At 51.8% G+C, this 140,838-nt stretch overlaps 2 protein-coding genes and 1 long non-coding RNA gene across 18 annotated transcripts; 2 read left to right on the forward strand and 1 right to left on the reverse strand.

The window, feature by feature from the left end:
- Window positions 1-25,267: 25,267 nt before the first annotated feature.
- On the reverse strand, window positions 25,268-34,689 carry DLL1 (delta like canonical Notch ligand 1). 2 transcript variants are annotated; one of them, XM_032485403.1, is made up of 12 exons: window positions 34,165-34,689; window positions 33,127-33,531; window positions 32,658-32,954; window positions 31,878-31,938; window positions 31,412-31,669; window positions 29,500-29,560; window positions 28,858-28,988; window positions 28,585-28,754; window positions 28,253-28,469; window positions 26,463-27,258; window positions 26,018-26,135; window positions 25,268-25,933 (listed from the first exon to the last, which is right to left on the reverse strand). In XM_032485403.1, exons 2-12 carry the CDS (start codon window positions 33,178-33,180, stop codon window positions 25,928-25,930), a joined length of 2,169 nt encoding a protein of 722 aa, XP_032341294.1. In that variant the 5' UTR covers window positions 33,181-33,531; window positions 34,165-34,689; the 3' UTR covers window positions 25,268-25,927. The 2 variants fall into 2 exon arrangements, with proteins under 2 accessions (XP_032341294.1, XP_032341295.1); XM_032485404.1 differs by lacking the exon at window positions 34,165-34,689 and having other exon boundaries at window positions 31,430-31,669; window positions 33,127-34,090.
- On the forward strand, window positions 30,800-44,230 carry LOC116665508. Its single transcript, XR_004322173.1, has 3 exons — window positions 30,800-30,810; window positions 31,835-31,840; window positions 44,149-44,230. It is a non-coding gene; the product is annotated as an uncharacterized LOC116665508 (long non-coding RNA).
- Window positions 44,231-45,830: 1,600 nt separating this feature from the next.
- FAM120B (family with sequence similarity 120B) lies at window positions 45,831-118,780 on the forward strand. 15 transcript variants are annotated; one of them, XR_004322177.1, is made up of 11 exons: window positions 45,831-45,921; window positions 54,104-55,353; window positions 60,657-60,837; window positions 70,378-70,479; window positions 79,132-79,304; window positions 80,683-80,775; window positions 91,287-91,493; window positions 92,551-92,597; window positions 92,836-92,944; window positions 93,301-96,209; window positions 99,302-99,353. XR_004322177.1 is itself a non-coding variant. In XM_032485405.1 (11 exons), exons 2-10 carry the CDS (start codon window positions 54,124-54,126, stop codon window positions 99,340-99,342), a joined length of 2,229 nt encoding a protein of 742 aa, XP_032341296.1. In that variant the 5' UTR covers window positions 45,831-45,921; window positions 54,104-54,123; the 3' UTR covers window positions 99,343-99,353; window positions 100,093-101,281. The 15 variants fall into 15 exon arrangements, 6 of the variants coding, with proteins under 6 accessions (XP_032341296.1, XP_032341298.1, XP_032341299.1 ...); XR_004322176.1 differs by lacking the exon at window positions 92,551-92,597 and having other exon boundaries at window positions 93,301-93,517; window positions 96,117-96,209; window positions 99,302-99,322; XM_032485405.1 differs by lacking the exon at window positions 92,551-92,597 and adding an exon at window positions 100,093-101,281 and having other exon boundaries at window positions 96,117-96,209.
- Window positions 118,781-140,838: the final 22,058 nt, after the last annotated feature.

Raw genomic sequence — 140,838 nt, forward strand, 5'->3', positions numbered from 1 at the left:
CGAACATCTGCCTGGGGTAGAACTGGAGGAATACTGCGAGTCTGAGAGGCGACCGTCACCAGGCCAGTGAGCAGGGCCCTCATGAGCAGGGCCAGCTTCCAGGAGAAGAAGGCGGCTTCATGACGGGTGGGGGCCGCTGCCGTCCACGCCAGCTGGGACGCGCTCCCTGCACCCAGGAGCCAGCCACGGGACACACACACCCTCCATTTTGGCCACATCCATAAGAACCCAAGAAAGCCTGAGGCCCTGGTCCCTGCAGCGAAAGGAGAGCATGGGAGGGCCAGGAAACTCCCGAGGGACCCGTGCTTCCAGAAGCCAGGAGTGGTCAGCGGGCCCAAGGAACCAGGAGACACCGGACTGCTTGCTGCTCCTCCCCAGAGAGATGCCGAGGTGTCCCTGCTGGGCTGTCTGGGAGTCACCGGGTGTCACGCACAGACTTCCATCCATCACACATGTCAGGGCCACCATACCAGGGTGCCCTCTGCAAGCACACATGGTACTTGTCACCAGGTGAGCCTTCTGGGGGCTCTGTATGGGCCCCAAGCTCAGCACCCTTGACAGGTGTCAGGGGCTCTGGGGATGAGTGAGGAGGGCCTCTTCTGAAGGAACGGCTTACACATCTCCAGGATGGAAGTCTACCTTGTGTCACCAGGAGAGGACGCTCAGGAGGCCTCGGACTGGGCGGGAGGCCAGCCCCATCACAGCCAAACTGTTCCCACTGCCTCCCACATGGGTGCCCCTGGCAGCCTGTGCACATTGGCACCCGTGTTGCACAGCCAGCGGCTTTAGATCTGACCCTGAGGCCACAGAGAGCAAGTCTTCTTGAAACTGGAATCCACTTGGGGGCGGGTTTATTGTGGGGAGGCCAGGAGCTCCTGCGTCTCCTGTAATTCTCACACTCTGTCTGAGGAGGTATTTCCATCCCCATTTCAGACCAGGAACGTGGACACACTGGCAAGCAGAGCCACGTGGGGGTCCGCTCTGCCCAGAGCTGCAGCCCAGCCCTCCAGGAGATAAAAGCAGTTGAACAAACAATCACATTTTTAAGATGGCCTTTCTCCAGCCTTTGTCGCCATGGTGACATTGGCATCTTAATCATTAATCAGCTGCATTAATCAGTTTAGCGTGTGCATCAGAGTAACTACCAAAATTACCACTTGACCCTAAACTGACTTTCTGGATGCCTGGATCTACGGGCCCAGGTCCACCTGCTCATCCAGGAGCAAGTTCAATCTCAGCAGAAGATGTTTCAGACAAAAGGAAAGAAGTGAGGAGGGAAGGATTGTCAACAGTCAAATCAGGGAAACAGCTCCCCAGGGTCCAGAGGCCTCTCCCTCGGACCATTTTCAAAGACTGCAATCAGATTGGACAGTGAGTACCCAAGGCCAGACCAGCCTGGGGTCGGTGAGGGTGACCCCGGTCTCCCCGACCCTGTTTTCCTGTGAGTCTTTGGTTACGAGGCACATTTAACAAATCCAGATTCTCTCTGCACCGAGGTCAATTTTGAAACCCGATTACAGTTAGGAGGAAACAGCCTGTCCAGCGACACCCAAATCACGACCTGAACCCTGAGCAGGTGGAGCCGGAGCCAGCCTGGGTTCAGACCCCGGATGCTGGAGCTCGGGCTCACGTCCCCACCCCCGCCCCAGGGCTGAGTGCTGGTGCATTTCAGACCCACCCTGCACAGAGCGCCTTGGCCTGGTTCCCTGGACATCAGGTCCACGGGCCCAGATGGAGGGACAGAGACGAATCAGCCTAACCCTAGGACCCCCGGGCCGCCAGCCTCTTCTCAGCAGCCCCGCCGTCCACCACGATGGCCTGACGCCGTCCGACCTCCTGTTCTCATGGACGGATACGAAGGCACTGCAGACGGGAGAGGTCAAAGCTACATGGCTGGCGGTCTTTGGATGCAATTAAGAACCAGGAATCCAGGTTCTCTGTGTGACCCTAAGAAATGTCACTCTGCCCAACTCGAAGATGTACATTCTTTGCCCAGTGTGCCCTTTGTAACACACTTCCAGATTCCTGGAGAACCACAGTGTAATCTCACCTATGTTTGCTACATCCAAATTATTGTGCAGAGAAACCACATAATTGTGACGGCTTCCAGCTTCCCTTCCCTGGGTCTCAGCCGTGAGTTCCGGGGGTGGGAAAGGCAGCAGCGGAATTGTGACCACTGTGGGGACGTCACAGGACAGCCATCATCTGTGGTGAGGACAGATCCCTGCCAGCCAGGTGCAGCCCAGGTCCAGCAGAGGAGCCAGGACAATGCTTCTGGGAGAGATGAGTGTGGGGAACCAGCAGGACCACCCAGCCCATGGCAAGGATGGGGCATGCCTTATAAAGAGGTGGCAAATCTTGTAAACCTGGTAGAGAAACCTGATACAGAGGCAAATTCAGTTCTTTTCATCTTCTACACTGGTTGACCACCTTCACATTCAGTCATCACCTAATGTGTTCCAGGAACGGACAAGGAATGGAGGAAAGAGATGAAAAGATATGTCAGCCCCGCAGAAGTTTGCAGACTGGAGGGAAGACAGACACACAATCAAAGTCACCTTTGGGAGTGTCAGATGCTCTGATGTCCCACAGTGGTGGCCACACTGGAGGAGGAGTGCCTTCCTAGAGGGGGCATTGTGAGCTGGGACTTGAAGGATGAATAGGAGTTTTCCATGAGGAGCACACTGTGTTCAGTGTCACTACAGGTAGAGTGAGAGGAAGGGACAGGACAGGTGAACGTGGTTTCATCCTGCAGTTGATGAAGGCACTGAAGACTCTGACTGAAGATGACCCGCCCAGCATGGTGGGTTGACTTTTACTTGGATTTTTCCATGGAAAAACAAAGCAGTTCCATGCAAATCGGCTGTGGAAGCACTGATGCCTCTAAGAAATATTCTAAATATCACCTACTGTTTCTCAAAGTACAAACCTTTGAAACCACATTAATTTTCTGAAAATTTCATACTTGGTTCTAATATACCTAAAATAGTAAACTACATTTTAAAAAAATTTACATCAACCTTTTTAGCTTTTTACTAATTTACTATAGCCTTCCTCCAACTGAACAGAAATACTGAGATTAGGCTAAACTCACTCTTTAAAATGGACACTTTGTGCACATAAGGGCAGATGAGCCCCTCACCTAGAGGCACAGACACTGGAGGGGAAGGTGTGTAGCAGAGAAGGGAGAATCCCAGGTGCTCAGAAGAGGCTCAGAGGAGGAGGCGCACAGTCTATGCACAGCTCCGTCCGGTGCGTCCCTCGCCCACCTCCACGACCGCCAGGCATCCATCTGAGGACCTGCCTTTCCCCGGCACCACAGGCATCTTTGGGAGATGTGCCTCTTCCCACAAGGGTGAGAGCACCCTCGCGACTCCATCGGAAGAATGTCTAAGTGCACCATGACAGCAACAGGGTTCCATCATAAAACTGTGGGCACAGCCCGGCCGTGGCCACCCTACTGTGTCTTTCCTGAGGAGGAAGTCAGTCCACCAGCGTTTACTAAACACCTACCATCTGCCAGCATTGCAGGGAACACAGGAGCAAATGTAAAACATAACGTAAGTTAAAACAGGCCTGTGTCTCACAGGGGGCAGCTCCACGGCCGGGTGCGCCCCTTGCACGATGTTGGAGGGACCTGGTGGAGCTCGTGGGAGGCAGGCGGGCGTGGATGTGAGTTGCTGTGAATCAGCCCGTCACCCAGGACAGACCCACGAGGGCCCCAAGCTCCCAGTGGCTTCCTGGAAGCTGGGCCTCAAAGCCCCTCGGGGAGTGTGTTGTAAAAACAAGGCAGGGGAAGGCTGCACCCCATGGAGCCTTTGAGGCAGTGGGCCCAGAGGCTCTAGCCGAGGGCCTGGGAGGGACCCCCATCCAGGGAAGCAGCCACAGATGTGGGGGCTGCCCAGCTCTTCCCCAGGGGGCTCTTCACCTGCTTAGAGTTTGGTGGGCAGGGCTCTCCAAAAGCTGGGTTCTCACAGCTGAAGGTGGGGCTGACCCGAGGCCCAGGATATCCAAGGGGCAATGGCTGTGGGCACCCGGAGTTCTGGGCGGGGCCATGTCTCTGGTTCTTCAGTGTCTCTCTGTCTGTCTGCCTCTCTGTCTTCCTCTATTTCTCTGTCACTGTCTCTCTGTCTCTGTCCCTCTGTCTCTGTCTCTCTGTGTCTCTCTCTGTCTGTCTGTCCCTGTATCTCTGTCACCGTCTCTCTGTCTCTGTCTCTGTCCCTCTGTCTCTGTCCCTCTGTCTCTGTCTCTCTGTGTCTCTCTCTCTGTCTGTCTGTCCCTGTATCTCTGTCACTGTCTCTCTGTCTCTGTCTCTGTCCCTCTGTCTCTGTCTCTCTGTGTCTCTGTCTGTCTGTCCCTGTATCTCTGTCACCGTCTCTCTGTCTCTGTCTCTGTCCCTCTGTCTCTGTCCCTCTGTCTCTGTCTCTCTGTGTCTCTCTCTCTGTCTGTCCCTGTATCTCTGTCACTGTCTCTCTGTCTCTGTCTCTGTCCCTCTGTCTCTGTCTCTCTGTGTCTCTGTCTGTCTGTCCCTGTATCTCTGTCACCGTCTCTCTGTCTCTGTCTCTGTCCCTCTGTCTCTGTCCCTCTGTCTCTGTCTCTCTGTGTCTCTCTCTCTGTCTGTCCCTGTATCTCTGTCACTGTCTCTCTGTCTCTGTCTCTGTCCCTCTGTCTCTGTCTCTCTCTGTCTGTCTGTCCCTGTATCTCTGTCACTATCTCTCTGTCTCTGTCTCTCTGACTTCCCTTATTTTCTGTGATGGGGTCGACATCCTGGACCCCACATGGCACAGCTGCTGCCAGGGTCCAGCCGTGTGTCCTGGGAACACTTCTTGAGCTGCGTTTGCTCACCCTTGAACTGCCGCTTTCCCCGAGAGTCTGCTGTGTGGCGGGGACACTGACGTATTTAAATGTTTCGCGCAGTGCGCGTAGCGCCACCGGCCCTCGTCGCTGTGATCACGTCTTGCTGTCGCTACCGTTGTGTCTCCGCCGTTATTGGGCCCTCCAGGAGCCTAGAGCAGGTCTTGTGGGAGCTGCGGAGCGGGGCTGCCGACCTGGGGAGGGGCATCTAACGACCGCACTCTCAGGTGAGCGAGCCCGGCTGGAGCTCAGGGCTCCCGCACAGCTGACGCCTCTCTGAGCCTTTCAGTTATCTGCCAGAAGTGAGTTCTGACCACCGCTGGCCCTCGTGGTCCGCCGAGCGCCCCGTAAAAGTAACAGACAGGCTCACGAAGCAGGGAGGTCGCTCCCTAGAAATAGACCAGCTGCTTCAGGAGAAGTAACTTCTGAGGCTCCCGTTAAGCCCTGTCCGTGGCAGACGCCGAAAATATCTCACCTTGTGTTGCTATAAATCAGCCCCTCCGCCCTGCCAAGCTGCATCCGACGCTAACGTCATCTGCCGCCCGCGTCAGCGCCAGCTCCGTCTTCTGGGCCTCCTGCTACTGAACTGGGGCTTTAGAAAGTCCTCAGGCTTGTGGTCAGGTTTCCCAAATAAAAACACAGGACTTACCATTAAATCTGAATTTAAGATAAACAATGGTTTTTTTGACCATAAGTTTGTCCTGTGCAATATTTGGGTCACACTTTATGGGTAAAAACTTAGTTAAGGTTTATCTGATATTCAAGTTTAACTGAGCACCCTGTTTTTACCTGGCAGCTCTGCCCTGTAAGGCCTTTACAGATAGATTCTGTGGGGTCTGGTGGGGCCCTGCCTACAGGTGGGGTGAGTGTAATGGTCTCACCAGGGCCCCAGTCCCCTGAGATACTGCAGTTCATTCACCTTCAGCAAACATTAAACCACACAGTTTATGGAGAATGGCGCAGCTCATGCACAAAGATGGATTGTCTAATCTGGACTGAAGACCAGGAGTGAGGGCCCCAGGGACCCAGTGAGAGTGGGGAGCCCACTGAAAGGCCCCCTTACCGCGACATCTCACTGCACTTTCCAACGAGGAGGAGTTGCTGCCGGACTTGAGGAAGCACTTCAGGAGGGGTCGGGCCAGCCCTGCTCCTCATTGTCCTGAGATCACAGGGCGCACGGGGCACACGCAACCACACGCGGGACCCAAAGGTGCACACATCAGCAGGAATGAACAGGATGCTGGGTCACGACGCGTGGGTCTGGCGAGGACGCCGGTGCCGCCCAGCGCACTCACGGGGCCTTGCTGGGCAGGGCTGGTCCTGATTTCCCTAGCAAAAAGCTCCACCAGGACCGGGGCTCCCCCGAAGCACCCAAGGACCAGAAATCGGCCAGGCCCGCCCCGGTGTCCACAGGGGTGGCTGCGGGGCGATTGCAACCTCAGGAAGTTGCTCTGAGTTACCGTCCACCCTCCACTCTCACTGTCCTATTCTGGACGCCTTCTCTGGAACGACTAGAGGAAGGGTCATGGCTTCCTGAACCTGCACCTGCTGCATCGGGAGGCCCTTCCCTCCCTTGACTCCCACACGACGACTAGCCGAATCTGGCTGGATCTGGGCGGCAGCCTCTCCCGCGCTGCCTCCGGCTGAGGCTGCGACTCTGTCCCCACCTCAGTCTTGCTTGTCTGCTCTCAGACCCTCTCGCTGGCCGCGTGTCTGGTGCTTGTCCCTGAGCAGGTGTGAGGGGGGGGCAGGCGGCACAGGTCTGGAAGGCAACGAAGATTTGCTGCTGCCCCAGGGGCGGAGGGTTTCTCACCAGCTGAGCCACCGGTGAAGAGAGACTAACCCAGAGTAGAAGGCACGAAATCAAAGAGGGTCCCTTCTGTGGGACCGAATTTAATCAGCTGAAAGTCTGCGGCCAGACAAGCCGTTCCCAGGCTGTCAGAGGGACAGAGAGCCTCGCTTCCAGCCGGTCAAGTGGAACAGTGCCTGGGGCCGCGATAGCTGGGCCCAGGGATGGAGGGCCCTCGCCGGCGGTAGCGCGCCCGAGACACGGGCCCACACAGGGCAGGAGGGAGCGGGCGGACATTGGGCTCCCCGCAGCACGGCCTCTGCTGGCTCACACCACTGGTCTCAAAGACCACCTGTCACCTGCCATTGTCACCCAAGTACAGTGCAGGCCAACCTGAGGTCGCCTTCTGCCTGCTTTAGACACGTTGGGAGAAAGATACAACGGAGCTACGATGGTGAAATCTGACACATTCTAGACCTGCTAGTCCCGTTCACTGAAGTCCTGGCACCCAAGGGCTTGGCCAGCCCGGGGACACTGGCTTCGGGGAAGGGAAAGACTAGATGTAGTTTAAGAGTCACGGCTCCTCCCTTCATTTCTGACCCCTGTCCTCCCATTACTTCTCTTCGTGTAAAGATGTGTGCAGGGCAGCCCCCAGCCCAGCCCCTCACTGGTGCCATAGTCTTTTCCTTAACGCCACCTCTGAAGTCCAGCCGGGCTAGCTGCAAACAATAGAGGACGTCAGGCTTGTCTGCGGGGCTGTCGTCCAACTGGAAATGAGGTCGGGGACCCATGCAACCAGCTGCTCCCGTCCGTCTTGGGCCCGGGGCACGGGGGGGCCTCAGTGGCCCGGCAAGCACACACCAGGGGTCTGGTTCACCACAACATGGCAAAAATAAAACCTCGTGACAATAAGTGACCAAATTAAAATAGAATTTCTTTTTTTGGTTCATTGCCGCCACACAAAGGCCTGTCTTCAGACTCAGCACACAAGTGCTCGGAACACCTGGGTCTTCCCTTCTCCAGCCCCGGGACTCTAGGTGGGGTGGGGGACGGCTCCACCTCCTCAGCACCTGGCACCAACAGGCAGCACCACCACAGCCACCACCAGGGAAGGCCGGCTCTGTGCCAAACCCCACGGAATGCTCCAGGCGGCGGGGTGCAGCTTGCTGCCCTGGAGGGGTCACCCCCATCCAGTGTGACACAGACTCACACGCAGCAGCTCGAGGTCTGGCGCAGCAGCCGCCGACTCCCAGGAAGAACCAAGCAGCCGCTGAGTTTACCGTCTGGGATTTGGTCTGAGCCTTGAGACTTGAGTAAGATTTGACACGGCAGAGAGCTCTTTGTTCTGAACGGAAGGAATGAAACTGCTGAGAATTAATACTAAGAGCGTCTACGAAGCGCACTTATGTGTGTCTGCTTCTTTTCACCTCGCAGCAGCTCCCAAGGAAGTCCTCCTCCCGGTCTTCAAGTGGAGACCTGCCATTCAGAGAGTCGAGCCATCTGAACGAGGTGGAGCCTTGCCCAGAGCAGGCGTCCTGGCTCCAGGCTCCTGCTCCGGGCAGGCCGAGGACACACGCGCAGCCTGGCCCCTCTGCTGCTTCTGTCGTTGAAAGTGTGGTTCTTCTGGGCCTGGGCCCAGGACCGAAGGGAATGAGGCACTCGCACCGCCGAGGGCCAGGTCCTGCGTGAAAATCACAAACCAGGGGCTCGGGGCTCACCTCGTGCTCCAGTGCAGAGCTGGTCATGGAGGGAAGCGATTCGTGATCCCCTCCATCTCATCAGATGGGTGTGGTCGGCCATCCAATCCTGAAAAGGCAGGAAAATCCTAGGGGAAAAGTGCCCTCTTCCATCCTGGCCCTGAAGCCATCATCACCTTCGTAAGAAAATCGCTTCCTTTGTAAACATGTTTAAAGCATTTATGGTTCTTTCTGATACACAGCTACTGTTAGAAATCTTCTAATGGCAGAAAAAGCGCCAAGAGGAAAATAAACTCTCGCAACTTGTCTGAACCTCGCAAAGCCCATGCTTGGCCGAGGGCCTAGGACCAGTTGTCACCTGTGGAGTTTCAGGTACAGGTAATGATGTCCCAGATGGTGTTGGGCGGACAGGCTCCACCCCCACTCGGAGTTCCCCAAAGCTCCAAGTCCTAACATGACTTTGTGAAAGTGCATGAACTCTGGGCGCCAGAGGCTCACCCGCCTCTTGGCTCCGAGGCCCTGGGGGGCAGGATGGAAGCTCAGACATCGCCTTCTCCCTGCCCCCACCTCAGGAACAGACACGCTGGCAGGACTTCTGCCTGTGTCCGCAGGGAACTCTGGAGAGGACGGCTCGCTTCGGGCAGCCTGAGTGGACATCTAAGAGGTGGGAAGTTGTCCTGGGAACCCCAAGCTATGGCCCAACCCCCACAGATTGGAGAAACAGGGTCTCTGCTGCTGGTGAAATTATATCAAATCAGATTGCTGCTCTCTTTGGCAGTTGAACACGCCTTTGATCAACAAAGTGGTAAAACATCGAAGTAAAAATGAACACGGGCTGTACAGGGAAAGGAGTCATAGGCCTGTTGATGAGAAGGTGGAGACGGCCTCTGTCCATGATAAGTTTTGGTGACCCCGCATCCGGGGAGCCAGAGCAACACTGAAATACGGGTCTCTCCTTACACGTCAAGACCAACCAAACTGATGGGAAATCCATTAATATTCTATTCAGCAAAGGTGAAAGGAAGTTAAAATTCAATGAGCAAACAGCCCAGCTTGCCCATGATCAAACAGCATAATTAGAATAACTGCTCGCCTATTATGCTGCAGAACGTGCGCAGGGAGTTGTGGGCACGGAGATCGGTTGGTTTGGGGGAAGAGATCCCACTGATTAGTGAGGCAGCGCAGGGGGCTCTCGGCTGGTGTCCTCACAGGAGCGAAGTTTCTGATCCAAGTAAACGTTTGATGCAGCAGCCTTTAAAGTGATGATGTTAAAGACTATGCAGTAACATAGGAATTGCTTATAATGCAATGTCGATCAGAACAGCAGGCTGCAAAATTGTCGGCAGAGTGTGGTCTCAACTTCACATAAAGTGCACCAGGAAAGACAAGCAAGAAAACACAGCAAGCGGCCAGGACGAGAGCGAGAACTGAGCTTTGTTTTCCAGACTTTCTGTAATGTGCATTTATCGCTTTGCAATTTCCAACTGGAACGACTTTTCACAACCAAAGAGAGTTTGGGCTTTCTCTCTCGGCAGAGTTCAAAGATGGCTCCAAGCCAAAACCGTGCAGGCTCGCAGGGGAACCACACCAGCACCTGGTGCAAACTCCGTGATCGCCCGATGGAGTGCAACGGGCAGGCGTGCTGCGTGTGCAGCCCCCAGGTGCAGCTCCAGGGCCTCCAGGAGCTCCCTCTGTATAACGCCTAGTGAAAGCCATTATAAAATTGGTCCGTCTGACCTGTTTTAAACGTAAAGGTCTGAGTGCGAAATACCTTGTTGGAAAACTGCCCAGGTGGTCCACCAGGCTGAGTCATATTAGATGTATAATTCATAGCTGTGTTTATCTTAACCATAACCATTTTTTCAAATCTGTATCACTCTGTGAGGCAGCAGTTCTTTTCACAGTGACTGTTGCGAGCATAAAATATGCAAAAACTTCTTCTGTACCTTCGTCTGAAAATTCACTAACTCAAATGTCCTCAGAAGTGTATCTTCATGCTTACATTCCTCCACCTCCTCCACGGAGCTCTTTCTGAATTTGAAGGCCCTGGTTTTACTGAGACTAATGAGATAAAATATGCATTAGTGATTCATAAAATGTGAAGTAAGACGAAGCTGTGACTGTGGCCATCGCAACAGGCATCATCGCACAGCCGCTGGACAGTCAGGTCCCAGGGATACGACCTCCCTCAGTCCCACAGAAAGACCCCCGTGGAACCAACAGGTGGGTGCCCAGCCGGCAGCCTGTCCTGGAAGCTCTAGGGCTGCGATGAGTGAGATTCCACAAGCAGGAATAAGTCCATTGTCTCTGCTGGAGACTGGGCAGGACTAGGGAAGAGGACAGACCGCCCAGAGGGCCGTGTGAAGACAGTGCCACACGTTTCTCTCCTAAGCAAAAGATTTTGAGAACTTGCAGTCCCCTCGCTGAGATGAGAGCTGTGGCTTAGAAACTCCAGCCTGAGCAAATCTCCCCATGAACCCTACAACCACACTTGAAGAATCCAAGATGCAAGTCGTCTTCTCAAGGAAGAGGATGTGGGCAGAGTCCAGACCTGCACGTGGGAGTGCTCAAAGGACCAGGAGGTGGAGGGGTGAGAGTCTGACCCACGCATTTTCATAAAAAGAAGAAATTTTTCAGTCTCACCACTGAGACCTGCCCCCCCACCATCTCTCAAGGGCCTTCCCGTCTGCCGCTTCAGTCCTGTCAGCAGAAAACCCCACCTTCAGAGAAGCTCCAAGCCAACAGTGCAGCATGACCCTGAAAGCTGCAGCAGCAAAGCTCCCCAGCGATCCCTGCAATGGGGGTGTCGGCCACGCCGCGGCCCCAGCACGGCTCAGTGCAGCCCCGTCAGCTCAGGTGGGCACTGGCCCACCCTCCACAGTGGGGGCTTTTACTCCAGCTTCTTATCGTCCACTGGACGCAAGGAGAGCACTTCCTGGGTGCACAGCTATGAAGCCTGGGCTGGAGCCCAGCACAGCCCTCGTCTGCCTCGCACCCTGAGGCAGTCACTGCCCACGTGGGCCCCGGGTGCGTCTGCGCTGACACCCACGGCTGTTCTCCCCTCTGCACTGAACTACGAGAGGTTGGGATTTTCCCAGGGGTCTCAGCCAAGTTGTGGAACATCCATCCTCACACACACGAAGGCCCTTCTTCACCCCGAGCTCAGTCGGGACGTTTCTGGGGGCCCAGCACTGTCAGGAGAGGAAGGGAGCCTTCATTCAGGACAAAGCTGGAGGTCGGGTGCGGAGGACGGGGAGCCCAGCCCCGGCATGGCTTGTAGCCAGGCCCCCAACATCAGAACCAGCGAAACGACGGACTAGCTGTTTCCGTTTCCAAGCGACCTCAGGCTAGTGGCCACACTGGTGCTGGGCCATCTGAGCTCCAAGGGGCACAGTGTTGGCGTTTTGGTGACTATTCACCCCCACCCCCTGCCCTTAGAACAGGACCTTGAAACTTGCTCTGTGCAGAGATTTTGTTTCTCTGAACTCGGCTGTTGACGTAACTGCCAGCTCTCTTCCTGTCCTGTGCCGACCCCAGGAAACAACGCTTTTTCACACGTTTCCATTCCAAGGTTCACACTGTCTACCAAGATGGCTGTGTGTACGTCTGTGGGGAGACCCGCTGGGGGGAGGTGCGGGTGTCCCTGACTCTGCCAACATGGGGTTCGCCCTGTGGGGATGCTCTGGGGACCAGACGGTTAACAGAAGGAACTCAGACCGTCAGGAACAGCAGGGGTTGGCCTCAGTTTCCCCATCCATGAAATGAGAGGTTTAGTGGGTGGTCCCCCTTCCAGGGGACCTCGTCCTTGTGTGGGGAGGCTATTCTCTGGTCACAGCTGGAGGCGGGCCGGGCCCCTGCCCAAAGCTGCCCACAACCCACGGCTGCATCCCAGGCAGTTCTGAGAGGCCCGGGCACAGTCCGTGGTGGGACTTCTTCTGGACAAAACCCACAACGAGCAGAACCCACACCGGGCCTGCGGGGGGAGAGCCCAGCGGCCCTCGGAAGGACCGCCCAGCGGCCCCAGCCTGTCAGGGAAGGGGTCTCACTAGTCTAGAATCACTACATTCTCCTAAACTTCCTTTTCACGACTGGCCCGTTTTGTTAGTTTCCTTGGGAAAATGAGGCAAAGAAGACTTGACAGTTTCAGAAGAGGAAGAAAACATTTTTAACAGTACAGCTCCTGGGCACTACTTACTTCTTAAAAAATGGAACCCTAAGTCCTTCGGCCAGTGAGTGGTTAGGAGGGAGGAGGAGGAGGGGGCGGCCTTCTGGAGCGGGGCTGAGGCGTGGGGGCACAGAGGGGGCCTTGCCTGCCCGCCTGCGCCCGTGGGCCCAGCAGAGCCCCGTCAAGGGCTCCGGGCAGGGCTGGGCCTGGTTCACACTGACGGGTTGCCCAGCTGCGTGCTCAGATTGCGCCCAGGGGCTTTGGTCAATATGATGACTTTCTTCTTTGTTTTTCAAAGAGGTCAAAGGTTGAGGGCTGGGGCAGAGGAGACTGGGGACTGAGACGTGGCTTCTTAGAAAACACCCCCAGGAAAACCTGCTTCTGTCACGATATCGATGCCGACCAGACGCCGCTGGCTTTTTTTGCAAGTGTCCCTCAACAGCTGGCAGGAACGTCAGCTCGAGTTATTTGCCACCAGCACACTTTCTGTTTGTCTCCAGATCAAGGGATTTAAACCCTATTTGTCAGGAGGGTGGTGAAAACTGTGGAATGGACTTTCCTAGACCAGGAGAAAGGCGGTTTCTTCCCTGCCGCCTGGATGTGGCCCAAGGGGCTGGAGGCTGCCCCGGCCTCCCGCACACCCCCTGCAGGTCCCTGGGCAGACCCGGCATGAGGACCCTTGATACTGCCCGCTCAGTCTTGGTTTATTATTGGCATAATATCCACCTCCTTACAACTGGGGAGCGTCCGTCATCCCTGCAGTGTCTGTGAGCTCTTGGTGTCCAGTCTAGAACGTTCTGCCATGTGTGTGCTCACATGGACTGCCGTGGGGTGCTTTCCCGGGGTCGCGCACAGCTCTATGTCTTGTCTTTTTAGGAATGCTTTTTCCTAGGTCCTTCGTACTCCCTGTGTGCTCTGAACAAGTAGGTTGTCAGGAAATACTGACAGGGGAAAATTCGTAACAGACTTTTTAAAACCCCATTTGATTGATCGTAATGACAGAATCCATGGTAGATTGAATGGTGTCCTTCCAAACCCAGAACCTAAGAATGGGAACTTATGTGTAAATAGGCTCTTTGCAGGTAATTCAGAACTGGAGATGTGCTCACACCAGCATTGGGTTGCCCTGCATCCTTGACAAGTGTCCTTATAGTAAGAGGAAGAGACATAGGGAAGGGCTGAGAAGACAGAAGCAGAGACTGGGGTGATGCCGCCAAGCCCAGGAACATCAAGGACTGTCACCCGCACCAGAACCAGGTGGGAGGCCAGCCCGGCAGGAATCAGCCCCACCTATAGCCTCAGGACTGCGGGGAAAAAACAGCTCTGTGGTTTAAACCCACCCAGCACCCAGGAAGCATAGAAAGTTCCAATCAGCTCTAGGGAGGAGCTGCACCCAAGGTGAGAGACTGCAAAACCTCCAGTGTCCTAGGGCTGCATTCGGAGGCGGGTCACCTCTGCCCCCTCTACATGCAGACCCCCAGGACCACACACCCCTGGGGCTGCCCTGGGGGGTTGCAGGCAGCGAGCGAGGAGGCCACAGAAGAGTGACATGTCCTAGGAGCAGCCTAGGAGCTTGTGCTTGAATTAACTGCAGTCTCCCATTTCACTCTGAGTTGATTAACAGCAAAAAAGGGCAAAAGACTAGACTCCCATTCTCCCACACCAAGAACCCCAGAGGTTTTAATCCACAGGCACAGATTTGTCTGGCGGCTGTTACTCACACGTACAGAGCCCAGTTCCTGCTCTGGATGTGATGCCGGAGTCCTGGTGCTCAGAGGCTGTCAGGCTCTCGTCTCAATCATGTAACCCCCAGCACTGAACGGAGAGCTTTCTACCCCCAGGTTAGAGCACGTGGCAGATGGGCAGCCTGTTACTGTGCAGCGCTGGAGGGCAGCCCTGGAAGAGGGACACGGGGCCAGGAGGAGAGTTTACCGTCACCAAACCAAAGAAGTAGTTTCAGTGACGGAAGTCACACTTTTCAGGAGGTGCAGAAAACGTAAATGAAAATCGAGTAGAAATTCTTGATATTTGGCAACTCAGAGTCTTAGAGCGCAGAGCCTAGCCAGTGACAGAGACCCCGACTCAGCAAACACTGCGACTTGCTTCGCCTCTTGTCCAGGGAACACAGGACATCCCTCAACTGTCCTGTGACCACAAACGCTCCCCCGGGAGCACCAGGATCCTGTCTGCTCTACTCCTGAGCACAGGGCCCAGCCCGAGGTGACTCCGCCAGTGTGAGGGACAGAGCCCGCCCCGCTCCAGGACAGGCCCCACCAGAAGTGCTGGGGGTGTGGGGGCAGGCTGTCCACGAGGGCCTCTGAGTCAGGATCAGGGGAGGAGCCTCACCCACCCACGCCTGTGTGGGACCCCGCACATCTCTGCGGGTCGTTTCAGCCCAGGTTCGCAAAGGAGGCAATGATCATCTCAGGAAGGTGCCGTCTCACGGCAGCTGCAGGGGCTGCAACTCAGTTTCTCCCACTAACTTGTCAGCCCTCTGGTTCTGCTGCAGGGCTCATGATTCAGCTTATAGATGCTAGAACTGTTGCTGTAATAAGAAAAAGCAAGAAACATTCTTTGAATACTTCAGAGCAAAATGCTTGTGAAAGCCTTTGGTTCCCCCCTGAGAAATATATTTAAAGAAGAAGCGTCATGAATCAGGAGCAGCTGCTCCTGGCAACTGTTCTTCATTCCCATCCGTGAAGTTCTCGTGGCATTTGGGAAAGAACTGAGCATTTTTTCTGCAGAAATCTCTGGGTTCTGGAGCACACACTTGACAGCACCCAACTGCCACTGAGACAAAGGGCCTTCAAGCAGAGCCAGCTGCCCTCACCACCCATCCCCACCTGCTCCCAGCTTCCCAGAACACCCACTTTCGTGGGCTGTCCAGAGCAACGGTCTCCAAGGCACGGGAGACATGCTCTCAGGATCCAGCCTCGGACACTGGCTGCTGGCAAGGCCCGGAGAGGTGCAGCCCTGCCCACCCTTCTCCGTCCGTCTCCAGTTCCTCCCGAGGAGCCAGCCCCGGTGCCAGCTTCCTTTTGCTGCTGTAACAAAAGGTCACAAACCTGGTGACTCAAAACAGGACAGACTGGTCACCTTGCAGCTTTGACGGGTGGAATCTGAGACGGGTCTCCCTGGGCTCAGGCCCAGTGTCAGTGAGGCTGGTCTTCCGGGCTCCAGGATCCAGTTCCCTTCCTGCCTTTCCAGCTTCCAGAGGCCACCACATCCCTCGGCTCCTGGTCCCTCCTCCATCCGCACAGCACCTTCCCACCTCGCTCTCCCTCACCTCTGCCTCCACCCTCACCCGCTCCTCCCCCTCACCTTCTCCTCCCCCTCCCCTCCACCTCTACCTCACCTCCGTCCTCACCTTTCCTTCTTGTCTGGCTTTCCTGCCACCGTCTTCCCCTTTCCAGGACACTCTGGTTATGTTAGGCCTCCCAGGAATCCAGCATAATCTCCCATCCTAAGACCCTTGGCTTGATCACAGAGTCAGAATCCTGTGTCCACACAAAGCAGCATACTCATAGGTTTGGGGGACTGGGAGGTGGACAGCTTCGGTGCCTTCCTCTGTCAGCTGCGTCACTGATCCATGTGCTTTTAAAATTATTTCTTTGAACTGGATGAGTTTCTGTCACCCTTGCCGCCCACCCAATACCTGGACCCCGTCTCTTCAGGGCCCTGGGGCGTGGGGGATGTCCAAGAAGGCACCTCTTTCAGCTACATCTTCCTGCCGATAATTTGGCCACGTACTGAAGACCCTGGGCCGGGTGGTAGGGACACGAGGAGCTGCAGGCCAGAGATGGGGAGGCGTGAGCACCCTGTGCACAGACAGTGCAGCTGCAGGAACAGAGCTTCCTCTGAGCAAGTCCTTCCTCCAGACGCGGCCCTGCAGTGCTGAGTTCCCACAGGTGAGCTTTCTTGCCAGTGTCGTGGGAAAAAGCACAAATGACACGAACCCCGCTGATCTGATGAGGGTCACATGGCAGTCTGGAATTTTCACTTCCTCAGTAGACCAAGGCAAGAAAGTGAAAGTGTAGCGAGAGGTCAAAACCCACTTCATCGAACTTCCCAAATTTCCAGAGGTCATTACATTTTCTGCAGAGACAGCAGGCTGTCAGCACAGAGCAGAGGAGCTGGTGGCTGGGAAGTCCTGGGATGATCACCGTGTCTCAGCGTCCACTCTGTCACCGTGGCTCTCCGTCGAGCCTGGATGGCCTGGTCTCACTGGCCATTTGACCCCTTATGCACTGTGGGCCTGGGAGGAGTGATGAATCTACCTGCCGCATCTCTCCCACCTTTGAGGTTCCTAGCCCAGGCCGGAGTGTCGGCAGCTCTGCATGAGGGCTGTTCATGTCCCAGGCAAAGTCTAAATCACTTCCAGGAGACCTAGTCCCAGGACCGAAGAGGCTTTAATACTAGAGGGAAGATCTGGCTGAGAGATTTGCCCGAAGTTGCTCGGAGCTGGCAGCGTTGGGCTCAGCACACCGAACGGATGGGTGGACAGAGGACCTCTCACTATTGACAAAGCAGCAAAAAGAGCCAGGGTCTCAGTGAGAGCAGAGGCCTCTCTCCACACATCTTGGTATTGTTTCCCAGGCTGCTCCTTCCTGTCTCCCACGACTGATGAGGCCTTTAGGTGACAGGCTCCAGATACAGAAGGAACCAGATACCTCATATCTGCAGAGAGGCCAGGCCTGGGGAGGGAATGCCAGCTTCATGACAGCTATAAAGTCATGGCCTGCTGGGGTCGTGGGAGCAGAGAACCTGCACCTGACTGGGAGGTTCTGGGAGTCTCCAGAAGGGTGGGGGTCAGTGGGTGCGTGGAAACAGGGACACCAGGGAGAGTTGTCGTGGACGGGAGACAGGCAGATCCGCTACCAGTCCCGCCCCCATGTCCCAGTTGGTAGGATGGAAATTGTGTCTCCTGCTCAGAATCCGAGGTCCCCACACGTGCAGAGACTCTGTGGAGGGGACCTGCAGCAACATGCTGCAAATCCTTTCGAAAAAATGTTTAAATGCTGTAGGGAGCCATTCAGTGGGGGAAGGTCAGAACCCTCCAGGATTCCATCTCTGCTGGTGGTGGGGCCCTGGCCTTCAGCCTCCACGTCTGAGAACCAGACGGGAGCTCCTGCAGAGCAGGGACCGCGCTTCTGGGCAGACGTTTGGAGAGCAGTTTGGTGGCTCGCACACAGGGGACAGGGAGGCCTTGGCCTCCCTGGCATCTGGGGAGGCGGGGTCCCGGAGGCCCCATCTGCGCTCTCATCCCCAGCGGCTGGAGCGCTGGGCGAGGAAGCTGCTCCTGCAGCAGATGGCTCCTGCCTCGTGCTGACGCTGCAGCAGCTTCTGCCGTTTTCACTTCCAGTCCTCACGGACCTGACACTGACGGTCACTGCGGTTCTCAGACTGCTTCCCTGAGCTCTCCAGGTGCTGACCCTCCAGCTAAGAAGAGCCGTGCTGTGTCCATGACATCAGCTGACAGAGGCACAGGCTGCTGCTTCAATGCAGCTGCGGTGCCCCACCGTTGGTCCACTGGGACTTTCCACAGCGTCAGCAAACCCAGAGCAGCCCCAGGCTTGAAGACCCACAGGGAGGGCCGAGGGTGTGGCCACGAGCCTGTGCCTTGATCTGTGCTTCAGAACACATGGTCTGAGGCCCAGAGGCCACTGCCTGGCCGACCCGTGCTGCCCAGGACGAGGTGCCTGGGGCCCTGGGTGAGCAGGGGCAGCAGAGCATGAGTGCTCCAACTGAAATGGAATTAAGGTGAAAATGAATCAGGGAGGACTCTGTCCTTTCACCAGGTGGTCTTTCTAAACTGGAGTCTTTGTGTCTCAAAGACTTTTTAACTTACAGAGGGTGTGCAGAGCGCGGCAGGGCCAGGAGGCTGAGGCAGCGCTGAGGCGAGAAGTACGGCAGAGCCGCTGCCCAGAACCACTGCCGGCTTGTGCCCGCGGTGACAGCAACCAGGAAGGGGATGGGTGGGAGCAGGGACAGAGGAGCCCAGTCAGTCCTTTGCATTCCTACTGACTGACTTGGAGAATTTCGTTTATTTCACCCAAATGAAGCTGCCCTCCAGGCCAGCCCCGCCACAGCCCCTCAGCCGGAGCTCCTGCCTCCTCAGCCTGGCCCCAACCAGTGCCCCCAAGACCTATTCTAGGTGTCAGCTGGTGACGGTTTATCTCGACCCCTGAGGAGCAGCAAGAATGCACCCTAATCCCTCTGTGGAGCCACTCAAGAGCTCACCTCCTCTGTCACACCGTCCTGTCCTCTTAACTGCACCAGAAAGCACACACCCCACCAGAGGCCTGGTCCTCAACAGAGCGGAAGCCGCCTCCAGGAGCAGAGCAGGCCCAGAGTGCAAGGCGCTGATGCAGCCCTAGACGGGCTTCAAGAAGCAGGCAGGGATGGGAAAAGAAAAGCTAGAAAAGGCCGTCAGCTTCCGTGGTGGGGGTCAGCTTCCATGAAGAGGCAGCTTCTCTGAGTCTAGATGAATTGGCAGCAAGACTGGCAGAAAATGGAGTGTGCAGCAGCCAGTTTCCATGTGGGGAACTAAGACGGGGTCCCTTTACGTCTATCTCCCCAGTGGGCTTGCATGGAACAATTATTACAAAATTTCCTAAGCAAAGAAAAGAAGTGTGTGATACGTGTGAACAGAAGCTAGCTCAACAGTGAGAAGGGTCCACGTGCCTGAGCTCCCAGCACCTCCATTACTGGAATCAGCTGATCCCCTGCAGGGACTGTGCAGAGGGTGCTTTTGGGACTATGGGTGCTGGGAGTCCTCTGTCCTGACTGTGGAACTGTGGAGCTGATCTCATTCTCAGCACTCATCCAAAGGTGGGTTTAACTCGTGTGCATATTGCCCCGTGTGAATTATACTGCAAATACAGTTGTTTGAAAAATTAAGACGAAAATATGCCCATCCAAGCACACGAGACACACAGTGTGCTGGCTCTGAACACAGGCAGCTGGTCTGGGGAGGGATGCTCTTCCAGGGAAGAGTGCCAACAGTCAGGGACTGGCCTGCCGGGCCCTTTGAGGAACGTGTGGCCTTTCTGTGCCTCAGGAAAGGACAGAATTATCCCCACCCAGCTGTGTTATAAACGCTGAATTTTAAAAAGTATATTAAACACCTGACACACAGTAGGTCCTCACTAAAGACAATAGGGTGCCAACTGCAGTGGAAAAAGTAGGACCTCCAAAAACAGATAAAAAAGAATGAAGCCACCATTAAATGGATAAAAATTGAACAACTTTGATCCCTATTTTCACTAATCAAACTCGCAAATGAATTTTTTATATCGTGATTCATATTGTTGGTGACAAACAACTGGGTTCTTGTAGGATTACAAGATCCTGTAAGGAAATATGACTACAAATTGGTACAAATTTTCTAGTGGGAATTTATAAATAGATAGTGTCTTTAAAGTGTTTATTTCCTTTGACTAATCCCATAGCAGAAATTTATCATAATGAAAAAATGAGACATAATCACAATGACTTATGCACAAAGATGTTCAGTGAAACATTGTTTAGACTGCCAAAATTGGGAGACTGTCCAAGTGTCTAAGAGCAGGGGCAGGTGAGGTGTATCAGGTGCAGGCGGAGAATGACCATGGCGTCCTCCTCCCACTGGGAGTTCTGCCCACTGTGTCACAGGCTCTGCCCCCAGGGCAGGCTCCCCACACTGAGGAAGGGGCTTAGGAGCCCAGGAGGCTGCAGGCCGCCTCACACCCGAGGGACACTCCTGGACTGTCAGAAGCGGCCACCCATAGATGACTCGAAATAAGCAAATAAGTAAAAATAGCGTCTTTGGCTTTGGAATGCACATGCAGCAGGAAGGGAGAAGAGGGGGCTGCAACATACCAGCCTTCCAGTTCCTGTCTGGGCCAGTTTGGTGATGCCAGTTTGTTTTCGGGGACACACAGATGCTTCTGGGGAAACACCCAGACTCAGAAGCAGCTCCCCGTGCACCATGGAGGAGTGAGTGCACTGTCCCTTGGTTACTTGGAAGAGTCCTACTTTCTGCAGGGTCCTTTTGGGAGTAGGAAGCAAGTTTACGCTGCTGGAATACGGTGGGAATCAGCAGAACCCGAAAACCAGGACCAAGGTCAGAGCCTCCTGGGAGGAGGAAGAATGGCCGAGGCGGACTGGCTCCTGCGTCAGAGCATCGACAAGCCCACCCTTCCCTTGTGCTTTGCTGGCCAGACCGCTGAACACTGTCTCTGTGTTCCTGTCTGGCCCTCGGCCCACACCACAGCCCTGCTGGGTCAGGACTGAACCAGGCCTCCCTTCCCGCCCCTTCGTCAGGGCCGTGTGGGCAGAAAGGGACCTCACCCGGCCTTGTCATCCTCACTGAAATGCCTCCTAGGTTTCGGATGTCTTCCCCTGATGAATATGCCCCTTCTAATACTGTATATAACTTGACTTTTTACTCCCAAGTTGTTTCCAGGCTTGTAAGAAAGGGCTGAAATCCTCAAAGTCCCAGGAATCCCCTCGAATTCTTGAAGGAGTTGTGCCCACAGTCCCTGCAGGTGAGGGGCAAACACAGAAAGCACTTCCTCCCCACTTGGGGGGGAGCATGGGGACACCACTGGTCCACAAAGCACATCAAGGGTCACTTCCTCGGACATGGATGTGACTCTAGACGTCTGGCCACGCTGTGCATGGCACAGGTGCCCATAAGAGTGGCAGAAGTTCTCAGCTTTCACTTCTGTCTCCAAAGATGAGCGTTCACAAACCATGAGGCCCCTGCCAAGTTCCCAGTCCTCTTAAAGCTCAAGCTAACGTAAAGCCTTTCTAGCACGTGGCTGGTACTGATTGGACTGTGCTAGAGGTGAAAACCAGTGCACTCGTAGCACAGACGTGGCCGGCAACCTCTGCGGGAGAACCTGAGAGCTGAGCAAGCCTGAACAGTCCAAGTCCTCGCGCTCCACTCTGCAGCTGTGCATCACCACGGAATGCTCACCGTTTCCAGAAATCACAGCAAAGGGAGATTCGGTCTCCTCGACAACCCCCGACAGCCCATCCCGCCACCCGAGGCTGTGGCTGCCGCCTTCGCCCAAGGTGGGCCCCCCCCCCCCACAACTTTGGACTCTTCCCTCCTCTCCAGAACCCAGCTCCCTTTCCAGGAATGCTGTCCCTCCGAGAGCTTCGGAAGAGAGTCTGTCTCCTGCCTGCAGCACATCATGCAACGCTCCTCCGCTCCTCCCGGGACACCCCCCGCGTTCTGTTAGGACCGTAATCTCCAGAATACGGGATCAGCAAACGCCAGAGTGAGGCGGCAGATTTTCCTTAAGGAACAAGCAAAGTGAGAAAGAGTGTTCTGTGTCTCAAGTCAAAGCAAGGGTGTCACCTTCCCCACCTCCCAGGGTGACATCAGTCAGATAGTTTTCTCCAAAATGGAAATATTTGTTTATTTGAGCAAATGAATGCAATTTAAGGTTCTTCTGGGGGAAATGCTGTGCAGACATGAATCGTCTTTAAGAAGACTATCTCTGAATTACCTTCCAAACAACAAATGCCTGAATTTGTCGAGTAAATTCTGGTGTCCACCCTGGTAACGTGAGGCCGCACCACCCACGTCTGAGGCCCCAGGCTTCGCGTGCTCACTCTCTCCTACCCGACTCTTCTGCAGACATCCAGCCACTCTTCAGGAACACCATTTCACGTTCGTATCGCTTTTCCGCAAAATTCATAGACTGAGAAATTACTAACCACATACAGCTTTGCTGGCTGGATACCACGCAAACACATCCTCACCGTATACTTTGTGTCTAGGTGACTGTTTATTTATCAGAATAAAAAAAAAAACATGGTCTCCCACTCCAATATCTACCTTTGGCTTCACACTATGGTCCCCAACTACCAGTGACGACGAGAAGAACAAACTTGACCAGAACGAAACTTCTTTCGTGGCCAACATCCTCACACACTCGCACACATTTCTCTCCAGTATGTGCAAGTGTGACTTTTAGTATCATTAACACGTCCAGTCAGTGTTTACATTTCTCTAGTGGCTCATGAGGGTTTTTTTAACTGTTTTTATCTAAGTCTTTTCCAACCCGGGTGTTCCCTCATCTCTCTTCCTCTGCCCAGACTTGGCTGAGTAGATCCTGGTGGTGTCCAGACCACGTCTTTCGGTCCTTGTGCTCCTGTAAGCTGGCAACTAGATCAAGAGGTCTGACCAGGCTCAAGTCCAGTTTTCGTGGCAGAAACACTCCCTCCACGTGCCGTTGGCCATCTAGTGAACCATGCAGAGCACGCACGAGGGTCCCCTGCTGTGCGAGCCACCCTCGCTCGCTGACCCTGCATCGGGGGCTTTAGCACAGGTCACCCTAGTCACGTCTTAGTGCTGCTGGCTGCCTCCGGGTCAGAGACACACAGAATCAGAACGTCCGTCCCACCTCCTCCACGAAGGTGCCCCTGAGGAAAGCTCTTTAGCCTAAAACGAAGTCAGCCAGAGAGCCTGGAGGGCGGGCCAAACAGCAGGCAGCGGAGATGGGGACCTCCCCACTCGGGGAGGACCATGGGCGTGAGCCGCTGAATGGAGACACTGCGGGCATCTACACCGATGTTGGGCAGCAGGGAACACGTGTCCTGACTTCAGAGAGCCCACTGGTCAACACGGAAGGGTGGACGGGACAGATGACTTGATAATGAGAACTATTTGTACTGTCCTTGCAACACTGCTGGAAGTCCAAAATTATGTCCAGAGGAAAAGTTGAAGGAAAATCCTTGCGCTTCGCCTCCTCTGCTGGTCTCACCAGAGTCTCAGGGAAGGTGGGGAGTGGAGCCTGGGGCTGAGGGGAGGAGGGCTGGGGTCTGGCCACCTTCGGGGGCTCCTGGGCCCTGGGAGCTGAGTCCAGCACCAGCTGCGCCCAAAAGGGCTCTGCCCCGACCTGGTCATATTAATCCCCACGGCTCCTTCCTGTCCTCCCTGGCAGCCTGCCTGTACAGCGCAACCCCAGGCTGGGCAGCGGGGCGTCCCTTGGCAGGGTGGACCATAGCCGGTCTGTAAACACCTGTGTCTTTACATGGACATTTCTGATCAATGTGCCTGGATTTCCTGCTGCAAACAGCGTAAGCCCTGAGCAGTGAGGGACTATCTGATTAAAATGTCAACTTAAAGCGTCAGCCTCAGAAGGGCCTCGGGGCCCTCGTGGAACAGGGGACTGAGGGTTCCAAAGCTGCACTCTTGAGCCTCCGGGGCCCTCTGCGCTCTTGGGCAGGCCGCGTGCCTGCCCAGGTGGAAGACGGCGCACTCCCTGGCTTCCAAGAGGGCTGGGGAGAGTGAAAGTGGAATCAGCTCTGGGGGCCGCGAGGCTTTTCCTTGGGAGGGGCTTCCTGAGAAACCCAGGCTGTTCTGTCTTCTTGAACGTTCATTACCCAAGTCAGCTCACTTCTGAAAGTGACGGGGAGCCTTGAATTACTCGGGGTTAAGGAGTGTAAAGCCGTGTGAGGCGGCCCCTCTTCCTCCAGGCCCGCTCCACCCTGAAGGAGCCTCGGCGACTCCCGCGGCTGTGCTCCGGTGCACCGCTGCCGCTGCTGTCGCCAATGAGCAGGGCCAGGTCGAGGTCGCAGGGCTTAGGAGCCTGAGTCTCCCTCACTCACACCTGGCCCTGCCGCTGACTTCTTTCCGCGGATGACGTCACTCCGCTGGAGTCCTTGTCTGCAGCCGTTATCCCTGCCAGAGGGGTGGGAACAGTCTGGGTGCCTCAGGTGTGTCTCTCCAGCCCCTGACGTGACCCCTGCTGCACAGGCATCTCTGTCCGATGGGCATTTAATACACAGGTGCCCTTTCCTCTGCAGGGAGATTCCAGAGTCTCCGACTGCACCACAATGACCAGGAGAAGAAGCGTCTCTGGGACAAAGGCAACCTCTTCCCTCTAATGGGTTACGTCTGGGAAGCTCTGTCCCTCGCCTGCCTCCTGCCAACCCCAGAAACAGACCCCTGGATCCCAGGACAGACTTGTCCTAGGGTGCTGATGAACGGCACGGGTCCTCTGGACCTGCCCACTCGCACCAGTGGTATTATATCCCTTTCTTGTACTCAGTGAGAAGCCGAGTTTATGAAAAATAATGACTAAACCGGGATCTGGAGTCCCGCTGCCACTTACAAGCCCTGAGCAAGCACGTTACCCACAAGCCTCAGTCTCAACCTTGAAGTGGGAGTAATGGTGCTACTCTGAGGGGGGCGCCCCACCGGGACCAACGAAGTAATTCTTGCAGAGGAGGGGCCTGGCACACGCACGAGAGGGCTCTCATCCCTACTGCCTGTCCCCCTGCAGCAGTGCTTGAACGAGGAGACAACTGACTCCTTTAAATTAACCAGAAATAAGCCCACAAGTGGATGAGCAAGTAGTTTTCTAAGACAAAAACCATTTGCCATGGCAACAGTAAAGTGCCTCATGGGTATTTGACCAAAATGAGGCTTCGTCCCAGTCCTGATAAAGATCAGCCTCCAGAGGAAAGCAGCCAGCCCCGAGGTGTCTCTGCACCGACCGTGGGCAACGTGGCGTTCACAGCGACGAGGGGCTGCTCGGGGAACCAACAGCAGCACTCGGCCTGCCCTGACTGAGAGTCATCTCTGAGGGTTCTCCAGAGGGGCCGAGGGGCGAGGCAAGCTGCTTTTAATCAATCCGGTGAAACCGGGCAAAGACATCAGAAGCAGAAAAGCAGAGTCCATTCCTGTCCTCAGGGCCTCGGACCACGCGTGTGAGTGAGGGCAGGTCTGCTGTGAGGAGCACGAGGAATCACGCCTCTGGGTGTCGTTCATAACATTTATTTTGGAAAAATATTTTAAAAAGGAATTTTTTCATTAACAAAACAGTAAAAAACTCAAATAACATTTGCACAATATTCCATAAATACATTTATATACAAAAAATATAGTCACATAGACCCGAAGTGCCTTTGTACATATTTACCAAAAATTTAAATTATAAAAAATGAACATCACAAAATACTCAAGCTTTACAGATATCATGAAAAATATTTTTACAGGTCCAAAAAATAACACACATTTTTTTCCACCTAGAAAAAAAACACATTTTAGTATCAAAAAGGACGATGAAGGCAGTATTTGTGATTCTAATTCAAGAAAAGACTGGCTCATGAGAATCCAAAATATACACTTCAGGCAGTGCATGCTTCTTATGTAGTAATTAAGTCCATTCATTTAAATATATATTTTTTAAAAGCAACTGTCCATAGTGCAATGGAAACATCCTAAAAAGGCAGTGCAGCAGGCACCTGGAGCGCCCGTGGCCGCAGCCCGCCGGCCACGCCACAACGTCAGGAAGAGAGCCGGGCTTCTCAGCAGCGGTCCATGAAGCTCCTCCTCTCTCAGCAGCATTCGTCGGGGCATATATCCTTGGAATTTTACTTAGTCTAAGAGCAACGGGAATTTGCCGCGTGGCCTCCGCTTTACACCTAGAGGGGCCGCAGGACGGTGGGAAGTCAGCGCCAGCCAGTCTACGCTCCGGTCCCCACCCAGGCCGCCAGCTGCGCACTGACCTCTGTCGCGATGACACACTCATCCTTCTCCTCGGATATGACGTACACCGACTGGTACTTCGTGTCTTTTGAAGTGGAGTGCACAGAGTCCGGCCTTTTTCTTTCAGATGCTTCTCCACTAGGAGGAAAACAGAAGACAACCACAGTCAATCCGAGAAAACATTTCTGAGCAGGAAAACGACCAGAGCTTGGAGGAACACACCTAGCTGGCCCTCAGCACCCCAGTGTTGGGGCGCCCTCCCCAGCCGGCCCCCGCCCAGCCCAGCCCTCAGCACCCCAGTGTTGGGGCACCCTCCCCAGCTGGCCCCCGCCCAGCCTGGCCCTCAGCACCCGTGTTGGGGCACCCTCCCCAGCCGTCCCCTGCCCAGCCTGGCCCTCAGCACCCATGTTGGGGTGCCCTCTGGGGCTGGTCTTCCCATGTGTCCCCTCTGCCCATGGCACGCACCCTCTGAGTGTCGGGGTGCCCTTCTCCTCCCCCACAGAGCCCTGGGGCGGGCACTTGGCATCGCGCTTGCTGTGGGGGTCCCTCGTGGCGGTGGCGCCCCTAGGGTCCTGCAGCAGGTTACAGCCCACAGCAGGGTCGAGGGCCTTGAGGCTGCTCTTCTCCACACCCGGTTCCGCGTGGAAATCCACCTTCTTATTGGTGTTCTTGATCTGCGTGGCCCCAATGACGCTGACGGAGATGTCCTTCTCCCGCTGGCAGTTGGCCAGGTTGTTCATGGTCTCTGTCTCCCCCCGGCAGGGGTCAGCAGGGGGCCGGCGCTTCTGCAGCCTCAGCCGCACGCAGACCACGGCAGCGGCACAGCCCAGCAGCAGCATGAGGACCAGCACCACGCCCGCACACACGGCCACCCAGGGGAACGGCCCGGCCTGGCCCTCCACATACTTCTCGGTCAGATCCACCACCACCGGCCCGAGGGGCGGCTCGGGGAGCAGGAACTGGCAGTTCGGGCCCCCGTAGCCCCGGGCACACTCGCACAGGTAGCGGAGGGCCCGCTCGTGGCAGGTGGCCCCGTTGTGGCAGGGCGCGTGCTCACACCTGCTGATGGGGGCACTGCAGTTCCTGCCCGTGTACCCGGGGGGGCAGGTGCAGGAGTATTCATTCACACCGTCGTGGCAGGTGCCCCCGTTGGCACACGGGGAGGAGGCACAGTCGTCCACGTTGTCATCACAGTGCCTCCCAGAGAAGCCAGCCTGGCAGCGGCAGAGGTAAGTGTCGCCGAGGTCCACACACTGTGCACCTGGAACGCGGGACACGGGCAGTGGCTTGTCACCCAGCAAATGTCCTGAAGCATTTGCTGCATCACACACCAGCCTAGACGAGGTTGTCACTTAACAGAACACACGTCAGATATGAGCCCGTGGTGGGGAGTCTGGTCTAGCTCCATAAACACAGAACACAGGCTCCGGCCCCTACGTGTACTGGGCAAGATCTCTGCCTGCATCCCTGCCTCGTCATCAGAGCAAGCCAACAGAGGACTGGGCCACAGAAGAGGCTCAAGGCGATGGCGGGCTCACCCACAGTGACAGGCAGTGAAAGCAGGAATCGAAGACCCAAAGAGAGAAAAGAAGGAGGAAAGAAGCTAGGGAGGGGTCTTGGTCCTTCCAGAGTCAAGTCTGCTAAACCTTCCTCTCCAAAAATGAGACATCAGTGCCTCTGTTGGTTCAATGGATGGAAACAAGCAGGAAAAAAGGGCCAGAGCTCACAGGGCTGCCGCGCCTCTGCATGGCACACAGAGGGCAAAGCAAAATGACTCCTCTCCAAGCATCAGCGTGTCTAACGGAGAAGCTCCAGAAGTTTCCAGACCCGTTGGCCGGTCGGGGGCCCAGTTTCCCTCCCTGTGAGTTTGCTTAGGGCATCCCACCCCTCGTAGAGACCACAGCTCCTCGCACAGACACACCAGCTCTACGTGGTGGTGGCACGAGCTGCCCTCCGACACACAGTGGCAGAGCTGGCGCTGGGGCAGACCGCTGGTGCTCAGGATCTTGGGCGCCTGAGACACACTGCAGGCAAGTCCTTGCCTCTCCTGCCTGTGGCATTCCCTGCAGAGAATGAATATTCCTGCCTGTCTTTCTCACTCCCTGGGCATTTCCAGGCCGAGGATAAAATTTCTAAGAAGAGTTTCTCACTGTTCAGACAAAAGGGCTCCTGAAATTCGAAGTAACTTGCAAACTGATGAACTGGGCTGGAAACTAAGCGCACATGCTTCTGAGGCACTCTCCGGCGGCCCTTACCATTGGGACAGGGCGAGGAGCTGCAGGAGTCCATCTTCTTCTCACAGTTGAAGCCAGAGAAGCCCAAGGGGCAGCGGCAGGTGTACCCCCCTTCGGGGTTGTCCGAGCACCGTCCCCCATTGAAGCAGGGGCCATCGGCACAGGCCATGGCACTCAGCTCACAAATCTGGCCGTAGAAGCCAGGTGGGCAGGTGCAAGAGTAGCTGTTCTCGAGGTCCTGAGGAACGGAGAAGGTGAAGAAAGCTTTCTTACGTTGCTCCAAGGGAACCGCGCGGCCCGTATCAAACCAGGACTCCCGGCGCAGCAGGGGTGCCCACGGTGGCCAGACTCACCGTGCAGCTCCCTCCATTCCTACAGGGGCTGGTGCTGCACTCGTCCACCTCCGTCTCGCAGTTGGCCCCCGTGTACCCGGGCCGGCATGAGCAAGTGTAGCTTCCCTGGCCTGTGTTGCTGCAGGTGGCCCCATTCCTGCAGGGCTTGTGGTGTGTGCAATAGTTCAGGTCTGCGAGAAAGGAGACAGGAAGCCCAGGGTTAAATTCTTGAGACTGTACTTCCCGGGGCCCAAGACGGGGAGCCAGGCTGCCCGGAAGGAACAGGAGGCTTACCCTGGTTGCAGAAGAGGCCCCCCCAGCCTTCCTGGCAATTGCACTGCCAGGGCTGCTGGCAGGTGCCATGGAGACAGCCTGGGTACCGAATGCACTGGTCACAGTACCGGCCCTGCCAGCCCACTCTGCACCTTAGAAGAGAAGATGGAGTCAGTGGATGCTGACACTACTGGGTTCCTAGCAACACATTTTGCACACATGAAAATCTCTGCAAACAGCATCCACACCGCTGGTTCCCAAATGAGGCAGAACCCTGGAAGGCACTCAAATACAAACTGAGGCCCGGGTCCCATACAGAGGGTCTGGTTATGGGTGCCAGGGCCAACCAAGGCAGCATCGCTAAGTGATTCTAATGTGCCGCGAAGTTTGAAAACCACCTACGTGCTCTCCTTTTCTGTGCCAGTTCTTTTTAACCTCCATCTGCAAGTTCCACAACCGCCAAGGAGCTCACATGCTGACAATCCTTGACCCTCTGCACATCCATATATTTTTTAAATAGAAACACCAGAAAAAAACAGGCCCCCAACTAGCTAATCTTAACTGAGTTTCTTACAAGATCATCTAGAGTTGCCTTACAAATATATTAGGTGGAAAAGGACAACAAGAAAAAGGAAATTAAAAAAGCAATTTTTACAAACTTACTTGCATTCCCCTGGCTTGTCGCAAAACCCATGCTGCTCATCGCACCCTGGCAAGCAGATGGCTGCAAGAAGAAAAGGCACAGGGTCAGCCCACCAGAGCGCCCCCCAGCACAGCAGGCTGCAAACTGTGCCGGCTCCGCAGCAAGCCCATGAGCGAGCATATCGGAGGCCGCTGGTAACACGGACTTTACTCAGCCCAGGAGCATTCTTCTTAACACAGCGGCTCAAGGACAAAAGAGCACGGAAGCCCCCACCCCCACCGGCCCCTTTTCTTCTAAGAGAGGGTCAGAAGTCCTTCCCCCCCTCCTCCCCCACTTCCCAATTCTATGCACAAAGCTCCACCTCTTAATACCCAGAAAGTGTGTGTTAGATAAGGGTGGACAGCTGGTATGCAGAGTACCAGGGCAAGACAGCTGCTCCATTGTCTGCTCTCTCCCAGCAGCTGCCCCAGTGCAACAATACCGGCCCCTCGCCCCATGCCCCCACCCCTCACACACACCCTTAGCATGCACACACCACACATACATACACACGCACACACGCACGCACACGCACGCGCACACGCACGCACGTGCACCCTTTCCGCCAATGGGAATGGGTGTGTGTCCCTGCTGCCTATCCCCAGAGAGATCTAATCGGTGGCACGCGCGAGCTGGGGGCGGAGAGAGAATCCAGTGTTTGAATAAGAAGAAAAAGTTTAAGTTTATGGCTACCCCACGGCGAGGAGAAGGGAGGGGAGCCAGGAGGGAGGCAGCAGAGGTTGGGGGCTGGCGGGGAGGCGAGGTTGGGGGGTGGCGGGGAGGCGAGGCTGGAGGCTGAGGCTTCGAGCTGGCTTCCTTCCCCTGGTTATGAAACTCATTAACAAGCCACTCCACAAGTTTTTAAGACAACAGAGGCAGCTCAGGCCAAGGCGGGCTCCAAGGAACTGTGGAAAGTTGAGCAACAAGGACGCTGAGCGTGAAGACCTACCCTCACCCCAGGGACAAGTTAAAACTAAGAATCTACCCAGCAAGAAAAGGTTAGCTGTCTCCCGGGCAGAAGGAAAGTTCACTGGGGTTTCTGGGGAGCTCCAGGGCCCACCCCACCCAGCTATGGGGAAATCTAACACCTGGGACTGCAGGATGGCAGTGAGGCTACCTGAGTTCCGCTGAACCAGGCCTAGGAGCCAGCCGGTCCTCATAACCCCCATCCCACCTTCCCTGGTTTCCTGCATCCTGGACAGCCACCCTGCCCGCCTGGAGAATCCCCAGCTGTGGGCAGGCAGGGCCTAAGTCACTTTTGTAAAAGTATTTCCTCCCAGGCAAGACGCTCTGTGAACATCCCTCAAGTAGATGCATGGTGCCCAAGACGGGCAGGTGGGCCCCTCCTGGGCAGGGCTGGTAGAGCCAGGCCTCGACACACACCCACCCGTGTCCACAGACCCCCACAAGCAACAGTGTCACAAACAGTGCTCGTGCATCACATGTAATATTTGTAAACACGCCGGCTCCACAGAAGGCTGAGCTCCAGAGAGAAATAAAGCACTTTTCAACGAGACGCTGTCCCGGCAAAGAGAACTTGGTAAAAGCACACCCTGCACACAGCCTCCACTCTGTTCCTCCCTTCCTTCCTCCCTCCCTTCCCTCAGGCTTACTTCCTGACCCCTGGCCCTGTCTCCAAAATCCTTCCTGATTAAGAAAGGCAGCTTCCCATAGCGGAAGTTAAAACGTCTGAGCTGACCCCGACCGGCCACTGCCTAACTGTGAGGTCTCAGCAGTTCTCTCAGGCTCCCTGGCCTTGGTTTCCCCACCAGAACATCTTGCGAGAGCTAAAATCCCGGGATCCCCGCAGCTCAGAGAACGCTCCCCCACTGCCCCGGAGTGCAGGCCTGGAGAGGGGAGACTGAGGGGCAGCAGCCTCCCACAGGGACTCACGCTCGGTGCAGTACTGGCCTTTCCAGCCAGGGTTGCAGACTTTTTCCCCTCTCTCCCCACAGGTGAAGTGGCCAAAGGCGTCATCGCGGGGGCGGCAGAAGACGGAGCAGCCTTCCCCGTAGTAATGCTCGTCACACACGAAGCGGTAGGAGTACTTGAGGTCGGTGCGGCCGCTGCTGTGCTGGTCCTGGGACCACTCCTCGCCCACCGTCAGGTGCCGCTGCGTGGCCAGGCGGCTGATGAGTCTCTCTGGGTTCTCTGTGGGAGGAGGTGCTTGGTTGGCTCTGACTGAGAACGCAGGGGCTTGGGGAGGGAGGGAGGTGGAAAGGAAGCCAGGGAAGGAGGCCCAAGACTCATCCTGAACCTTTCCGGGGAACATGCAGAATGAAAAATGTAGACGATGCTTTCCCAGGAGATCTGAAGTCAGATGTATACTAACTGGGAAAGCAGTCTGCACAGTCTTTACCTGTTGCCAGGTCGTCGGGAGAATCCGTGTGGAGAGCTTCAATGATCAGAGAGAAGGTGCCCTGGGAGAAAGGGGGAGGAGACATAAGACAGAAATGTTAAAATAAAAAATCAAAGCTCTCGGGACAGCCAAGTAAGCGGTGGCAGCTCTGCGTGCGCCGTGTGTCCTGGGTGGGGGTGGGGCTCTGGACATCGCTTGCCTGATTTCAGTTTCCTTAAGGAAATGGAAGAGCGTTTAAAAGAATGGTTTCCTGACGTGTTTTTTCAGCCTGTTAATACAGGATATCGCGTTTAAAAAAAAGAAAGAAAGAAGGAAAAAGAAAAAAGACCGCTCGGAGCAGGCGGGGCTGCAGGGAGCTGTCAGAGGCCTTCCCGGGAATGAACCCAACAGAGGGGCTGGGGGCTGTCAGGCTCCTAGGGTAACAGAACCACCAGCCGGACCAGGAGCTGGGGAACTCGAACCTTCCCACGTGAAAGGGTCTGTTCCACTTGGGGGCTCGGCACCGAGGCCGGATACGGAAATGTCCCGGGTCCTCGGCGCCTCTGCCTCATCGCGCCCCGGCTGTCACCCTTCCCCCACCCCTACCGGCCGCCAGCGGGTCACTCCGGGCGTGGAGGCAGCGCCCCAGGCCCCTGAAGACCGCGGCGCCCACCTGCCCGAGTCCACCCGAGCGCCCCTGTCGTGCGCCCCCGCCGCGCCGGGGAGCCGGGCCGGTCTGCCGCCTCCACCCCTACCTGCCGCCCGCCCCGCCCGCCCAGCGCCCGCAGGTTTGGCGCTCACCGGCCAGGTGAAGCCAAAGGGGAAGCGGATGGGGTTGCTGAAGGCGGGGTCGGCTCCCTCGCCGTCCGGGAGGCTGAAGGAGTCGATGCCCAGCACTGGCGTGACAGCGCTGCCGTAGGTGCAGGGCGGCTCGGGGGACACGCTGGCCTGATAGTGCTTCAGGCACACGCGGAAGAAGGTCCGGCAGGCGCACGGCGGGGGCCCGGCACCCCCTCGGCAGCAGTTGCGGTTCCCCAGCAGCCCCTTCTTGTTGACGAACTCCTGCAGCTTCAGCTCGAACACCCCGGAACTCCAGACCTACGGAGGAGGCTGTGGCGTGGGGCTCTGGGCGCAGGGACCCGGTCTCGCCGCGTCCTTTCCCCCGTGGGACCCGCGCCCCGGGTCCCCATCTGACCCCATAGGGCCCCGGGGCGCCCCGCTGACAGCCTACCTGACAGCGCGGCCCTGGGGACCCCACCTGGCTACTTACCTGGCACAGGAGGGCCGAGAGCACGGCGAGGGCCAGGGCGCACCGCCGGCCCATGGTGCACCGCCGGACGCGCTCGCTCTTCTGGTGTCCCCCTCCTCTTCTCAAGTCAGCAGGGAATCTCGGGGAGGAATGTGGCCCTAGGAACGTGGGCAGGAAAGGGCCGCCGCGTTGCCCCGGGCAGGGATAATCCGGACTTCTTTCCTAAAAGGTCCGTCTCCGGCTCTTTCCGAGGCCGAGGCTCCTTAGATCCGCCCCGCGGAGGCGACGGCAGCTCCGGGGATGAACGAATTTTAACAAGGCTCCCCGGAGAGATTGCTCCTGGAGCGGCAACTTTCGGTTTTCCCCTCTTTCTTTCAATCCTCCAGTAGGTAGGGGTCGTCTGCTTCCTGGTTTTGTCTCAAGCTTCTTCGTAGGAGGGGGGGAAAAAAAAGAAAAGAAAAGAGAGAAAGAAGGAAGAAAAAAAAGAGGAGAGAGAAAGCGTCCAGAATATTCAGCCCAATTCCCAACGAGCTGAAGGGCTCCCCGCGAGTCCGATTAGCGAGCAGCGGTCTGGAAATCCCACGCGCGAGGCGGTAATCCGAGGCCGGCGGAGCGCCTGCCGGTGCGGCCCAGCCGGCTCACTCGGCGGCCGCGGTCCGGGCAGCGCCCTGGACCCGAATCTTTCCGAGGGACCCAGCCAGTGCCATCCAGGTCAACACCCGGGGTCCCGGCCCGGGTCGCGGCGGAGGCTGCGCGCCAGGCTGCGCGTCCGGTGCGGCGCCGGCCGGGGATCCACAGGCGCGCAGGGGCTCGGGCTCACCCCGCGCCGCCGCCTTATATCCCGCCGGCCGGCCGCATGGCTAATGAGATGCAAATGAGCAGCCCCCCAATCTGGCGAAAGCTGTCACAAAGGAGCCACTTTTCCAAACCCTCCTCTCAATGGATCGCCAAATGGTCAGTGAGCTGTAAAATGTGCAACCCTCCTCCCCGCCCCCACCCTCCCCGCCCCCGGCCCTCCCCTGCCCCCGCCCCCAACACCCCCCACCACACCAAACGCACTCATTTACATTCCTGCAAAATGTTCACCGCAAGAATCCCCTCTGCGCCCGAGGCCGGTGCTGCCGCCCGGGCTCCTCGGCGCTCCCTCCCGGCCACAGGCTCACAGAGGCCCCTGGACGCGCGGGGGTGGCGCTCCTCCCCTGCCCTGCGGAGAGCAACCCGGCGGGTGAGGCCGCGTCGGGCCTCGGGAACTCTCCGGCCGCCGCTGCGCCTGCCTCCGTCCCCCTCGCGGGCCGCAGCCGGGGCCTGGGGAGGGGGGCGAAGTCAGAGGCCCAGTTTCCTCTGGGCCGCCCCTTCTCCCCGGCAACCTCTTCCTAAGGAGGAGTCTCTGGGGCGGGGGACCCGGGCTCAAGAGGGAGGGGGCGGGCGCGAGCAGTGGGGAGAAGGTGGCGGGAGCGCAGCGGCAGTTTCGGGAAGTTTGGGAAGGTCTGTCACCCAGACCTCCCAGCCGAGGACAGCGACTCGGCGTCTGGAACACAGAGCCCGTACGTAGGGCGGGGCCGGGGGCAAGCGAGGCGCCCGAGAGGACCCCGTTACCTTGACACAGGGTGTCCCCGCACCAGTCCGCGGCCGCTGGGGGGCGGGGTCTGGGTAGCCGCTACCCACAAGCCGGGGGATCCTGACGCCTTGAACAACCCCTCCCCTCAGCCCCCAAAATACACACACACACACACACACACCCTTCCCGGCGCGATTCTTGGCCACGGCCACCTTTCCTGGGTCTCCGGACCCTTTCTCCTGGGTATCCCCCCTCGGCCTCCCTCTGCTTGGTAAAAAGTGAGTTTGGTGTGTGTCGTTCGCGTGGCTGTCATTAAGGCAGTCTGTTATTGTGCGAGGCTGAATCAGTGGCTCTTTGTGCGCTCAGCTGTATGGTAATGCAGACCGCACCTGCTCCCCGCACAATGCGGAGAGAAAGAGCTCCCCTCCGCGCGCGCCGCGGCCTCTGCAACAATGTCCGGCACATGTTTTAAAGACCCTCCGGCCCGACACCCCCCCCTCAACCCACAACCTTTGAACAACCATCACCTTATTAGGTTTTTACACGTCCGTCAGACGCTAGAACTTTTGTTTTGATTTTTTTTTTAGGGGAAATGAGTTTATTGGGAGGGCCGAGAACACACGTATCACACAATGAGCTATCTAAATTGTTCTCATGCTTGCGGGCGCGGTGCAGAATTAAGGTGGGGGCATGGACTCCTACTCTGGCATCCAGCTCTGTGCTGGGCGCGCTTTGCGGTCTCTTTCCCATCCCTATCTGCTCCTTCAACCTCCCCCTCAACACCAAAGGCAGCTTCATCCAGGATGAAAGGTGTGAGTGTTGGAGTAAATGTCACTTTGATGGGAGCACAGCCCCAGGGCGCCTGCCCACAATGGCCTCGCTGTAGGTGTGGTACCTCCGCCTTACTGGTGGGAACGCGCAATATCCTGGCAAAACGTGACTTTCTTTGCAGCAGATGTTGAGATCACAAAGTACCATATAATGCAAAGAGGAAAAATTCTCAGATACCAAGTAAAACCACCGTAGACAGCAATCTGAAAATCAGAAGTCATCCTCAGCCATCCCTCTAGCCTTTAGGTAACAGGCTCTCCAATACCTGTAAAGTTTTAGAATCCACAGATTTTAGGTTTTCCACTGATACCTCCCTAGAGAAGCAAAGAATTAATCAAAAGTAATGTGTATGTAATATTTAAGGCTGAAATGAGAAAAGTAGGCTTGGACTCCACCAGAACCCTATATGGTTTGGTTCAGAACAAATGGAGACTTCAAAACCTCCTGTGCCCCCATGACGGTGGCAGTCCCAGCATGGCCACCCTCTGGGGACTTTGCAAGGACTCGCTGCATCACCATAGGGCTGGGCCAGCGCGAATCCTAATTTAATCTTGCCACCTAGTGTCAGCATCCTTTTTTCACTACATCCATGTTTCCTCTGAAAGCTAATTTCTGAGAACTCTGCTCCCTACTGCATGGAAGCTGGTGAGAGAGAGAGTGTGTGTAAAAGAAGGGGGAGAGAGAGAGAGAGAGGAGAGATGGGTGGGGAGGAAGGTGAGAAGGTTCCAGGAACAGGGGAGGGCAAAAGAAGAAAGGAATGTGAGCTCCAAATCCTCTGTGCTTAGAGGCTGAGAGTAGATTTCAGTAAGAAATGAAATATCAGGAACCTTTTAATTAGAAAATGGAAGTGGGAAACAGGCTCATCTGAATGCCTGTTTAGAAAACTGGAAATAAAAAGTTTCACGTGCAAGAGCTTAAACCTTGGGGGGGGGAAGATTTGCCCCCAAATCTTTAACAACCACCCCCCCCTCAGTATCAAGTATTTGTTAAATTGACATGGCACAGATTTCTCGATTACAAGGGCAAAGCGGAACTGAAAGGCATCGTAAAATCCATCAGAATCCTGCCCAAAGCGTTCATTCTTTTCCAACTTAATTTATGCCATGCAATTCTGTATTGGGGAAATCAAGCAGAAAGCCCTTTTCTTGTCCTTCCTCCTCCTGCTCTTCTTTCCTCTACTTTTTTCTTCCTCTTCTCTCTCCATCTTCTTCTCCTTCTCCCCCCCCCCCACGTTGGTCCCTCTCCCCCTCTCCCTTTCAAAGCTGAGCTAACGGGAGACTGTTTAACTTCAGTGTTTCTATAGGAGTCTGTTGTAGTTTAACTCCTGCACACCAGTAGCTGAGATGAACAAAGGAGAGACTCGAGGTCCAACTATTCATCCTTTCTTTGCACTTTAATTTTCATTGATTGGGAAGACAAGGGGAGCCCTTAGGGATTCAGGCTGAAGGGGGATGACACGCCTTTAGACGCCATCAGCCCCCTAGCCAGCCATCTGCTCCAAACCAAATGGCGTTTTTTCACTCCCTAACTGCATGTCTGTATACTCCGCAACTAAGCGCTCTGAACCCCCTAAATGCAGGAGGGAGCTTAAGCTAGGGTGTGTTAAATAGACTTGCCTCCGTGTTGGCTGTAGCAGCCAGATTCCCTCCTCCCCACACACCATAAATCCTCACCTTGCTCATTAGGAAAAAGCAGGAAACTTTCTTTTAAATACTTTTTGATGTCTCAGCAAATATACTGTACAAAGTGAGGCTCATTAGGGCTTAGAAGGCACCCAATATATCAGATATAGGAGTGGAGAGAGGGATTTGTCGCCTGGTGTTGGTGTTTTATTTTTGCCAGGCGTGCAGAGCTCATAGCCTGAAAGACCCAGTGCCCAGAGTAGACTCAGTTGTGTAATCAGAAGCATGGCCACAACAGCTACAGCTGAGTTCTCTGTTTGCTGGAGACCCTGATTATTTTATCCACCATTTTATTAGGCCATGTAGGAATAAAAACACACAACCATCATTTTATCAAATTAAATACACCCATTCTCAGCAGTGAGTGTGACCTGCTCCTGTGGTCACCCAAGCCTGTTTCCATCCTCTTTGCCCAAAGAAAGGTTGTGTTCCTGAGGTATGTGTGTGGTTCGAGGTTGTGGCTGGGGGGAGGGGGGTCTGGGCAGATTGCAATAAACAATGGCCAGAATAGGCTCCAGACTCTAAGCCAGCCCCAGGTTCAGTTTTCTGTGTAAACAAGTCTGGAGACTTGAGTGGGGTTTGTGTTTTCTTAGACCAACTGAATACTGTATACCCAACAGAGAGGTTCTCTTATTCCTAAGAAGAATTAAGGTCCTTGTTCAGAACAAGAAAATAAAAAAAACTTCCAGGCAGCAAATCTGGTGTTGATCAAACATGCCAGCTTACTTGAAAAAGAAGAAGGGACCCTAAAGCAAGTTTATTAATTGGTGTTAGTGTCACATCTCCCACCAACACATCGGTCTGCCCTTTCTCCATTGGTCACAGATTTGGAATCCTGCAGCTAGTAAAGTGGTAAGGAACTGGCCCACTTGGTGTGCATATAGGAAGCTCTTACAGATACCTGCGGATAAAACCCCACTGGTACCGGCTGGCTATTAGGGATATTTCCTTACTTCTTAAGGACTGAACCCCAGAGGAACATTTACAAGACACACTGACTCGAATGAATACACGGTGTGTCAGCACCTGATTAAGTTATGTACGGATCGCTCTATCGAAGATTCATGCTAACCCCAAGCCGTCCATTCGTCCACGGCAGGAAAGCGGGACAGATCTAACCTCTGTTCAGACACCGAGGCTTCCCTCTTGCTGCGGATAAATGCTAGGCGGCACACCCATTACGGCCCCACAGCTCAACCTCCCCTGCCCTCCCTGGGGCATTTCCCTCGGAGGAGGGCCGGCCCCCAGGCACTCAGGACCGCGACTGGTGACCGGCAGGTTCGCGTGGGGTGGAGGGTGCGGGGGACCGGAGGACTGAGCCCAGGGAAGAATTTGTGGGCCTGATGCCTCCCCTCGGGTCTCCCTTCCACCCACCGGGCACAGACACCCACGGCGAGGGGAGGAAGCATGGCCCGGCCACGTGGTCTGGAGCGGGGACCCCGCGCCCTGGGGCGCAGCGCGGGCCTGGGTTGCGGAGGCATGCGCTGGTTTGCATGAGAAAGGCGGTCGCGTGGCTCAGCTGGCGGCGCGGAGGCCGCTCCTCCGACCCCGGGATCATCTGCCCGGCGGTCCGCGCTCATCTCCATGACAAAGCGCTGTTTACCTGGCGCGGCTCCGGGCGCCTTTGTCCGGATCGGATGACCGCGCAGCTGCTCCGCGCGCCGGCCGGAGCGGCCCCCGACTGAACGCACTGGGCCTGGCGCTCTGGAGGGCTGCCTGGAGGGGGTGCGGCACGGGTGGGCGTTCTGGAGGGCTGCCTGGAGGGGGCCGCGGTGGCAGGCAGGGCACTCGCCGCAGGGGCGTGCGCGCCGGGTTGGGAGGGCAAGTCGGCGGGTGACCCGGTGCCGCCGGGAGTGAGGCGGCGGCGAGGGGGGGGGGGGTGTCCAGATCACCTGCACAGAGGCACGGCCGCACCTGGGAGTCTCAAGCTCGTGACCGTGTCAGACAATGAGGATGAGAAAGAAAGGGCGGCGAGGGAGACGCGGGCCCTCCCGAGGCCTCGTTCCGGGACGCGCCCCACCCGGCGGTCGCGGGCACCTGTCGCCGGTCCGGGCACCCGTCAATCAACCGGTCCGCGGGGCGGGGCGCGGGCCGGGCCGGAACCGCCTGGACGCCGCCCCGCCCCGCCCGCGTGTCCCCGCCGGACCCCGAGCAGCCCTGCGCGACTGCGCCGTCCTCCCCTGCCTCCCACCTCCTTTCTGCGAGCATCTGCCCGCAGAGGAACAGATGTGGGCACCTGCGGTGACAGGCTGCATATGTTCCATCCTATTCACAGGCATTCAGACGTGGCTACAATGAGCGGCCTTTGTGCGCACAGTCACTAAATATATTAATCTGCACTCCCCAGAGCACCGGGCTGTTTAATTTTTCACTAGCAATAACATCTGATCTAATCCTTAAATCGGCTCCCAAAAGCCTGCCCTCCCGCCCTCCTTTTTCTCCCTCTTTCTCCCCACCCCCCATCCCGAAAAACGTGTGAAGCTATTCAACCTTCCACCTGTTGCCTGCTGAACTGGGCGTGGGTTCCTGCAACATCTGATGTTGGTCGGGGCAGGGGGTGGAGGTGGGGGGCGACGGCGGGAGCGACCATGCAGGGACGCTTCTGGGCCACATGGGCACCGCGAGGGCATGTGTATCAGAAGGAAAATAAACACAACGTGCGAGGGTGGCTCCCGAATGTTGTGCAAACAAAGAACGATGATTATTAAACAGCTTCCAAAGCAGCCCTGCATACCCGTCCTCTCTGTGGAAACGCCTTAAAAATGTACAAGTTCCCATTTATCTTTTTGTTTATTAAACTCTGGTGGTTATTACAGACACCGCTCAATAGGCCACACAGCCAAAAGGTAACATAAATCTCAGATGTAAGACTGAGATTTTTTTTAGCAATTTTGTTGCATGACTCTTTTATCTTAGCATCTCGTATTCTGTTTTGGTTTGTTTTCAGCCACAATGAATCCCTTAGTGCCATTGTGGGTGTCACAATGCAGACGGACATCAGGCTGTGAATGAAGACAGAGGCAGTTTAAACAAACCAAGCTCTTTCTTTCCTTCCCATCCATTGTACTATGAAAGGACCTTCTGCATTCGGCTGCTAGGAGACGGCTTTGCAAAGCCCTTCTCCAATAAATGGGCTGGAGGGAAAGGGACCCCAATAAACAGCCTAAGTATTGGAGAAAAAAGGGGGACAAATTTGGGCAAGTGGTTTTTCACCTTCACATCAACATGTTTCCTAATCTCAAAATGTAGGACATACTTTCCAGCTTTTCAAGAGTTTCCTCCCTTTTTGCCATTTGAATTCTTACTCCCTCCCCTCCACCACCTCCCAGGAAACACAGAATGGGGACAGCACTGGCTCACCATCAAAATCTGTTTTCAAAGTGGGTCTCTGTGTTAGGAAAATGGGGTAGGAGGTGCGGGGCTGTTTATCAGTCATCATCACTGATAACTAATGACTGTAAAGTGCTCTCAAAATGGATACAGGGTGGGGGGTGGAGTGTTGCTAAGGAGGTAGGGGCCTGGTTAAGAGTTTGTATACTTAAGGAACAATCATAAGCTATGATTTTTGTGGTGGTTGGAACTGTTCCTATTAACACTAGTAGGTTAACTGAAGCAATAAACACGGCTGTTTTCAGGTGAAGGGCCCAGCCTGAGGATGTTAGGAATGGTCCACAACCTGCACTTCTCAGGGGCCAGAAATGAGTGCTGGGCCACTACCCACCTGACCACACTCAAGGCAAGTAGGGAAACCACGGCTGGCTAATCTCAGTCACAGTTCACAGCTGGGGCCAGGGTCAGATCCAAAGCATGCGGCAACGAGAAGGCCAGTTCATTTACCTTTTATTCATCCATCCACCCGCTGCTCAAGGGGCTAGAGGTCCCAAGTGACATCAGACTGCTTCCTGCCACTAGGTGAGCTGTACAAGCAGAGAAGCGTTCCTTGGCCTTTTATTTTCAGAAAGAGTTTGTGTAGGACTAATACGTCTTTCTTCAGTGTTTGAACAGAATTCATCAGTGAGACCACTCGCACCTGGAGTTTTCTTTGTTGGAGGTTTTTACTTACAAATTCAACTTAACAAATACAGGGTTTAGGAAACACAGGGTTACTCAGATTTTCTGTTTCTTTGATCAGGTTTGGTAACTTGTATGGTTCAAGGAATTTCGTCTCACCTAAGGTTTTTTTTCATTTTTCAGTTTCATTAGGTAGAATTGTTACAGTTTGACTGCACATATACAATATATTGCATGAAAATGCATGTACACAATATACTGCACATATTTTTAAAATTTACATATATGCATTATTCATTGTTTCTAAGAACATTTAGAGCTTTAGCTTTTTAAACTTACATAGTTATCAAAGGAATAAAGCGAACCACAAAGTAAGAAAAATTCAAAGATACATCATCTCACCTAAAGTTGTTCACATAGCTTCCTTTTAACTCCTTCAGTGTAAGTAAAATCTGTGATACGGTCTTCCATCCTCAGCATGCATAATCTCTGTCTCCAATCTTTTTATCATGCTCAACACAGCTATAGGGTTATCAGTTTAATTGATCTTACCAAAGAATAGTCTTCTTTCAAGAATCTCCATCCCCCACTTCCTGTTGTCTAACATCAGAAAATACTAATGTCATATAATTTATCTAGTTTCTAGTGGTTTCGAATGGAATGACAAGTTCTGGAGGAATTACTCTTTCATGGGCAGAAGCTGAAACAGGATAATTTTGGCTGCAAGTAATAGAAAACCCTAATTCAGTACTCTTAACTGTAAGGAAAAGACATCTTCTCAGGGAATGAGGAGACAGAGTGGTCTTACTGTTAATTTTGGCTCTACGGTTTCAAGGCACAAGGTGCCCTCCATCTTTCTGCCCCAGCATTCCTGCCTTACTGGCCTTGAACATGGGTTAGCTCTCTCTAGTGACTGCATGAAGCCTGAAGGGCCCAAGAAGTCACAGACAGAAGGACGACCAGTAGAGGAAGAGGGGCAATTTCTCTACGTGACACTCTTCAGCAATAAAACAATTCTGTAATATTTAATGTGGATTAACCATGTAGAACTTAGTATGTTTTAATGGCTGTGGGTTTTTTCCTTTCCCAATTTTTGGGAAACACTTTCATCTCCCTTAATTCCCAACTTCTCCCTACTTTCAACTTACAGGTTTTTTTCCCCTTCCTTTCTTTTCTTTCCTGGTTTGCTCTTCTATATAAATCCTTCCTCCCCTGGTTTTGGATTCTGCCCCAAACTGATGAATCTGATGTGTACAATAGGCCACAAGAAGGTCTCTCTAGGTGGTGTGCAGCAGGAGGTGGGGAAGATGTGAATGGTCACACGTAAACTTCTTCGTTCCTTTTACACTGATTTCTATGTCCAACTTTGTTTTTAGTCTCCCAGGAAAGAGACCTGGGAGTAATCTTTGGCTTTTCCTTTCCTTCACTGTCATGTACTGCAGTAGTAAAAAAAATTTTAAGGAGCCTTTAGAATTTAGACAGACTTGAGTTTGAGTAACAGTTGTGCCATTTACTAGCATTTGTACTAGTTACTTAATCATTTTAAAACTTAAAATGAAAAATTTTACTTTTATCAAAGTAATATACTTACAGATTTAAAAAGTCAAATAGTACTGCTAGATTTATTTTAAAAAATAGCAATTGCCCACACCATGCTTTCAAACTCCCAATTCCTTCCTCTGTGTTTAACTCTTAGCTACTTTCTTTGAAATTCGCTCTATTTTTTTTAAGAGTTTATAATGCTGTCTTTCTTTTCCAGTTGTGTATATTGTCTATGGCCTTCCTAACTCTAGAAGATGATATAACACTTCCACCTGATTTCCCAGACCCAGACAAGATCACCTCTCATTTTTCAAAAATAGTGATAGCATCTTTTGATTAAATTACTGTCCAGTATTTACTTTATTAAAATTATGGAGTCATTATTCACAGCTGAGGCATATGCTACAATTGTATTTTATTTTTTGTACAGTTTTGTCTTTACTAATTTATTGCTTATTTACTACATACCTATTACATACTGTCACCAAATACATTGAAGATCTCCTTTTAAAATACTCAAACACATCAGGCATTCCATGGACTCACTTTTCCCTGGAGATGCATCTCCAGAAGGCCTCCGCCCCAAGCTAGTTGGTCTCCTGCTTTCATCCTGGGACTTCTCACCTCTCTCTTCTCTTGGACTCCCTGCTGTCTGGGTCCTAAATATTCCTTTTACTTGACTTCTTAGTTTTGGAGAAGAATATCCTCCAGCAGACTTCTGAGATAAGTATTTTGTAGTTAATATTTTTCAGTTGTGTATCTGAAAAATATTTTTACTCTACCCTCACATTTAAAACTAATATTTTGATTTCATGTTAGAATTATTTTCTTCAGAATTTTGAAATTTAGTGCTCCACTGAACTCATTTTCCTGGAATTATATTGAGAATTTCTAGGCCATTCTGATTTCCAGTTCTTAAATGTGACCTTTTTCTCTATGGAAACTCTTTAAGATCCTTTCTCTATCCCTGGTATCCTGACACTTTGTGACAATGTGCCTTCATGTGGCTCTTCACAGGTTTGCTGTGCAGGGCATTTGGTGGGCCCTTTCCATGTGAGAACACATCTTTTAGATCTAGGAACTTTTCTTGAATTACTGCTTGAGTAATTTCCTCTTCATTTTCTCTGTTCTCTTCCCTGTAACTCTTATTTTTCAGATGTTCAACTTCTTAATCTTCTAATTTTCTTATGTTTCCTCTTTCTCCATTTCTTTTTCTTTTTGTTCTATTATCTGAGAGATATAATCAAATTTATCTTCTTTTATCAATTTTTAAGTTTAAGTTATTGCTTTTTCAATTTTCAAGAGCTTTATTTTCTGAATGTTCTTTTATATACCTATTTCTTCCTCTTTCACTGATATAATATGATCTTCAGAGACTGCAGATAATAAAGTTTTAATAACATTTTTTCCTCTTCTTAGTTTGTTTGTTTTATCCCTCGTCTTCCTCAAATGTCTGTTGATCCTTGGTCATCTGTGTCTATTTAGGAGGGAGCAGAAGTACTCACTGGAAGCTCTGTGGGGTGGAGCCAGGTGCCGTCCAGTGGCAGGCCAGCGGGGGCTCTGGTTGGCCTGCCCAGCTGCCTCCACAGTCTGGCGGGCAGTCTGTCACTGCTCTAAAGTCAGGTCCCTGGGTGCACCCTCACACCACCTGAATCCTGACTGTCATCTCTTTCCCAGCTTTGTTCCTTCCACCTGTTAGTCCTTCGTCTTCTAATCTTGTCTCAGATCCTACCCTCCTTCCAGGCTCAGCTCTCACATTGTCTCCTTGCTGCCTTCTTCATACACATGTTATAAACCTTACTCTCACTGGTTCTGTGATATTTAAGGCATGTTAGTCTGTCTCCCCAAACCCCACATGTGCTCAAGACTAGGGACCATTTCACATACTTGTTGGTCTTATCCTATGGCACCCAACGAGTATTAGGTACTGAGCAGTTTATTGATTTTAGAAAAAAAAATTACAGCAGGAAACGAAAGTCTTATATACAGAATGGAGCGATTCCTTCCCAAATTGTTTAATACACACAAATCGTGTCACTTCAGTTTGGCAATGCTTTTTGAGTGCTTGATCTGCAAGAGATTCTGAAGGAACAACATCTGGCCGTCTTACCTCCCTGATTAAAGCCTCTAGCTCCCTGCGGCTTCCAGCAGGCTTCCTGAGATATGTCTTGTGTAAAGGCAGGTTTTGAGACACATTTAAGCAACCCGATATTATTAATTGAAGTTTGTCAAATATTTACATTAAAAAGTAAGCTAGATTGGTCTCAGAGTTACTTTTCTGTTACCACACTTGGCTACCAAAATGTCCTCTTGGTTAGAAAAGGGTGGCTTTGTGGCTACAGGAATGGGAACCGTGCGTCACCTGAAGCCTCCCTTATCTCCCGCCCAAGGGAGCATGTCCTTAATGTGAACCTTACTGGTCTTAAAAGCAGCTGCAGAAACAAGGTCGAGACGGTGGCTTCCAGAGTCCGAACTCCTTAAGGGGAGTCGGAGACCCTGCATGATCGGGTGGCACGCGGCCTCGCTCCCTCCCACGCCGGGCTCCAGGCTGGCGGGCCCGCCCACTCACAACCGTGGGCTCCGGGCGGTCATCGCAGCCGTGCTAACGAGGCTCCTCGGTACCTCGTGCTCGCCGCTCCGCCGCGTTCTCGGCAAGCGCGGCCTGGGACGCGCCGTCGTAATTGCAACCGACAGACGACGAAGCCCCGGGTCGAGGCTGGATAACGCACCAAGGTCACTCGACTGGAAAGTGCCCCCGCTCAGCCCCCCACCGCCTGCCCTGCGGCAGGAACGCCCTTCGGGGACCGGGCTTCGGGACGAGCCCGCCGCGCCCGCTGGGCGCTCCTCGGCCGACCTCCGGGTTCAGGGTCCCTGCCCGCGCGCGCCCCGCTCACCGCCCGATCGCAGCTCCGGGCGCCTGCTGGAGCCGAGCCCCGCGCGACCCCGGCCTCAGTAGCAGCGCGCGGTTTCCCAGGCAACGGGCGCGGCACCTGAGGGAGCCGGCGCCCCCCGGCGCCTGCGCATCTCGTCCGCCGGCGCCTCCGGCCCAGGCAGCGCAGGCCCCGCCCCCAGCACGGGCCGGGCAGTCGCGCGAGCGGAAGCACCCGACCGGAAGCGGAACTGCGCGGCGTCTGCGGCGGGCTGAGGGCGGCGCGGGCGAGTCTTCGGCTGGCCGTGCTGGCGCATCTCTAGGTAGGGCCGGGCCTCCGGGGCCAGGGCGTCCGGGCCCGCTCTCGGCCGTCGCCTCGGCGCGGCTGGCTGCGCTCGTGGTGCTGCGCCGTCGCGGTCCTGGGACGCGTCTCCCTGACCGCCCGACCCCGCAGCCCTGCTCCCTGCCCGCTCCGCCTGGCCAGACCGCACCCCACCTCCCCCGGCGAGAGATGTGCAGTTCCGGGACGGCCGCGCGGCTGCTCCGCCCGTCCCCGAGGAGGTGTCCTCCAACCCCTGCGCTTGCGTCTCCGAACTTGTCTCTGGGGGTGTCCTGAGCCGGGGCCCCAGCAACCCGCAAGCACTGGGCCCTCGGGGAAGGAGAGGCCGAGGGGGGTGGTGGTGACGTGAGGCTTACAGACGGGACGGTTTGTCCAAGTCAGCCGAGGAGGGGCCAGAAGTTCCTATACAGGAGGGGTATTCAAGCTGAGTTTCGGCTAAGCGGGAGTTGGGAGGTGCTGAGGGGCAGGAGGCCGTTCATTCCTACAGAGGGAACAGAAGGTTTAAGACGTACGGGTTTGAGACAGTCTGACTTTCGGGGGAAAGTGTCGCTTAGAGATGAGGATGGCAGGAAGCTCAAGAGAACTGGGAGCGAGGATGTGATGCTCAGACGTGGATGTTAGAAGAGTCAGTCTGGCAGGTGTAGGGACGTCTTTTGGCTTGAGCATCTGAGTAGATAAGTCAGGGTGAGAAACACGGATGGGAGGCAGGTCTGCAGCATCTATTCCTCACCACTCACCTCCCACATGTGTCCTGCTACTTAGTCTACAGCTGTGTTCTGTGGTTCTTCCGTGTCCAGTGTCGTCCTTTTGTTTTGTCCTCTGTCTTTCCTGAACCGTGGCTTTCCATGTACATGTGCTCTTTGACCTGACCAGGTTTGGACCTTGCTGTTTGGAGCTCTGCACCACCACAGCCCTCACACATTCTCTCTGTGTTGATTTCCCCATCACCCCATCTCTGCCCTAAGCTCTGCCATGGTGGTTCCCCCCACGGTGCCATTCCTCCATCTGCATAACTCCAGTTGTGCACTGCTTACTGGTTGTGTTCATAGAAAACAGTGGAAACGCCTTGGCTGCATTGGGTCCCGACTGCTCATCTCCACACATACCATTTCTTGACCACTTGACCTCCCAGTTTGTGTAGTTTCTAACCACTTAACCTGCCACTTCTGGCCCACAGTTTTCTCATCTGAACTGAGAAGACTACAGTAGGTGACGTCTGAGGTCACTTATAGTTTTTACTCTCTGGGTTCTGCCCCCTCCCTGAGCCTGCATCTGGGTGTCATTTATGGGGCAGGTTTACCGTAAAGCTAGGGAAGTTCAGGCTTCAGGGTCCTCACTTCCACAGGTGCCTTCCCAGGCACTGGGAAGGACTTCAGTGCCCTTATGTTTATTATTTTGTATTTTTTTAAAAAAGGGATTTTGAATTATTTAAGTTTCAAGCCCTGTGCTACTTGGATCCTATGAAATTGGCAGTTAGTCATATCCTGCTGTCTTGGTTTCTGGGTTCTTGTCCTTCAGCCTTTCCTCTTACCCCCTCTGGCTCCTCCTCCTTGTTTGTACTTGTTATTGAGGGTTGAAGAGAAGACATGAGTGAATGGAGCTGGTCAGATTCCTGCTGTAACCTGGCTTTAGTTTTCTCTTGAGTCAGGAAGAGTCAGAGATTGGCAGCCCAGCCCAGTGGGCAGAGCCTTGCGACAGTGTGTGTTTGATTTGTTCACCACTGGGCATCTGCCTCCTTCAAGAAGAGGTGGGTAGTAAGGAAAGAAGGGAAGTCCACTTAACTGAGATCATAAAAGCAAGTCTTACCTCCATGGAAACTAGGGTCGTGGAAATTCATTCAGAGGAATTAATTGCACCCTTATTAGCTTGCAAGTCAGGCATCCTTTACACTATCAGTTATTTTCTCAGAGCTTTGTAACAGGTGTAAAAAACTTTTCATTTTCATTTGCTTTTAGAAGCAAATTCCTGTTTCTTTGTATGGTGTTCTGTGGGAAGAATCTTCAAAGAGATAAAACATGTTATCTAATGTTGAAATTAATTATGTAAGTATAGTAAGATATTTCTTAAGGATTTTATAGTAGTAGTTTAGAATTCACCAAATTGACAGGGAAATCATTTTATTTTTACAAATAAGGAAATCAGTGATGTGCAAAGAGAGTAAATGGTTTGTCTTCAGACAGTAAATCAAGGTCATTGTTAGTCAAAAAACCCCAGCTCCTAAGCACCTTTTTCCTTAAAAACAAGTATGACTCAAGTAAGGAGGAATCCATTTAAGAGAACTCCTACTGTAGAACACTTACTGTAACTTGGACCAAAGCTGTCCTTCCACATACCTGTCCAGCTGCACACCTGCGTGCATGCTGGAACCTGAAAGAACACACCAGAGGTGGGTGAGGTTCCCCTCAGTACTTTAGCTAAAGAGTTAACTCAGTACAGGTTCATGTACGTTATTGTGAGTCATATAAAATGGTTGCCAACCAGGACAACAGGACAGTGACTGAACAGCAGAGTTTTGTGGATAGTTTAGTTTTGGGTTTTTGCCCATTAAGCACCAGGATCTCCCATTTAAGATAGAAATCTTTCTAAAATAGAGCATTTCCCTGCTCTCTTAATAGAATGTGCTAGATATGATACGCTTTCCCTCACTGTCTCAAGCAAACATTTTAAACGTAGTTTGTTGTGTTGAGATGCAGACAGTGTCAGGGCTCGTTGAGGCATGTACAGCTGTTTCCCCCAGTATGGCCTCAGTTCTCCTGTCCCTTTGCTTCCCCCAGTCACCTGTCTCAGGTCTCACCCCTACCCCTGTCTGTCTGCCCACGCCTGCCTCCAGTGACTTCTTACTTTTCTTTACTGTGGACTTAGGAGCTAAATGTAGAACTATGTAGAAGAAGAATTTACAGATGATAAATTAGAGCCTAAGAAGTCTCTTGTGAATAGAATTTTTCAGCTTTAACTCATGAATTTTAAAATTTATATTGGAGTTTTGTTCTGTATTCTGGATACATGAGGCACACAGTTTTATAGGTCATAGGCATTTTCTTTTTCTTTGTTCGGTGGCAGTGGTTTTCATGCTGTGCTTCACTGCCCTGGAAGGGTTTGTAGAGCTGCACTGGGGCAGGGGAAGCCCAGGGCCCAGCCTTCAGGGTTGCTCCTTCGATCTGACAATCCTGTCAGGGCCCTTGGCCCAGGAGGAGGAGCACTTGGGGCTAAGACACCGCCTACAAGCCGGTTCTGCCTCACGATTAGGCCTTCCCAGCACACGTGCCGGCAGCTACCAGGTCACTCTGAAGTGCCCAGTGTTGAGGGTGGGGTCCCCTAGTGAGGGGAACTGGCTTTGGAGGCAGGTGGATTCAAGTCCAGGTTTTGCTGTTACTGCCTGAGACTGCAGGCAGGTGACCTAGCAGCACACGTGGCCGCCCAGCAGCCGGTTCTTCCTGCCTCCTTGGCTGGCAGGAGTGCCTCCCAGTGGAGTCTGAGCGAAACTGGATGATGTGCAGGGGGATGGGAGGGGGTGTCTGCTGCGGGGCTTGCAGAGTAAACTTAGTCTCAGGGTACAGCTCGGGGCATTGCGAAATGTGTATGCACACCCCAGGTGTCCTTTCCTGAGGGACCTTGAGCCTCCACTCCCTTGTTCAAGGTACATGTCTTGGGGACTTTGTCTTGTTCGTTGATGTGTCCACAGGGCCTGGAGCGCAGCAAACACTAGACGAATGTTTCCTAAGTGATTTTGGTCTCACGCCTTTGGCATAGCTGGGGCAGGGGGTGGCGGGGCATGTGGAAGAGGGGCTCTACCCTCCTTTAAAGGTCTTTTGTGGCAGAAAACAGGGCTTTGCGCCCCTCGTCTTGGGGCTCTTCCCACCACGCACCGTACACGGTTTCTGAATCTGGGTGTCAGTGGTCACGGTCAGACTGTGTTCTGGAGGATCCTCCAGGGTGCCTTGAGTCTGAGTGTCAGGACTGTCACAGGCGTTCTGTCTCTCGTTTGACTAAACTTCTTCGAAGTGGTAGTGTTAAAGAAAAACATGACTGACAACTTGCTGAGACAGTGAGAAAGACTTCATTCAAGACTTGCATGGGGAGATTGACAGCCTCCGGTAGAGTGAAGGTCAGTGAGAGTCAGGGTTGGGTGGGGATTACTCTGATCATCAGGGCAATCAGATTTCAAGGGTGGGATTTTCTGTGAAACTGAGCAGGAATCTTGCTGAAATTGGTGGGGATGAACTTGGCATTCAAGGTGGAGGCCTGTGGGCAGGAGGGCCTAGGACCCTGACTAAAGTGTGGTCAAGGAGAGCATCTGGGTCAGTAGTCCCAGAGTCCTGTATGGAGGCCGTGTGGGGCCTGGGCACAGTCTGAGTGCGGCCACCCTTGGTTTACCGGCTCCCCTGGTTGGCTGCACATTCACGAGTTCCTGGTAGTTGTGAGCATGGCTGTGTCTGTGCACTGGCCCAGGACACGTGTTCATCTCTTGGAATTTTCAGTCCCTCTTGTCACCCTGCTGTGTTGAAAGGTCCCTGTAAGTTCCTGTTTTTAGGTGGGTTAGCAGAGAGGAGAGGAGAGGGTCCGTGCCAGCATATGTTACCCCTGAAAGAACAGTCACCGGAAACTCAGAAATGAAGCAAGGGAACAAGAGGACTGTGTGCTTGTTGCTGAATCCTGGGCCCTTGTTTAAGAGATTCACCCAGGATTATCCAGTTTTCTAACAGAGTGTACCTCCCTGTTCTACTTGCTGTTTACTCTTGATTAGAGCCCAAGCACTGTGATACATGTTAATTCGTAGACTTTGTCTTGTGGAGACGAATTATTCCTGTCTGGTAAAGTTATATCCCAAGGTTATGGTTTTATTACTCTGTAAGACATTAACACGATTTGTCTCCAGTTTACAAAAGGTCATTTTGGTCAGCCAGCTCTTCACATGCGCTCTGGACCAGCTTCCCATCTTACAGCCCCCTCATTAACTTATGCTTGCTGAACGTTCTGCTTTGACACTGGTGGGGTGCTGGGTGTGCCTGAGGTGGCCACAACTGCTGGTACTGATTGTCCTGCAAACACTGCTCCCCAGGGGAGGTGTGCCCTGGGCTGGCCCTGGTCCACTGTCCCTGTGTCCAGAGTGACTCAGCCCTTCTCTCTGGCAGGCGATGTGCATGTGTTTTTGCTGAAGCCTGCCTCTCTCCCTTTCTCCAGGGGTTTGTTGATTGAGAGATTGTGGTAAAGGACCTTCTGTCTGGGTTTCTCTTTGCCCTTCTCTCCACGTCCTCATTCCCTGGTAACTCAGTAGGCAGGGATGGGTCTGGTGTGAGGAGAGTGAGCCATTCCTGGGCGTGCGGCCACTGCCAGCGCTACAGACCCCAGCCATACTTGTGTGCCTGCGGCTGTGCCTTCATGGGCCTCCTGTGCTGATGCCGCTTCCCATGCCAGTTTGTCAGCTCCTTGAGGGTAGACGGTTCTTGGTCCTCTTTCTTTGCCCGCAGTTGATTCCCAGTTTCTCTTTATACACCTGCCCTTTGATGCCTTCATTCACTCATAAATAACTTGCTGGGCCCCTCACATGCCAGACACTGTGCTGGGTGCTAGGACGTGACAGACAGTGGTGTCACCTGCCCTGAGTCCCACATCAAAGTGGGTGGCCCCCCCCAGACTGTATTTTGGACAGTAGGGCTCCTGCCTGAAGAGACATAACTTTTGTTTTCTTTCTGAACAATTATCTAGATAAGGAAAATTTCCTGTATAACTTGCAGCTGTGATAAGTGAAATATTATATAAGTATATAATTTTATAGTGTATGTTTATGTAATATATAATATATAACATATATGTGTTTGTGATCATCTTAAAAATTACCTTTAGAGAATGTAAAGCCTCAGTGTATGCTCTTGCACTAAAAGGCTTAAAAAGCCAGAGGAAAATTTAAAAAGGTAATGCCACAGATTTGTCTTTTTAAGCGTTTTATTTCACACCACACTAACTGCGTTGATGGTGGGCTGTGTGAGTATCTGGTGCTGTGAGGAGCTGAGATACCAGAAGGCATCCTCTGTTGCCCCGAGCTCCCAAATCTGTGCCTGTCCGAATTTTTCTTTGTAGATGCCATAGAAGAGGGCATTGTGACGTAACATTCCTGAGGTAATTTGTGATTCAGGCTGTGAGGAACTGGCAGTGTGAAAGGCAGGAAAAACAGTACATGTTTTAAAAATAGTGAGCTTTTCACTACTGGGGTAAGAAAAAGGAGGAAAAACATTTGAATAAAATCAAAGCGGAGGCTGAACCCCACTTCTTGCAAAATAAAGAGGAGAGTGTTTCAAGAAACTCAGTGTTGTCACTTGCAGTTTTAGTAGAAAAACGCTTGAAACAAAAATGTCTTTTTATCGTGAGGGAAGGCAGCCAACACAACTGTGGCAGAGCCGCTAGGCAAAACGGGCCCAGGTCTGCGGGGCTGGGCGTGCAGGCCGGCTCCGTGGTGGGAGGGCCCCGTGCGGAGAGGAGCAGGGCTCCACTCAGCACGGAAACAGTCAGGCTCTACGTGGCTGAGAGGTACCTTGAGTCCACTCAGCGTCCACAAACATTGCTGCTTTTTTTTTTAATCCATTTTGGTTTTTTGTCTTTTCTGACAACCCTTTGAGTTCTGACACATATCCCCTTTCCAAACCATGCCCAGAGGGCCCAACTGGAGAACGGCCTTATGGTTGAGAAGATCATGTTATGAAGTCCACTTTCTGCTTCAGAAACATGCCTTCCTTGGTAATGTTCCCAAGATAAACCCAATACTAGTAATAGGCCTACAGTGGTTTGGGGGGTATGGATTTGTGTATTCCATTATATGTAATAATTTAATGAGCACACCTCTCTAAATTTCAACATAAATGCTCTTTATGTCCACTCAATTTTTATATTTTTTAAAAATTATTTTTGGCTGCCAAACAGATTTCAAAATCTACTATTAGGGGTCAGTGTCATTAACAGGGAGTACAGTCTTAAAAGGTAATCTGCAGGGGTGTCTTTGCTCGACCATAGTTTATTTACAATTTCTTCATTTGTGAAGTAGAGCTTATAGTTTTTTACCCACAGAGCTGTCTTAAAGATTGGAGATCGTGTGCATTGAGTGCCAGCTCTGTCTGGTAGGAAGTGGGCTCACTTGGCAGCTGGTGGCTGCCTTCAGTCTTCAGCCTGGGGAAGGCACCGTTCTTGCGCTGCTGTTTGCATAATGGGGTTTTTTTGTTTTGTTGTAACAGAGGACATGAAGCCCTGATGACTCCTAAAGAAAATCAGAGTGAAAAGAATAGGCCATTAAGATAAAGGCTTCTGATCACTGATGGATGTTATTACTTGTATTATGTCTTTTATTACACATGAGGACATCTTCCTTATTGTATAAAGGACTCTGCCTAGATTTTCCCCAGATTTTGAATTGTAACTCTAAACTCTTGTTTATTTTTACATTTTAGAATGGGTGGTTTTCCATTCAAAGTCAGTGACCATCTCAAATGTTGTGGACATTTTCATGTAGTTTTCTTTTTAACACGTTTACTGAGATGTATTTGACACTCAGGAAAGAATACATATGTACAGTGAACAGTTTGAAATGTTTAGCACGTATTCACCCGTGAAACCATCCCCACGACGAAGGTAGCGAACAAGTGTACCGCCCTGTCTCCACCAATTCCCTCCCGCCCTACCCTACAGCCCTGGTCTCTGCCCTGCAGTCAGCTCAGCGCTCAGTGAGGTGCACTTTACATGAATGGACTCATACAGCATGCACTCCTTTTTCATCCGACTTCTTTCACTCAGCAAGGTTATTTTGAAAAACATCCATGTTGCATGTATCAATCTGTGTTTTAGTTTTGCTAAAATTAGCTTCAGTTTGAGCTCCTAGATGGGGAGTATTACTTCTTTGAAACTGTTAACCTGTTTTCGAATTTTGTTGAATGATAACCTCTGTGAAGCTCTTAAGAGAGTGCTGGGCCATGTTGTCCTGTGAAGTCCACTTAGTCACCTCACATGTAGGTGACGTCCCTGGTGTGTGTCCATGGAAGACTTCAGGCTCCTGGCCAGCAGCATGCGCCATGACACGCTGGAGACAGAGACTGAATGTCAAATACTGTCTGGGGTTTGCTTTGAAAGTTGCTGTAAGTGTCACGGTAACTCCATAATTACTAATTTACTTTCCTTTCCAGACCCTTCCAGGAGTTTCATTATGGGCGTGAGAGGCTTGCAGGGGTTTGTGGGAAGTAGCTGTCCACATGTCTGCACTGCGGTAAACTTCAAAGAGCTGGCGGAGCGCCACCGGAGCGAGCATCCCGGATGCACTCCCACCGTCGTGGTGGACGCCATGTGTTGCCTCAGATACTGGTACACGCCAGACTCTTGGATCTGTGGTGGCCAATGGCGAGAGTACTTTTCCTCTTTGCGAGAATTTGTGAAAACTTTTACAACTGCTGGCATCAAGTTGATATTCTTCTTTGATGGCATGGTGGAACAGAACAAGAGAGATGAGTGGGTGAAGCGAAGACTCAAGAACAACAGGGAGATAGCCAGGATTTTTCATTACGTCAAGTCCCACAAGGAGCAGCCTGGCAGGAACATGTTCTTTATCCCCTCGGGGCTGGCCATATTTACGCGGTTTGCTCTGAAGACCCTGGGTCAGGAGACTCTGTGTTCATTACAGGAGGCCGACTACGAGGTGGCTTCCTATGGCCTCCAGAACCACTGTCTCGGGATTCTTGGAGAGGACACAGACTACTTAATTTACAACACCTGTCCCTACTTCTCAATCAGCGAGCTGTGCCTGGAGAGCCTGGACACCATCATGCTGTGCCGGGAGAAGCTCTGCCAGAGCCTGGGGCTCAGCCTGTGCGACCTGCCTCTCCTGGCCTGCCTGCTGGGCAACGACATCATCCCGGAGGGCATGTTTGAAAGCTTTCGCTACAAGTGCTTGTCTTCCTACACCTCCGTCAGAGAGAACTTCGACAAAAAAGGTAACATCATCTTAGCTGTAGCAGACCACATATCTAAAGTTCTTCACTTGCATCAAGGTGAGAAAAAACTAGAAGAGATGTTACCTTTGGGACCAAATAGAGCTCTTTTCTACAAAGGAGTTGCATCGTATATTTTGCCAGGACAGAAATCTCCATGGTTTTTCCAGAAACCTAAAGGTGTAGTAACTTTGAACAAGCAGGTAGTATCCATGTGTACAGACCCTGACTCCAATCAGAAATTACTTATCGGTACAGACTCTGAATTTAACCTAGAAGCACCCATGTGTACAGACCCTGACTCCAAGCAGGAAGTTCTCATATGTACAGATCCTGAATCCACGCAAGAAGCTTCCATTTGTACACACCCTGAAATTAAACAAGACCCCATGGATACGGAGCCTGAAATCAAGCAACAAGTAACCATGGTTTCAGATCCTGAAATCTTAAAGGTATGTAGGTGTGCCCACCCAAATCTGATAGATGCCATGATTGAAGACGTATCCATTGATGGATTTGTCAGTGAATATTTATTGACGACCTGCAAGGTTGAGACACTGTGGTAGACACAGAACAGAGCCCTGGGAATCTGGCCAGGAAGTATGACTTCATACTTGTGAAAACTCACCTGGTAAACTGTTCTGCATTGTTGCTGGATTGTTAAGGGGAGAGGGCTGTTGCTGTGGAGGGTGAGGTCACCATGGGCTGGGTTACAGAGAGACATTCCCAGAAGCTGGTGAGCTGGAGCCAGACCTCATGGGGCCTGAGATTTGCTTCAGAGGGCACAGGCTCAGGGCTGTGGGAACGCTGAAAGTGTGGCGTTTGGAACCTGTGTCACTGGGGACAAGGGCCAAACAGTAGGCGGGAGCATGGAGTCTGAAGGGTCAAGTAGGGAGAAAAAAATGGAAAAGACAGACCACGGCCAGATTGTGAACACTATTAAATGCCATGCTGGGAGTTTGGATATAATCCTGAAGGGAAGGTAGAGCCTCGGGTTTTGACGGAGCCCCTGCCGAATAGCCAGCTGTTGCGTGCAGGTTCCGGCTGGGTGCACTTCGTGTGTTGTCTCCTTTAACCTGCTCGCTGTCCTTGGGTTAGAGAGAAGGTGCGTGTCCACGTGACTGTCCATCTCAGCAAGTGCGCAGCCACTCATGACTTACCCACAGACTTTCCGTTGTTCCTGGCTTTCATCTAGTTACCCAAATTACAAATCTAGGAACCATGTCTCCTGTCTTGTGGCTCTGATCTCTTCAGTGGCTCTTACACTTGTGTGGATTACTGTGGTCACCTCTGAGAGCTCTTCCTAAACAGGCTTTTGCCTTTTGCAGTCCGTCTGTCATGCTACATGCAGAATTCGAGCCCTTCATTTGCACTTCACAGCTCAGGAGGGAGTCCCCCATCGCAGCTGCCTGGCACTCCCTGCAGCCCCAGCTCTGTCTGCCCCTCACCTTGTCCAGGCCTTGCACGCACTCTCTTCCCCTCAGTGGCTTTCTGCCCCTCCTGCTGGTTAGTGCCAGCTGGCTCTTCTGTCACACACTCAGAGGAGCCCCGACTGCCCACCATGTGTGTCTGACATTTGCAGCACACCTCCCTGGAGCTTCATGTTTGATTCTTGTCTTTCCTGCTAGACTAGGGCCGCTCTGCAAGGCCGGACCTGTCTCTCCTTGTCACTGCCCAGCCCTGGTCCTGTCACACTGTCTGTCTTGTAGTGGCCGCAGGTTAGATCTCAGGGGGTGTTCCTGGCTCTGGCATCTTTAGATTCTCTTCTCAGTGACGTCCTCCCTCCCTTTGCACAGCTGCAAGTGTTCTTCTGTCTGAATTAGCCTTTCACCTCTTTCTCTGTTCCATACGTTGTAGCAGACGAGCCACTTAACTGACAGGAACTTGCAGAAGAGGTAGAATGTGACACATGTTTTGAGAGAGTTACAGGTGAAAAAGTCTTATCAAGTGAAGAAATTATTCCACCTGGAAGCATTCTTAACTGCTTCTTAGGAGGAAAAGAGTCTGGGTGTGAAGGTGGAGGAAGGTTAGCAGTGGACCTCTGTGGGGACATCCTGACAGGTGGTAGGAAACAGCAGACAGGACAGTGGGGGAGGAGGGAGGAGGTGGGTGCCGGCAGAGACCCAGGGGTCGTCTTTGTAGGAGAGTGGAAAGGGGTGCAGAGAATGGATGGAGGAGGACCAGTCTGGACTTGGCCCACGTGTGTTCAGTGTTGCTGTGCAGGTGGGGGAGGAGCACTAGTTTAGTATTGACCGCGCAGAGACGGCTCTCCAGCAGCACAGCTTTCTGAAGAAGTTTGTAATCTTCAAAGGGCTTTCCTCACGTTGTCTCCTATAGGCATCACACAGTTCCATGCCCTTGTCTCCTCTCACATGAGGACAGAGGAGTGAAAAGATCAAGTGACATTGTCTGCAGTCCCACAACTATTACTTGGCAGACCCCGGCTTTAAACCCAAGCCTCTGATGCTTTACAAGACCACAGCCGTCTTCCCTGCTGGCCCAGAAGTTCGCTGGCACGTGGAGAGGCAGCACGCCGTGTCAGCAGTCTGGGAGCAGGAGAGTGAAGACCACCCTGCCCCCAGGACTCGCAGCCTCTGTAGCCGTCTGCTTGAAGGACAGGCCGTGGAAGGGTGCCCCAGGCAGGGGGCACTGGCAGAGTTGGGGAGGCAGGCAGGGAGGCTCTGGCAACAGGTGGGCAGGGTCTGCTCTTCAGCCAGCCCAGGACTTACTGAACTCACAAACTCATCAGTCACTTGCCACATTCATAGCACCACACAGGCCCTCTCTGCTCATTTCTGGGCACTTCCTGGCTGGGCGCTTGCTCATGACCTCTGCCTGCATTAGCCATACCCACCCGCCATCCCCACCTGGGCTGTTGTGCAGGTGGCCATCCCAGCTGTCTTGCCCAGGCTCCTGCAGGGGAAGTTCTGACAGGTTAGGTCCGACCACAGGGGTGGCACGTGTAGTTGGGAAGAGTTTAGGACTTAGTTTTCATGCTCATTAAGGAGCTATTGGCTGGCTTTAATTAAGCAGAGGTATGATGAGGTCAGGTGTTTGTATTTGAAATGTTGTGCGCACTGCAGAGAATGGGCTAATGGGGCTGTTGCAGAAACCCAGGTACAGACAGAGGAGCTGGGACCAGGAAAGTGGCGGCGGGACTAGAGCAGAAGCAGCAGACTCAAGCAGTGTTTCGGGAGTGATGCTGGTGCACAGCAAGCCTTGCTGTGGAGGTGAGCTCCCCTGTGCTTAGACCTGGGCCAGGGGGGCTGCCGTGAGCCGCACAGGAGGAGGAGGGCTTCCCAGGGACCACCTGATGGTTAGGGTTAGATGGGCCGGGTCTGCTGCTGGAGATGTGGGTGCCAAGAGGTAGAAGTCTCGGGAAGTCGTCTGCCGTCTGTGGAATGGGAGCCTCTCAAGCAGGAGAAATGATGCACTGAGGAGTGAGGGGCGGTTGGGGGGATGGGAGAACGAGGTGAGAAGCACCCCAACAAAAGCCCAAGAAGGCAGGTGCGAGACTGAAGAACCGAGCAGGGTGTCCAGTGCTGTGGAGGAACTGAGGCTGGACTGGGAGTGGGGCAGGAGGTGTGGGTGGCCTTGGAGAGCTGTTGTCGCCCAGGGGCCTGGAGGGGGTCAGGTGATAGGGGTTTCGGGAGCAGAGTCTGGGGATGAAAAGGCAGGAGCTGGGCTGGGGTTGCTCTTTCGGGGGTTTGGCAGGAAGAGGCCGGCTGGGAAGAGGCTGTCTGTGGGGAAAGGAGGGCGGGCTGTGCCGGCGGCCGTGTGCTGTCCCAGGGTCCCATTTGCTGAACTTCGTGGTATCTTTGAGAGCAACTTTGGAATTTCTTAAGTTCCCCTTAAACTTTTCCTTTTAAATTTTTCTCCTTGGAGCCTTCTGGCCCCGTTAGTAGGTCACCATAATGTATGTATTTTGACCACACATGGTCTCCTTAGAAATCCTTAGGGGCGGAGCAGCGCCCGCAGCCGTTGGTGTCTCCTCCAGAGTTACAGGCTAGGATGCGTTGAATGCTCACTTTAAAATGTTCAGATGAGGCGAATATGTTAAGATTTTTCCAAGTGTAGATTTCTGTATAATACTTGCAGTTAAGCACAGAGGTAAAATGTGCTGAGATGACGAGCTAATTAATGAATTAAAACTAATTTTGCAGGACTTTTCTGAAAACCCAGTGTACACCAAGAAAAGAATGTTACATATCAAATTCTCTACAGTTGTCAAAATTGGAGATTTCTTGGTACAATTAATATAATTTATTGTAACTTTATAGATAAATTTGTCAAAACACCAATTCTTTTGAAACAGAGAAGAATATGACATGTAAGAGGGAATAGGAAAATAAGTTAGAAGGTACTCTGCCCTGAGAGGGTCATGAAATACCTGACTGTATTGTTCCTGGCAGATTTTGCATCAAAAGGGGCATCGTGGAGAAATAGGGCACTTCTGGTGGTCTTTGCTGGGTTAGAGCTTCGAGTCAGAACTCTTAATGCTTACTGACCCCAAAGCTGCTGGTTTGTCTCTGTCCTGGTGTAAGTATTGGTGATGAGATAGACCCTCTGAGCAAACGCCTGTTGACCCTCAGTGTGCGCCAAGCCTCGTGTGTTAACTCATTCAGGCCTAGCAGTGTAGTGAGGCGGCACCTTAGGGGGAGAGAGGCGAAGGGACCAAGAACCGGGTGTGTGGTAACGAGTCGGCGTGGCTGGAGCGGCCTTGCTGTGGGGGAGTCACAGGACACTGGGGTTTTGATGCTCCAGGTTATCCTTGTAGTGCGTTTAAGTGCCTGTTGTGGTAGACTGATTTAAATTCTGAAGAGTAGTCCAGATGACTATTCCTGCAGTAGTAAGAATGTTCTTCACAGGAAAATAAAACCTGTAGCTCGGTGACTGTAGCCTTCTGATCTTAACTACTGATGGAATGAGAAGGTGGTTCAGTTTAAATCGTGCATCTGATGACCTGCTGCGTGCAGACAGGGTGCTGCATCCAGGGCAGAAAGAAATGAGTGCTCAGCGCGTGGATTTTGCTCAGTAAAAACTATTGAGGAAGTGAATGAATGTGATACAGTTTCTAATCCCAGGGGGTTTATGGTTTAATAGGAGAGGTGAGGCAGATAGCCAGTGCAAGGTATGTGTGAGTTGAGCCCCATCAACCAGGGAGGATGATAGGCTCTATGGAGAGGTTACCCTTCAGGTGAGCCCATGGGGCAGGGCTGTGAAGTGGCTGGTTGGAGAGGGATCCGTTTCCCAGAGCACAGGGAGGACTCTTGCGGACAGTGGAGGTTGGGTCCCTGAGAGTCTGTGAGGTGGAATCAGGTGGAATGATGTATGCGGGAAAGAGATGGAGGCCTTTGAGGGGGCCTTGGCTCTTAGGCTGAAGAATCTGTGGTAGCCCCTGGATGCTTTGAGGAGGGTAGTGACTGGACCTGTTTCCAGGAAGACAGGATATTGCTGGTGTGAGGTTGGGTTGGAGAGAGGAGAGGTGGGGTGAGGGCAGGGGTGCCGGGTGTGGCAGCGCTCCTGTCAGGTGGGCAGAGGACGAGGTGACAGCGGAAGTGAATATGACAGGTCTGGTGGGGGGGTGGAGATGGAGGAGGAATGAAAGGTTTTGAGCTAGCAGCCCAAGGAAAGGAAGCACACGTGTCAGCTCAACGTCACGAATTTGAGGGACAGTCACTCGGATTCTGATTTTCTCTTGAAGGTCCCTCTTTTGTTTTCAAGGAGAAACCAGTTGCGTTTAAATTTTGGGCAGGTCGCCAGAGCACATCACGTCCAGGCGGAGAGCTACCTGGTGTACAACGTCCTGAGCAGCGGGGAGGTGGAGTGTGGGAACAGCCTGGAGGACGCGCTGGACCGCACCCTGCCCGGCCAGGCCCAGGTATACCGGCCTGTGCGGCAGCGCGTCTACTCCCTCCTACTGGGGGGCAGCCAAGGTGAGTTGGTGTCTCAAAGCCGCGTCTTGGAGCTGAATTCCAAGAACCCGCTGGACACGAGTGCAGTTAAATGAGGAGTTGTTGATCAGAATTTATTAAAAGAAGAGTGCATTGTTTCTGTAAGATGTTATGTTTTTATGCCTTAAAAGGAGTTGTGCTTTTTAAAAACTTTGAAAACCCTTTCCTCCTGTAGGAGTGTAGAGTTTATTATTAGAAGACAATGGCTAGTTACTCTCAAAATGTGATTTTCATAAGATGCTTGTATAAAGTCTAGTGCATCATATTTTAAAATATAAGCAAAATTTTCCTTTGGAGCTTTTGTAATTTTTTAAGTTTATGTTTTTCATTTGTATTTCTGTTGCACAGTAGGAACATGAGTATAGGGAGAGGGCTGTCCGTGCAGACCAGTGAAATGAGAGGACCTTCAACACCAAGAATAAAATTGATCAGACCCTGTGACCCCTGTTAGGAACAGTCTGGGGAATAGGGAGTGTTGAAGAGCACTCTGTGTACAGGCTCATGATGCTTAATGCATTAGTTCCCTCTTTTGTGCGGCCTTGCTGACCTGAGACAGGCCTGCTGGAGCATCGTAGGAGTAGAGAGCACATGATAAGAAATGGGCTTAGCACGACACCACCGTCAGGACAAGGGACAGAAGCAGTGAAGTCCTGGTGAAAGGTGGTCTGTGGCCCATTTGCCTACGCTCCATTATTTCCAAGCCTACCAATATTACTATTCGTATTATTCTAGAAAGTAGACATTTCTGTAATCTGAAGGTGGTGATAGAACCATCAGATTGAAGTGTTTTGACCGTTGTTTTTCTTTGGGGCAGGGAGTGGCAGGCTCTCTGCACCCAGCTTTATTCGACACCCAGCACCCGCAGCATGTCCTGCCTCTCCCACGGGCTGTGGGCATCCAGACACGGTGTGGCCTGAGCAGGACACGAGAAAGATGTCTGCACTGATTGAGAAGCAGTCAGGAACCTGTATGATAAACTTTGAAACCAAACGGGATTGAAGTAACTTTTTCTGTTTTGTTTTCTCATGTGGCTCTCTGCCCATATTCTTTCTTGTCATGAATGATGATATAGAATAATATTGGCCTGGAGTTGTTTCTAGAGTATTTTCTTAAATGAGGTTAAAATTTATAAACTTCACTAACTTAACTTCCATACTTTGCTAATGCAGTTTATTGACAGCCATAGAGATGACTTTATTAGGTAACTGCAATAACAGGAGAATTACTCAGACTGAACTTCTCTCACAACTGATCGTCACTTTCCTTTCTTCTTAACTTTCTGGCTTTCTACGTGAAGTTTATGTTATCTGGTGTGAAAATTAAAAGCTACCGCAGGCTTACTGACGATGAGGATAATAAAGCACATTGTGTGCTTTTTGCTTAGCTTGGCCCCGTTCCACGTGCCCCTGGCAGTGAGGTGTGTGCAGTTGCTGGGCTCAGTGGTCCGTGCGCACCAGCCGTGAGTGCAGGGGGCTGCTCAGGCCTCCTGCTGACTGTCGGCCTGTTCGTGCCTCTTGAAAGGAGACTGTTGAAGTCTCTGGATGCTGTTGTGGACGTCTGTATTTATTCCTTCAGCTCTGTTAGTTTTTGCTTCAGGTATTTTTGAGGTTCTGTTGTCAGGTGCATGTACATTGAGACTTTCATGTTTCTTAATGAGTTGACTCCTTTAGCATTATGAGATTTCCTGTGTTAGAAAAATCTGGTCTTACTCCCTGTCGTTTTGTAGTTGTTTTGCCTAATACTGATAGACACACCCCAGTTTTCTGGTAATTGTGATGTGTCTTCTTTCTACCCTGTTACTTTTAAACTATTCCTTTATATTTAAAGTACACCCCTTTTTAGCAGCATAGCCAGTCTGTCAGCCTCTGTCTTTCAACTGGAGTACAAGGCCATCTATAGTTAATGTGCTTGTTGGCATGACTGGGTTAAAGTCTTCCATTTTGCTCTTTACTCTGCTCTTGCTTTTCCTTTATTTCATCCTTTTCTGACATCTTTTGGATTAATTGAGTAATTTTTAGTATTTTGTTTTTTATTGGATTATTGTTGGATGTGGATTATTAGATTTACCTGTTTCTGTTTGTTTGGCTTTTGCTTTTAGTGGTTGCTCTAGGGTTAGTAATACACATCTTTAACTTGTCACAGTTTGCTTTCAGATAGTTACGTGCACTGTGAAAGCCTTAGAACAGTGGACTTTTAGTCTCATCATTTTTGTTATTCTGTATATTTTTAAAACTTTTTATTTTGAAATAATTGTACACACACAGGAGTTGCAAAGATAGCACGTAGAGTTCCATGTACCTTTCACCCCCAAAGGTGACCTCTTACATGGTAGAGTGCAATATCAAAGCCCAGAGCTTGGCATTGGTCCAGTACTGTTAGCCAGACTACAGATACTCACTTTTCAGTGTTTCTTACACACATTCGTTTGTCTGTGTGGATAGTTCTCTGCAGTTCTGTGCCCTGTCAGGATACAGACTGGCCCCTCTCCACAGAGGAACTCCCTCAGCTGCCCCTTGGTATCCTTCCCTCTGTCCCTGTCCCCTGGTAACCACTGGTCTGTCCTCCAGCTCTACATTTTGATCATTTTGAGAATGTCACACAGATGGAAACCTAGTAGGTAACCTTTTGAGATTATGCATATGTTGAAAATCCCATAATACATGATCCTTATTTTTACTGTAAACCATGGATTGGCAGGCTTTGTGAAGGGCAGAGCTGTGAGGCCCCACCGTCTGCCCAGCCGCTGCGCTCTGCTGCCCTGGGGCCCCGCAGCCAGAGACGTCACGTCCAGAGGGGGTGACTGCGCCAGGGAAGCCTCACCTCGTTTTCCCATGTCATCAAATTCAAATTTTATGTTATCTTCCTGGGTCATAGAATATTCTTCTTTTGATAATTTTCCAATCATTTAAAATAATATGAAGAGCATTACTAGCCCTCAGATTTGGCCTGTGGGCTGTGATTTTCCAGCCCGTCCTCTGAACAGTCATTGTCTCTTGAAGGAGCCAGCGGGCAAGGAAAGGTATGCTTGTGCCCCGTCTCTGCTGCTCGTCTCGCTTTGGGCAGACCCACGTTCCCTTTAGTACCACCCTTCTTCCCATAAGGAACCTGCATTTACTTTTTTCGTGGTGCTCATTTTAATTTCCTGAGAATATCGTAATTTCAGAAGTACAATTTTGCCGGATACAGAATTTTAGATATTTTTGTTTGGCACTTTGAAGATGCACTATGTTGTCTCTGGCTTGTGTTTCTTGTGAGGTGAGGCTGTTCCTTCTGAGGGTTATTGCCTCAGGTCACGAGTGTGTGTCTCCTGCTGGCCTTGGGATTTCTTCTTAACCACTGGTTCTCAGCCACTGTCCAGGCTGAGCTCTGTGTTTATTCCACTTGCGACTCTTGAGCTCCTTGGGCCTGTGAGTGTATGTTCCCCACCGACTCTGAAGAAAGCTGAGCATCATTTCAGAAGCACTGTTTTCTGTCTCTTGCCTCCACCGTGGAGTCACACTTCACACTGTCCCTCAGGCATCAGGGCTCATTTTTAAGCCCCTTCTCTCTGGGCTTCATTCGGGCGTTCTTGTTGCTCTGTTTTCCGTTTCTGGAGCCTCCCTCTGTGGTTCTGATCTGCTACGAGCCCACCCAGTGAAACTCTCGTTCCAGATGCTGTGTTTTCAGCTTTCTTTTCCATCTTCCATGTCTTTCTTCCGTGTCTCCTCAGTGGTTGTTTGCCGGTCCTTGTCTGGTAACCCTGCACCACTGTCATTGCCGGGTCTGTGTTGGTCATTGACATTTCTCCTCATAATGGCTCCATGTGTCTCTGCTATTTTCACCCCAGTGTTTTTATTGTATTCTGGAAGATTTTGGATCTGTGAAGGGTCTTGACTTTGGTTCTTTCGGGTAGCTCATTTACCTGACCCTTCCAGGGCTCACCTGCAGCCTTGTCAGGTTGGGTCTGTGTGGACTTCCAGGAGGTGAAATGGCCCTGCTCTGAGGCTGGGCCTTTCCGGGCCATCGCCTGAGTGCAGCGTGTCATGAGGTCCTGCACACTGGCCGCTGGGGCCAAAGTTGAAGAGCCCAGTGCAGCTCCAGGCGTCGGTCCCTGGGGCTCCATAGGCCTTCCTTGCCTGGCCTCACCGAGTTCTGCTGTGGACCTCAGAGGCGCCCCTGCGGATTTCTGGAGCCCTTTCTCCCCCACGCCCGCGCTCTGGTTCTGCCTGCACCCGGCTGTCACAACAGCCTGGTCCTCCCGGAGGCTGTCTCGCTCCCCAGGGCCCTCCCTCCCCTGGGCTGCCGTCCACACGGGCCTCGGGGTAATAATTGTCCACAGGAAAAGGCAGTGGCTTTCAGTCTGTCCAGATCCAGAGTGGCTAACGTGAGAGGAGCCGCCCTGTCTCGGCCTTCCCGCCCCATGTGTATTCTGGGTGCTGGCGGAGTTGAGTGCGAGTTCCATTCTTGTTCCCTTTTTGGTGGCCATTTCTCCCCCTGGGAAGTCTCATCCTTTGTGTTTATGCATTTCTCTCCCATCACGTTTCTGTTCTCCTTTCCTGGAACTGCTGCGAGATGGTGTTGGGCTCCCTGCTGATGTGCTGTTTCTTCATCTCCTTCCTGGTTTGTTTTTCCTGCATTATGGGAACATTTCACCGCTTCATCCTCAGCTCTTGTGGAGAAGTGTCCCTCCTTCCTTCCTCTCCATCGAGGGCTGGATAAGTCTACTGCCTCTCTCCTCTTCCCCTGGGAGCCCCTCCCCGACGGCTGGATTCCCGCGGGAGGCTGGGCTCTGCTGCTGAGCCCCTCCCTCCTGGCTCTTGCTGCCTCTGCAGGTAGGAGGCCCTCGAAGCTGGGTTTGCCCCTTACACCCAGGCATTCTCACTCACTTGCGTTGCTTTAGAAAGTATGTCCATGTTAAGTACAGAATTTACTTTTCTGGCTCAGGCCACTCTTCTGATCAATCCTAGTCATCCCTCATGCCCTTAAAACCAACTCCCCCAAGTTCCTGTCTTACTCCCTCGTCAGAAGTGGCTTCCTCCCTGAGGCACCGTGTGCTTTTCATTCTCAGGCCTATTGCAGTTTGTGCTTGCACCCTGTTTATGTGGGCATTGTCCGGTGCCCTCCTCCGCCGAGGCTGTAAGCTGAGCAGGAGGGACTGCCACACACAGCAGATTTCTTGGTGTGAATTAGGTGATCAATATATGTGTGTTGAGTGTGAGTTTAAAGCATTACCTTTGCAAGAGTATTTGTATTTAGCAAAGCATTCCTTAGGGAACGATTACTCTAATGGCTCAATTTCAGACATGGAGGGAGAGTGATGTCTCTCAGATCCCATTAGGTGAGCAGCTGTCTCCAAGCCCAGTCTGGCTGGCAGGTGGGAGCCCACTCGTTTGGAGTGAGATTTAGAATCAAAGGTGCCTTTTACTCTGTGGTCATGACTCTGAGCACCAGAGCTGTTTCTGTGGCACAGCTGCGGGCACTGGAGTTCTGAGCCAAAAGACACAGATTTGGGTAACTGATCTGTTGGATACTCCAGTTCATCTGAAACGCTGGGGGGTGCCTCTTGAGGGAGTGGTTGGTCAGCACCACTCCTGCGTGTATTTTGTATTGTAAATATGTGGTATTTAGATAGCTTGTCAGCATTGTGGCCAGAAGGGGAAGAAGCCCTGAAACGGCTTAGTCCTCAGCCATCCCTGGCTTCATACCCAGTTTTACCTCTGGTCTTAACTCTTGTCTCTGTGTCAGTCTCCATAAGGATAAGCTTAGCTGGAGTCACTATGAAGCCTTATACATTTCAGGAAGCAGAAGAAACTCAGAAAGATGCAAAAGGCAGACTCTTCTGTTCTCCCCCTTTTCATCTCACTAGGTAGCAGTCTTGGAGAAGAGCCCTAGGCAATGGCAGGTTTTAATACTTAGGGCTGTTTGGGCTAATTGTCCTCCTTTCCTGTCACCCCACCTCCAGTTGTCGCCCAGAGACATTCTAGGAGCCCCGTGGTTGCTGCAGGAGGCTGATGGTCTCGTGATGGGCAGTCGCCAGACTTCAGCTCATCCAAAGTCCTAGAGATTGACCTAAAAGGTGACTTTTTTTCTCAAATGTGTATACAAAAAGGAACGTTTGGGGAGTTTTTCTATTTTTTTTATGGACTAAGGTCACACATCATTATAGATTAAACCAGCAGTATGAAAAATACATTCCAGGCACATAAGGGCAAATATATATTTTTTAAAGCCTAGAGGATTGTTATCAAACTTGGAGATCCCAGTAATTGAGAGGGTAAAATCGACATTGGGCCTCCTCATTCTCTTTCCCCCTCCCATTGCTCACAGGCCCCCCAGATCATGTGAGAGGAGAGGGTACTTTTCTTTTGAGAGGTTGTGTATTGACATAATCAGTTTTTATGGGAGAGAGTTTGAAAATGTAGACAGTTCCACAGTTTTGCTTGCAGGGGAAAATGTCTTAGTTACATATAGAAGCTTTTATAATGCGGTGTAATGTGTCTGTCCTTTGGGAATAACAGAAGAATAATTTTGATTATGTTAGTTTTCTATTTTCCATATAAAATGTTATATATAGCATGAAGTAGAGAGTAAAAAAAAAAAAAAAAAACTAGTGAGGAACTTTTACTCGAGTTTTTACTTTGCTCTTTTGAACTACCAGCTCAGCAAATTGAAAATTCAGACGAGAAAATCAACCTTTTCTTTTAGGAACTTCTAAACTCAATTTCCTCTTCTCTGTTTCTTGATATGTAGGCATCTAAGACTATTTTATTATAATTTAGACAGACCAAATTATGGCAGATGTTTTCTGCTGTTGTTTCAAAGTGCATACCAGATTAAACCTCTGAGATGACGTGGCCCCCCAGAGAGTGGGCTGAATGCGCACTCACCTTTTTTCTAAGATTTCAGGCAGCACTTTGCACCTGGCTCTGGGACTTGGAGGGTGTGGGGGGGGCTCTGACTGTGTCTGTAGTAGGACAGTCGGTATTAACAGTGGAGGTGTTTCTGGCTGGATGTTTCGGTTTGGACAGGACTCACCCAGACTGCAGACTTACGCTTTGCAGTGCTGGCAGCCCTCCAGCTGCACTGCACTGCCCTGTTACCCTCTTGTGGCAGAAGAAGGAAGGGCCTGTTGAGGATCCCCATCACCTAGCAGCTCACTGGGCAAGGGCAGGATGCAGAAGAACCTGCAGACGCAGGTGCACACCCCTGGACCTGCCGTCCACCTCAGGGAAGTGTTCACTTTTGTCTTTCATTTCCTGTACCCTTCTCCACAATTCCAGATAAAAGTTTGTTTAGGGGACGAAAATTTAGATCAGTAGTTCTGATTTAACTTTTATCCTCTAGCCAGTTAATAGTATGTGAAAATTAATAGTTTCACGTTCACAGTTCCTTAAGTAAATAGCTGGAAGCACTGTGCCTTTAGCAACATAGCTCACTCTTGTTCTGAGACCTAGTGTGTGGTCAGCTAAACTAATCACACGGAAGTCAATCACTTTAAAAGCAAAAGTTTTCCTTCTTTCGTTGTTAAGAAATACTTAGTAACTGATACGCACTTACCCTCACTGGTTTACATCATGGAGCAAAGAGGGGATGGGCTGTTGGTCTGGGCTCGGCCTCTGCTGAGCCTGACGCAGAAGCAGGTCCACTGACCCTGCCAAACTGGCCTCAATGAGCAGCTCTTTCCTCCTGGGGTGTAGCTGGACTACTGATACTGCACGGCCTTTCTCCTGGAATGTTGTCCGAAAAATGACTCCTTTGGGTCCTAACAAGAAAGGACACAATCAGAGACCTGTCTGGTGCTTTTAATAAAGGATGCCAGTGCCATCACGAACCTATCTTCACTTTCTTTGTGTGTTATTTAGGGTTAAAACTCTGAGATGTCAACTTGAACCTCTGTGTTGTGAACAGTTTTAGATGAAAGATGGTCACTTCCATGCAGTACGAAATGCAGTTTTGTAAATGTTTTAGTGATTTCCCAAGGATCAGTTGGCAGACTATGTTATGACAGAGGTTGAGTGTGAGTTACTAAAACCTAGTATGGTTTGTCTCTTGGTGTGAGAGATTGCACCCCTTTCTGAAGTAGCGGTTTAGGATAGCATTTGCTCCATGGGCTATTTTTTGATGTAATGGAAACCTAGGCCAAGAGGATTGCATTAGAAAGTGGGTTGTTCTGTTTTTAAGAACTGTAAGAATTCTTCTCAGATTTTCTTTGTTTTTTTAAACTTTTTTTGGATGTGTGAAATTTAGGCTAAGTTGAATTTGCTCATTAAACTTGTGGTTAATGAGTGTTGCCCTGGGCTCTGTGTTGGGTGAGAAGAACACAATCCTTGCTGTCAGGAGGTGGCAGTGGGAGGGCTGAGGGGAGACACGGCTTTGCAGTACTCTAGCCAGAGGACTGCAGTGGGGAAGTGTAGCATGCTGGGGCACTGGGGAGAACCTGATGCCTGAGCTGGGAGTGAGGAAAGGAGGGGTTCACCAAGTGCCTGTCAAGGGAAGTGGGCCTCGGGGAGAGGGGGAATTGGTGGAGAAGGGAGTGTAGACAGCTGGACAGGGAAGAGGGATGTGAGGACCCAGAGGGGCTTCAACAGAGTGGAGCCCGGCGTGTGAACTGGAGCCCAGGAAACGGATCAGATGTGCACTCTGGAGACTCTGGGGGACTGTGCTGTGGGTCACAGTGATGATCAGTGTGGGAGACTGTGCAGTGGGTGGGAACAAAGGCAGGTGCAGGGGCAAGCAGGGGGCGCTGAGGTCCACACTTTGTTCTGGTCCCTGGGCAGTTTTGGGGAACCTTGATTAGAAAGAGCGACCTGGTCAGATTTTCATTAAAAAAATAAAACCCCCAAAGGCCTCCATTTCCATGGAGAGTGGCTTGGATGGTGTGAGACTGAAGTTGAGGAGAGGTCAGGAACCTGATCTGACCCAGGCAGTGCCGGTGCGGAGAGGGGACCAGCAGCGAAGGTAGTGAGGGCCAGGGGAAGACCGGATCTAAAGGCTGGAGGGGCCTGTGCTGGCAGCTCCATGAGGCTCAGTGAGAGCGTTGGGTGGGCGAGGCTTCCGTCACCTCTGCTTTGCTGAGTAATAATCCAGCAGCATACAGAAAAGCCTTTGTTCTAGATTATTTCCACCAGTTTTCTGAATTACCTGACATAACAGTGATCTTGGTAGTTGCATAAAGTAGTGAATTCTCCCCAGTTCTCCCTCAGTGTTTTCTGGAATAGTGTGGGATGGGAGGGGGCAAGGGGATGGCGGGACACTGCAGGAGCCATGTAGGTGGTGACCTCTCTGCTCCTGCTTGTTACTCACAGGTTACCCTGCCATTCCCCACCTGAGGTCGTTGTTTCCGTTGGGATGAATGGATGACCCTTAGATCAGAGGGTAGGGGGCCACTGCTGGATGCCCAAGGCCCCTCAGTGACCATGGGTGTGAGAACTCACTGTGCCTACCAGCATGGAGTTGGGCCTGGCTGACGTGGGCCTGTTGCATTGTTAGCCTGGTGATGAATGAATTAGTACCCATGTCACTGATGCAGCTGTCTTTACTCAGGTGATGCCAGCACCTGTCCCACTGTCAAGGAGTGGTTTGTGTACTCTGGGAACCCACTGAGGCACCCGGACCTCGTCAGACCTCTGCAGATGAACATTCCAGGTACAGACAGCTTTGATGTAAATAAATTACTAATTTGCTCACCATATGGTACAAGTCCAGTAACTGATGACGATGAGAAGCATGCTTTTCCGGAACCGACAGATACTAACTTTCATTTCAACCCTGGGCCCAAGAGCAAGGTATTTAATACTGTTCTAAAACAGTGGAGGAAAAGACATTGCACAGACGTACCCGGCCAGTCCGCTGCGCTGCCCTGGCCCACTCCCGGGCTCTGCTCGCTGCTGGAGGTCCAGGCTGGGGCCGGGAGGCGGGGGGCGTGGTCAGGCCCCAGGACCAACGCCTGGTGTCAGTCAACGCCTGTGACTTAACAGGGCTGGGGTCTAGGTACTCTGCTTGAGTCAGTTCTCATTGTCCCCACCACTGGAAGTGGGTTTTAGTGGACTGGGCAGGGGAGGTAGAGGAAGGCCATTTTAACTGAACAAATAAGCTTTTTCACAGGAGGTATCCTAAAACACAAATTGGGAAGGAAAGAAAAACAAAGTTCTCCTAAAAGCTAGCCGAAGTAAATCCTTTCCTCCCATGAGTTCCTGGTGTCTGAAAAGGGTCAGGAATATTTGACCGTGGGGGTAGCATTCTGCGTACAGACAGCTGAAGAGGAGGAGGCTGGATTAGGGTTTATTTCAGAGAACAGACACTTTTCTAAAACGTTTATGCTCTGTTTTTGTGTGCGTTAAATTCTGTCCTGTCACTGTTGTCTCCATCACTCAAGCCTGTGATTTACCAAATAAGGATTTGAGCACTGCAAACACTTTCCTTATGTAAGTGGAATTCTGTAGGGAGAAAAGCTGAGGGGATATTTCCTTATTCTTTCAGTTGGTGAGTGCTGTACTCAAACCTAAAAAAGGTGCTTTTCACAAAAACAAATTAAGATGAATTGACATTTGGCTTTATAGGGAGAAGGACTTGTAAAGGGTAGCCAAAATCACTTTCCTGAAACGTTTTGTTGTAAGTTTAATTTTCGTCTTGTAGGGTCTTGACAGAAATCACCTGGAAAGGGATTATGGTGGCTCTCTTCCTGGTTTGAATTATTGAGAATGTCTGGCTGTCCATCATCATGTTGTGAGGGAGTTTCAAGGCCCCTCTGTGATATTTCAGTAACCTCTGGAAGCCACTTTGCTGTCAGAGAGACTACTTCTGGGGCTTGCGAGCACTTTCTCTGGGGCCCTTCTGCGCTGCAGGTCTGTGCACACGGCGTGCCCGGATTGCACGTCAGGGCTCTGCTTCCAGAAGGAACTTGGGGAGCTCGACCCTCCACAGAGGGGGCACACCATCCCATCACTAGGAAACTGAGAATGTGATTTTGAACTTTTGTTGCAGATGATTCACATGAATGGCTCTGTTTATGCTTACGTTAATAATGATGCAGAATAGCGAGATCTTAGTATTTAAATGCTTTTCTGTATCCGTGGGGAAAAGTACCAAATGGTTTTTAGACTAAAATGGAAGAGGGACCATCCGAGTTCCTGTCACTGTCCCTGGCGTTGCCCTGACGAGGCAGGGTTAAAAACAGTGGGGCCCTGCTGCTGGGCCCTTGCCTTGCCCAGCGCCGGGATACCCTGAGACTCACAGGCCCCTCAGGCAGAGGTGCAGGGTGTCCCCGCTGCCGGGTGACAGCTGTCCTGTCCAAGCGAGACCAGCGGCAGTGCCGTCACTAGAGCTGAGGGTCACCCTAGGGGGCCCTGTCGGATCTTTCTTGTTCTCCTGAGGTGGTTTAATTACGCTGACCTCATGAATGTTAACGTTTTCAGGGAGTCCCAATGTAGTGGCCAGAGTGGCCTTTTCTTAAAAAAAGAAAGATTTTTCCCTCCTAACAGCACATATTATTTAATACTTGCTTTCTTAAATGGTAGGGAAAAAAAATCACAGATGTTATTCACCAAAGTAGAAAGGAGATAGAAGGGGAGCCGGAAAATTATACAGATTACCTAAAAATCAGGAAGTGGAAAGAATTAAAATTGGCCAGCCAGGGAGCAGAAAAATAAATTTCATTACTGGAGTATTTTACTCAGGAAACTCATGTGTTCCATCTGCGTCCCCGTCTTTGTCTGTGTGTGTAGGGTGTCATACACACAGTCAGTTACACACATGCCTACGTAAGACACATTCATATCCGTACACACATTGCTGTATTATTATCAGTATTACGTTTACAATGTTATGGATGTTACATTTTGCTTACGATATATCACGACGTTCCTGGTAACACAAGAGAGTTGTGCCTTGAGATTAGGTTTCCTTTCCCCACACCTAACGCTTGAGGGATCCCTGGGTTGTCCTTGTGTGTGTCTATTCAGCCTCTGTACCTGCAGCCCAGTCTCGTTCTCCTTCCTCATGGACGTTCCGCACTTTGTGGTGTGAGTCTTGGACCATACATACAGCAGGCATGCATTTGAAGTAGCTTTTTTCTTCAGAACTGGAGATTTTTCTTTAGACAAAGTGTGGATGACTTTTTCTCTTCACAGGGCCATTTTTAGTCATTATAAGCATATCCTTATTTTGGAAACCTAGGAAAGCTAACTGCACACATCCAATTGGTAATCTGTCCATCTAGCATGATTTTTAAAGGGTTGTTGAAGAATCAGTAAGTAAACTTGGCATTTCTTGGCTGTATGAGGTTGCTTGATGTACCCGATCTTGCAGGGCCTCTTAGAAGACTGTTTCACAGAGTGAAATGAGGTGGAGAGGTGCGTTTTATGACAAGGGGGTGCTGTACTTGGCTCAGTCCATCGTCTGCTGAACAGCTGCAGGGAAGATTTCTTGTTGCAGCTCCTCTTACGTGTTCTGTTGAAGGTTTCATCTTGAAGTTTCCTTGGGTGGTAAACAGAAGCCACCAGCCGCGCTGCAGCCAAGAGAATGAGTACTTGGCAGGGAGCGCCCGCTTGATGTCGGGGATCGAGATGAATGGATTTAAAACCTCAGTTGTGTTTTTCTTTCATTTGTAAAAATAATTTGAAGCTTTATGACTGCTTTTTATAGCCAAGTTCACTGTATTTTGAATGCATTAAGTAGAAACAGTATAACATTGTCATTTTGGGAGCATGAATTAGCTCATCATGTAAGTGTAGAGTTTAATATATTGAGATGTTAATGAATTCTACTCCATTTACAGCTGAATGAATTTTTTGCTTCCTGTAAATAGGCTATTGAAGTTTATCCAACTAGAGTAAAGATTCAGTTTGCATGTGAGTAGTCAGGGTTTTTGATTTTGTTTTCTTTTTGTGAGGAATGCTCTGTAAAACAGAGAGTGCTAAGTAAATGTTCATTTAAATAGAACTTGTGAGTTAAAACCTTCACAAGTAAATTTGAGACATGATATATACAAGTTAATTTCCACAAGTGTCACTTCTCATGTCCTGAGAGTGGACACAAGCCAGATAGTATTATGGTGATTTTTTTAAATCTTTGTTTGTTTGTTTTTTGGGAGGAAATAATTGGGTTTATTTATTTAATTATTTAATTTTTTTTTAATGGAGACACCGGGGATGGAACCCAGGACTTTGTGCAGGCTAAGCACATGTTTTACCCCTCAGATTTATGGCTTTCTGACCCTAGGAATATGCAAGAAGAGTAACCCTAAGATAACTCTAAATACAGCTATTGCATGACCCATTTTCATATAAAAAGCACGTGGAAATGTTGTGGCTCAGAGTGTTGACGTGTCCTTATTCGTTGCTGTCTGTTCATAGCTGCGAACGCACACAGGGACCATCGCTTTGTTACTGACGAGATGTCCAGCAGCCTCCACCGTGGGATCGGATCCTCCCAGGCATCTCAGACAGTCTTCAGGGTTATCATTCGCAGAAAGGACCTCCTTCTCTGCCCTCTGCTCAGCCCTCCAGGAAAGCTCTGAGGCTTTCCTGTCCGTTGATACAAAAACCTTTGCCAAGTGACAGGTTTTTGAGGCTGATGTGTCTTAGATGCAGTGTAGTTTGTGACCTGAAGACCAGATCGCTGTTTTAGATCTCTAGGTGGTTCTCTGGAACATCTCAGCTGCTGTGGAGCTCTGGGTGGAGTGTAAGCAAGTGTGTGTGTAAGAGCCAGTGAGTTTGTGTGTGAGTATGAGAGTGTGTGTATGTGTGAGTGAGTGTGTGTGTGTGTGTATGTATGTGTGGCGGAGAGAGGGGAGCTCTCTTCCATACCAGGTAGTTTTAGCTGCTCTCGGCTGATCCTCCTTCCAATTCTAGTCAAAAAATGTTTCTTTTAGACTGAATTTGCTAATGATTTCCTTTGTGTTTGGTGAGCTCAGCCCTGTCAGATCACCACACCAGAGTTGAAAACTACTTTGCCTAGAGTGACTTTACCAGCAGAAGAGAACTAATCTAAATGGTCCTTCAAAGAAATTCACACCTGGGTCCCTGCTTAAAATGGTGCCTGGAGATCTTGCCACTGGGAAGTTAGTCTCTGTGTGGCCAGGAAGAGCTGATGTTTTACTGCACTTAGGAAGAGAAACAGCTGTACAGTCAAGGCCTCGACGTAGAATCATCGGGGTGGTCTCCTTGTGTCCTAGCAACCTACTGATTGTGGCATAAAATGATGATACCTTCAGAATGTGTCATCTTCTGTCAGAGACCCTCGAGTTCTGGAGAGAGCTGTGGGACTGTCCTGTCTCCTACGTTAATACACAAATGGACATTAAGTACACCTTTCTTGACTAAATAAATTGATTGAATTTAGGATTAAAAAGACATGATTGTGGTGGTTTTCTGTAATCCATTACACAGTTAGACTTTCTCAAGAACCAGTTCCTTTTTTACTGTTGTTATTTTTTGTCAATGTAAGTGATTTCTTAAGCTGTTTTGTTGAAGACTGTTGAGTGATGTTCCAACTCTGCCTGCATTGGAGTCACCTGGAGGGAACGTAAAACACAGTTTGCTCCCCTACCCACAGTTCATGATCCAGTGGGTCTGGGGAGGGGACCCAGAACTTTCATCTCAGACAAGTTCCCAGGTAACACTAGGCTGTTGGTCTGGTAAAAGATAGAGGGGAAAGAAAACTAAAAGCTGTGAGTCCACAAGCTGTTTACCAGCCCTTTTCATGGCTTTGCCGCAGCCTTGGCCTGCCGGGGCCTGGACCCCTCCCGCCGTGTGCAGGCCCTACAGGGACCACACCTGAAAATGCAGTCCACCCTTGGACAACATGGGTTTGAAATGCTTCGGTCCACTTATACATGGATTTTTTCATTAAAATATCTTTCCTTTTTGCTAGTTGAAGTCTTTTCAGGAACCCCCCTGTAAACCGTAGCCTGGGAGACAGCCACTCAGTATCTCTGAGGAAACTGCTCCAGGGTGGGAGGAGCCAGTTTATGTATGATTGTCTCCCCAGGATTCCGTGGAGTAGAGCATACAGCCTGGTAAAGGTCACTGCCAGTCACAGAGAACAGATGTGTTGAGTTAAGGATCTGAGTGCTTTTCTTTGTGTGGAAAGATACAAGAATCTGGGTTCATTGAAATCCTTCCTGAGACAGACATCTAACCATCCCAGGGACCTGCCTGTCCAGAGTGCAGAGAGTTTCCTCCTGGGTTCATTGACTGCAGTGGCTCTCGGCTTAACCCCGGTAGTGCTGAGTGCTGAGCATAAGTGGGAGAGGGGTTAGTGCTGGGTCAGAGCCCACAGTGTGGGGTCAGAAGGACGAGGGTTTGAGTCCTGTTTTGTCCAGCTGTGCTAGCTCCCTGCCCTTGGGGGCATCACTTTTCAGTTCCTTTGGTTTTGAGGCAGAAATAGCAATGCCTGGGCTTTGAACTGCCTTGGGGGTCGGCACCCCAACCCCCGCATTGTTCAAGGGTCAGCTGTAGTATCATTCTCCGTTGTGGTAAAGAAGCCGTGCATCTGGGGTCTCCCTCCTCCTCCGCCTGTCACTCTCTGGGCCTCTCTGTCCCTATTTGTCCCCTCTTGCTCTGTGACTTCTCCTCTGTCCCATCCGATGCTCCCCCAGACTGCTCCCCACTGCAGCCTGCATCATCCTTCAGAGCACAGACTGGCCGTAGTATCTCTTGGGTCAACCACAGGTCTCTCCCCATCTCCACCAGGGTGGAGACCTTCCCCCTTCACTGAACCTAACTCCTGCTGGCTCTTCCATCTCTTCCCCTCCTCCTGGTGGTCCCTCCAGTTAGTGCCCATGTGCCCTGCCGGGTGGTGCACTCCCCAAGGCAGATGCCAAGTCCTGCTGGTGCCCACTCAGACCTTCAGCACCTGCCCTGAGGGCCAAGGTGGCGGCTCCTCCACAGTCGATGCTGCGTGCGTGTTGGACGTTTGGATGCGGGTTGGGGGAGGAAGGAGAGCGGGAGGGGTCTTACCAGGCACTCATCGATGCCCCTTTCAGCCCTAGCAGACATCCCCCTCGCTGAGCAGGGCCAGCCCAGGGGCTTCCATGGGCACCCTTGGCCCTGCCCGGCTCCACGTTACTTCTGGATCTCCGGGGCCCTCTGGCGAGACCCGCACAGCCCTATCAACGTGCGTGCAGGACCTTCACCCTCAAGCTCTTCCAGAACAGTGATGTGGCTCTTCACATGGGGCTTCTCGGAACTCCCAGCCATCACAGCCGGTGGTGTTTTTCTTTCCTCTCTCTTTTAGTAGATGGAATCTTGGAAATAACTGACCTGGTGTTATCTGAGCCCGTTGCATCCAGTTTTGTCCCTGCTGGGAATGAAAGGCCACAGACACTGTCACTTTTTGTTCAAGAAATCGTGCACTTATCACGTCCACTATACATGGTTCTTAAGCATATTTCATGAATCTCAGGTTTTTGTATTAAACTCTTACATGTAAGCAAGCGGAACACAAGGCAGATCTTTGTGCAGGGCACTTTGAGGGGGCTTGACCCCTCTCAGCTGTGCTTGCGTTGCACGTGCTCTGAAGAAAGGCCTCGAGGCTGTGCTCTGAAGTGTGGCTTTGTCTGGGTGGTGAGCTTGTGGATTACTTACATTTTCTTCTTTATGCTATTCTATTGTTCTAAATTTTTTTACAATGCATAACTTTTATAGTCAGAAAAACTGTTTTTCAACTACTTTATTTGAAATAATTGTGACTGTGAAATGTTCATTACTTACTTCAGGTCAGGGGTTGGCAGACTCCTGCAAGGGGCAGGCAGTGTATGTTCTGGGCTTTGGGGGCAGTGTGGTCTCTACAGGCAGCTACTGAGCTCTGCACTTGGAGCCCTCAAGGGCACAGATGTGCACAGATGGACGTGGTTGACGGCGGGGATCCAGGAAGACTATTTAGGGACGTTGAAATTGGAGCTTCATACAGTTTTCTCAGATTGTGAAATACTATCTTTCTTTTGATATTTTAACCAGTTACAAATGTGAAAATCATTTAGTTTGTAGGCTGTACAAAAATAGACAGTGAACAGGACTTTGAAGTTTGCAGACCCTGCAAGGTGATTATTTTCCTGAAAAGTGTGTTTCTAAGAAGTCATAGCTGACGCTGTGATTCTCTTGGAATAATATCTCTATCTTAATAAGTAGGGCCATGATTTTTTGCTTGTTTATTTTCTTTCTTCCAAGAGAAAAAATGATTTAATAAGTAATGAAGAAGTTCTTTTGGGTGGAGGGAACATTTCAGCCATATCAGAAATGCAGGTGACTTTTGACTTTTGTTTCACTTCTGATGGTAGGAAACACACAGCTGAGAAAATTAAGTGACGTTGTGTGAAAGGTAAGAAAAAAAGGAAGAACTTATTTGCTTGAGTCACTAAATTCTGACGCCATTTGATTCGTGAGTTTTGTTTCCTGAGTAAACACAGGGGACGTTTAGACCCCACCATCCTCACACCTCACATGCGTTACAGCCGGGACCCCGTGGACAGCTGCGCTGCTGTTTGTGGTGGGACCCGGCCCCGCCTGGCAGTGGCTCCCCCTGGGCGGGAGATACAGACTCATGCTGCCGTTCGTGGTGACTTAGGTCCCTGAGCAAGGGGTTTTTCTTTCCTTTGATTTTAATAATTAAACATACATAAAATATAGAAATGAAGCACCAAACATAGTATTTTAGGAATTTCTGTTGTTGAGTAGTTCCCAGGGTATGCTTTACAAAATGTGGGGCCCATGATGCCCTGCTCACCTGAATCTCTAGGTTGCTCAGTACAGACTCCTGGGCACCTCATTTAGCAAAGCAGGATTTGTGCAGATGGAACCAAGGAGAATGTATTTTTTTCAGTCTCTGCAGCTGCTGCTTTTGCGCACTGAAGTTTGGAAACCACTAGTCTAGGGAACTAGCAGAGAGCAAGCTAGCAGGGCCCCGGTGGTGTTTCTGCCCGCGCTTGGTCAGGACTGTGTTCGTCCCACACCCTGAGTCAGCACCTTTGGAACTTACTCGGCACAGCATTCTTAACAACACAGGGTGCAGTACAGGTAGGGAAAAGCCCTAGTTTCCCCCAAAACACAGCCATTTTAAACAAGAGGAAGGTTTTCAGTGAACTACACGTGCGCTGACCTATTAGGGTTTCTGTCTATTTAAACCAGGAAGTGTTCATGTTTACTTTCCAGATAATTTAAGCTTTAAAGCCTGAGGATGTCAGGGAAGGAAGACGTTAGTGCCCAGTATTCCCTATTGTGTTTCTACAGAAGCATGTTGTAACTTGCTAGTGCAAAGAATAATGGTAAATGGACTTTTTTTTTTTTTTTTTTTAACTAGGGGGAACGCCTAGCTTGAAACTATTGTGGCTGAGCACAGAGCCAGGAATACAAGTCCGGCGCCTGGACGCGCTCCTGGCTTGTTTCGACCTTTCGTCCTTGAAGGAAGAGCTGCAGGCGTTGGAGAGCCCCTTCCAGGCTCTGTGCTGCCTCCTGATCTACCTCTTTGTGCAGGTACCCTCAGCTCCGCTGTGGCCACTGCGCTCCACCCTCGCTGCTGGTCGCAGCGCTCTGGGCCACAGCCTCCTCTGCCTGGTGTCTGTCTGGAGTGAGAACGGCACGCGCATGAGAAGCCCTGTCAGCTCCCAGGCTGGGCTCCACACTCAGTGTCTGGGAGGCCCAAGGAGTCGGCCGGCGCCGGGGCCTGTTGTGCAGAGCCGCACGTGTCCGCGCTTGCCGGGTCTTTTGGACTGTGGGCTGTTCTCGTGGCCCTGCGTGGGTGGCGGTCACTGCTCTGGGTCCACGGCCTGGCGATCCTGGCTGCACTTGCAGATCACAACCTTGCTTCCTGGTCACGATGCTCACATTTGTAGATTGCTTTGCTTTTCCCTGAAATAGGTATAGCTGTCACCTGTTCCTGGGCAGCAGCTACTTCAGGGTAAAAATGGGGTAGAGCAGGGACAGGCCCCCAGACAGGTTAGATCCTGGCTGCACTGTGTCCGAGGGCCAGCAGCCCAGGTTGGGGAAGCAAGGTTCCAGTGGACAAGCTTCCTGATCATGGTGCGATTGTTTTTATCGAGAATAAGCGTTTTAGCCATTTTTATCATCCAGGAAGAATCGAAATTTTTACCCATGGGTTTGTTGTTTTCCTGATGTTTTTTCCCTGAAACCTTGACTTGCCACAGAATGTGTCCCTCTATAAAAAGTTCTTGTATCCTTAAGGTGATGGTGGCAATATTTAGCAAGTGGGTACCACTTTTTCTGGCTGGCAGAATTTGGTGGCTGAGCCAGAAAGTGGTGGGAGGTGGCCTGGGCCTGGCGCTGCCTGTGCTCCCCAGCCTCCTTTCTGGTTTGTCTCTCTCTCCATGTCTCTGTCTCCTTGTTTCTCACTCACACTTTGATTCCACAGAGGGTGGGAGAGACTCGTGTTTTGGGAATCTTGGTTTCCTTCAGCTGGGGCCCGAGGATGCAGGTTCACTGCTGGGCGGCCAGGGTGGGTGTTTCCTCCAGCTCTGACCACCCAGCTCGGGCAGCTGTGGGTGCACTCCATCTGCAAAGCCCCGAGTTGTCAGCTCTGGAAATTTGTGTCAAAAAGTGATCATTGTGTTGCTCAGACTTGGCCGTAGCTCAGGATCCCTCTAGGCTCTGCCTTGCTAGTGAGTAACCAGGCTCCCCTGTCCAGCTGGGCCCAGGGCATCATGGAGACCTTCCCACTGGGGCCTGTGGACAGTGGGAGAAAAGACCCTGCTCACCTCCGCTGGCGTCTCTTCTGCTTCCCAGGGCGGTGTGTGTGTGTGTGTGTGTGTGTGTGTGTGTGTGTGTGTGTGTCCGTCCCTGTAGTCAGTTGGAGTGCGGGGCTCCCCCCTGCTGACACCGGCGCTCTCCCTTGCAGGTGGACGCGCTCTGCCTGGAGGACCTGCATGCCTTCATTGCGCAGGCCCTGTGCCTCCAAGAAAAGTCCACTGCACAGCTCATGGACTTGCAGGTACTGACCGTTGCATGTCTGTGGACAGCCGCCCGACCTGGGCAGCACTCCTGTTAGCCTTTTGTAAAATTTGGTGACAAGACCAAGCAGGTATGTTTAGCCATGACGCTGCTTGCGGTAGGGGAGCGTGAGCCAGTGCCCTGCAGGTGGGGGCAGCTGTGAGGGGCCGGTGGCGGGCCCCTCCTGGAGCAGCTGGCTCATGTGCCGGCAGGCACTGCCTTCTCCCACTTTGGGAAACTTTAGTTCCTAATACTGTCCTTGGAGTCTGGTAACTCCAAGAGGACACTTTACTTGATCCCTTAGAAGCGTTATTAACCTCGGGAGATACACGCCTTTTCCTGGTGGTGGTAATTCCGGCTCAGGCGCGTCCTGCCTGCCTGTCCTGTCCATGGGCCTCATCCCCAGGCCCCCGCGTCCTCTGCCAGCACCGGTGAGTCGGGTGTGCGGGAGGCAGTGCCCGGTCATGGAGATAGCGTACCTCACCTGCCGCCCACATCCTGTGCATTTGTTCAGATGCTGCTGTTCATGAGTATTTATTCCTTTAATTTCACAGAGTGGCCTGTTCACAGCTAAAGTCAGCAACCCTTCTCTGCATCCACGGGCTTCTAGATCCAATAGTCGTTTCCTAGTGGGAAACCCCAAGGCCAGGTCAGCTGTTGATGGAGACTTAAGATTTTTCTTTTTAAGTGTCCTGGATAATGATAGTGAATTTTATCCATAGCTTTCAGTTAATTGAAGTAGTATTTACTTGTCTTCCTAGTGAAAAAAATGAGTAAGTGTGCTGCATGACCTTGAACAAGTTCTCGGGCACACACAGCAGAACCCAACTTCTCTCTTGCGTAAAATGAAGTGGACGCCACATGGGGTTGCTGCCAGGCTGGGGTGCAGAGCCGAGGGGCGTTCTTTGTTGACACTGAGTGCATGACCCCACCCACCTGGCTGTTGGCCGAGCCCCGTGGGCTCAGGGCCCCGACACCTGCTTTGCGAGCACACCCCCGTTCCCAGGAGCAGGCCTCTGGGAAGGGCTCTGCAGAGCCCGCACTCAGGACTACAGTGCATCTGGACACGCCCGGTCCTCCCCGCCCTGGCTTTTCCAGCACAGGGCGCTGCAGCATCCCCGTCACTGGCTCCCCCGGGTGCTGACCTGGGCCTGGCTTCTGAGAAGCCCTAGTCCAGACCCTGTCCTCATCAGGAGTGAAGGGGCCACGAGGCTGCTGCTTGCTGCTGCTCACCGGACACTTCTTAAAGCCCTCTTAGCTTGTTACCCTGCGTTATTTTTCTAGTCGCAACCACTCAAATACAGCTTTAAAATGGTACTTGTTTTTACATATTTATTCAATATCCAGGTGATTAGACTCGATTTGTGAAGATTATATCACAGGTTGATATATATACACATTGATTCACAGACATAGAGTCTGCTGTGTATGCAGTTGGGGGATGCAGACAGGGACCCTTACTCAGCTATAATCATATTAAAAAAAAAAAAAAAGGAAAACAGTATTACTTCTAGTGAAAAACCAAAGACAGGCTTCTTTCTCAGGCAGAGAAGACAGTGGTGCAGGTGCCGAGAGCATGGTGGGGCCAGGCCGTCAGCCTGTCAGTCACTGCCCTGCAGTGTTCACTCTGTCCCCGAATGTGGGCCATGTACTTGCTGGTTTTCCTGTCACACTGTGACTGTCCGTGTGCTCTCACCTTACATGTCTGGAGGACGTGGTCTGTTCACCTGACTAAATTGCCCCCGTGGGCACGTGAAGACACATGTGCACACACACAGGTGCAGGTGTGGGGGTGTGGTTAGGAGGGAGAGTCAGCTAAGCGACAGACTGAACTGTGTAGTGAACAAGTAACTTGAGCAGCCCCTCCAAGCAGCTTTAAGGGGGAGGGTGGCTTCTTCCGCTGTTCTGTCTGCGTGATTTAAGGCAGGGCTGCCTGGGGTGGAGGAATGACCACGTGTGATGTAGCACATGGCATGATGTGTGTGTTCTGGTGGACGCTCACCCTGACCCTTCGCTGACTCCTGCCCGTCGGAGTACGTGAGGGGGCCCCAGGCCCCCGGGAGTCCTGGTCATGACTGTCCTTCGAGTAGTAGCTCCTAACTTGGGCACACTGTGCACTGTCTGGGAATGTGAAAGGGGTGGAGACAGCTACGTTGCTTACCCCAGTGTTTTGTCAGACTTGGGCAGGTGTCCCGAGTATTTTGTGAAGTCTTGTAGACAACATAAGGTGTTGCATTGTCATGCTGTCGCTGAGCCAAGTAGGGTGGACCCAGACCTGGCGTCCATGTCCAGACTGTGTGCTCGCAGTGTCTCCCCCTCCCCAGGGTGCACAGTGGTTTACACTTGTGCCCTCTCTTCTTTTGGGAAGAGCCGAAGAACCAACTGTGGCTTTCTTTGCCCATCAGTGTATCTCTGCTGCGTCAGGTCCCTAAAACTGACAAAACCATAAACCATCATCCACCCACTGCTTGGACTCCAGCCTCCTGGATGGAGGTTCCCAACTGCTGGAACGTTCTGGACTCATCTCTTCTGCACGATGGGCTCAGGGACCCCTGTTTGAGCCACCCGAGGCTTGGCTTGCAGGAGGTGGCTGCCACTATTTCTGACACTACCGCCACTCATTGGAAAGTTCTTGGTCATTTTTGATGGGGAATTAAGAGGAGAAGGAAAGTTCTGTTCTGAAGTTCCCCCCATAGCACATTAGAAGGGGGTCTGCTGTAAGCATTCTGTTGTACGTCCTGCAGGGACTTTCCGAGGTTTGCCGGGCACGTGCCCGTTGGGGCTTGCTCATGGCTGTACACTGCCTGTCACCTGTAGGGCGCCAGGTGCTGGTTAGAGATCGAGTGCTTGGTAAGTCTCAGTATGAAGAGTTTGTCCGCTGGAGCTGAACGTCCGGAACCTCCAGGGCAGTTCAGTCAAAGCCCCTGTGTCTTGGGCTCAGACACCAGAACATCTTGGAGCCATGTTAAAAAGCCAAGGCTCTTCCTCCACTAAGGGTCCCCCAGCTTCATACTGTCCCCCCACAGCCCCGTGTCCCTGAAAGGAAGTATGGGCACTTGGGTATAAGAGCACATCGAAGGACCGCTACTGAGTGTTGCCCTGGCAGGTGAGTCCCTGCTTTCCAATCCAACACTGTTAAGTCCCATAGGGTAAATGAAATACTCTGAGGACGCATTGCAGTCAAATCCAACAGCATGTCAAAATAGAGCCGAGAATCGCAGCCACAGAAATAGGGGATTTCATAAATGTGTGCTCAAAGAGATGGTTAGAAAATTACCTCCATTATTAGGCAACTCAAAAAGTCGATGAATGAATGAATAAGAGAAATCGAGTCTGTTGAAAGCCTTAGTAGACTTTAAGTTGTTGTGTAAACATTGAAGATATGTGCTCCACAGACACATTAATTAGATAAACAAGGTGCCAGAGAAGCAGGTAAGAACCTGGTTTCCTCTTTTTCCTTATTTTTATTCTCTCTTGTGGACTTACCTTTCAGGTGCTTCTCCCAGGCAGAGTATTGTTGAGTGCCTTTGGGAAGGAAGTGGGGTTTGCGAAGGGTCCCTATTTGAGGACTCAGGGTGCCTGGAACCAAGAGCCCAGTAAACCCCCTGCCAGGATTTGGCAGCACCGCCTGGTTTCACCCACCGTCCCCCTGGTTGTAAGTGCACATGGTCTCTGTAGGTGAGCAGGAGCCTCCTCAAAGCTGGACAGTGGAGAACCTGGAGGACACGGGGAGGGCAGACCGGCGGGGGTAGACTAGACGCTGCCTCGTCGCAGGCCTCACCACGTCTGGTTTCCACGCAGGACGCGATGCTGCACAGAAATGGGAGGTTCAGAAGGTAGAGCTGGTGAAGCTGCCAGGCTGCAGAAGAGTATTGGATTTGGTTCCAGCCAGCAGTGTCTTCCAGGCCACGTGCACACCTGATGAAGACAGGGTGGGTCTGGGGGGTGTGACTCACAGAGGCAGGGCTGGGGCCAGACAGCTTTTTCAGCAAGTGGAGGTTTTCCTCTGAGAAGCACGGTGTCAGAGGAGCAGGGACCAGTGAGCCGTGCAGCGCACCATGAGACGGCTCAGAGCGCTGCAGCCAGGAGAGGCTCGGCCCCGTGGTTGCTGGTCTCTGCCCTCAGGAACCATGTCTAACAAACTCCCCAGAGGCTGTTGGACTCCTGCCCGACTCGGGAGGGCTGGGGAGCGGCTGGGTGCTGGTAAAGATTTATTTAGGATACACTTATTAATGCAGTCCGGTCGTCAAAATACCTGTCCTGTGTATCAGATCTCACAAAAGCCTAAGGAGAAGTCGGAGAGGAAGTGTGGCACGTGTCGTGTGATGAAGTTTTGACTGCCCTTTGTCCCCGCTTGCTGGTAGGAAGCCTCTAGACCCTTGGAATGCCTGGAGTCATGGGAGCCGGCACACGGTGGGCCCCTCGGATCCTCTGTCCCGGCTTGTGCAGGCCGTCTCCCTGGGCTCACCCTGCACGATGGTGCCTGCCTGCAACCGAAGTCCCTCTGGCCTTTCAGAAACTCAGGGGTTTGGCTTTGTTGACTGGTGAGCAGTGGTGCGTTCCCAGCGCTCTCCTCGCCGTGTTGGGGTTTCCACCTCGTCCCAGGGCGGCTGCCCTGGTGAGGCGGAGTCTGACACGGAGTCGTTGGCTGGAGCTTTGGCTTCCACGTGGGCGTAGCTCGTTGCGCCTTCCTCCCACGTGCGTGCCGCGCAGCTGAGCTGCTTACCGGCAAACGCTTCCTGTGAGGCTCTGCGACGCTGGAACTGCTTTTTCTAGTTTCTGTGTCCCCATCAGGTGCTCGTCACCGCTGCCTCTCCTCATCTTCTTTCCAGAACACCTTAAATCCTGTTTCCAAAGGACAGGCCACTTTTGTTCATTTCTTTTACTGGTGAGGCCATCCCTCCCAGCCGCGTGGAGTTAATCCGCGCTCAGCAGCGGTTCTGGGCCCAGAGCCAGGGTCAGCCTTCGGCCATGCTGGTTTGGGGTCCCAGGTTACCCACTAAATGCCAGTTCTTAGGGGAAGGGGAAGAGCTGCTCTGTGACTTTCTCTGTCGCTGAAAGGTAACCTTGGCCCCCAGGTCTCAGGTCTGAGCTATGCAGCCTGGGCAGGTGCCTGCCTCCTCACGGAGCCCCAGCGCTTTACTAGCAGCTTTCTCTGTTCCGTCAGGAATTTGGAGGTTGGTCTTGGTCACCAGACTTTGCACGAGCCCCCAGTTTTTCCCACTCTGTTTCAACAGTTCTCCAGCCAGTTTGGTGCAATCTTCTTCCTTAATAGACTTTTTCTAAAATGTATTATAATCAGAAAAATGAAGTCACAAGGCAAACATGGCTGAGAAATACTCTTAAACATATTCTGGGAAATAAAATGTTGCAGCCACAACACTTTTCAGATGTTACCTTCTGGCTCCCAGACCTTGGGAAGCGCAGGAGAAGGCGTGGGCGCACTGGCTCTTCCTGGATGTCAGTGTGCCATCAAGAAGGGTGTGTGCGCAGTTGCAATGCCGCTGAATGGCCAGGTGACTTGGGCTCAGCCTGGTACCAGCCGTGCCACCCACATGCCCCTTTGTCCCGCAGCTCTCCTGGGCTGTGTGCCCCCTGAGTGTGGAGCAGGGCAAAGAGCCATACGCAGGAGACAGTAATGTCTGTGTCAGTGTTCCTAAGATGGCATGACGGGGCTGCATGTCCCACCAGACGCTCGTCCCCGAGATCTGCGCCCTGCAGCCACTGCTCACCCACTTTGGGTGTGGTTACACATTTAATTCTTCGGGTGGAGCAGTGAAGAGGTAAGTTGTCTGTAAACTGAAACAGGAGCATGACAGCTTCCTGTGCCTTGTAGCTCAGGTGAGCCTGAGACGTCGGTGTGTTAGGGGAGCAGGTGGCCCCATTGGACCCCAGTTTCACCACTTACTTGCCAGGGAAGATTGCGTTTATCCCAGTCAGTACCCCCTGCTCACTGACAGTACCAGGGGTTGACAAATTCTGACGTGGAATAGGATCACTTTTTGTGATGTTTGTGGTTGAACTGTTGATGCTTTATTTTTACTAAAAAAATTACAAAGTAACTGGATTTAGCACATTCTAATCTCTGAGAATGAATACTGTCACTTGTGTTTCAAGAACCAGCTTCCCAGCTTAAATGGCAGTGACGTCCTCTCCCTGGCCCTTAGTGCCCAGGGGCACACCCGGGTGTGAAAGGGCATCTCTGGCCTGTGGACAGTATCACTTTGCCTTCCCTGAGGAACTTTATCCTGTCTTTGCCTTAGCAATAGTAACGTCCTATTTCAAGCAGTTAGAGAGCTTTGCATTTGAAAGGCTCTTGAGGATACCAGCAGATCAGGGTTGGTGTAGGCCTGTCTTTGTTTCATTATACTTTAATTCCTTGAGGGTAGGACCTACGCCTTTGCAGTGGGTGCAGAACTCGTTAGCACTGGTGGTTAAACGGAGCCAGACGAGGTAGGTAAGACCCACAGAAGCCATGTGACTTGCTCACAGCCTCTTGGCTGGATGGGGAAAGCGGTGGGACCCCTGGCCTGGGCTCCTTCTGACACTCCTGAGCTGGGGGTTCAAGTACTAATAGGAAGTCAGTGTGCTCTGTGGCTGCTGCAGTGACTGCGTTCCAGGTGGAGTTCTGCTGTTTCAGCGTCACTCCAACAAGAGCTTTTTGTGCACACGGCGTGTGGACAGCAGGGTCCCACGAAGCAGGAGCCTCGTGACTCTGTCCCTTCTGAAACGGAAGCTGGCAGAGCACAGCTCTCAGGATTGTTTGTTGTCCTTAACGACAGGCATCTTGGGCCAGCCGTATCATGGCCTGCTTCTGCTTACAGAGAGAGGTCCCGAGGTGTGTGGAGTCAGAAACCTGCCCAGAGGGACAGCAAGTGAGTGAATAATGCGGGAGGATGGTGACCATGTCCTTGTGATGAGTGCACAGTATGAGACGGAGTCAGCATGTTTTCTTACAAAGACCCTTCTGCCCGTTCACTCACTGAGCAGCAGCACCTGACAGAGGAAAATACAGTGTGTGTTGCCTTCTGATATTTAATCAGCAAACCCATTCATTCTGTAAAAGTGTGGCGTGCAGGAAGCAGGTAGGGGCGCACAGGTGAGCAGAGGCCGTAAGGCCGAGAAGAGCCGCCGTGTCCCGGGAGGGTGAGTTCAGCAGGTGAGGAGGTGGGGCGGCAGCTCAGGCATCACAGGACGTGGAGGTGCACGGAGGGCACCTGTTCTGGCCCAGCAGACGTCTGCTCCTGGACTGAGCTGTCATGGCGGGTGGAATTTAATGAGTCAGAGGAAGAGTAGGGTCAGGATGGAGAGTGTTTCAAAAGAAGGAGCAAAGAAACTAGTTGGGTGACCAAAGAACTAAAAAGCTTGCCGCCAGGTTTAGAGCAGGGGTAGTTGGCTCTGGTCACAGGGGCTGCGGCGGCCACACCAGGGAGCTGGACTGTCCTGTGTGGTGGGTGCCCGGGGGCCATGTAGGACGGTGCTTGCTGGCCAGCCGTGGGGACAGGTGGTAGGTTCGAGGAGGAGCCTGTTGCAGGGACGTAGGGCTGCAGTGAACTGACATGGGGCTGTGGAACGAAGACTGAAGTAGGGAGAGGGCTGGCAGGAAAGGTTGGCTTGGGCTCGAGAGTGATTCGGAGGGAGGCAGGGACTGGGGGTGACACCTGTCTTCATGGTCTGGGCTTGGGGAGGATCGATCATGAGACCTCTGTTTTTGGACAGTTGGAATACAGTATGTGAAGTCCCGTGGTCAGCCTGAGGGTTCCTGAGGATGGCCTACTTGGGGACCAGCAGAGAGAGCTTGGGAAGAAGGTGGCAGGCAGTGGTCAGAGATCCCCGGGGGCCATTGTGGCTGCTTATGCACCCGCGCTCTTCAGGCTGCATGGGCCAGAGTGGGCCAGAACCAAGTGGTCTGGTCAGCAGGCAGTGCTGCAGCACCTGGACCACAGTGGATGAGATCGGACCCTTGACCTGAACCTCGAGCTTCATAGTCAGCTCCAGTAGAGCACCAAATTAAGTGAAAATGGGACACTGTAGAACTTTGGGGAAAAAAGACAATCTTTGGAGTCTAGGGCTAGGCAAAGAGTTCATGGATTTCACACCAAAAAGCATGATCCATAAAATAAAAAGTAAGTGCAATTTCATCAAAACTTAAAGCTTTCAGTCTGTAAAGGTGAGGAAAAGACAAACTATGGACTGGGAGAAAATATTTGCAAACACATGTCTGACAAAGTTGTTCTACCTGGAAAACATAAGGAATCTCAAAACCCACCAGTGAAAACAAGCCACGGAGAAAGTGGACAAAAGACACGTAAAGTCACTTCACTAAAGAAGACATTTGGAATACACAAGGCATGTGAAAGTTGGTGCAACACCATTAGCCGTTAGGGGACACAGATTGAAGCCAGGACGACGGGTCACTGCATTCGTGACAGGACAGCTCAAAGCCAGGACCAGGGGATGTCCTTAATCTGATGAAGAGAGTCTGCTGCCAGTGGGAGTGTGTCAGGCACCTTCGTTCTCCGCTGCAGCAAACTGGAAGACAGGTAAACGGTCAGCACGGACAGGGGTCGTGGGCGTGTTGTGGAAAATCCAGACCCACAGGGCAGCCGCTAGAATTACTGAGCAAGTGTGACAGGTTGGACGCAGTCAGCACACTCGACCCAGGTGTGTTCTGCAAAAACAGCAGCAAAGAAAAATGGCCCCACATTTTTACACTTATACTAACATCAAAGGAAAACATGAAATACTTAGGGAAAAACAGCAGTTGGTCAGAATCTGCACATTGGCAGTGACAAAACGTTACTGAAAGAGTGAACTCCTGGGTGGGAAGACCGCTGTCTAAGGAGCCAGTTGTCCCCAGAGTGATTTATAGACTCGTCACGTCCCCAGTCAGCGAGAGGTAAGGGAGGCTCTCGACCTGGAGGAGCCCCAGCGAAGCCAGACTGCAGGGTCTGTTCTAGCCCAGAGTGTCTGGAGATTCACAAGCGAGCACGCTGTTTACAGTTGGAGGGGCTGGTTGGTGCTACCTTTTGGGGCGATGGGTGTGACAGTTTGGGCCAGAGGGACTTCTGCGATGCTGGTGACGTCTGCTTTCTGGCTCGGGTTGGTTGCTTGATCTGTGAAAATTCAGGCGGTCCACATGGGGCCTGTGCTTTTGAGGGATGGTATACTTCATTTAAAATTTACTTTAAAATAGACAGGTATAGCAGAGATGAGCAGAAATCACCTCCATTACAGGCAAATGTACTTAGAGAGTTGCACCCCGGCACTCAGGAAACGTACAGCATCTGTGCCAGTTCACCTGAGCTTGGCAGCCGTGGTGGGAGGCACTGAACCGGGGCTGCGGCGTCACCCAACTCACAGGGCTGCAGTGCTCTTGAGGCTGGGGCAGTTTGCAGAGGAGAACTGAGCTGGCGGAAGTAGGGCATTTCAGGCTACAGCCATCCAGTGCTGGACAGGGGATCTGTGCTGACCAGCACGTGGCCACTCGTGGCCCCTGACCCTTGAAGTGAGGCTGATGCATCTGAGAAGCAGAGTGTTTCGTTTTACTTCACTGAGATTCAAACATCACACGGGGCCCCTGGCTGCTGGCGTGGACTGTGCAGTTCTGGATGGACAGAACCACAGTGCCTGGGTGCAGTGGGCAGGGGCTTGGCCCCCAGGACATGGGGAGAGGAGAGAAGGTGCTGCAGATGGGGTCGAGGGCGTTAGCTCTGGGGGATCCCAGTTCATGATCAGTTCCTTAAAATGATGATCCCATTTCTTTTCTTTAAATAAGTGTGGCAAAACCTGACTTAAAAAGGGATAAAACATCAGCCCCTTTTTCTGATTTATTTCAACTTGATAAACGATTGGACATAATGACGTTTGAAATTGCTGCTGTTTACTCTGAGCAGCACAGACACGTCCGACACTGACAAGAGTGAGCTGAGCTTACCTTGTTAGCGCCACGTGGACACCCGTGGTGCCAGCTCTCTTGTGTGGTCAGCACAGGCCTGGAATTCCAGAAACACAGGTGGCAGAGGGCGACGGTGCCTGCACCTTCCCTCCCGACCAGGAGCCCCTCTGCGTCCAAGGCCAGGAGGGATGTTAGACAGCAAAAACAACGGTTTTGTGTGGGAGTGACCTTCGTAACTTGTGAGAAGTATCAGCCCATCAACCCTATGAGATAATAAGCCATTTTATTTTTGAACTATAGACATGCAGGTAAAATGATATTTCTAATAATTAATGCTCACAATTAGAACTGAGTGTGATTTTAAAACATACAGTGACTCGGTCGTATCTAAAATGGCCCTGTCTTTGCTGTTAAAAGAAGTTTCTCAGAGGACGGCTGGCCCAAGGCTGCAGCCCCGTCACCTTCCTGGTGGGTCAGGTCAGGTCGTTGGCCTTTGCAGCTCTGAGGGCGTCTGTACAGAGCAGGCCCCACCTCGAGGGCAGTTGTGCCCCGTGTCCATCCGGCGCCCCATGCGCACAACACCGCCTCACACCTTCTGTGTCTGATCTCCACAGCTGGACCACGTTGACCCCAGGGCTGTGCAGCTGGGCTCCCTGCTGGTCCGCGGCCTCACCACCCTGGTGCTGGTCAACAGCGCCTGCGGCTTCCCCTGGACAGCAGCCGACTTCATGCCCTGGAACCTGTTTGATGGGAAGCTTTTTCATCAGAAGTACCTCCAGTCTGAGAAAGGGCATGCTGTGGCGGTTCTCGTAGAACAAAACGTGAGTTCACGGCTTTCTCCCATTGAGAAGTAACTGGTAGGTTTGAAGTCAATTGCTCAGATGCGTCATGAAATCTCAAGAGTCCCTGGCGGGAGGTCAGTAGGGCCCGCAGTGCTGTCTGTCCCCCCGGTGACTTTCCTTCAGGAACAAACAGCAGAATCCCCTCTGAGGGGCCGCACATCCCAGGCTCTGAGGTTGACACAGAAAACAGTCAGACTCCGGCAGCCTTCCCAGTTGAGGGGTGTGCTCTCCTGGGAAGCCAGAAACATGCCACCGTTGCCTTGGGCCTCAGGGTCCACGTGGCCGAAGCTTCTGCTGAAACTTGTGCTGAGGGGTGAAGGCATCCCACCCCTTCTAACACGTTTTTAGTTTTCAAGTGCTTTTGCTGCTTTTACCCTTTTTGAATTAAGAGTGAACACTACCTGCAGAGGTGCCTCTGCAGACGTCAGACTAATCCGATAGAGGTGGTGGTGATTTATTATGTGAAAATACTCCCTGAAGGCTTACACTTTAGTTAGGGTCATTGGCTGCTGCTCTGGCGTTGTAAGTACAGTTGCTACATGACTCCTGGAAGATTTCCAAGTCAAGCTACGGCCAAGCTCATTTGGAATGTGTGTTAATACCCACAGGACCCTGTGTCAGTGAGGCTGGCTGGTCTGTGAGGGTGCAGCATCCATGCCGTCACGTCAGATAGAACACATCTGCCGTGTGTTGCTGGTGCTGCACACACACGCACACACACACACACAGTCCCAGGTGCCACAGGAATCTGAGTATTCAGAATTTAGCAGCAGCCACAGTCATAGTGAGGAAACGGTCCTGCAGGTGTGGCTTGTTACCGTAGAACTGAGGAAGGTCACGGCAGGCCACAGCCTGTCCATAACCAGTCACGACCACCCACCGTGTCTTGACCAAGTACAGGTGATCGCAGGGTCACACTTACTGGTTAGGACAAGGTGGGGCGACAGGGTGGAGTTTTCAGTGGTAAAAACGGAGCTGAGAGGGAGGGTGGGTCTCGTTGTCTGTGACACTGCTGTTTCCGCGTCACGTCTCACAGCTGAGAAGAGCCGAAGTGGTCACGCATCACAGGCAGAGAAGCTTCAGGTAAGGCCATGCGGTGGGGGCGTGGATGTCATGACAGAGCCCAAAGGCCCCTTTGGAAGTGGCTGTCTCACCTGCAGAGGACAGAGAGGGTGTCAGTGCTCCTGGCCCTTACCCGGGCATGCAGAAGAGCAACAGTCCTCGAGGACCTCGAGTTAGGCTGGGCCGTGATCACGTGTGTGGCTGCATCTCCCAACTGCCAGCGTGTCTGACACCCTCTGGCCATCTGGTCTGTTCGCAGAGGTCCCGGCTCACCACGTTCCACACCCTGAAGTCGATCGTGTGCAAGGCCTGCGTGAAGGAGAACAGACCGGTCGTCAGCAGGCGGCACTGGCGTGCACACCACTCAGGTGGGCGCCCCCCCATCCCGGCCCCATGCAGCTTCTCGGCAAAGAACGCCAAGAAGAGGCTGAATTGGGAAGAAGAAACAAAATTACGATTTTAGCCTGCTACCCAGCAGTTTAAATTCTGGTCCTGTTAGGAGACAGTTTTCAGAGGGCTCATCTGTTAAGAGTTAAGAACTCTACTCTGGGGGCGTGACCTCTCCAGGAGTCCCGGAGGTGCACACGCCCCTCGTGATGGCCCTTTACTTGACAAAGTTTTGGGTTTATTTGTTCTTACAATAAAAGTGTACGAGAGAAACTTGGAATATAAAGGAAATAATTAGAAAGGAAACATAAATAACCGTTAATTCTGTGCCCTGCAGGTAGCAGTGACAGATAACACGTTTTGCGTGGACGTCTGTGCGCTTGTCCCGTTGTGATCACGCCCTGCGCCGTGTCTGCGTTCTCCTCGGCTGAGGCCGCGGACCCAGCATAACTGGCCACACGCGGAGCCCCCGGCTCTGCCGCTCTGCCGCTCTGCGCTTGCCTCGTGGCCCGGCCTCAGGCTCCGGCTCTCCTCTTCACACGTGATGCGTCTCTGTGCGTTGTTTCCTTAGAATTGAGCCTCCTCATTTACAGAATTGCGGATCGAAACCTAATTGGATTTTAGATAAATGTTGCAACTTGTTTTCTAAGAACAGGTGGTCACTTCATACCTTCACCAGCAGGATTTAGTTTCTGTGTCATGCCATCCTTGACAGTGTTTAAGTTTGTTTTTAAACTGCTTTGATGGATGAAACAGCATTTGGGTGCTCTTTGGTTTTCAGTTGGACATCTTGTTGAACAGCTTATTTTGTTAATAAGTTCATTTTGATTGTTTTTTCGTGTCCTCATTCTTTAGGGTCTATACCTGCAGCTGTAGCAGCCCCACTTTTTAGTTGATAGGATGAGAGAATCACCCCAAGTCCGCACCCCAGGAGCTCTGCTGGGCACCAGCCCCGCGTGGTTCATTCCGAGGAGCTTTATGTCATGAGGTCTGTCAGGCACTGGGGTCATGTGCAGCCCCTGCCAGTCAGTGCCGTGTGTGGGTCTGAGTAGAGAGAGTTCGGCCTCCTCCCTGCTCCTCAGAGCGACAGGCTCCTTCCTGGACCTGGCCCTTTCTCCATCCTCTGCTTCCTTCCACCACCTGGAAACGACAGCATTTGAGACCCCAGAGCAAAAGTCTGTTCCTTACAGGTGAAATGGGTGGTTCCGGAATCTGTTGGTGGCTCGTCAGGCAGGCCATTTGCCCTGTGAGCGCCATGCCCCAGGGTCCCTGTCACTAACGAGGCTGCCAGCAGAGCAGTGGCCAGCCGGCCGGCTGGAAGCAGGCAGACGGCAGCGTGCAGGCTATTTTAAGCTGCAGTGGTGGCTGGGATTTGAATGCCTGAGCCTCTTTCTGCATTTCTCAGCAGGCACTTGGGCTTAAGAGGACTGTGTGTGTGAGTTTTGTGGAAAGCCCTAAGGAGAGCCTGCGGTTCCCAGCTGCCGCGCGGCAGTGCGGCACCGCCGTCCTGCTGCTCCCAGTGGCGACGGGAAGCCGTGTGGCCCTTTCTGATGAAGGGTGCGTGCAGTTGTGTGCAGGCATGTGCAGGCCGGGTTACGGGAAGCTGCTTCAGCAGATGTGACGAGTCAGTGTGCTTGATCTGGGGACTGCCCTTATTTTGTCCTCAGAGCCCCCATTTCCTTGGCAGATACAGCTTGAGGGTCCGTGGTCCCCTCCCCTGGGCCCCACCCCCAGCAGGTTCTCGGTGGCAGTCCTCAGCCTCGAACCCCAGCCCCGTGTCCTGTGGCTACACCTTCCCCACATCTCTGAGCTGGGCAGGGCTGTGGGGTGTGGCTGGGGTCCATACCTGGCCTCTCCTGTCCACGTGGGTGTGTCCCCAGCACCGAGCCGACCGCCGTGAACTGCAGCAGCTCAGAACAGCTGAGGTCTGAGCCGGTGGGGTGCTGCGCACAGGTGCTGGGGGCACCTCCGAGACTTGGCCACCCGCCCCGGGTCTGAGTTCCCTGCGCCTGTGTGGACTCGGAGTCCTGGGGGTGACCAGGCGGCCCTGCGAGCCGGCGCTGAGGGGCAGAGATGTGGGCGCTGTCCTGGCAGGCAGATCGTGGAAGTTTGGTTCTCCTGAGGCTTTGAGCACTTGGAGAATTTGGGTTTACAGTGGTGAGGAAGGAAAGGGCTGAAGCTGCAGCAGGGAAGTGGTGTTTCTGGAAGACAGCTGGTGGTTGGATACAGGGGGTCTGGAGGGAGCAGGAGAAGAGGCTGGGAGGCAGGTAGGGGTGAGACGGTGGAGGCTTGTGAGTCTTCACTTTTTTAGCCGCAGCAGATTGGGGAGCTTTTGCAGATGTCTGAAGTGACATGACCCAAAGCATGCTTTTAGGGAAGCGTCTGCAGACAGTACGGGGAGGCCTGGAGCCCCAGCGGCAGCTTGCAGGCCTCGCAGCCCAGGTGACGGTGAGGGAGCCACTGGGGGTCCCAGCCGCGCTGCCCCCGCTCCCGGAACTCGTCCCAGGCACGTTAAGCAGCCCCCCTCCCACAGCCAGCAGAGTGTGCGCTGAGGGCAGGGGCCATGGGGCCGGATCGCGGGTAGCTGCTTCCCGTGGCTGCAGAGCGCTGGTTCCCCCCTGCGGCCTGGTGGCCTTGGCTGTCATTCTTTATGGAGCAGCATGAAATACCAGGATGTTTTTTAAAATCACATTTAGATACGTACGTAGACTTGCTTGTGCTGAACTTTAATAGAGACAAACAGAAGATATCAGGGTTTAGGAGTTTCGGAGAGGAGATTTAGGTTGAGACAGTTCTGTGTTCAGTTCAAGGACAGCGTGGCCAGGCTGGCCAGGTCCCAGAGCCCCGGATGCTGGTGTCCTGACCTCCAGCTGTGTGTGCCCCACACCCAGGCAGCCGTTCGCCTGGGAGGCAGAGACAGCTGCTTGTCCCACTGCGGGGGATGTGACAGAGTGCCTGCCCATCACCAGCACCCTCTCCTGACCCAACCTGGCCCTGGCGTGGTGACCCAGGAATCTGCATTTTTCACGGGCTTTTCTTGTGATTTTTAAGGACACCAGAAGTTTGATAGCTGCCGGGCCAGGACCGCATTGCTCCACTCTCAGACATAACGCGGGGTTAGGCATCTAATGTGCACATCACATGTCCCCACAGGGCGGTGGGGACGGCAGGGCTCCAGCTCCCACAGGACGAGCTCCGGGCACAGCCGGTCTGGCCAAGGACAGCACTGGAGAGACCAGGGGCCAGGTAAGAGGTCAGCAGGGTGGCACCGCCCACGGTGGGGGGTGGGGGTGGGAGGGTGGTTGAGTGCTACACTTTGCTGGAGACTGACTGCTCTGTGTCTGTTTTGGAAATAGGTTGTGTGTTTACATGTAAACGAACAGATAAATGCACTGGTACAGGTCACTGCTCTGCCTGCCTCTGCTCCTTGCGCTCGGTTCGTTCCTCTCAGTCTGTTCATCTATCCAAGACCCAGTTTCTTACAATTTTCTCAAGGGAATACTTGTAGAGGCTGCCTGCACATGCGTCGTCCCAGTAAAGTGGTGTCCCACCAGCGGGAGCATTGTCGTAGTTTCTGTGACTTGGCTCACATACCTAAGAGCCTTGCAGTGTGATCTGGGAAATCAGATGAATCCTTTACTTCTTACATGTGTAATGCAGATACCTGGTTTTAACACACAAAGCTGAATTTTGTGTGTAGTGATTTACATTTTAAATACACAGGAAAAGTCACATTGGTATTTAAGTTCAAATTTCTCACAGTTCTGAGAGCCAGACTGTATAAGCTTTTATTTTTTTTATTATTTATTTTTTAATTATATTGCTTTTTTTTTCCTTTTTTTTTTTAAGGGGGAGGTAATTAAGTTTATTTATTTTTTTAAGGGAGGTAACTGGGGATTGAACCCAGGACCTCGTGCATGCTAAGCATGTGCTCTATCACTGAGCTCTACCCTCCCCTCAGACTGTATAAGCTTTTAAATTACCTAAGATTTATGATTTTATCCTTCCAAAAGCAAACATGCCTTTAATTTAGTTTTTCTTCTACTTTGGCAACCTCTGGAACGCACAGAGGTCTCACAGATTGCCCTACGCAGACGCTTTGCTTTAATCGGATGGTGTTTCTGTGAGTGGCACTGCGGCTGCCCTGCGTCAGGTTGCTGCGTGGTGCTCGAGTCGGGCTGTGTGGGGACTGCTCGCCTGGTGGGGGTCTGAGTATTTCCTCTTGTTCTTGGTGGGATCTGCACACGTAGCAGATGTCGGGAGGGCGCCGTACGGTTCTGTGAGGCCAAAGTTTATGATGACTGTTCTTGAAATGCTCGTCCCCAGGGCGGGTGGGGGGGAGCTGCCACACTTAGTTCACAGTTGCTTCCAGTGTTCTTTTGAAGCAGCTCTACTCTGCGGGTACCTCCCCTCCCAGATCACACTGTATCTGAAGCTTCCAGATAAAACTGTAACATTCTGCTCTCTGACTCTCTGGTCCAGAGCATGCCCAGGGCTACTCCCACTCCACTGCCAGCAAAGTCATCTGAGTAGTTACATGTGCAGCGTAGCCCAGAGCAGGAAAAGTGCCTCTTTTCCATTGTTTCAAGTGTATTTGAGATAAATTTAAGTTTAGAAACGACTGCAGCTTATAGGACTAAACCACAGACAGGGCACCCAGAAAATGATAGACTGATGTGGATTCGCTGCGCGTCAGAGGTGCCCAGCGATGTGCGGTCTCTGCGCGGCCAAGAGTGTGCAGTCTGGGCAGGGGCAGGTGAGGGGTACTGCTGTGCTGGACACTGAGCAACCAGGCTGCGCTGCGCACTGCCCACATCGGGGAGGAGGGCTGCTGCAGCGCCCACCTGTGTAGTTGCAGGTGTTCCCATGAGAAGTGTGTGTTTCCTACACGCATATGCACGTAAAATGTGTTGTTGGGTCGGGACATACGTTTTCAGGTCAGGAAATCCACTTTCTGTTTCCTGCTGTGAATTATGTCATCTTTAGTTGGCCAGAACATTTTTTTGCTGGGTTTTGTCTACTTCTGAACTCGTTTTAGTATTTTTTGGAGATATTGAAGGAGTCCAAGTAGCAAGTTGTCACTATTTCCAGGACAGAGTTAATAGGCAGAATTCTTCGTGTTAGTGAAAAACTAAAAATGCCTCAGAATGAGAGTTGCTGCCAAAACATTGGGAGGATTCCCAGGGCCACCCTGGCCTGGTGAGAGGCGGTGGGGGGAGCCTGCTCCACCTGGGTAGGGGGAACTGGGGTGGAGCCCCTGACCAGCAGGGTGTGAACCTCCACTCGCCGGGGGCAGGGGGTGAGGAGGAAGACTTCAAGGCTTCCGGAGCTTTTAAAATGCTGGCCAGCAGCTAAAGTGAGGACACTGAACCTCTCCCTGCAGTTGGTGAGAAATGACGTGTGACATTCCACAGTCAGTAGCTACAAATTTGCCTGTGATTTCTTCAGGTTTCACTTCTCTGGTAATTCTGTCGGAGGCCTGGGCTGTTGTAAAGCTACCTCTGATCATCTGTGATAACAAGGCAGGGCCACCGCTGTGACCTGCCTGTCATCCCCCCCCCCCATCCCAGGGGTGTGAGGGCAGGCCGCATCACCCCTTTGTAGGAGGTGTTGGACCTTCAACGTGAAAAGCCATCACCACCTGTGTTACTTGTGGGACGGCTCTCTCCTGACTCTCTGCCTGTCACTCCCGCCCAGCGGGAGGCAGAAAGTGGGCGGCTGCCCTCGGGCTCAGTTCTGGAGAGAGCCACACGCCGTGTTTTCCATCCTTGGCAGAATGTCCCTGGTGGGCCATGTGCACCTGAGGGCCCACTTCCAGACGCCAGTGGCGGAGCTGACCGTTGATATTCAGTGCTGGTGGTCGGGGCTGGAGTCCGAGGAGCGGCTTTGACAGCCCCTTGCACTGGTAGTGCTGCCTGTCTGCTCAGTGAGCGCATCGTACTCTGAGGGAAGTCATGAGATAGCCCTGTAATGCCAGGTGGCCACAACCGAAAAGAGGAAGAGTTCTGGCCCCACATACAGCTCGGATGTTGTTCTTTTTTGTTTTTTTTTTAATGCTTTTCAGAATTTGTTTTTATTACTTTTAATAATTTAATACAGCTGCATTATTACTTATCTACCACCCTCGTAATACTATGTTCTGTTATCTTTTTCTAATTGAATTCAGTTACAGTGTGTCGGTTTCTGGTGTACAGCACAGCGTTCCAGTCACGCATATACACACATGCATTTGTTTTCTTGTTCGGATGTTGTTCTTGCGCACGTGTAGAAGTGTGCCGTTTCCTTCTGTTTGAACTTTAGAGAGACTTAGTTTCTGTTTTCATGTCTGTCTGGTACAGGAAGTAGACAGCATGAGCCTGACCAGTGGAGAAGATACTAGTCATCTTCTGGGTGAGTTCACCACTTACATCTTCAGATTGGTTTTATTAAAGATGGTGGTAAAATGTCTGCATTCATATCAAGTGCCAAGCACTAAAAGAATTCAAACGTGAAATGTTCCCAACATTGAGTAAGTTAACAGTTTTCATGAGCTTGCTTCCTCCAGAAAAGGTGCAGAGTCCAGCTTTCACGCCCAGCACCTCCTTCAGGGGGAGTACTCAGAACCTGCCTGTCTTCTCTGAGATTCCAGACCCAGCATCACATGAAAAGGAAAACGCCCTTTTCAGTCGCTTCCCTCGTCACATAAAAAAGCTTTTGTTAGCTTATTTTCAGCAGTTGTGCCTGATTCCATGGCTCCAGACAGTCATTGTGAACACCCTCATACCTGTCTCTTCACCTGTGGACACAGGCATGGTTGGTTTTTGTTAATGAGTTGGAATCTTACTGTACCCTGTTTTTTTAACTTTAACGCTATATTGTGAGGATGTTTCCCAGATCATCTAGTCTTTCAAGACATGGTATCTAATGGCTACATCATGTTCCTAAGATTGTTTTCTAATATCAGATCTAACCAAAAGCAAAGTTGCCAACAGTGTGTCTTCCTGGTCCTCAGAAGTCTATGTGTCGAGAAAGAGATGACGACTTTCTCCTCACCTTCCTGCTGGGAGAGGTAGCTCAGCATGGGACCGTGGCAGTGTGCGGCTCACGGTTCTGTTTCTGCTGTGTCGTCCTTTTCATCCTGTGTTTGCAGGCTCAGCTTAGAATTGGTCACAGCAGTGCGTGCGAAGACCCCAGGCACCTGACAGGACACCCACAGGACGTGTGGAGAGATGGCAGTGGCTGAGTCGGGACGCCCCACGTACTGTGCCACTGACGGATGGGCACTCGCTGCTCTTTGTGTGTGAGCATGGAGGGGCTCTTGCTGTTGAAAAATACTTTAAGTGAATCCAAGTTCAGAGCAACCCCTTTCATAGAAGAATTTGCAGATAACCCAAGAATTGAGTTTTAAGCCCCAAATTGCTCTGAGCTCAACCTCCAGGGTGTTGGTAGTGGAAGAAAATCTAGGTTAAGTTTGGAAGACTGGCCCTCCATTCCTAGCTGCCTCCTTCAGGCCTGGAGAGCTGGTGTGACTAGCAGGTCCCCTGCGGGGCCACACTCCATGACTCAGGATAGCCCAGCACTCAGAAATGCTCACTGGTGTTCACAGGACGAGTCCTTCCAGTTCATGTCCTTAAAAACAGGGTAAGCCCTGAGCGTATGCAGCCCAGTTTGTCTCTCCACATAGTGCGGTACCCTGACTGACAGCTGGTGGCTCCTGGCTTTGTCATGTTTTAAAACCCCATCTAGTATTTACCAAAACAGGGATACAGTCTCCTGATACTTTAATAAACTTGTGGCTCTTACATTTGAAGTATCCTCGCTACTCTCTGCAGCTCCTCCTGAAGGACACTATGTATCTAGTTACTTTCCATGCAGCCTGTAGGACCTACACCCTTGTTTCCCAGCTTTGGAAATAGATTTTTTTCATTCCACTTATATGAGTGTTTCCTATCTAAATTTTAACATTCTATTCCTGTCATTTTTGCCAGCTTGAGACTACTACTGCTTCTTGAAGTTTCATTTCTTTGCTGTTTATTTGTATAACTTTGAAATAAATTTCTCATGCCTTAAAGACTGAAAGAGTAGACGTCAATGAATATTGTTTTCCCTCTTCATAATATGTAAATTCTAACTTGTCAGTAAAATATTTGTCACCAGTTAGCAAACTTAAGTAAGCCATCGAGTGGTATAATCTGTATTATATGTGAAAAACCAATGCAGTGATTTTTTTGTAATTCTGATGTTCTGTAAATTACCTTTGCAGCCAAGTCTTCTGATGAAATTTCCACATATTAGTTTAGAAATGAAAATAAACGGTATGTTTATTACTCATAACTAAATATAATTTCACATTTCTTTCATTGTTTGGAAGACATTTCATCATCCAACATATTGGGATCTTTCTGAAGAAAAAGAATGTTGAATTTTGTCTGATGATTTTTCTGCATCTATTGAGATGACCGTACGATTTTTATTCTTTATTTTGTTAACGTGCTGCATCACACTGACTGATTTCAGGACGTTGAACTGTCCTTGCATCCCTGGAGTAAATCCCAACTGATCATGGTGTGTGATTTTTTTAATGTATTGTTGAATTTGGCTTGCTCATATTTTGTTCAGGATTTTTGCATCTATGTTCGTTAAGGATATTGGCCTGTAATTTTCTTTTTCTTGTGATGTCCTTGTCTGGTTTTGGGACCAGGGTAATGCTGGCCTTGTAAGTGCATTTGGAAGTGTTCCTTTTCCTTCCATGTTTTGGAAGAGTTTGAGAAAGATTGGCACTAATTCTTCTCTAAACGTTTAGTAGAATTCACCCGTGCAAGAGCTTTTGTTGGGAGGTTTTTGATTACTGACTCAATCTCCTTTCTCATTGATTGGTTTGTTCAGATTTTCTGTTTCATCATGATTTAGCCTTGGTAAATTTTAAGTTCCCAGGAATATACCCATTTTACCTGGGTTATCTAATTGTATAATTATTCACTGTAGTCACTTACAACCCCTTTTATTTCTGTAGTATCAGTTATATCTCATTCTTCTCTGTAATTTTTTCTGAGCCATTTCTCTTTTGGTTGGTCTACCTAAAGGGTTGTCAGTTTTGTTTATCTTTTTAAAAAAAAAGTTTCATTGCTCTTTTTTAAATTGAATTTCTCGTCTCTAGTTCATTTATTTCTGCTCTAATCTTTTATTACTTCCTTCTGCTATCTTTAGGCTTAGTATATTCTTTTCCTAGTTCCTTGAAATGTAAAGTTAGGTGGTTTATTTGAGATCTTTCTATTTTTCTATAAACTTTTCTCTTAGAACGGCTTTTGTTGCATCCCATACCATACGTTTTTGTATGTTGTAAATTGCCATTTCCATTTTTGTTTGCCTGAAGATGCTTTTTGATTTTCTTTTTGGTTTCTTCCTTGACGCATTGGTTGTTAAAAAGTGTGTTAATTTCCACAGATTTGTGACTTTTCCAAGTTTCCTTCTCTTACTGATTTCTAGTTTCATACCACTGTGATCAGAAAATACTCTTGATGCAACTTTAGTTGTCTTAAGTTTTTAACACTTCTTTTGTCGCCTAACATGTGCTCCATCCTGGAGAGTATTCTGTGTATTGTGCTCTTGTCGGATGGAATGCGCTGCGGGTCCACCTGGTGTAAAGTGTAGTTCGAGTTCGGCGTTTCTTTGCTGACGCCCCCCCTTCTACTTTCCTGTTGCTGTCTCTTTCTCCCTTTATTTCTATTAGTGTTTTCTTTATACATTTACATTTACACATTTGTGTTTATATCTACTTATATATGTATCTTTTAATATCCTTTCATGATAAAAACTTTCAAAAAATTAAACGTAGGAGGAACATACCTCAACATAATGAAGGCCACATATGGCAGGCCCGCAGCTAATATCATACATAACAATGAAATGTTGAAAGCTTTCCCTCTAAGGCCAGGAACAAGATGAGGGTGCCCACTCTCACTACTTCTTTGCAGCATAGCACTGGAAATTCTAGCCAGAGCAGTTAGGCAAGAATAAGAGGCATCCACATTGGAAAAGAAAAGGTAATACCCGTTTGCAGGTGACCTGATCTCATGTATAGAAAATCCTAAAGACTCCACCAAGAAACTAATAAATGTTAGAACTAATAAATGAATTTAGTAAAGCTGTAGGATACAAAATTAAAACAAAAATCAGTTGCGTTTCTAAACACTTATAAGAGTATCCAAAAAAGAAATCAAGAAAACAATCCTATTTATAATATCACCAAAAAGAATAAAATACTTAGAAATAAAGTTAATCAAAGAAGTGGGACATCTGTATACCAAAAACTTATAAAACACTGATAGGTGAAATTGAAGAAGACACAAATAAATGGAAAGGTATCATGTGTTCATGGGTTGAAAGAAGAATATTGTTAAAATGTCCATTCTACCCAAAGTGATTTACAGATTTAATACAATCCCTGTCAGAATTCCAATGGCATTTTTATAGACATAAACAATCTTAAAATTTGTGGAACCTCAAAATACCTCAGATAGTCAAAACAATCTTGAGAAAGAAGAATAAAGCTTGGAGGATCACATCTCCTGGTTTCAAACTACCTTACAAAGCTAAAGTAACCAAAACAATACAGTGTTGGCATAAAAGCAGACACATAGATCAGTAGAACAGAATAGAGAGCCCAGAAATAAACCGTCATGTATATGTGGGCTGCTGATCTTCAGCAAGGGCTCTGGGGATACACAGAGGGGAAGGATGGTCTTTTCAATAAATGATTTTGGGAAGACTAGATATCCACATACAAAGTAATGAAATTGGACCTTTATACCACAGACAAAAATCAACCCCAAATGGGTTAAAGATGTAAATATAAGACATAAAATTGAAAAACTCCTTGAAGAAAATATAGAGAATAACCTCCCTGACATTCATCTTGGCAGTGATTTTTGTTTGGATATGATGCCAAAGCATGGGAAGCTGAAGTAAAAATAAGTGGCAATACATTAAACTAAAAACCTTCCTCACAGCAGAGGAAATAATGGGGGGGACAAAGGTAACCTACAGAATGGGAGAAAATATATGCAAACCGTATACGATAAGGGGTTAACATCTAAAATATATCAGGAGCTCTTAAAACTAAGTAGCGAAAAAGCAAATAACCCCAGTGAAAAATGGACAAAGGAACTGAATAGACATTCTCCAAAGAAGATGAATGGCCAGTAGACACATGAAAAGATGCTCAGCGGTGAAAAACTCAAAAGCTTCCCACTAAAATCTGGGACAAGACAAGGATGCCCACTATCACCACTCCTATTCAACATAGTCCTGGAAGCCCTAGCCACAGCAGTCAGGCAAGAGAAAGAAATAAAAGGGATCCAAATTGGAAAAGAAGAGGTAAAAGTGTCATTATATGCTGATGACATGTTACTATATATAGAAAACCCTAAAAGGTCCACACAAGAGCTACTAGAGCTGATTGAAGAATTCAGCAAGGTAGCAGGTTACAAAATTAACGTTCAAAAATCAGTTGCATTTCTTTACACTAACGATAAATCAACAGAAAAAGAAAGTAAAGAAACAATCCCCTTTAAAATAGCACCCAAAGTAATAAAATATCTGGGAATAAATCTAACCAAGGAGGTGAAAGAATTATACACAGAAAACTATAAACTATTGATGAAGGAAATTAAAGAAGACTTTAAAAAATGGAAAGATATTCCATGCTCTTGGATTGGAAGAATCAATATTGTTAAAATGGCCACACTGCCCAAGGCAATCTACAGATTTAATGCAATCCCTATCCAATTACCCAGGACATATTTCACAGAACTAGAACACATCGTAATAAAATTCATATGGAACCATCAAAGACCTAGAATTGCCAAAGCATTACTGAAGAGAAGGAAAGAGGCTGGAGGAATAACTCTCCCAGACTTCAGACAATACTATAGAGCTACAGTCATCAAGACAGCATGGTATTGGTACCAAAACAGACATATAGACCAATGGAACAGAATAGAGAGCCCAGAAATGAACCCACAAACTTTTGGTCAACTCATCTTTGACAAAGGAGGCAAGAATATACATTGGAATAAAGACAGTCTCTTCAGCAAATGGTGTTGGGAATACTGGACAGCAGCATGTAAAACAATGAAGCTAGAACACTCCCTTACACCACATACAAAAATCAACTCAAAATGGATTAAAGACTTAAACATAAGACAAGATACAATAAACCTCCTAGAGGAAAACATAGGCAAAACATTATCTGACATATATCTCAAAAATTTTCTCCTAGAAGAAATAAAAGCAAGAATAAACAAATGGGACCTAATGAAACTTACAAGCTTCTGCACAGCAAAGGAAACCAGAAGTAAAACAAGAAGAAAACCTACAGAATGGGAGAAAATTTTTGCAAGTGAAACCGACAAAGGCTTGATCTCCAGAATATATAAGCAGCTCATACGACTCAATAAGAAAAAAATAAACAACCCAATCCAAAAATGGGCAGAAGACCTAAACAAGCAATTCTCCAAGGAAGACATACAAATGATCGATAGGCACATGAAAAAATGCTCAATATCACTAATTATCAGAGAAATGCAAATCAAAACTACAATGAGGTATCACCTCACACCAGTCAGAATGGCCGTCATTCAAAAATCCACAAATGACAAATTCTGGAGAGGCTGTGGAGAAAGGGGAACCCTCCTACACTGCTGGTGGGAATGCAGTTTGGTGCAGCCACTGTGGAAAACATTGTGGAGGTTCCTCAAAAGACTAGGAACAGATTTACCATATGACCCAGGAATCCCGCTCCTGGGCTGTATCCAGAAGGAACCCTACTTCAGGATGACACCTGCACCCCAATGTTCATAGCAGCACTATTTACAGTAGCCAAAACATGGAAACAGCCTAAATGTCCATCAACAGGTGACTGGATAAAGAAGATGTGGTGTATTTATACAATGGAATACTACTCAGCCATAAAAACCGACAACATAATGCCATTTGCAGCAACATGGATGCTCCTGGAGAATGTCATTCTAAGTGAAGTAAGCCAGAAAGAGAAAGAAAAATACCATATGAGATCGCACATATGTGGAATCAAAAAAACAAAAACAAAAACAAACAAACAAAAACAAAGCGTAAGTACAAGACAGAAATAGACTCACAGACAGAGAATACAGACTTGTGGTTACCGGGGGGTGGAGGGTGGGAAGGGATAGACTGGGATTTCAAAATTGTAGAATAGATAAACAAGGTTACACTGTATAGCACAGGGAAATATACACAAAATGTTATGATAACTCACAGAGAAAAAAATGTGACAGTGTGTATATGTCCATGAATGACTGAAAAATTGTGCTGAACACTGGAATTTGACACAACATTGTAAAATGATTATAAATCAATAAAAAATGTTTAAAAAAAAAAAAAAGAAAAAGAAAAGATGCTCAGCATCACTAATCATCAAGAAAACGCAAACCAAAACCACAGTAAGATGTCACCTCACACCTGTCAGGATGGCTGTCATCAAAAAGACAAGAGATAATAGGTGTTGCTGAGGATGTGGAGAAAAGGGAACCCTCGTGCACTGCTGGTGGAAATGTAAATTGGTGCAGCCCTGTGGAAAACAGTATGGAGGATCCTCAAAAAATTAAAACTACCATATGATCCAGCAGTCTCAATTCTAGGTTTATATATATTCAAAGGAAATGAAATCAGTATCTCAAAGAGATATCTGCACCCCAGTGTTCATAGCACTATTTACAAGAGCCAAGACATGGAAATAACCTAAATGTCCATCGACAGATGAGTAAGTAAAGAAGTTGTAGTGTATATATGCCAAAGGAGTATTACCCAGCCAGAAAAAAGGACATAATGTCATTTGTGGCAATGTGGATGAACTTGTAGGACATTATTCTAAGTGAGACAAGCCAGACACAAAAAGACAAATATTGCATGATATCAGATATATGTGGAATCTAAATGTTGGACTTTGAGAGTAGTATGGTGGTTGCCAGGGGCTGGAGGGTTGGGTAAATAGGGAATGTAGGTCAAAATATATATACTTCCAGTTATAAGATGACTAAGTTCCAGAGATAAAATGTACAGCATGGTGACCATATTGATAATAATGTACACTTGAAATTTGCTAAGAGAATAATAGGTCTTAAGTGTTCTCACCACACACACAGGGTTTTACATGCTACTGAAGTTATATTGGTATAAGTTCTATTTAGAATATTCTAACCTTAGGATGTAACCCCTGTGGTAACCACAAAGGTAGTATTGATAGACGATATACACAAGGAAATGAGAATCAAAACGTCACTGCGAAAAATCAGCTAAACACAAAAGAAGGCAGTAATGAAGGAAGTGAAGGGCCAAAAGCTATACAGCATATGGAAAACAAAGAGCAAAACATTACAAGTCCCTCCTATCAGTAATTAAATATAAATGGATTAAGCTCTCCAATTAAAAGATAGAGATTGGCAGAACAGATTTAAAAAACAATGTATGCTCTCTTTGAGAAATTCACTTTAAATCCAAAGACACAAACTGTTGAAAGGGAAAAGATGGGGAAAGATACTCCGTTCATATAGTAACAAAGGAGAGCTGAGATGGCTTTTTGAATATCAGACAAAATAAACTATGTCAATATGGTTTACAAGAGACAAAGAAGACATTCTGTATTAATAAAAGTCTCCATGCAGCAAGAAGATGTATATGACAAACACTTGCTCACCAAGCAGCAGACCCTTGAAATACATGAGACAAAAACTGACAGAACTGAAGGGAGAAATAGTTCAAAAGGAACGGCTGTGGACTTCAGTGCCCCACTCTGAATAATGAACAGAACGGCCAAATGGAGGTGAGAAGGGAGGGGCAGGACAGGGCTGCACGAGAAGCCAGCTGGGGGGAACAGGCGTGTACAGAGCGTCCACCCGACAGCACTCATGTTCTCAAACACACACGGGTGTCATAGGTTAGGCCACAAAACAAGTCTCAACAGGTTTTTAAAATATATAAAGTGTCTTATCTGATCATAGTGGGATGAAGTTAGAAATCAAAAACAGCAGAAAAACTGGAAAATTCACAAATACGTGGAAATTAAACAACATACTACTAATGAACCAGTAGGTCATAGTAGAAATTACAAGGAAAATTAGAAAATGCTTAGAGGCAAATAAAATGGAAACACAAAATACCAAAACCTAAGGGGTGCAGTGATGGCAGTGCTCTGCAGGAAGCGTATAGCTAAAGATGCCCAGATGTAAAAGAAGACACATCGAAAGAAAAAGGAGCACATTAACTCAAGTTTGAAAACAGTAAAGATGAGAGTGGAGATACACAGAAGAGAATAGAAAAATAATAGATAAAATCAGTGGAACCTAAAACTGGTTCTTTGAAAAGATAGAAAAATTGAGACACCTTTAGCTAGACAAAAAAAAAAAGAGAGAGAGAGAGAAGATACAAACAAAATCTGAAATGAAATGAGGACACTGCAACTGACTATACAGAGATGAAAAGGATTATAAGAACATACTATGAAAAATTATATGCCCAGAAGTGGGCAAATTCCTTGAAACACATAAATTACCTAAACTGATTCAAGATGAAATAGAAAATCTCAAGAGATCTTTAAGTAAGTAGAGACTGAGTCATAGTCAGAAACATCCCACAGAGGAGAAAAGTTCCGGACTGGATGGTTTCACTGCTTAATTCTACAAACGTTGGGAGAATTGATACCAGTCCCTCTCAAACTCAAAAACAGTGAAGAGAGCACTTCCTAGTTCATTCAGTGAGGCTAGAGTTTACCTGATGCTAAAGCATCACAGGAAAGGAAAATTAAAAACCAATATCCCTTATGAATATAGATGTGAAAGTCCTCAACAAAATATTAGCAAATTAAATCCAAAAGCATATTAAAAAAGATTTTCACGATGACCAAGTGGAATCTATTCCAGGAATGAGAGGATGGTTCAACATGAGAAAACCAATTAATGTCATGTATCACATTAATAGAATGAAAAGGAAAAAGCACTTGATCATCTCAACTGATGTGGTAAAGACACTGGACATAACCCAGGATTCTTTCATGATAAAAACTCTCCAAAACCGGTAACAGAAGTAAAATTCCTAAACGCAGTGGAGACTATTCGTGAAAACTCCACTAACATCATACTCAGCGGTGCAAATTGAAAGCCCTCCCGTAATCCGGAGCCAGACAAGGATGCCACTCTCACCACCCCTGTCCTGCACTGTGCTGGAGGCTCCAGCCAGCGCAGTTACGTGAGAAAAAGACATAAAGGGGTCCAAATTAGAAAGGAAGACTTAAAACCGTCTCTAGCAACAGATGCCGTGGTCCTGTATATAGAAAACCCCAAAGCTCCTAGAACTAATAAACTCAACAGAGTTGTAGGATGTAAGACTAACAGACAAAAATCTGTTGTGTTTCTATCCACCAACAATGCACAGTCTGAGAAGGAAATCAAGAAAGCAATTCCATTCACAGAAGCATCTTATTTAAATGTATTCCTAAGTCAGTAATGCTGTGGGGAAACTGGATACCCCATGCAGAAGAATGAAGCTGAACCCACACCTCACACCATATAAAAAAGTTAATTCAAAATGGATCAAAGACATAGACTCATGAGCTCTTTAAAGAAAACATGGGGGGAATCTTCATGGTGTTGGGTTTGGGAGTGACCTCCTAGATACAACACTAAAAGCACAGCCCACAAAAGCAAAGACAAACAGAAGAATTAGACGTCGTCAAAATTAAGTTTGGCCACACCTGCTTCAAATCAATTTGAATTGAGCAGTACCAAACCTGAATCTGGTCGGAGGCTTCACGGGAGGAGCCGAGGGAAGGCCTGTCCAGAGAGGAGGAGACTGAGTGGACTGTTGTGGTGGGTCGTCTGTATGCTTTGATTTCTTAATTCCGAGGCATGTCAGGGTCATAGTTTTGGTTTGCTTACTTAGGCTGCTAAGGCATTAGACTCAGTCTAAAGGCCTCCTTGTTTAGTTAGTTTAACAACCTCTCCAGGCTGAGTCTCTGGCCTGTGGTGAGGGAAGTGGGTCCTCCACTCTGAGGAGGTCAGCGAGGGTGAGCTTCTAAGGAAAGGCCTTGGGTGTGGCTGTCCCACTGGGCCCCTGCTCGGCGCTCCCCTGACCACCTGTAAGGGCTTCTGAGGGCACCCTCTGCTCAGAGAGGGTGGGGGGCCAGCCCATCCCAACGCGCCCCACCTGCTATGTGCACAGCAGCACAAGGCTAGTTCACATCTTTCAGATCCAGGACACTTTTCTCAAATGATCCCTTTCATGGTCCTCTTCCTGCCATTTGTGCGTCTCAGAGCTTAGACACAGCGGTCTGGTCCTATGGTTGTCTTATATTTTCTCTCCTATATCTTTTATCTTTTTACTCTTCTTTGTGGGAAATTTCCTCAACTCCGTCTTCCATCCTTTCTATTAATTCTTTAATTTTGCAGATTTAAATTCCGAGAGCTCAACTGTCGTTCTGTGCCGTGATTGCACATTTCCTCTCCCATCTGAGGAGATTGGTTATACCTGTAGTTTTATTTTTCCTTCTTCCTTCATAGACTGCTCTCCCAAGTTTCTGTTTCTGTGTGCTTGTTTGTTTGTTTCAGATTTTTTCCCTCAAATACCAGGCAATTGTTGAGTGCCCGCTCTTGTTTAAGAGTCAGGCATTAAAAAGGTGACTGCAAGTCTATGCCTGGCGGGGCTCTCCCCACTGTCCCCTCAGTCACTGATACTGGAATCCTTTGCGCATTCACTGGTCAGTCAGTTTCCTAAGACAAGCGGACCTCTGGTTTCTCCTGGAGGCACTGAAGGGATGATGCAGTTGAGAAAATCTGAACCTCTGAGTGACCGTTGGAACCTGGTGAGGGAGGCAGTGGAGAAGTGCCCTGGGATCACCCCAGGTTCCTGACATGTTTGAAGGTTTCTGTACATTAAGCTGGAAACTCAGGAGAACAGCCTGGGGGGCACGGCAGGAGCAGGTCTGTGGGACGGAGGCGCTGATGCCCACATGGGATTAGAGCCGGAAGGACAACCTTGCTCAGCTTCTGCTCTGCCACCTGCTCCGTTGGGGGGGGGGGGGGTGCTCACCAGATTGCTCCACCTTGACTTCCTCCGTGGGGGTCTCGTCACCTCCTCTCCCCGAGATGACATAAGAGGGCGTGTATATGTGTGCATGTGCACACATGGAGAACACACACATGCACACATGGTGAGCACACACATGGTGAGTACATGCACACATGCACGGTGAGCACACAGCATGCACACATGCACATATACATGGTGAGCACACGGTGGGCATGTGCACACATGGTGAGCACAAGTACACATGGTATGCACACGCAATGAGCACAGAGAGCACATGCACCTGTACACAGCACACACACGGTGAGCACACACACACAGCACATGCACGCACATGTACACTGAGCACACGCACACAAAGCACGCACGTGTATACACACACAGTGAGCACTCACATGCACACACACACGGTGAGCACATGCTCCCATGCATCCACAACGCAGGAGCCGGGAACAGAAGCTGGAGAGTCACAGCAGTGACCCGGTGCAGCAAGTTGTAGAGAACTAGCAGTAACACCTGGGGCACCCGCGCCTACTGCTCTGTGGGAAGGATGAGGCCGATGGAGAGCCACCCGAGGAGGGGCGAGGCAGTGACAGCCCTGGGTTGTGAGCAAGAGCATTTTGGAAGAAGGGTCAGCACCTTCAATGTCACCAAGGCAAGAATGCCCCACAAGACAAGGGTGGTGGTGAGCACCGAGGGCCACCTGGAGTCACATGTGACAAGCATGTGGTCAGTGGTGTCAGGCCAGGTAGACCCAGCTTGGCTTTAGCTCATCCTGGATTCCTCCCCATCCACAGTCAGCTGCTGCACACGCATGCAGACACACATGGCAGGGAGGGAGGTGCACCCAACAGGCCCTCCACACGCCCAGGCCCTCAGTTTAAGAACCTGTCCTCAGTAGGAAGAGCAGGCGGGCTCAGAAGACGCGCTTGGCACCTCGCGGTCCAGCTGACGCCTGCCGTTTGTTGGGGTGGGGGCGCTGGTGGGGAAAGAGCTGAACGCGGTGCTTCAGCCTGGGCTCGCACGCCGCCGTGCTCGACCTGGCGGTGCTGAAGGACTTGCTGTGTGTTCTAAACTCTGTTGCACTGTGCTGCACAGGCAGCAGCGAGAGAGGGGCCGGGAAGACAGGGCAGAACCGAGGGCACCACGGAAGCCGCCTGCCGTCACGGAAGCATCACCACAGCTCCCCCCCCCCAGAAACGGGGGCACCCTTCACAGGAAGCTGTAGGCCTCCAGATGCTTGTGGAAGAGGAGACAGGAGCCTGGGCACTGGGCACCACAGCTGTGACGTCTGTCCAGAGGGTGTGGTTTCAGCTCCTGCTGCTGCGTCTCTGCGGACACCCTCAGGCAGCCGCCCAGCCACATGCGTCCTCAAGTTACCGACAGGCTTCACAGGAGGTTACTTTCTCCCAGTGGTGGAGCAGGGGCCCTTGTAAGATGCATTGTATGTCCGTGTGGCAGCTTTTCAGTCTTGATTCTTTGTTTAGATTGGTCAGAAGTGCCATTTGGTCATGAGTTAGCACTTCCACTGGTGAGTGGAGATGCCTGGTTTGTGTCACCGTTTGCTTCTGGGAGTTTAGCCAGGTGCCATCACTGAATGAGTCCCGTGGGAGAAGTAGGAACAGCGCCTGCAGGCATGCGGCTGTGAGGCTGCCCTGCCCTGGGGCCCTGTGGCCGAGCCGACAACCGGGTGGGCGGCCAGCTCTCCTTTTACGTGTGACAGCCCATGCTACACGTTTGCGGTTTATGCCAAACATAAACGCTTGGTCTGTCACTAACGAGAAAACACAACCTGCCTCTTTGCTTCTGTTTTTCATCTGGACCCATCAGTAAAGTTCTAGAGTTGAAAGGTCGGGGCTCTAGCCCAGGCCTCCCAGAGAGCAGCCGACGTCCGGAGAGACTCCCCTGGGCTCCCAGCAGCTCTGCCCAGTCAGTCACCTCCTTCGTGGCCCTGGTGTCGTCATCTTCAAATGTTAGTCCCGTGTCCTCCCTCAAAAGGAAAGAAGGGATTCCTGTGCCAACCTGTTGTTGTTCTAAAGTTACTTAAATACATACAAACATGCACTCGAGTCCTCATGCTTTTAGCTCTTTCTTAATAACAGATTTCAGTCCAGGACGTTGTGTAAACGAAAGGAAACTGAATTCTAAAACAGTCACGGTCCCAGCCCCCAGCAGCTCTCCGTGGGCTGCCATGGCCTGTGCCCGGAGGAGGGCTTTGTGTGCAGCAGAGGGCCGGGCAGCCTCTTGTGGGGAGCGAGGCCTGTGGTGGTGCCCGGACAAGGCTGGGGAGGGCCCTCCCTGAGGCTGTGGTGCGACGGGTCCTTCCTGCCCCTCGCGCCCCTTGGTCCCTGGGCTGGGGCCCCGCCTGCCCGTGGGGCATCTCCTGAAGGGCCCGGATTTCCATGCGTGTGAGTTTCTGCAGCAGGTACCAGGGACGCAGTGACAGTGTCACGTCTCAGCTCAGGAGTGTGTTTTTAAAGTACTAATTACCCGGATTTAATAAATCCAGTTTTCTTTTTCAGGTTTCAGTGCCCAAGGGATTGGTTATGTTCGTTTTTTCCACCCTTTGTTAAAACTTCAAGCTCTTTCTGGCACCAGTATCTCCTGACTACCACCAACAAAAGAAAAACATTTCCAAAGGAAGAGAGCACGTGTTGTGCGTGGCATGTGCCTGGAGGTTGGGGGCAGGGGGCGTTGAGAACAGAGCCTGAGACCTGACCTTAGAGCCTCAACGCTGTGAGACCGGGGCCTCCGGACATCCAGAGGTGTTAGAAATGACGGCGGCATGGAGGGGCCCCGGAAGAGGTGGAGCAGTTAGACACGGACGCGTTACTTGCTCACTCGGGAGCTGGGATGGCGGGTGCCGGCGGGTGCTGGCCTGGGGCCCTGCGCTCCCTCCGCACACTGCCACGCACCAAAGTCCTGTGATGTATTAGAGATTTAGCAGAACTGGTGGTAATTTTGGTGCTAGACACCTGTGCCACGTGAGGGCCCTTCCGTGGCCCATGGTCGGAGGGCCCACGTGGCTTCTGTGGGGATGAAAAGTGTCAACTAAGGGTAGGGGAGCGGGCAGGCAGCAGCAGAGGAAGAGACAAGCGGAGTCCGGAAGAGAAGGTAGACCTCTCGCCCAGGGGGTCAGGGAAGCACTAGTGAGATGAGCTTCGATTTGCAGCCATCCCGGGGTGACTTCTGCTCATCCTGTTTCTCTGCCTCACTTGGGACAAACAGCAGCTCACACCCAGGGCCTTTGACAGACTTTTAAAGGGTCAGATTAACCCCTAACATACGACAGGTTCAGAGGCAGCTGCTTCAGAGCCACCTCCAACTTCAAAAGATGATGTGGGTAAATTCATTGCTAAAAAGTGGGTCTGCCCCTTAAATCCAGCTGTGTCTGCTGTCCGCCCGTTGGTGCTCGTCACAGCCCCGGCTTCTCCCAGGCAGAGCTGCTCAGAGGCCTGGCGTCTGTGCGGAGATAGGCTTCCTGTTGTGGGAGGGCGCTGTGGGCAGCGGGAATCTGCCACTGCAGGGCCAGGCTGCATCCTCTGCGTTTACAGCAGCCATGCGGCCCTCGCGGCTGGTCAGCAGCGAGGCTCTGATCGTAGAGATGGGCCAAGGAGGACGGACCACCCAGTGGAGGACGTGGGAGGGGGGTGCCAGCTTCCAGATCTTCCGCGGGACCTGGGATGCAGTTACCTCCCACTACCCAGTAAGTTGAGCCCGCACGCTTGTCCCCACATCCACCAAGTTTGCATCATTTTGTTTAAATTATTTTTCCTAGGTAATATTGGCAAACTGACTTTTTTCTTATTTTGGGGCCAACTCTAGTAACCATTTGAATCAAACCGATAAGAAAGGCCAGGACGTGTTTTTAAAATCAAGCTTTACTAAGTGTGACGCAGCTGAGTGAGCTTTTTTGACACTGCGGGGTGTTACATGGGCCTCCCGGGCTCCCAGCCCTGCTCCCCACCCACCCCTGTTTGCTGGGGGCACTCAGGCCCTCTGATGGCTCCCTCCCTCTCTTGTCCCTGCCCCAAGCAGGGGTCCAAACCCCCGGGGGGTTCGCAGGTGCCCAGAGGGGCCAGGACGCAGGCCAGGGGGGAGGCGCACCCAGGGTCACTGCTGCCGTCCGTCCACTTTCCTGAAGTCACCGAACATCTCCTGTGCTGCGGTCGTTTCCATTTCGGTGTCCTTAGCCTTTACTAACACAAGGATCACCTGGAGCTCAGCCCTGGCAACAAAGCGTTCCCAGCGGCCAGTGTCACATCCTTTCTGGGACCCTGGCGGCCGCCCCACCCATCCACTCCACGCGGTCACTGAGCAGCTGCTGTGTGCCCGGTGCCTGGGGCCCCAGGAACTGGCCCGGGGACTGAGGGTGAGCGTGTGCCTGCTGCCCCGCCGTACGCATCGGCCCAAGGAGGAATGGGCTGGGTCTGCCTCTGCCCGGTGGCTGTCAGGCCCACATGGGGCCCTGGCCAGTTGGTGGTAATGCCTGCCTCAGGGGCCAGAGGCACCTCCAGGATCTGGGATGCAGCCCGTCCTCCAGGAAAGGCAGTTGCTGTAACACTTTCCCCTGAGCTCGGGTCTTCTCCCCTTGGCCGGGCGGAGGCTGATACGTAAACGTCACATCAAGGGATCAAGTCAAATGCAGAGAATTGCAGGGTCATGCGCTGACTGGTGGCTTCCCTACCTTGAGTCTAAAAAGCCATTTCCTGTGCTTGGCCTTGTTTCTGCCCCTCCCCCACCTCTGGACTTGCTTAAGGAGGCAGTTAGCGTTCCCACCCAGAAGGGAAGTGTGTTGCGCCTGCAAAATCTACAGGAACCAGCCCAAAAGGTGCAGGGCTGTCAGCTAGGCTCGGGCCCTGTCCGATGCCGTCTGGTGCTGTCCAGTGTCCTGCTCGGCTGATGAGAGCCCTGACTGCACACGAGTGTCAGGACGGGCGCTAATCTCCGTGTCGCAGTGCCAAGGGGAGGGCAGAGAAGGAGACGTCAGGTCCTAGAGTGAGCGCCCTGCCCAGCCTCCATCTGTGCCTGGGATGGGCTCACAGGAGCACATGCTGCCTGTTGCTCACTGACCATCTGCTCAGAGCTGATGGAGTGTCCCCGTTACCGTGGCGACAGAGTCTTTGATTGGCGGTGGCACCACAAACACTCCCGGCTCAGGTTTCCCTTTTATCTGTGCTCTGGAATGGGTTGGGGAGGGGGGCCTTGGAGAGGGGTAGGGGAGGGTTGGGCGGGCTGGGAATGGGGAGGGGTGGCAGGGAGAGGCAGGGCTGTCTTGGGGGTCAGAGTCCCTCCACATCCTCCTCCCCCAGTGCTCCCCAGTTTCTGTCTTGACCCCTCTCCCTGAGTTTGGAGCAGGTACAGTGGGAGTTGAGCTGAGAAATCTGAGAGCTGGGTAGGGGCTTATTTCTGTCTGCCTGGCTCCTGGCGCGTGACGCCAGGATGGAACCTTTTCCAGATTTCGGGCTGGTGTCGGGGCTGAATGTCCGCCCACACGTGCAGGGGAGCTTCAGCTGGCCGGGACGCCCCCCCGCCCCGGGCCACGGGACGCCTGCCTGTCCACCCGTGCAGTCTTGGGAGCTGGTCAGACCGGGACTGCTAGGCAGGCTGTCATTCACTGTCAGCAGGGCTGTCTCGTGGGCCTTGCCGTCTGATCTGCGTCCCCCCTTGGGCCCCCCGGAGGCTCCCTGGGGCTGCAGCTGTGGGGTCCCTCCAAGAGGTCCCGAGTTCTCTGCGGGGGCTGACAGAGCTGCTGAGGGAGGTGTGCAGCTCCTCCCCTGAGGGGTCAGGCAGGAGCTGCTGGGGCTGGAGCCCCCGTGGAACCTGCATGGGAAGGACAGTCTGGGCCAAAATGAAACCTTTGTGATTTTCTTTTTTGAGCCCTGAGAATGTGAGACACAAGTCTGGGTTCGATTTCCCCGGTGGTTCTCCACACGTTACCCAGTGTTGCGGGCAGAGCCGTCCCCCGGGGCTGCTGCTCCTCAGTCAGGGCTGGCCTGTGTCTGCAGTGCCCGGGCTGACCACCCGGGCTTTTGCAGAAGGACACAGCATGTCAGTCCCTCCCAGAAAGAAGGGCGCTGGGCTGCCTCCGTGTGTCGTCTGAGCTGCTGGAACCCCCGAGGCGTCCTGCAGAGTGGGGCCAGGCCAGAGGGCTGCACGGGGCATGCTCTGGGGCTTCTGGGGCCTCCTCGGCACTTCAGACCCCGGGCGTGGGCAGAGTGCAGCGGCCACTCCTGGACAACTAGTGTGTCTCCAGAGAGTCACCGGGAAGCCAGGGTCCCTGAGGGATTCCAGTGGGGACAAGGAGAAGCTGCCTTTGGAAGCAAGTTGGCCCATAGGTCAGGCCAAATGCACCCACCCAAGCCTTCCCCAAAACGCCCCCCAGCATAGAGGCCCCCGGCTGCCATGGCGTCCTCTGACAGTGGGGGGCTCCAGCCCCTAGAATTTCACAAAAACTGCTGGGAAGGGTCATCTGTGGCTCCAGAAAGTGACCTCCCCTCAGTCCCAGGGGCTGGCTGTCGCTGCTGGAGTCTGGGTCCCCGCAAGGTCATTCTACCGGTGCAGCTTCTCCCAGCTCAGCCGTGGCCCTCACCCCTCCCCAGCCACCCTGCCCACCAGGGTCTACTGTCCTCGCCCAACTGAGCCGCCAGCTGCTCCCTCCCACCACCCCTCAAAGCTCCCCAAAGCCTGCAGTGTAGTGCCACCCGGTGCTCGTCCAGCAGGCAAGTCCTCCTGGAAGCAGGACAGCAGGTGTTTGCTGCTTATTAAATTACATGTTCCTGTGCCATTCATCGCTGCAGCTTGTGAGCGTAAAACAGTGTTACTTAAATAAGATTAAAATCTGGCCTTCAGCTTCCAAATTAACCAACAAACATTGCTAGGCACCAAAGGAATGTCAGAGCAAGTCAGACTTGGAATTTTACCAAAAGCAGAACTCCCATTAGACTTTATTATCCCACTGATTTTTAAAATATGAATTTCTTCATACTGTCATTTACTTTCTAATTTCCAGCAGATGCACATGGAAGAGCCACCTCCAGGCCCCTGAAGTAAAGGGTGGAAAATGCTGGTTCCCCATCTGCGCCAGCAGGATCTAAGCCAACCCACACATAGAAGGGCAGCTCCCAATTTTCTTTATGAAGCACACATAACATTGACACCGAAGAGCTCAGCAAAAAGAAAACTATCAACTAACCTAATGTATAAGGAACAGTGTGAGAACCCTAAACAAGTCATCAGCGAACGGAGTCCAGCAGTGCGGCAGAAGGCCTGACACTGTGGCTAAGTTCTTTCCTTCCAGTGAAGCAGGGATGGTCGACACAAACCACCACGAGCAGAGAGAAAGGCAAAATGGCATCGCTATGGATGCTGACAAACCCTGGATGACGCTCGACATCCACGCTCTGCTTTTAAAGTGCTCCTAATAGAAATGGATGAGTTCTTCAGCAGAGTTATAGATGCTCCCAGCCTCAGCCTGAAAGCCAACATCACGGGCCCCGCGGGAAACACTCCCGACCAAGCTGAGCACAAGACAGACCCAGGGCCCCACACCCGTTTTCACGATGTCTCAGCGGCTCTGGACCATGCAGCTTAGTCAAGAGAAAGAAATGGAGCACAAACACGGGAAAGGATAACACAAAGTGATGATGACTCACAGGTTACTTCATTGTTTATCTGGAAAACCCAAGAGAAGCAGCTGACAAAAATGTACAAATAAAAAAGAGAATTTGGGAAGGTACTCAATCAGTAGCCTTCCTACCTGGGAGCAAAAACCACTAGGAAATATGATGGAAGAAAAGACTGCACTTACCACAGCATCGAAGGTAGATAAAATGTGGTTAGGAAGAAATACGAAAGCTGCACATCACCTCTGAGGGACACACACGCCGGGACGAAGCGACTGTCAGGAAGATGCCAGCCTCTGCACAGTTAATCTGTACGTGTAGTACACTTCCAATTAAAACAATGACTTTTCAACTGAACAGGCTAAATCTAAATTTGTATGAAAAAATAGACAAAAGTAGGTAGGACAAACCTAAAAGAAAAAACAAATGGTGGAGGAATTAGTCCTATCAGATATTAAAACACATTATGAGGTTATATTTTAAACTGTCTGTTCCTGGCAGATGAATAATTAGAAAGTCCAGAAATAGACCCCAAATACATGTAATTATGATAGAAGTGTTTAAAAGCGTTGGGGGAACACGGTTTTTCTGTAATGATGTTGAAATGGGTAGGTAGGCATCCAGGAAATCTGAGAGCTAGTTCTGTATTTCGTCCGAGTCAGTTCAGACGGATCAATGATCTAAACACAAAAGAAGAGGAGAACCGAGTGCACCAAGAGGAACCACGGGGGAGTTTTTTTATACTGAGGTATAGGAGGCCTCACTGCAGAGGCCAGTCGGAGCTCTACTCGCTCTGGGGACACGTCCTCCTTGCCTGTGGTCACCGCCCCCCACCAGACAGCAGCCCCAAGTGAAAGCAGGACCGTACGTCCATGGTCACAGGAGCACTTACTAATGGACTCAACTGCCATTAGCTTTTCCTTTTGGGTTTCATGCACAGTTTTGGCCAAACCACTAGCCAGCTGCCCCCGGAGCAGAGGGATGTGTAATTGGTGGAGATGAGGGTTCAGAGGGCCCAGCTGCTGCTTGGAGGTGTGTTCAGGTCTCTGAGCCAGTGTTTGAGCCTTTTCTCCCTGTGGGGCAGCCCTGACTGCACTTCCTAGTAACTTAGTCAAAGACACACAGCTTGTCTGAGCAGGACCTGCACTCCCAGTGGTTGGCGGGGCCTGAGTGCAGGACGGCGTGTGCACAGGTGGGAGATGTGGGTGTGGGGCTGAGGGACTTTGACCCCATGTGGAGCCTGAGCTCCGCCTTTCGGCCCTGAGGACGAACCCTTCCTCCCACACAACCCACGTCATGTGAGAGAAGCAGTGGTTGTGGGGCATAAATTCACTGGGAAAAGACGTGGGAGTTGGACATACATTGTGGAATGAACCCAAGCTGAACAGAGTTGAAGAACCTGGAACCAGGGACACAGGTTTGAGGTGGGGTCTCCAACTGAGAACCGGCCTCTCCCAGGAACCTGAGGCACATCTGACTCAGGCTGGCACCAGCTTGGCTCTGCTCGTGAGCAGCTGAACATCTCAGGGGCCACCTCCCTTCCCGGTGTTGGGGACCAGGCCCAACATCCACGGCTGCTCTGTGTTCCCCATGCCCCCTCTTGACCCTTGGGAGCTTGTTCCCGGCTCTTAGGAGGGAGCCTGTTCCCGGCTCTTAGGAGGGAGTCAGGATTCCTGCCTTCAAGGCAGCCTCTGGCTGAGACAGCAAGCTGTTTAGGGTCTCTGTGCTCACTGCTCTGACCTGCTGACAAGGAGGGCCAGTGGCTCCACCTCGAACACAGTCGTGAGGTCGCTCCCGCCTCACCCACCCTGGGCACCAGGACCCAGCCCGGGGGGGGCCTCACACTCATCCTTCGGGACGGGGGCTGTGGACAAAAGGGAGTTCCTTCCACTCCCCCCACCAGGGACAGGTCGTCTCCAGTGCCCACTCTGCCCAGACGTCCCCCCGGCCCCACAGGCAAATGTGACCTGATAAAAACAGTGAGCCCACCCACTGGCTCTTCTTTGGGGAACACCTGACGGGCAAACTTCCCCTGACAGCGGGCCACGCACACACCAGGCCCTGCCTTCCGGTGGGCAGCGTCCCTCCTGCCACACACCACGGTCACAAGTCACAGTTCCGAGTTTAGGCCCTCTGCCCGATGGGGCCCCCAGTGAGTCGAGTCCACACCTCAGCCAGACATCTTAGGAGCAGGGGGTAGGGGAGCGGCCTGGGCCTCATCTGAATCAAGCGACTGGAAGTCGGGCCTGCAACAGCCCCGCCCTTGGGTCCCAGCAGCGGAAGAATGTGTGTCTGGATCACTTCACACTTGGACTTCACACCTGTGAGAGCCGAGAGGAGAGGGGTGGGTGCGGGGGAAACACTGCCCTCCCCTGGGCTTTGAAGTGGCCACGCCTGCATCTCCCTCCCTCAGCAGGACTTCGGTCAGAGGGTGGGAGCTGGGTGGGGATCACACCTTTGGTGACTGTTCCTGGGTTGTGTGGGGCCTCCTAAAAGGGAACCACAGGTCTGCACAAACCCAGAAAGGGGGTGGCGTGGCAGCCCAGGGCAGCTGCTGTCCAGGGCCCTGCCAGCCCTAGGTGGCCGAGAAAGGTCAGCTGTGGTCCGCAGACCTACCTCAGTATGGGCTTGGGTTCCAGGCGCCACTGGGGCCGGTTTGGGCTGTTCCCTGTGGGAATCTCTGCTAAGCCACTTCCACTGGTGGGAAGTTAGTGGGGAGCAAGTTCCAGGCCTCCATCCCCCACAGAGGGGCCTGTACCCGCAAAGCCAGGATGCGTTGGCCTTTGCCCTTGGTTCACAAGCCAGACCTGCAGAACTGTCTGCTCAGAATGCGGGCTTTCTAAGCAGATTAAGGCACCCAAGCCACAAGCGTGGCCCCACAAGAACTCAGTGGCTATGAGACTAAGGCTGGTGGGGCGCCCTGAACCTGCTGGGAGGGGAAGCTGGCCGTCCCCCCAGCCTTCCTGCTCCCCATCGTAGGGGAGCTCCCCAACCGCGACCTGGGCCCTGGAAGCCTTCGGCGGGGCTGGGCCTCAGGATGAGGCCGGAGTGTGGAATGTAAGTCACTTTGGGAAGCTTTCAGTGCAAGCCTGCCTTGCCCCAAGGTGGTCAGAAGGCGGCCTTTGGAAGGCTCTGAGGCCCTGGAGCCACAGCCAGGAGGGCCAGGGTGGGTGGTGGGGGCCGCGACCCTGGCTGGGATCCATGTGCCTTTACCCACCTTTGCAGATCAGGAAATTGAGGCTCTGGGAGGCAAGCCATTGCCCAAGGTCACAGAGACTGGTTCTGCTGGTTTCCAGTGGGGTCTCAGCCCTTTCCTCCTGTCCCACGTGCCACAGGCCTCACCTGTAAGAGGCCACTGGGGCCACGTCCCAGGAGAGTGCTGGGCCAGCATCAGGCCACAGGCCCCAGGGGGTCAGACTCCTTGGAAAACAGGAGGGGCTGCTGGCCCTGGGTGTCTGCACACCCACCACAGATTGAGAACAGCAGGTGTGGGCGTGGAAGGAAGCGAAAGTGAGGATGCTCAGGGGTCCCGTGGGGCCAAAAGCAGGCGCCACTGCAGAGGGGGGTCTGGGAGGACCCAGGCCCACTCAGGCCTGGGCAAGGATTTCCCAGACTTCTGGGAAACGACTCTTGTCAGTCAGGGTGGCAGGCCTTGTCTCAGCGAGGGTGGGGACAGCCGGTGGACACGCTGTGGAGCAGACACGGGACAAACCCTGGGACAAGCGGTGGTGTGAGGAGGCAGGGGCTTCGGCTGGACCCACCTGGACAGAGGCGGGGCCGCGTGTCTGTGGCTCCACTGCGTCCAGGGTGCGACGTCTCTGAGTGCGTAGGGGTCACAGGTGCTGCTTCCTGCCCTAAGCAACATGCGCAGTGAACACCCGCCCCACCTCCCTCGGGACTAAGGACCACAGATCCGTATTTGAGTGGCTTTTCTGCCCCGCGGGGGGCTCACACCACACTCATGGGCCCAGCTGGGGCTGGGCAGGGGTCAGACCAGTGGTCCCCTTGGTGCCTCCTGAGCCCTCCTGTGGGGTTGCCGCAGACTCAGCAGGAATGTGGGCTCAGCAGGGGCGGAGAGAACAGCACCCACAGTTGCCATGCCAGGCTCGGGTCGGCGCTGCGGCCGCACCTTCCCAGGGAGCAGGTCTGAGCCCAGAGCCCTGAGAGCAGGGGGGGGGGGGCTCCGGCCCCCCGGTGGAGACAAGGCACGGGGACCAGCCCTGGGGGGCAGCCCAGGCCAGGCAACCCCACCCAAAGGGCTCACTGAGGAGCCCCATGTCGGCCTGGGCTGAGCCCCGGACATGCTGCTGGCACCTCTGAGGGGCGGTCCACACTGCCCAGCCCCGGCCGTGCAGCCTCACATCCACACCAGCTGCCCTGACCCTGCCACAGTGCCGCTGGTCCTGCCAAGGGCTGAGCGTGTTCTGGAAAAGCCTGTGTTGTCAGGGCAGGTGCGTCCAGCAGTAGCTCATCCAGCAGTCCATCCCACATCCATCCAGCTCCGGGTGCTCATTCACCAGAGGTCGTTCAAAGACACAGGAGTTGGGTAGCGTGGGTGTGAGCCCATGCGTGGGTGTGCGAGTGTGACGAACGGGGTGTGAGTCTTGCTGCCGTAACCCCAGGCTCAAAAGGCTCTGGAGAAAAGTCACCTTGTCCGCTCTGGGTGGAGGCGGCCCTGTCCCTTCCAGGGCCCTCCAGGAGAAAGCTGGACTTGCCTCGAAGGAGGGAAGGAAGCCCCCAGCGGGAGGGCAGAGGGCTCCTTGCAGTCCTCTCTTGAGAACGACTCCTCTGTACCCCACAAAGCATGGAAATGGCACCAGATATTTGATCGGGTTCCAGGCCACACAGCAAAGGCCCAGCACAGGGAGACGGGCTGCTCTCACTCACGGCTGTGGGGCTGCTCCTGGAGCCTCGGTGATGGGCCTCGCCCCCTGCGAGGTGAACAGCGGATGGGCCAGAGTGTCCAGCCTGCCCAGCCCCGTGGACCGGCCGTTTTCCCAGGCCCCTCACTTTCCCCCAAGATAGGAGTCAACCAGGCACACCAAGTACCTGGGACTTGGGACGTGGCCTGCAGCAGCTCCACTTGGAGACCAGGGCGCGCGGGGGGCTCTGTGCTTCTGTATCCTTGGTGTCCTGACCCAGGGAAAGCCAGCTGATCAGTCTGAAGTGTCTGAAGGGCCGGGTACACAGCAGACATGCGGTGTCTGTCCTGTGTTCTCTCCAGCTGCCTCCGTCCTTCCAACCGGAGAGGTCCTGGCGGGTCCACACTTTCGGAGATGCTCAGACAGCCTTGGGCAGGTCTCCACCTGAGCTCTGGTCTGTGGGGTGGTGATTCCCTAGCAGGTTGCCCCCACCCCCGTGCTCACCCTGCAGACAGGGCCAGGCCCACTGCAGTTCCAAGTGCTGGGAGTGGGTGGGGTGGGGCAGCGTGGGGTCAGGGCAGAGAGGCCGCCCTGAGGTGCCCCTGCCTCCTTGGCCGCGGATCCGTCCTGAGCCTCCCAACTTGGGCTCTGCTTCACACAGGGTGTCAGGACCCATCTGGACACACTCCAGCCACGGGCACTTGGTTATATTTTGAGTAGAGTTTCCCATCGCTCTCTTCTTCTGTTGCTTGTGGAACAGGAGGAATGTGGAGGGGGTGCAGAATGAGGTCACTCTAGGGCTGCTACAGGAGCTCAGGAACTCGGGGGGCTGGCTGGTGGTCTGACCAGGGCCCCCTCTGCGGCCATGGTTGTAGCACTTCAAAATTCTCCCTTGCTGTGCTCAGAGCCTGGAGGAGGGCATGAGAGGTGAGCAACTGAGGAGCTGGCGGGAATCAGGACCCACCCAGCATCCACAGGAGGGTCTCTGGGCCCCCAGCCCCCAGGAGCCACTTCTGTGCCCATGGAGGACCCCACCTAAGGTTGACAGAGACATGGAAACAAAAACCAAGAAACAACAATAAAACCTAAACAGACACCAGTAGTTAAAACTCTAATTTCAAATAAACAAAATATAAATTCTCAGTGTAAGTATTTCTCTGCAATATTTGGGACATAATTGTCCTAAAAAGTATTTGCTATTTATGTGAAAGTCACACTTAACTGAATACCCTGCGTTTCAGGCCACCCTACCCCTGCCCAGGGCTCCCGAGAATGAGCCCCTGGAAACAGGCACCTGCCCGCTGCCTGTGTTCTTGTCCAGACCCCCTCCACTCGCAGCTCTGGGTGTGTAGGGGGAGGGGCACTCCCTGCAGAGTCCCCGTGAATCAGGGGCTCACCACAGCCTGGCCCTCCATCCCCCACCCCCATGCTCCGTGAGGGGCCAAGCCCCTGAGAGCCCACCACAGGTCTGTCTGGACGGGCCTTCCAGGGCTGGGTTTGTCCTCTGGGATGACCTCTGTCGATGGGCTGTGGCTGCGTGTTGGACGCACACCTCCCCGAGACCCACACAGTCCTCGCTCGTCCTCCCTGCCTGGTCTCTGCCCCGTGCAGCTGGACCTCCCTACCTGTCAAGTGTGCCCTGTGGCCCCGGACACCCAGCTCAGAGATCTGCTCACACTCTCATCTGTAAGGAACTTAAAAAACAACAAATTCAGAATGAAGACAGCTTCTCTGAGCTGTGTCCCAGCCTGAGAAGATGTCTTCAAGCCTCTATCCTCCCCTTCATGTCCACGCACGGGACCTCCACACAAGTCCCTGTGCAAACAACCCCCGAAGGCCAGAGTCCCACGGGCCTCTCCAAAAAGGGACCTGCCACTGCCGGGCTGTGACCCTCTGCCTGGCCTCCTGGACCTGCTGAGCTGGGTCTCCAACTCCCGACTCCCCAGCAGCCGTGTACGGGCTCCACCCAGACTCAGGGGCAGGGACAGCACAGTGAGCCGGGAAGGGTTTGTTGGGGGTGCCCTGTACCTGGTCTGTGAAGCCATTTGAATGTGGAGTGGGGACCGGGATCCCCTGATGAAATTGCTGGGGTGGGGAGCTGGGGGCCATCGCTTGCGGGTGTGACTTAGGTGCGGGCAGGATGTCACCAGACAGTGGGAACGGGGCACCCGGGGCTCTGGGAGAGGCTGAGCTGCAGGAGTCGGGTAAGGGCAGTCCTGCCTGTCCACTGAGTAAAGTAGGCGCTGAGTGCCTGCTGTTTGCTGGACACCGGAAGGGGCCCTCCAGGAGCTGGGGTTTGTGGGAGGCAAACACACCCACAGACTCACGTCAGACTGAAGAGCAGGGCGAAAGGCCTGGGCCCGCAGGTCTGCGAGTGGACGTCCGGGCAGCGGGAGAGTCCCGGGCACACTTGGACAGTGAGAGCTGCCCTAAATCAGGGGTCTCGGACACTGTCTGAGTGCCCAAGGCGGGCGAGGCTCTGGGAAGGGGACTGGAGATCTGGTGTCTGCTCAGACCGGGTCCAGCCTCTGGAAGATGGGACACTAGAGAGGGTTAGGGCGGCCGGAGAGGGTGCTGGAAGGACCCTGTGAGAACCCTGCCTGCTCCGCTGAGGACTCTAGACTTGGGGGAAACCACAGGGCTACAGAAAGTGCTGGTGTGTGAAGGACAGTGTTAGACCTCCCTATAGGGTGGTCTTTCCGGCAGCGGTCTGGTAGAGTGAACGCTAAAGCTGATGAAGACCCCGTGGAGAAGAACAAAAGAAGGAAGATGCCCAGAGAAACCTTGTAATTAAGCTTGTAACAGGAGCTGCCAGAGGTGTTGGCCCAGGTCCCTCAGCAGGAAACCAGAGGCTCCGGGCTGCTGTGTATGACCCTGTGACTCAAGGCCGGGGGCCCAGAGCTCTGCAAGGTTCCAAAAATTGCACGAGACCCAGAGAGAAAGTTTATTTGCTCCAATCTGTGAAGCTACCAAATCAAATTGATACTTAAATAACTGAGTAAAACACTACACCCAGGGGCTCAGATCAGCTCAGTTCTAACATTCCTCACATTCAGTATATTTAATTCGGGCTATTGGTGCAGTTCAACACATCTTGTGTTGGTAGCTTGTGAGCCAGAGCTGCGAGGTCTAGGAGGCGGTCCTGCCACCGCGGCTGGTCCCGCGGGGCTCAGATGGGCGACGACACCCAGGTTCCGGCAAGAGCAGCAGGCAGGGTGGGTGCACACTCTGTCCCTTGGTCTGCGGCACAGCGGGTCTGACCCCAGCCTCCATCATCACAGATGATGACTATATTTGTGCGGGCTATTCCGTCAATAATTAAACGATTGTCTGCCTCTTTGGCAGCCCCTCCTCTCTGCTGGCTGACTGGCGAGGACTGGGCGCTCCCAGGACCCGGGAAATTCATGCCTCAGTGTCCCCACTGCATGTGGGTTTCAGGGCCCAGAGAACCGCTCGCTCTGCCTGATCCAAACTGGCAGCAGTGTCCTGCTTCCGTTTTTCCTGCTTTTGCAAAAATGAACGAGTTTAGCATAGACCCACTGAGCTCCTCACTCAGGCTCCCGACCCCTCCCCACAGGGACCCAGAGGCCCAAGGAGGACTGTGGTGCGGGTGGAGCCTAGAGTTGCAGATCCAGGGGAAGGGACCACAGGGCCTAGGCTGCTGCAGGGGTACCGTGTTAAGCTTCTTAGACAAATAGCTATCCAATATATAAAGCTGTTAAATACACAAATCCGTCCTTCCAAATGACAATGAGGAGAAGCGGGGGGTGTTGCTGCACAGTTTAATCTGTGAAATCTGTGTGACTCCATCAGACAGAGGGGCCGGCGCCCACCTGCTTTAACCACCGAATGGGAGGGGCCGGGACGTGAGGGTCCCTGGGGTCTGCCTGGGAGTTCAGGAACAGCCATGTCCAGGGGTGGCCTAAGAAATGCTGAATTATTCTCTAAAGAAAACAGTGCATGATACAACATGCATAATGCCGCACAGCAGGTGCCCAACAAGTGCTTGTTGAATGGTTTGATGAGTTACAGAACATTTTGGTGTAATTTCTATTGTTGGCATCATCAAAACAGCCCAAAACTCACAGTGATGCAGCCAAGCTACATAGCCCTGCCCCCTCCCCGTGTCCAGCAGGAGCATCCCATCTGTCCTGTACCTGCTCCCTCCTCCTTCCCAGCGTGACGGGTGTCGCCAGCCCTGAGACACAGAGCGTGCACCCTCAGCAGCCCAGAAGGCTTGCTACACTTTTTAGTGAAAGAGAGAGACAGACAAACATAAACGAACAAAGAACCCACCTCCCCAGAACGAGGCATTGCAAATGACTGTGTGCCTGTGTCTGTCTCTTTTTTGACTAGTTGTTTTTCAGACTCCACATATAAGTGATGTCATACAGTATTTATCTTTCTCTGTCCGACTTATTTCACAAAGCATAATGCCCTGCAAGTCCATCCATGTTGCTGCAAATGGCAAATTCCATCCTTTTTCACAGATGAGTAATATTCCACTGTGTGTATACATCACATCTTCTTTATCTAGTCATCTGTTGATGGACACTTGGGTTGCACAACTGTAAATAATGCTGCTGTGAACATTGGTGTGTATGTCTCTCTTCAAATCAGTGCTGAGCACCTATCAAGTGTCTAGCTCTGATGCTGTGTAGAGGCCAGGACAGTGTGAGGAGAGCAGGCTGAGAGACAGGTGTCCTAAGGGGCAGCACAGGGCCCACACTACCACTCACAGGCAGGGCCAAGCTTGAGCACCGCAGCCAGTCACGGACTCACCTCTCTGTCAAGAGCTAGACTGAGTCCCCGTGTGGAAAACAGCCCCCTTGCAGCTTGGAACTGGTGGCAGTGTTGGGGTCAGGCATGTGGGGGCCTGGAGAGACAAGAGGAGTGTCTGGCCCACAGAGAGGGGGCCCCAAGAGTGTTGGCCAGTGCATCTTAAGAGGAGGGCTGAAAAGGAATAGGAGGAAGAGACTAGCTCTGCAAAGTGTTACTTAGGATCATAGGCGTGGCCTCCCCTGGTCGTGATGGGGCCGAAAGGTGTGCATCAGCTCATCCCTCCTGCATACGGGTCCTCCCTGGTTGAAGGAGAAGCTCAGCTCCCAGTGACAAACAGCCTTGTCAGACTGGACCAGCATGGCCTGGTGGGGAACGGACATTGGCATCCTCCTCTCCTGCGCCCTGCCCCACCCCCGGCCGAGCTGGGAGAAGGGCTCAGACTTGCTTCCAGGCAAGAGGGGGCTGGAACAGGTGCCAATCAAACTAACTTCCCCTGTACCCTAGATTTTTATAGAAGTGGAATCAAGTTAAGAATCAACCTGGAAGCTGCCATCAAAAGGACAAGAAATAACAAATGCTGATGAGGATGTGGAGAAAAGGGAGCCCTCCTACACTGTTGGTGAGCATGTAAATTGGTGTAGCCACTGTGGAAAACAGTATGGGAGTTCCTCAGAAAACTAAGAATAGAGCTCCCAAACAATCTCACAATTCTGGTCCTGGGTATTTAGCTGAAGAAAACAAAGACACTAATTCAAGAAGTTAAATGTATCCCTGTGTTCATGGCAGCATTATTTACAATAGCCAAGATACGGAAGCAACCTGAGTGTCACCAACATACGAACGAATGAAGGAGATGTGGTGTGTATACATACGCGATGGAATATTATTCAGCCGTAAAAAGAATGGAACCCTGCCATTTGGGACAACATGGATAGACTTTGAAGGTATTATACTAAGTGAAATAAGTCAGACTGAAAGAGAGAAGCTGTGTGATTTTACTCACATGTGGAATCTAGAAAAGAAAACAAGCCAAATCAACAAGCTCACAGATACTCCTCTGTGTGGTGTTGGCTGGAAGCTGCACTTGTGGTGGTGATCACACTGCAGAGTGCAGATGCCAAGTCGTTGCTGCACACCTGAAACTCATACATTCCAGAAAAGAACCAGCCAGGAGGCTGCCTCTGCAGGAAGCATGGCCCCAGAAGGCGGAGCGAGGGCAGGGAGGGGCCTCAGCGAGGCCTCTGAGGACAGGTTCAGGGCAGGAGGAGAAGGGGTGCTTTTTCAATGTGCAGACCATCTCTAATCATTTTGTTTACAGCCCTCAAGTTTTTGTTGCTGGGCCCCAGCTAGCCTGCCCCCCAGGCGTGTTTGTCAGCAGCACAGGTCTGCACAGACCCCTGCATACCAGCTGCACATAGTGGGGCCAGTCCCACCCAGCACACCCTCTCCTATGGGGGTCAGAATTCAGCCAAGCATGCTGGCACCTGACGATCCTGCCCCCTCCAGTTGCGGGGTGGGGGCAGCTGTCAGCCGCCCCAGATACTTCTTGGCGTGGTCCTACCGGAGGCAGAGGTTCCTTCCCTCACAAGTCCCTAAAGTCTATCACTACAGCCCATGAAATGTTAAAAGCATAAAACAGTTTTGAATATGAAAGTATCAAATGGGAGCTTTGGCCTTCACCCACTCCCACTGTAAGAGCTAACACCACGGGAACTGCAGGCTGCTCTCTGCTTCCAGGGATAGGCCCTGCTTGCACCTCTGGAAACTAAGCCGTCAACACTTGGCTGAGAAATGGGCCCTGCAACAGTGGTCTCTTCCTCAGCTCACAAATGACCCTGAAGGGTATCTGAGATCCAAGGAGCCAGGCCCCCTCTCCTGTTCTGTCCCACAACCATGCCCAGACAGGAATTCACAGCTGCTCGGGGCTGGCCCCAAGGCATCACCTGCAAAGGTGGGTGAGTTTGAACTTTCAAAAGTGGTCTCTGGCAGCCACCTCCACCATTTCCAGGAACAACAGGATGAAAGGGCGACCTTCTTACACTACTGATGTTGGAGTTCGGAGGGCTGACCTGTGTGATTTTGCCAAACAAAGCGAGGGGAGGACACATTGGGAGGGACAACGTTGGACACTTCAGCCCCGTGGACTCACAAAAGCTGAATCCAGCAGCTGGAGCGGACATACCTGGACTTCCTTAGATGACTGTTTCCTGAAGTTCTCCCATCTGTTGGCTTTATTTTAACTGGAGCAACTCGACTGGCCCAGAGAGCTCTGGTCTAGGTGATGTCTCTAAATGCTGCCCAGAGGATGGGGGGTACCTGGCCCTGGGGGGATCTGTTCTTCACACACGGTGCTCAGTGAATGTTGGCTGAATAGGTGATTTGGTGCTTGGTCTAACATTCCTGCAGTTTAGACTGTGGCAGAACAATGATTTACCAGAACTTCTTCAAATGAAATACTGTCCGCTGTTTCTGTTGGTTTCAGGTGCCATTTGCAGTGATGTGCAAGTGGCTGGCCCTTTGCCCCCGCAGCTCAGCCACATATGGAAACATCCACTGTTTTGAGCAGTTCTCTCAGAACAAGCAAACTGCAGGCAGCTGTAGTTAACTGGAGTCCTGTGGCCCAAATCCTATGAAAACACCGTTTCAGGAACAACGTAATTTCTGTCTACAAGAAGTGTCCTGATGGGATTTCTGGTCAAGATGAAGGGGTGGTAGGACCACGAGCTCGCCTCTCCTCACAACTACAATGAAACCACAGCTGACAGCTAAACAACCATCGAAAAAAGACTGGAACCTAGCAAAAAAGATCTTCTGCACCTGGAAACACAAAGAGGAAACCACAGCAGGACGGCAGGAGGGGCGTGCTCGTGATATAATTGGGCCCCATACCCCCCGGATGGGCGACCCAAGAGCTGAAGTCACAGGGGCCCTCCCACAGGAGTGAGAGCTCTAAGCCCCAAGTCAGGTTCCCCGGCTCGGGTTCTGGCATTGGGAAGAGAAGGAGACCCCAGGACACCTGGTTTTGAAGGCCAGTGGGGTTCGGCTCCAGGAGCCCCTCAGGACTGGGGGAAATGGAGACTCCATTTGCTTGGGAAGTGTGTACAGAATCTTATGTGTGCCAGGTCCAAGGGCAGAGGCAGTGATTTCACAGCAACCTGGGCCAGGCCTGCCTGCTGGATTTGGAGGGTCTCCTGGGAACGTGGCGGACAGCTGTGGCTCACTCAGGGGACACGAAAGCTGGTGGTGGACATTCCGGGAGTGTTCATCTACATGAGCTTTCCTGGAGGCTGACATATTGATTGGATCATTATCACCAAGACCTAACCCCACCCAACAGCCTGCAGGGAAGCCTCAGGCCAAACAACCTACAGGGTGGGAACATGGCCCCACCCATCAGCAGACTTCCTGAGCCACAAAGGCCTCTAGACACAGCCCTGCCCACCAGAGGTCCAGGACCAAGCTTCCCCCAGCAGTGGGCAGGCACCTGCTCCTGCCAGGAAACCTGCATAAGCCTCTAGTCCAGCCTCATCCACCAAGGGCAGATGCCAGAAATAAGAAAACAACAACCCCTAAGCCTGTGGAAGGAATCCACACACACATAGAAAGATAGACAATATGAGGCGGCAAAGGATATCCCCCAGGCCAAGGCACAAGATAAAAATCCCAGAAGAAGAAATAAGTGATGAGGAGATAAGCAATTTATCTGAGAAAGAGTTTAAAGTAACAATGGCGAAGACGTTCAGAGAGCTCAAGAGGAGGGTAGATGCACAGAGCGAAGTTTTTAGCAAAGAGTTGGAAAATTTAAAGAACACCCAAACAGCTGAAGAATAAAATCACTGAAATGAACAATACACTAGAAGGAACCAAGAATAGACTAAATGAGGCAGAAGAAGAGATCAGTGAGCTAGAAGACAGATTAGTGGAAATCACTATTTCAGAACAGAAAAAGAAAAAAGAATGAAAAGAAACAGGATAGTTTAAAGGAACTCTGGGACAATATGAAGGGCTCTAATATTCACATTATAGGGGTCCCAGAAAGAGAAGAGAGAGAGAAAGAATCTGAGAAAATTTTTGGAAAGATAATCACTGAAAACTTCCCGAACTTGGGAAAGGAAACAGTCACCCAAGTCCAGGAAGCACAGAGAGTTCCACACAGGACCAACCCAAAGAGGAACACACCAAGGCACATAGTCATCAAACTGACAACATTTAAGGATAAGGAGAAAATATTAAAATTAACACGAGAAAAGCAACGAATAACACACAAGGGAACTCCGATAAGGTTATCAGCTGATTTTTCAGCAGAAACTCTGCAGGCCGGAAGGGAGTGGCACGATATGTTTAAAGTGATGCGAGGGGGGAACTTACAATCAAGAACTCTGTCCAGCAAGGCTCTCCTTCAGACTCGACGGAGAAATCAAAAGCTTCACAGATAAACAAAAGCTACAAGATTTCAGCACCGCAAAGCCAGCTTTACAACAAATGTTAAAGGACCTTCTCTAGTCATCAAACCATAAGAAAAGAGAACAAAAAGAAGAAAGAGGAAAAAAAAAAGAGAGAGAGAGACAGACCTACAAAAGACTGTTTTGGCTATTCGGGGTCTTTTGTGGTTCCTTATAAATTTTGGAATTGTTTGTTCTAATTCTATGAGGAATGTCGTGAGTATTTTGATGGAGGTTGCATTGGATCTGTGGGTCGCTTTGGGTAGTGTGGCCATTTTGATAGTGTTGATTCTTCCAGTCCAAGAGCACAAGAAACTTTTCCATTTCTTTATGTCATTTTGGATTTTGGAGTATAGGTAACCTCCTTGGGTAAGTTTATGTCTAGGTATTTTGATGTTTTTGATGTAATGGAAATGTTTATTCAGGTTATAAAATTCTGCTTTTTGAAGTGAAAAAAAAAAGTGAATGAAGGGCCACAAATGGTAAAATATCCTCCTTTCTTATGGGTGAGTTGTACTCCATTACATGTGTATATGCTGCATCTCCATTATCTACTCCACTACTGATGTGCACTTAGGATGCTTCCATATGTTGGAAATTATAAATAATGTTCCTGTTAATAGCAAGGTGTAAGTATCTTTTTAAATTAATTCTTATTTTGTGGTTGGCTTTACTCCTTTGATAACTATGTAAGTTTAAAAAGCTAAAGCTCTACACATTTTTACAAACAATGAACAGTATATATATGTAAATTTAAAAATATATGTGCAGTAAAAAAAAAAAATGAAATGAGCTATCAAGCCATGAAAGACATGGAAGAAACTTAAAAGACATATTACTAAACGAAAGAAGCCAATCCGAAAAGGCTACAAGCTGTACGATTCCAGCCAAATGAAATTCTGGAGAAGGTACAGCTACAGAAACAATAAAAAGATCGTGGTTTCCAGGGCTTTGGGGAGAGGGAGGGAGGGAGGAATGAACAGATGGAGCACAGGGGATTTTTAGGGCAATGAAATTATTCTGTATGGTACCATAGTGGTGACTACATGTCATCATGCCTTTGTCAAAACCCACAGAATGTACAACATCAAGAGTGAACCCTCATGTAAACTGTGGACTTTGGTTGATAATAATGTGCCCGTGTTGGTTCATCGATTGTACCAAATACGCCGCACTGATGAGGGACGCTGAGGGTAGGGGAGGATATATGTGTGGGTAGGGAGGGCTACGCGGGAACTCTGTATTTTCTGCTCAATTCTGCTGTGAACCTGAAACTGCTCTTAAAAAATAAAGTCTGTTAATTAAAAAAAAAAAGAATGCTACTGATGATCAGGGAGCAGATGTAGCTCAGTGGTAGAGTGCATGCTTAGTGAGTAGGAGGTCCTGGGTTCAATCCCCAGTATCTCCAATCAATCAATCAATCAATAAACCTAATTACCACACCCCCTCCAAAAAAAACAAGCAAAAAGAATGAAGAATGCTACTGATGAACAAATCAACCTTCTGGGCCTCATTCTTTCTTATCTGTCAAACGAACTGGTTGAGTTATTGTTCAGTGAGAACTCATTCCCAGCTCCCTTCATGGGAGGGGCCAGCTCCAACCCACTGCAGTCGGGTTGGCCACTGACTTGCGTGGATCCAGGAGGGCTTGCAGCCCTGAGCTGGCCCAAAGAGCATCGGCGTTTCCCCTCTGAGCTCCCCAACATCATGCCATGAGGGGAACTTGCCTAGAGTTCTCCCCGAGGCTGGAAGCAGAGCTGGGCCAGCCACCCGTGGACCCTGGGTGAGAGAGGGTGCTCACTGTCGAGGGCCACCAAGCCCTGGGGCCATTTGTTACACACGGTTGTCAGAGTGACAGCTGGTTAATGTATCCAAGGGTTGTTTTGAGAATAAAGGGAGAGAGTAGACAGGATGTGCTCAACGCTGCGTTTCGTGCATCACACATCACAGTTTCCACTGGTCTCCGCCATCCAGCTGTCTACCTGCAAGTCCTCCCAGGCTCATCTCTCCTCCTTCCCCAAACGCAGGGTCGTGTACAGGGCTGACTGCAGACTTGTACTCTGGTGGGCAGCTCCCTGGGTCTCCCACCGGCTGTGTGCTGTCCTGGTCTCAGTCGGGGCAGACACCCCAGGACAGCTGGCCCAGGGGTGGGGATCCCCCGGGAAGCCTTTCTCCGTCACCGTGTCCACCCGCCTACAGATCCCTCTGGTGTAGGTGCCTCTGCAGCTGCCCCGCAGCAAACCCTCTTCATCTGTTTGCTTGCCCAGCTCTGCCACCGCCAGCTGCTGATGCTGCTGAAGCTGCATTCCCAGCACAGGGAGTCTCTTCCACACCAGCGAGCCCCATGGCACCCCTCTCCAGCCCCCGCTGTGTGATTTAATAAACGCAGACACCAGGACCTCCCCCACTGCCAAGCTGCCTTCCTCCCCCCTGAGGGGAGTTGCTATGTTTGCCATCCTGCCCGCTCACATGTGCCTTGACTTCTGACTTCGGGACACATGGTCCCCAACCGTCTGGATGGGCACGGTGCCCCCTCCATCTCTGGTGATCTGGATGCAAGCACAGCGCAAACATGCGAATAATTCTACTTGCTCACTGCTTTCCTTTTAAATTTTCCCCACAACTTCTTCAGGAGTAAGGAGACTCAGAAGTTGGAGTCAGACAAGCTGAGCAGACCCAGATGAGCCCCTGAGCCTCACTGGGCCTCCCTGAGCCTCAGCCTCCTTGTTCTTTCCAGGTGGTGGGGCTAAGTCAGAGGGGGCTGCAAAGAGGGGGCACCCTCACCTCCAGCAGATATGGGTGCCCCTCGTTCCTCCCGTGTCTCTCTGCCTCCCGCCCCTCCGTATCTGTGTATCTCTGCCTCTGTCCCTCTGTCTCTCTCTGTCTCTGTGTCTCTGTCTCTGTCTGTTTCTGTCTCTCTGTCTCTGTCTCTCTACGTCCCTCTGTCTCTTTTTCTGTCCCTCTGTCTCTGTCTCTGCTTCTCCCCCTGACAGTCCTGCCCACCTACCTGGCTCCAACACCACGGCCTGGAGACCAGAGGCACACACAGGAGCCCACAGTGCTCACTGCCCTTCTTAAGTCACTCCTAGTTCAAGGGCAGACAGCCTTCGAATGTGTCCTTGGCCCAGGAGGCAGACGGCCCAGGGTGCTGATGGGGAACTAAGGGACAGCCAACTTCTCTGCAGGAGCTGGAACTCGAGACAGACAGGCAGCAGGAACTGAGCAGCTGGCAGTGGAAACAAAAGCCAAAAGTCATACAGAGAGAACAGGTAACTGGAGGAGGAGTCAGCACAGGAGCCAGGCATGAAGGGGCCGCCACGGGCGGATGGGCTGCAGGGTCACCGGCCACCCTCTTGAGGGGCTGCCTGACCACCAAGGCCAGCAGGTCCTGGGGTGACCGTCTCCCTTCCCACTCCTGAACCCTCATAATCCAAAGGCTGCACCTTTCCCTTTCCCCTTGAGTGAGCCAGGCAGCCCAGGTGAGAGGGTCAGCCTGAGCCTCGGACACAGCGACCCTTCCACGCCTGGAGGCCTTGTCTTCTCTTCCTCCGGGTGTCGGAGGGGCCCAGCCTCACACTGATGTGCTGAGTCTCTACCCTGGCGGTCCCTGGGTTGAGTGTCCTTCAAAGCAGCCACACACATTAGCTTGCTGAGCAAGCCCCAACCTTGAAAGAAACGAGGTGCCATTGCGTTCAAGTGGGGAGACGTGAGTAAGTGGCGGCTCCTCTTCTCTGCCCGGAGGGCTGGCACGGGGGGACCCCACACAGTTCTGGGGGGCAGCACTGACTGCCCGAGTACTTTCTCTCACTGACATCTCAGCCCGGACAGAGTTGGAGGAGCCTCAGAAAGCCCCCGACCCAGCAGCAGCAGCACAAGCACCCTCCCACCTCCGGCCTCCTCTTCGCAGCAGCAGAGCTGTGCGGGGACAACTTGCTGGGGCAGTGGGGGGCAGCCTGAGGTGCCCGCCCCCCTCCTGCCTCTCTCAGTGCCTCAGTCCGCACGACATCCGGTCACTGCCAGTTAGAAGGGCCACTTCTGTCTGCTTCCCCCACTAAGGAACTCCCCGTGCCTGGAGAGGGACTGACATGTGGTAGGTACTGAGGAAAACATTTTTAAATGAATAAGCAGAGTTACCAAGCAAGTAAGCGGAGAGCTGTGCACAGAGGGGCCGCGCAGGTCCGTGCGTCACCCACAGTGTGGACAGCAAGCAGCTGGGCGGGGCGCACTAGATGAACGTCGGTAAGTAGATGGAAATGCCGTGCACCCATCAAAGTGACACTCTGGAAGTATGCTTGGTCACACAGAGTTGCTCGTGATGTAGCATTACGTTTAGAAAAGCTCAAAGCAAAATGCTCTCTGTTCAGCATTCTTCCTCCTGTTCTAGGACCGTCACTGGCTTTGTGTTGAGAACCATCTCGCATGGTTTGGATGGAGTGGCTCCACCGTCCCAAGTGGAGCCTCCTCCACCTGAGCCACGGCAGGCCCCGCACCAAGCACAGAAAGTGGAAGGCGTCCGGGGGCTTCGGTGAGGGGACCCTCATTTTCCTGCAGAAGGGGCCCTTCATTCACACCCTCTCTCTCACCCTGAGTGGCGAGCATCCTGAGAAGGGTTCTCTGCCAGTGCTGGCAGTGGGGACGGGACAAGGAGCCCGGCACCCACACAGCAGAGTGAAGAGACAGAGGGAGACCAGTCTGTTCGAACCACTCGCCGGAGCCTTGCGGGAGGCTCAGTGACTCAGGAATTCTGTTCCTGCCTGGGCCCATTGAATTAGGTTTTTCATCATTTGGGATCAAAGGAATCTCAACTGAAATGTACGGCATGATCTCATTTGGGTTTTCCAAACATATGTTAAAGTACACAGTCATCTAAACACACTACCTTCCCTTCTAACCCACTCCCCAGCCTCTCCAATCAGATGTCTGTTTTCATTCCTCTGAGAGAGAGCTCCGGCTAGGGTGGCCCAGTGAGATTCATTTACACACAGTTTGAAAGGTAGTTTGCAGATAAACTATGCAAAATGATGGTGGCTTATAGCAGAGTGTTTGTAGTGGAAGGAGTGAGAGGGGTGGTGTGTAAAATGCTGAGAAGGACAGATAAGAACAGGTTAATGGTGATTATCTTTGGTTAGCATGTAGCATTTTTTTCTTTTTACTATCTATACTTTCTAAACTTTCTAAATAAACTTGTATTTCCCAGGTCAGACTTCTGGGTCTCTGTCCAAAAATACCAATTAGGCAGATATCAATATTTATATCATGTTGATATCAATATATCAGAAGTTGAAAAATATAAAACGGTATACACTGGCCACGACTTTAACCCTGACAAGATGATATAATACTTTGCATTCCAAGTTCTGTTTGCTCAAGATGCAAATGTGTACAAGTTACAACCTGATGACCGTGGTGCTTGTTGGACACACTCATCAAGACAGAAACCCAGAGCCTGTTTCCAGACCTTACATTCCATTTAGCTTCAGATTTTATGCCTAAGTATGAACAATCTGAGAATCAGAGAAAGAAACCTCCCTTCCTGGAAGGAAGACAGTATCTTCTGAATCACAAGGAGGGACGTTGTTTCCCTAGTATCACCACACTTGCTGAAATCAGGGCAAAGGAGTTCTGGCCGTGGACCCTTGATTCTGGGGCTCATAGGGAAGGCCTGGGCTGGCGGGCCCAGCACTGTCAGTAACGATGCCACACGGATGCGCTGCCGCCCTCTAGCTGAGCTGGTCCCACGCAGAAAGAGGAGTGGGCAGGGCCTCCACCCCAGGCTGAACATCTGTCAAGCAATCAAAAAGCAGCCTCGGAAAACAGAAAGGAGGGGCTGTTTTCACTCAAGTGCTCGGTGAGGCCTTGCAGGCTACACCCACACTGCTGGGCTCTCCCTGCTTCAGACCGGGACACCCACCAAGGGTGCACTGCCAGAGAACCCCGACCAGCCCCAGCACAAAGGAAGGAGGGGAAAAAGAAAGCACAGATGGAAAATTCGGGTGGATCCACACTGTTGTGATGTCGAAACTTCCCACGTGCTCCTGATGGGGAGTCGAAATTTCCACGGAACAATTTCTTTGCATGTGAGAAGCATCGATCCTCAAGGAAACTATGAGTCCAGCTGATTAAAACTCTCTCTTCATCCTTAGAGCCAGAAGTTGGGGGATGTGGATGTGGATGTGGGGGACTGTGGAAAAGGGCAGAGCTCAGGGACGGGACGTTAGTGACAAAAACGGCCGCATTGAGGAAGAAACCCCAGTTCCAGGGCCCTCACTGCCTTGGTCTCAGCCAGTCCCCACGAGGGCCTTCTGCCCCGATCAGGGCAAAGGGTGACAAGCCTGAGTCACAGAGCATTTCAGTCACTACCCCGAAGCCCTGTGGCCAGCTTGTGGTCGAGTCATGGTGCATCACACACCCACCAGCAGAATTAGACACGCTTAGGTGGCCTTGTGGGTCAAGGCCTTGTGAGCTGAGTGTAGACGTACCCACCACAGTGACTGAGAGTCTGTCCACAAGCTCCTTGACATCCCTCCCTTCAAAGGCCGAGCCTGACTCCCACCCGCAGCAGCAGGATTTAGCAGCTCACTGCGCGTGAATAGAAGGGGAAGAAGTGAAGGTGTGTCACTCACTCCCAGAAGTAGGTCGTAAAAAGCACCCTCTGTGCCCCCTCTCTGGGGAAAGCCAGTGGCCCTGTCATGAGGGTGCTCAGGTCCCCGTGGTGAGGACCCAGGAGCCCTACCGACAGCCAGCACCAGCTTGCCAGGCACGGGATTTAGCCATCCTTGGAGATGCAGCTTCCAATCCTGCCTCCGGCACCTGCCTGGACCACACTTCCAGCCCCTCGCAGGCAGGTAGCCCTGTGACTGAGTCCTGGCCAATGAAATGAAGGTGGTGATTAAACGGTCTCCACATCTGGTGCATAAAAGCATCCCGAGTAGTCTGCTGTGGGCTGAACTGAGTCCTCCCAAAATCCATGAGCTGAAGCCCCAACCTCCATCGTGATGGTGTTTGGAAATGGAGCCCTTAGGAGCTGACTAGGGTCAGCTGTGGTCCTGAGGGTGTGGCCCCATGATGGGATTAGTGCCCTTTGAGAAAAGACACCAGGGGCCCTCCCCCACTTCCTCTCTCAAGGCACACATGCGGAGGGAAGGCCACGCGAGGACAAGAGGCCAGGAAGAGGCTCCTCACAGAACCTGACAGCCAGCACCCGGTCTCAGGCCTCCAGCCTCTGGAGCTGGGAGGAAATACATTTTCCTTGCGAAGCTGCCAGATCTGTGGTGTCTAGCTGTGGCCGCCTGAGGCCAGCAAGGCCGGGTCCTCTGTGCTCAGTCCTCTCCAAGGACAACCTGGAGACCATACACTGAAGGTCGCAGGACGGCATCAGCTCAGATGCCTGAATGACTCACGGAACAGGGGCCCCCCAGCACTGCCACAGCCACCCCGGAGCACAAACATGAATGCTGCAGGAGCAGGCAGGAACTCCCTCCGTGTGGGCCACTCAGACCTCAGAGCACGTGTGTTACAGCAGCTGGCCTGGCCTCCATGGGACCCTCAGCAGAGCCTCCTTTGTGTCAGCGGTCAGGAGCCTCGGCTTCGTTGGCTTGTTCACTCAGCTAGACTTCCAACTACTGCTGATACTCGGAAAACCATGACGCAGTGTCACCTGGGGGGCCGGTCGGCTTCTTTTCAGCATCAGGCATCAAGTGCCCGTCATGAGCTGCTGGACTGACGGATCAAAATCACATTTGCTGGGCCCCAAGCAGACACCAGGGCCTGAGCGAGAGCTCACAAGTTCTGAGGCAGCTGGGAGAAGGAAGTAATTACAGCTTATTAGCAACACACGAGGAACAGGTTTACAGGCGAGAATGCCACTCACTCTTCCGTTCACCACGCATCTATGGACCCCACAGTGGCCTCCCTCGCCTGGGACAGGGTCACGTTGGATCAGCCCACCACAAGTAAGAACATCGTAAGCTGAAATTGCACGTGACAACCTCATCTGCCGAGCATCATGGCGGAGCCCAGCCCGCCTGCCATGTGCTCAGAACGCGCGTTGGCCGACAGCCGGGCAAAA

This window comes from Camelus ferus, chromosome 8 (genome assembly GCF_009834535.1).
Source record: "Camelus ferus isolate YT-003-E chromosome 8, BCGSAC_Cfer_1.0, whole genome shotgun sequence".
Lineage (NCBI taxonomy): Eukaryota > Metazoa > Chordata > Mammalia > Artiodactyla > Camelidae > Camelus > Camelus ferus.

Excerpts from the sequence above, each read along its gene's own strand:
- FAM120B (XM_032485407.1), top strand. The coding sequence starts at position 54,124 with ATGGGCGTGAGAGGCTTGCAGGGGTTTGTGGGAAGTAGCTGTCCACAT. Across the intron at positions 55,354-60,656 it reads CAGATCCTGAAATCTTAAAG|GTCGCCAGAGCACATCACGT; the intron begins GTATGTAGGTGT and ends AATTTTGGGCAG. Across the intron at positions 80,776-91,286 it reads CACAGCTCATGGACTTGCAG|CTGGACCACGTTGACCCCAG; the intron begins GTACTGACCGTT and ends TGATCTCCACAG.
- DLL1 (XM_032485403.1), bottom strand. The coding sequence starts at position 33,180 with ATGGGCCGGCGGTGCGCCCTGGCCCTCGCCGTGCTCTCGGCCCTCCTG. Across the intron at positions 29,561-31,411 it reads AGGCCAGTACTGCACCGAGC|CCATCTGCTTGCCAGGGTGC; the intron begins GTGAGTCCCTGT and ends TTCTTCTTGCAG. Across the intron at positions 28,989-29,499 it reads GACAAGCCAGGGGAATGCAA|GTGCAGAGTGGGCTGGCAGG; the intron begins GTAAGTTTGTAA and ends TTCTCTTCTAAG.